General features: G+C 39.5%; 1 protein-coding gene across 3 annotated transcripts; it reads right to left on the bottom strand.

Moving 5' to 3' along the window:
- Positions 1-2,635: 2,635 nt before the first annotated feature.
- On the bottom strand, positions 2,636-108,434 carry CEP170B (centrosomal protein 170B). 3 transcript variants are annotated; one of them, XM_074213240.1, is made up of 20 exons: positions 108,328-108,381; positions 101,870-101,923; positions 100,832-100,967; positions 68,996-69,085; positions 67,951-68,029; positions 59,210-59,268; positions 56,879-57,017; positions 50,007-50,120; positions 46,306-46,788; positions 41,447-42,207; positions 40,987-41,181; positions 37,665-37,800; positions 33,983-35,773; positions 30,753-30,996; positions 23,615-23,774; positions 20,404-20,547; positions 17,198-17,286; positions 13,967-14,060; positions 8,170-8,221; positions 2,636-6,663 (listed from the first exon to the last, which is right to left on the bottom strand). In XM_074213240.1, the coding sequence occupies exons 3-20, from the start codon at positions 100,934-100,936 to the stop codon at positions 6,428-6,430; spliced, it is 4,971 nt and encodes a 1,656-aa protein (XP_074069341.1). In that variant the 5' UTR covers positions 100,937-100,967; positions 101,870-101,923; positions 108,328-108,381; the 3' UTR covers positions 2,636-6,427. The 3 variants fall into 3 exon arrangements, with proteins under 3 accessions (XP_074069341.1, XP_074069340.1, XP_074069342.1); XM_074213239.1 differs by lacking the exon at positions 101,870-101,923 and having other exon boundaries at positions 108,328-108,434; XM_074213241.1 differs by lacking the exon at positions 101,870-101,923 and having other exon boundaries at positions 30,753-30,891; positions 108,328-108,434.
- Positions 108,435-108,677: the final 243 nt, after the last annotated feature.

Genomic DNA, 108,677 nt, shown 5'->3' with positions numbered 1-108,677 from the left:
CAGAAGAGACCCCAGATATCTATTCCAAGCTGTATCTAACCAAGAATCCACTCAATAACAAACATAAGTATGTTAGAAGAAATCATCTAATCTTTGTTTAATATCCTCTAGTTGAAGGGAGTCCAATACCTCTGGCAATCTACTTTTGAATACCTCTGATAGATAGGAAATTTCTCTTTACCTCAAGTCTAACCCCTGTCAGACTATAACTTCCACTCATTGCTCCTAGTTCTATTGTCTAGGACCAAGTAGACTGATTCTAATCTCTCTTCTTCATGACAGCCCTTTAAATACTTGAAGACAGTAGCTCCATCTATTTTTTTCCCAGGATGAACAAACCCAGTTTCTTCCACCAATCCTAATAAGGCATGGTCACCAGACACTTTACTGTCTGGCTGCCCTCCTCAGGCTGCCCTCCAAGCAATCAACATTTTGAGCACAGGATCATAAGATATGGTCTCATCAAGGAAAATGAGATTAGTCACAAGGAAATTATGGTTCCTTAGTGTCCATTGGTATTTGTTTAGTTCTTCAGTCTTATTTTTTTTAAAGAAAGTTTCTGTCCCTCTCCTTCTTTCCTCCTCCCCTCTCCTCTTTCTCCCTGTCTCTTCCTCCCTTTCTCTGACTCCCTAATTCCTTCCATCCCTCTCTGTCCCCACCTCACTCCTTCTCTCTCCTCTCCTTTCCTCTCTTCTCCCTCCTCCTCTCTCTTTCCTCTCCCCTTTGCTCCTTCATTCTTTTGATGAAAACCAGGCAGTTTGGACTCAGTGACTGAGGCACTTATGACCAGCTGGTGGCAGTGTAGACCAATCATAACTTCAAGTCCCAGAATGGCTCAGCTTTGAAGATCAAACCAACCAATCAAGCCAACCCTCTCATCTAGCCACATGCCCTCTTCTGGACAGCTCAAATTGTTAGGGAAATTTCCCTTATATTAACCTGAAATATAACTTACCTGAGATTTGTACCCCATGATCCTCATTCTGTTCTATGGCCAAACAGAATATATTCAATTGCTGCTTTGCAGGACCACCTTTCAAATACTTGTAGATCACCTCACCCACCCCACTCCCCAAATTTTTCATGTGTAGGATTATCATCCCCATTTTTTTCATTGGTCCTTGTATGACATGATCTCTGGTTCCCTCATAATCCCGGTCACACTCTTCTGGATGCACTGTATATGTGTGCAAGTCGGGCTCTACTCTGATCTTTTAAGTCACCATCTTACCCAGAAATCTCTGGAGACATTTTTTTTTTGAAAAGTAACTGTGATGGGGCATCTTGTATATACAGATCTTCAACTTGTACCAAAAATCTGGGATAACATTATAGGTCAGGTCTGGTCATAACCATCATGACCATAGTATACCAATTGTCAAGAGTCCTTCCCACTGCTTGTTAACCTAGGACTTTTCCCACTCCTCCCCAAGAAGAGAAACTGATATATTCAACATTGATTTCTAAACATCCTTTGCAGGGTTCTACTTGGTTCTTTCAGAATAACTATTCAGCCCCCTCAGAAAAATGCTGTGTATATGGCAGAGAGAACTGTAGCATTTATTAAAACAGAAAAACTATAGGCACAATAAAGGCTGTTTTGGTCGATCAGTGGACTCAGATCCACTGAAAGTGTAAGACTTTCTCCTGCTGCCAGGTTCCTAGGATCCTCCTATTCATTACTTTCATCTTCTTTTCCTCTGCCAAATGACTGTCACCATTCCATGATCAAGGTCAGACACAACCATTACTGGAAAGTTTGTTTTACAAACTCCCAATTTAGGAAAGACCCCAAGCTGAGTGTCAGAAGGAAACCTGGCCAGATTTCTAGCCTCATGCAGAGTGGGCTAGGCAACCACCCCTCTGATTCTAGAAAACTACTTCTTTTGGGAAGCCTGTCTGAATCTCACTTCTATCCAGGTATAAAAATAACTATCCAACAATCTAAATCCAATCCCTCCCCTCTCCCTTCCCCTCCCAGGCTTTAAAGAATACTTTGCAACTTTCTCAAGCACTTAAATATACTTAGGAATATATATGATTTCATTTCCTTTCACCTGTGATTTCATTTGTGCAGGAGAGCAACTTAGGAATATGTGATCTCATTCATGCAGGAAGAGCTTTCCCTCAGCTAGAATGGGTGGGACTTGAACCAAGATTGTGACATCTCTACCAATCTTCTCTCCATGACCAGACATTGCCTCTTTGTAAATATACTTTTATGTACATTTTGATTTTAGTTATTTGTGTATCTCTCTTAGCTCAGTCTTATGAAATTTAAAGGAATCTAAGAGGTTTATAATACAATTCACGGCATTCCAGAAATTCCCCCAACAATATTCCCTATAAGTGGCCAAGTAGTCACTGCTTTAAGATCTCCTAAAATAGTGTACTCATTACCTGGAAACGCAGCTTATTTTCCCTTAGGTCATCATAACTCCCTATATGATTAGCTATAAGGACATGAGTTGTCCCTAATCTAGATTTTGAATCTTTTCTATCACTTGCTTTTATCCATATTTGTTGAACTAAATTTGTCAAAGCTACCAGAGGCTCATCCCCAGCCCAGCCCTCAGCTCCTACTTGGAGGCACAACCCTTTAATAGAGCAAGAAAGAAGGTGACATACAGCTGTGTGACAAAAGAATGATTTATTTGAACAATCTATGATAAAATTATATAAAATAACCCATTTTCTCAAAGACATCTACAGTGTCACCTGGGAATCAAATGTACAGATACTGCCTCCAATCCAGACAAAATAAATTACCACTCAGTGGGAAAGGGAAGGGGGGAACAAACCAATCCGGAAAAGTGTGAGTTTGTGAATTCCTCCCCTCCAAAAAAAAAATTATACAACTATCACGGAGGAGAGGGAATGGGGAGGAAAACCAGAGAATCAACCAGTGGCAGAGCAAGTCAATGAGTGAGGAGAGATGGACATTGATCATTTGTAAGGTACACGGACACACTCATGCATATGGCTGGCCCAAGACAGAGGGTATAGCCATCTCTCTCATTATATATACACCCAATGGTTGGGTCAGCAATGAGGAAGCACCAGGCAGCAGAGAGCATGACCCCTCCCTCACCACAGGCATGCCTCAATCTAGCAATCCTGGAGGGGACTACAGAGGAATATGAGCTTGGACAAGCATACTCCGGGGATGTTGCCGAGGCTGAATTAGGAAGCAGAGAAAGGAACCAGGAGAAGCCATACACTTATCTGTCTACACTTTCTTCTGTTTTTAGACTTTTTAAAAGTTTAAAAACAGAGCTCTTAAACAGCTATATGTAAACATAGAAACACTCCTGAGCTGGCCACAGGCCCAAGAATCCACAGATCATTGGATAACATCAAACTCACACTCTGCCAGGTCACTTGGACCTTCTCAGAGTATTTGCACCATTAGGAGGACTTTGTCCTCAAGTACTCATCAGTACAGCTAAACTTCCTAGACCAGGATGGCAAAGGAGGGGGAGAAAGGGTTCATTAGCAACATCCAGTCAAGTCTCTATTGGCAAACTGTTCTCCTCTGAGGCCTGACCTTTGAGATGCCTGGTGAATGGAGGAAAGGGGACACACACCCACAGCCCGTGTTCTAGACTTCTCTGGGTTCTGGGTGGGACAGAGAAATCAAGGAAGGATGAGACTGGGCTAGCTCTTTGGCTTACTGGGTTGGGAAACTGAAGGAGAAAAGGTGTGTAATAAACCCAGCTAAATTAGCATGTGCCCTGTTGGCAAAGAATCCGGAGCCTAGAAAGGCTTTGGAAATATTCATGCTGTAAAAATGTCTCCAAATTCTAATCCAAGTTTTTGAGTTCAAATTCAAATGGCCCATTGAAGAGATTTCCCAAGCACTCCCAGGCATCTGGTTCATATTCATAGCTGCTGTGAGGGTGAAAGGGGGGTATCCAATGATCCCTGGGCTACAGATGGAAAGCCCAACCCAAGCCTAGAAAAGTGAAGCAATTTGCCCTAGGTCATACAGTAAGACTTCCCATCCTCCCCACTGCCCTACATCAGATGACAGTACCTAATTCCTAAAAATTCAGAAAGTAGCAGAGGATGTAGCAGGGACAGGGCTCACAATGAAGAACATTCTTCATTGTACCTCAATAGGGGTATTTAAAGAAAGTTATTTGACAAAAGACCTGGGTAAGGGAAAAAGAGATTTAAAAAAAAAAACTCCCTCCTCTATGTTGTGCATTTCTAACCTCAAATTGAGAGATGTCTCCATCCCAAAGCTGGAGGAGTCCTGACTCTGACCTTGGCTGACCATGGCAATGGACTGGCCCTGTCTAGTAAAATCAGGGTCTCAATGTTGGTATTTCTCCAACTGCAGTCAGCCAAACTAGGACAGGCTTATGGGTAAAGGGGTGTCCCATGTCTGAGGTTGGGGTTAGACCAGGAAACAGATGTAACAAAGATTTCTCTCAGGGTACAGAAGAACATAGGGCTAGGCAAGGGCTCTGGTCTCAGGAACCACAGCTGGATATTCCCATTGATGCCTCTACCTGGGGAAGGGCCTCATTTTGACTTCCATGGAGAACTCTTTCCAGGCTAAACAAGAGCCCCTGGGCAATGAACCTGCCTGCCAGCATTCTCACTGTGGGTAGGGTAATCAGGCAGAACTACCACTGCAAAGACCAGAGAGGAGATCTGAAGTGAACCCAGAGAAACCAGACTCTGTGTGTGTGTGTGTGTGTGTGTATGGGTATATTTCTACAAGTTCACATGTGTGTGCATGCTATGCACATGTCCATACCCACATGTACTGTCTACTTTGTGTGTGCTATATACATGTGTGTTGTGTGTGAGTGAATACACAGGCATGTCTGAGTCTGCCCATGACTGCATTCTGTACAGTTCCTATTTCTCATCTTAGTTGCTCATCTTAGAGTTGCTAGGACAAAGGAAGCCTCTCTAAGCAGTGTGCAGAGTAAGGGGCAATGGTCTCTCCTGAATGCCTGACAATTTGGCAGGGTTAATGGTTACAAAGAGTGGTTTTTTTGGTTGTAACAATGAACCAAGTTTTTGTCTTCTGCTCTCTTAGCGCTGGGATATACTGCCTTTGGTACCATGGGGGAAGTCCTGCTTAGCTAACATAGGCACTACAGAGGAGAATGATGCTCACAGTCCCTTGCTCAGCCTGCTCTCCCTTACCAGGATAGGACTTTCAGGGGAAGAATAGGCTGGGGATGAGTGATGGTGTCTGGCCTTGTAATCATGAACGGGTCTTCCAAATGAAGCCAAACAATGCAGGATCTTTTGGGTCTATGTGTCCACATCTCCCAAGAGACTGAACTTCCTGATCTCCCCTTCTCCTTCCATCAAACAGCTCCCACACTTACAGCACTCCACCTCCATCCATCCTGAGTGGTTCCCTAATGGTCTCCCTTAGGTAAGTCTCTCCTACAGATTGAACTTATTTGGATCAGGGCTTGGGCTTCTATCTCCTGTCTCCCCAGACTGTAAGCTCCTTGAGGGAAGGGAGTCTCCTCTTACTGTCTTCTCTTGTCAGAGCAGAGCATGGGGCATGGCACACTAAGTAGGAATTCACTGAATAGCTGCTGACTGATTGTTTGACCTGATTGTGCTGGTATCTTTTAAATTGCTGAGAGGGCTAGATCCAGGAGGGCTCATTCCTGGGGAAATCTGGCCGAAGCCTGTGGGAAGAGCACCTGTTCCCTGAAGAACCACATGCAGATGGCTCTCTAGCCCATAAGGGACACCAGCTTCCTAAAAGAAAAATTTTTTTCCTACTTTGTAAAAGCTAACAAATGAATACCTGGGGCTAAGACAAGACTCAAATCAGGCTAAAAGGATGATGAATTGGCCAGAATGACCACAGACCTAGCTAATGTCAATATCAATCTAAAGGCAAGTCTAGAGGAACCTTAATGTCACCTAATTTATCAGGTGTCCCCTTTTGGGTAGAAGCTCAGAGCTTGGTGCTAGTGCCAAGATATAGGGCATGCCTGTCAAGGGACTGGGATACCTGTCCCATGCCAATGAATCTGATCCACAAGTTCCTGATCCCTTCCATGCAGACCCAACATTTGGGAGTGCTCATGGCCCTGGGAAGGGATGGAACACATCATCAAGGTCAAGACCTTGTAGTCATAGAGGATGGGTGAAAGAGAAGGGTATGGTTACTAGACTAGGGCAGGGCAAAGGAGCCCAGAAGAGGTGCACAGCCGGGCTATAGTTTTGGCACATATGGGATATCTGACATGGCTAGTTGCCTAACAACTGCCTTAAGCCCAATTGGCTCAATTTTTTTGTACAAAGTGCCAATGACTGACACAACAGCCCACAACCACACACACACACACACACACACACACACACACACACACACGGCTACCACACCATTGAAATCACAGGTGGCCAGCAGCCGGCAGCAACAATGCAGGACACGGCTTCATATCACAAATTTCTCTGCCTCAGGAAGGAAGGTGGCATCCTGGAGTCGGGTTGAGCTGCAGGTGGAGTTCTGGGTGTGGTTTTTCATGGATGGTGTCAGGGAGCCCACCACTTCCTCAGTTGAAGGACTTGGGCTAATTGCAGTCCTGACCTTACTGACTGGCCTTAGCGATGACAGCCTGTTGCCAGTCATGATGTCCAAGTTCCCAGTGGGGTCAATAATTGCATTGATAACTGAAAGGGGGACCAGAAAAAGGGAGAATGGTAAACATTTGCAAATCGCTCACTTCATCTCCTCAGGGCATCTCACCTAGCCTGTTTCCAGACTCCAGTCCTCCCTACCTGAGAAGTCAAAATTCTGAATTCCAATAATATGTAAGCTCCTTGAGAGTAGGAACTATTTCATGTTGGCTTTGTGTTCCCATGTGTTATCATGAGTACTTTGGGACTATGGTGTTGATCAGAGTTACCAAGTCTTTCAAAGTTTATTACCTTAGCAATAATGTGTTTTCCTTCTGACTAATGACTCCCTTTTCCTTCCTATTTCCTGATGGGCTGTTGTCAATGCTTAAATGCTTAATAATTATTTGTTGATTGTTTGAATGCCGAGATCATTAATCCAATATTTCAGAAATAGGATATCATATTGTTAGCTAATCTATTCAAACTTTCCCAACCTTCTAGGTTCAGTATAGGTCACACTTTCTAGAATCTCACCCCAGGGCACAATGATCTCTCCTCTGAATTCCTTCAGGCCTATCTAAAACTCTCATTAAATTGCTGGTTAATTTATTGCTTCCCAAGTGTGAGTTCCTTCTTCCCAATAAGACAGATGTTACTCTTCTGTTACCATGTTGCCTCCCAAAACTGGCAAGGCCTGAGTGTCTTCCCCTTCCTGGCTTCTTCACTTAGAGGTGTGCAAAGGAATAGGTTAAAAACTGGGGTTTCAGAGAATATTTATGGAATTAAACTCAAGAGTTTAAATGACATAATTTGAGACTTGGAAAGGATTTCAGCAGTATCAAGCCCAACTTGCAACCAAAAGGAATCCTCACTATTATCCATTCCACAAATGGTCATCTAGCCTCTGTCCAAAGACCTCCAACAAGGGGGAACCCTGTACCTCCCCATTCTACTTTTGGGCAATTCTAATTGTCAGAAAGCTTTTCCTGACTGCAAGTCTCAGTTGACCTCTTTGTAGCTTCCAGCCAATGCTCCTGGGATCATCCAGAACAAGTCTGAGGTTTCTTCCAAATAATAGGAGACCACCATCTTGTCTCTCCTGAGTCTTCTCTTCTCCTTAGTACACATCCTCAGGTCCTCGAACTAATCCTCATATAGTGTGAATTCAAGACCCTTCACATTCTCACTGCCCTCCTTTGGACCTTCACTAGCTTATCACTGTCCTCTTTTAACCCAGAATACAGAACTGAATACAAACCTCCAGAGGTGGACTAGGCTAAGCAGAGTCCAGTAGGACTATCAACTCCTAATTTTTTAAAGTTATGCTTCTTTCAATAAGCCCTCCTTTCATGCAAACCCAAGGAACACTACTGGTGCTGCTGATTTTTAGTGTATACAGTATTCAAAAAAAAAATTTGTGGTTTCTAACCACAGATCCTTTCCCACTATGTGACCAGCATTCCATTCCCCTCCACTGCAGGTGAGCCATGCCTGAGCAGCTATCTTGGTCCATATTAGGCTAAGTAGGGTTCCCAAAGAATGTTTGAAATCACTAACCTTCTAACTGTTTCTGTACTCTTCTTAGTTCCTTCAGAATGGAACTGATTTCCTAAGGGAAAGAAAGAGAATCAGAAACATCAAGGCTTGAAAGGATCTTGAGTACAATTTTATGTTAAGCTCTAAATTATTTTCCAACTTCCACCCCTTCCTCCACCCATTGAGAAAGTAATAAAACCAAAACTCATTGCAACATGTATGGTCACACATAATAAATTCCCACATTAGCCAAGTCCAATGTATCTACAAATGTATACATATATGCACATATGTAAAAAGAAAGACAAAAGTTTATTTTTGCTCTCTGAGTCCAATAGGTTTCCATTTGGAGGTGAATAGTGTTTTTATCATGAGTACTTTGGGACTATGGTGTTGATCAGAGTTACCAAGTCTTTCAAAGTTAGCAATAAATGTTGTTACTGGATAAAATGTTCTATGGGGTCTGCTCACTTTATTTTGCAAGAATTCATACAGGTCTTTTCAGATTTTTCTGAAACCACTCCTTTTTTATATTTCTTATAATACAATAATATTCCATCACATTCATATGCTATAACTTGTTCACTCATTTTCTAGTCGATGGACATCCCCTCAGTTTCTAATTCTTTGTCTCCACAGTAAGGGATGCTATAAATATTTTTTGCATATATAGGTCCTTTTCTTCTATCTTTGATCTCTTTGAAGGTATAAACATTTTGTAATAACATTATTACTGGATCAAAGAATATGAACAGCTTAATAGTTTTGGGGAGTATGTTTCCAAATTGTTTTCGAGAATGGTTGGAATAATTCAAAGTTCCAACAATACTGCCATAGTATATCTTTTTTAGTATAGCCCTTCTAACAGTTGTCACTTTCCTTTTTTGTCATCTTAATCTGTTGCACATGAGGCAGTACCTCAGGGATGTTTTATTTTCCATTTAATTAGTGATTTAGAGAATGTTTATATGACTATTAATAATTTAGGTTTTTTCCTCTGAAAAATGTTTATTCACATCTTTTGAACATTTATCATCTGGGGAATGGTTCTTAGTCATATGAAGTTAACTCAGTTCTCCATATCTTAGAACTAAGACCTTTATCAGAAAAGTGTTCTGTGCAGATTCTTTCCAGTTTCCCGCTTTTCTCCTAATTTATCTATTTTGGTTTTGTTTGTGTAAAAAGTCTCAATTTTATGCAATCAAAATTTTTCCATTTTGTCTCCCATGAATGTCCCTATCTCTTATTTGGATATGAACTCTTTTCCTATCCATAAATCTGTTGATAGGAACTCTTTTCCTATCCATAGATCTGTCAGGTAATTTCTTTCATACTTGACTACTAAATCATGTTTCCCTTTTGAACTTAACTTGGTATACAGTGTGAGGTATTGTGCCTTGTTCCCACCAGACTGTGTTTCATCTTTACCTGACTTTTTACACTTTCTGTAGTGTTAAAATTGTTTGTAAATACTTGGTAGAATCATTTATAAATTCATTTGGTCCTGGAACTTTTTTTCTTTAGGAGTTAATTTATGGCTTGTTCAATTTCTTTTTTTCCAAGATAGGATTATTTAAAAATTCTATTTCCTATTTTGTTAAACTGGATAATTTTAATATATTATCCCATTGTTATCATTATCTTTAATAAAATAGTATTGGGTCTCTCTGTTATTTGTTCTTTGATATCCTAATTTTTTGTTTTTTAAAATTATTTTTATTTTTTCAATAATATGCAAAGAGAGTTTTCAGCATTCATCTTTTTATGAGCTTTTGAGTTCTACATTTTTCTACCACCCTCCCTTACCTTTCCACTCCTCACGGCAGTGAGTCATCTGATATAGGTTGTACATATACAATTATTTTTAACATATTTCCACATTAGAAATATTGTAAAAAAAAAAGAATCAAAACTAAAGGGAAAAATCCCCAGAAACCATGCATTCTTTAGAAGTGTTATTCAGTTTCCAATTACTTTTTAATATGTGTTTTATTTTTTTAATATTTTTTGTAGGTTTTTTGCAAGGCAGTGGGGTTAAGTGGCTTGCCCAAGGCCACACAGCTAGGTAATTATTAAGTGTCTGAGGCCGAATTTGAACTCAGGTACTCCTGACTCCAGGGGCCAGTGCTCTATCCACTATGCCACCTAGCTGCCCCTTAATATGTGTTTTTAAGGCCTTTCATTAAATGTAAATTTTATTGTATTATGGTCAGTAAAAGATGCATTTGATATTTCTTTTCTTTATCAATTTGGAAGATATTTATGCCCTAAAATAAAATCAGTTTTTGTCAAGCTACTATGAACATCTATTTGTGTTCTTTCTATTCTCATTCCATATCTTCTAGAGATCTATCATATCTAATTTTTCTAAAATTCTATGCAGGCTCTTAAACTTTGTTTTGTTTATTTTTTGTTTCAATTTATCTAGGTATGAGACAGATAAACTGACATCCCCCACTATTCAAATTTTACTATTTCTTCCTGTAAATCATTTAACTTTTCCTTGAAAAATTTAGGTGCTGTGCCATTTTGCTTTTGTTTATTTAGGTTTATTATTGATATTAATTCATCATCTATGGTACCTTTAGCAAAATGGGGTTTTTCTGCTTATAAATTTTAAAGTAGTTCTATTTTTGCCTGTGCTTTGACTGCGATCATAATTGCTATCTTTAGCTGAAGCAAAATAGATACTGCTCCAGCGCCTTACTATAACTCTGCTTCAAGTATGCTTCTTGTAAACAAATAATTATTTGATTCTGGTTTCTAATTCATTGTTATTCTCTTCCATTTTGTAGTTGAGTTTATCATATTCACACTCACAGTTGATTCTCTTATATTTATACTTTTTTTTCCCCCTCTGCTTCCTCTTTAAGAATGTGTTTTCCTTCGGACTAATGACTCCCTTTTCCTTCCTATTTCCTGATGGGGTGTTGTCAACTATGTACATATGTATTCTTCTCTCCTTTAACTAGTTCAAATGAGAGTGAAGTTTAGGAGTTGTATGCTCACTTCCCTCCCCCCATCCACAAACTGTCTCCTCCTTGATATAAAAATTCATCTTTCCATATCCCATTTATGAGACATAATTTTCCCATTGTTTCTCTCCCTTCTCCCCCCAACTCAGTGCACTCTTTCCCTCCACCCATCCCATTCTTCTTTTGAGATCAAATACAACAGAATCATCCCCAAGCCCTCTTCTTTATTAGACTTCCTCTAAGACCTAGTGATGATAAAGTTCTAATGAGTTACATGTATCGTCTAGGTCTGAGATTGATAAACTGGCACCCCCCACTATTTGAATTTTACTATTTCTTCCTGTAATTCATTTAAACTTTTCTTTGAAAAATTTAGATGCTATGCCATTTTGTTTATGTAGGTTAGACATATAAGAAATAAACAATTTAATCTTTAGTCTTTTATGATTTCTCATTCCCATTCTCATTCTCAAGGAGAATGCCTGGAAGTCCTCTAATAGTTAAAGAACCATTTTGCTCCCATGAAATTAAACTGTTTTTCTGAATAAATTATTACTGATTGTAAGCCTACAACTTGATCTTCTTGAAGATCATATTCCAAGCCTTCAAGTTCTTTGTTTCTTATGTGATGCTGATTGTGGATCCTTGGTATTTAAATTATTTATTTCTGGTTGCTTGCAGAGTTCTTTCTTTGACCTGAGATCTCTAGGTTTTGACTATACTAGTTTTGAAAAATTTTATTTTGGAGTTTTTTTGAAAAGGTGATTGGTAAATTTTTTTTGTTTTCCATCTTGTCCTCTACTTGCTCTTCAAGGTATTTGGACTGTTTTATGATTTCCTGAAATATGATATCTAGATTATTTTGTTTTTATTGATGGATTTTAAGCAGTCAGTGATTCTTAAATTATCTTTCCTTAATCTGATTTTCAGATCAGTTATTTTCCTATGAGATATTTCACATTCTATTCTATTTTTTCAGTCTTTTGATTTTATTTTATTATTTCTTAATCATTAGTTTCCATAAAACCTATTCTAATTTTCAAGGAATTACTTTCTTCAATACAGTTTCAAAACTTTTTTTCAAGCTGTTAATTCTCTCTTAATATTTTTCATTCCAAGTTCTTGATTTTTTTCTTATTCTTTCCTCTACTCTCAATTGGTTTTTAAAAAATTACTATTTAGCTCCTTTTTTAACTCTTGCTTTAGTTCATCTAAGAATGCTTCTTATCTTTGTGCCCAATGTGCCCCTTTCTTCTAGGTTTGTCTTGTAGATGTTTTCAAGTCATTGTCAGGTATTTGCATCTTGAGCTTTCTTGTCACAATAATAGCTTTTTCTTGTAAGATTCTTTTTTCTGTTTGTCTCTTTATTCTTTCAAGTCTTGATTTTGGATTTTGGATTAATTCTGGGCTTGGAAACTTCCAGGGGGGTGTCTAGCTTAAACTTCTGACACTGCCTTTTGCTACTTTCACAGCTCAGTCTGGGGAACTGCAAGATTTCAATCCTTTCAAAATGATGTGATACAAAGGAAGGACTGTTCAGTGCCTCCTACTCTGAGTAACACAAGTTCCTAGCCCAAGTTTGGTTCTATCAGTTTGTTTCTAGGTGAGAGTTTCAGCAAGTTGTTTGATTTAGACACTATTGATCTTCAGGAAAGTTCTGTGAGTGTGCAGCACCTGAACTGCTAAGTCTCCTTTGGTCTAGGACATTTTGTTCTGCCCCAGAGATAAGAACTACACAGTTACTGTTTGCTTCCTGAAAGTTGTTTCTAAAGCCAATGCTCGTGATTATTCCTCTCTACACTGGATTTAGACCTAAAACTGAGGAATGAGCCACAAAGCTACCAGATTGCTCATATTCCTGCCTTCCATCCTTGTATACTCTGGGGTCTTTTTTCTTGGGCCTTATCTCAGTGCTCTCTCTCTCTCTCTCTCTCTCTCTCTCTCTCTCTCTCTCTCTCTCTCTCTCTCTCTCTCGGTATTAGAATGCTCCCTATAGCCCCTTACTGCCCCTGGACCACACTCCTAGCCAAATTCCTCCCCCACATCCCCAAATCCCCGTCTCATCCCAGTGTATCTGTCTCCCTAAACCACTCCTGGCTCAAAAAATGATTCACTGTGACTTCTTAGTTTTCCTGATTAGAATTCAATCTGGTGCATTCTCTAAATTTTAAGGAAGAGAGCTAGATTCCATTGTTTCCTCTCACTCCATCATATTTTGATTATATGCTGTCGCAGCTATTAAAAAAATCTTGCTAATGAATTTCTAAATCAATCCAGCCCTCCTAATGTCAGGGAGAATTATAGTTAAAGAAACAGATACTTTCTTATTTGTCATATTTTTCTTGCATCTTTCCTAGATTTTATTATGTAGTATTTTATTGGAATGGTGAAATTAGACTAATGTTTGTATTTTTTTCATTGGTAGAAAATTACGGCACCCTTTTGTAAAACAATGACTTACTAAGTTATTATTTAAATTGTTAAATTGTTTATTAAAAATTATTTTCATCTGAAAGGTCTTATCTCAATGTTTATATCCTAAACCAGTAATACTGAATCCTATTAGAATATAAAGACCTGAATTCACATCCAGTCTCAGGTACTCACTAGCTGTGTGACTCTGAACAAGTCACTTAAACCTCTGTTTCTCTTGGTGTTCTCAACTATAAAATGGGAATAATAGCATCTATTTCCTCAGATTTTTGTGAGGATCAAATGAGACAATATTTATAAAATGCCTGATATATAATAGGCACTTAATAAATGATTCCCTCCTACTAATGATTGTTCACCTACTAGGGGCCCAGGCCAAGGCCAGTTCACAAACCTTGCTGTTCACTCACCTTGTTGGATGTCTTCAGGATGGGTACCTCATTTTCTGAGTTAATCTTGGCCTCCATGTCTTCCCAGGTCCTCTCTGTGTTCTGGAAGAGAATCCTGTGGACATATGGCTGCTTAGCTCCAGGAAAGGACAGAAGCTGGTCTAAAACCCACCCTGCCAATCTCTCCTTGATTTTTTTGACCTCATCAACAAAGGAGCATGGGTATGTGTATTGGTATGTATGGCTAAGGATAGTATCAGGAGCCCTGGCTTTGGAGTCAGAAGGCCTGGCTTCGAGACCTGACTCTACCACATCCTAACTGTGTCTCCTTGACTTAACCTTATTAGACAGAAGGCAATGAGATCTCTTCAGACTGGAACACACAAGGAGAATATGTATAAAAATACACAATCTGAGTTGTTTGAGAGCTTCCTTGGGTGATGAAGTGGATAGAGTACAGGGCCTGGAACTAGAAGAACTTGAGTCCAAAACCAGATCAGAGACTTACTGGCTGTGTGAGCCTAGAGAAGTCATTTAACTTCTATCTGCCTCAGTTTCCTCAATTGTACTATGCCTCAGTTTAGTTGTGGGGATCAAATGAAATAATAATTATAAAGCACTTAGAGTACCAGACACATATTTGTCCTCCCTCCCTCTTATTCCTTCCTTCTTTCCTTCTTTTTTTTCCTTTTCTTCCTTGAACATTCTCAGCAAAAGTTCTAAAGACACTGACTGGGATTCACAATAAGAACTGTATTCGAACTGGGTTCTTATTGGTCATTCCCTGTGACCAGGTGAACTGAAGACACTTACTGGTAATGTAACCCCAGCCAAGTCAATCCAGCTCTGTACAATGTGGGTAATATTTGCTTTCACCACCTCACAAAGCTTTGAAATGATAAAAAGTAGAAGATAAGTGTAATTTGTGATTGTATGATATCTGAGGATATATATCTATGTGTGGGTACATGTGTATTAGGTAGCTGTTTCCTTGTGTTCAGGTGGGAATTCATATAGATATTGCACCATCATGCATGGATTACTTGGGGTAGGGAATTGAGTTGTAGCCCCAGAATATTCTTCCCCAGCTTCCCTCAGATCTAGCCTTACAGGATCCCCAGATAGATTGCTCACCTCCTCAATTCTCATAGACATCTTAGCCTATCTTCTATTGCCTTATTACCCTTAATTTCTAAGTTTCCAGAAAGAGTTTCAAAAGATATGAGTTTAAATCCTGGCTCTATGACAACCTATGACAATTTGAGTGTATTTCTCTCTCTCTCTCTCTCTCTCTCTCTCTCTCTCTCTCTCTCTCTCCCTCCCTCCCTCTCTGTCTCTCTGTAATATATCTATATTGATGTATATATATATATATATATATATATATATATATATATATATATATATATACATATATATATTCCAGGCTATTAACAGACTCCCCCAGGAATGACCAGAAGGATGTGAGGTAGTCCTGTCTGAACTTAAGAACCCAGAGGCTCCAGTCCTTGACATACTTTTTTCTCTCCCAAGAAGAACAAGGAGTATGCTGCTAAATGTTTAGCAGGCAACTCTCTTTAACAATTGGCTCTCTGGGGCAGCTAGTGGCATAGTGGATAGAGCACCAACCCTAGAGTCAGGAGGCCCTGAGTTTTAAATCCAGCCTCAGACACTTAGTAATTACCTACCTGTGTGACCTTGGGCAAGTCATTTAACCCCATTGCCTTGCAAAAAAAAAAGCAACAACAACAACAAATTGGTTCTCTAAGAAAAGAAGGTCAACATAATATACATGGAGGATTTTTTAATTTAATCTGCATTATTAACATTTTTCTCCATCACTTTCTTAAGTCTAGACAATAAAATAATAAATCAATTGGAAATGTTTGCCTATTTCTTTTTGTTTCTTTGTTTGTTGGTTTGTTTTTTATTTGCAAGGCATGGGGTTAAGTGACTTGCCCAAGATCACACAGCTAAATAAGCATTAAGAGTCTGAGGTCAAATTTGAACTCAGGTCCTCCTGACTCCAGGGCCGGTGCTCTATCTACTGTGCCACCTAGCTACTCCATTGTATGCCTATTTTCAAGAAATAAATGCTCACCTTGAAAAATATAACGATTTGCTCTAATAAGTTCATTCACAATGACTCCAGCAAACCCTTGAGAAGAACTCCTAGAGTTTTGGAATCAAGACTCCTGGGTCTGAATGCCAGCTTTAATCTTTACTATCTGCATGATGCTGGGCAAGTTGCAACCTGTGAACTGAGCTTCCCCCTCCATAAAATGAAAGGATTGGACTAGATCATCAATTCTCTATGTATGGCCTACAAAGCCCTGGGAGTCCCCGATACCTTTTTTTTTTTTAGGTTTGTTTGTTTTTTTGCAAGGCAAACGGGGTTAAGTGGCTTGCCTAAGGCCACACAGCTAGCCAGATTTGAACCCAGGTACTCTTGACTCCAAGGCCAGTGCTTTATCCACTACGCCACCTAGCCGCACCCCCCCCCCCCCCCGATACCTTTTTAAGGATCTACAAGGTCAAAATTATTTTTCACAACCATTCAAATATGCTTTTTGTTTATTAAAACATTCCCTTCCCCTTCCAACTACAGATCTCTGGAAGCCAGATTTTCTTCACGTTTCTACCAAAAACAACAGATCATTACAGATTGAATGAAGAAGCAGACAGAAGTATACAGCTGTCTTCTATTAAGCTAGATATTAGATTTGCAAAAATATGCAAAACAATGCCAGTCTTCTCACTTATTTTGTTTGTTTTTAGAAAATAGTTATTTTTTAATTAAAAACATACTATTTATATTAACACATTATGGGCTTCTTTTAAATTAAAGAATAAATATTTCAAATTTTATGTTTTAATTTCTAATGCTTTAAGAATCAGTAGATAAAATCCACATAACCCAAAGGTCTTTGGGGTCCTCAATAATTTTTAAGAAAATAAAGGACTCCTGAAACCAAAAAGTTTGATCTTCAAGGGTTACATAAGCTCTAAATCACATGATCCCAAAGTAGGCAGTAAGGGTTTTCTGGCATTAAAAAAAGTATACTAAATTTCCTGCTAGAAGGAAAGCCTGGTCCCACACTCTGCTGGAACAGAGGCTCAATCATTAGGAATATTACTCCCTCTCAATATTGGACTCCAGATGCCCTCCATCTTTAGCCTGTCACCACCCCCATCCAGATGAGAAAAAGTAAGAACAGCCCCTCCCCCAGTGGTATAGGACAGAAAACTCACTTCATTTTCTCTGCAAGGTTTTCTGTATTCTCCCGAATTGTGTGTGATAGCTGGGAAACAGGATTCAGCATTAGGTTATCAAAGATCACCTGCAAGGAAGTTAGCATGAGCATGATCAATATGGACAATGGATGGAAGACAGGATAAATCGTAACCTTCCTACTATAATTCAAGAGACATTTACTAAGTACTTGTTATAGAGAAGTTTCTAGTCAGATACTAGAAGAAAGCAAAGACCTGCCCTCACAGAGTTTAACCACCTAATGAGAAGGATGCAAAATGTGCATTTATTTTTGCCCTCTCCCACCTTGCCCAGTAATTAACACAATTCAGAAGTCACTTAATAAATGTTGGTTCCCTGTTAATGCTAACAACAAAAAAATAATAACCTGTATTAATATAGCATTTTAAGTTTTACAAAGCACTTTACATATATTATCTCATTTGATCCTCACAAAAATCCTCTGAGGTGGATATAATGGTTTATTATCCCTATTTTATATTGAGGAAACAGAGACTATGAGAGGTTAAATAATTTGTCGAAGGTCATAGAGCTAATAAGTGACTCAGGCACTGCATCCACAAAACCTTCCTAACTAGAGGGCTGCAGCCATGCTTTGGCTCAGGTTAACAAATTTGTATTAACTATTGTGCATATTAAGTTATAAATTCTTCATTTTAAAAGGAGGTGAATTTTTGGCTTCTCTAAGTTCAAGTACCCTAATTTCCAAGTTCCTTAATTAGCTTATTTCCTGTGACTTATTCCTTTACCCCACCACATAAAGGCATGGTCATATCTTTGATTTTGCCATTACCTACAAATGTTCCAATTCCATGATCATAAACTCTGAAGTTTCTTCATCTCATCCTAACCTGTGGTGATTCTATCTTTCCCTCTGCCTTCCAAACCCTTATTTGACTTCACTTATTGGCTTCTTTTAAATTAAAGAATAAATATTTAAAATTTTATGTTTTAATTTCTAATGCTTTAAGAATCAGTAGATAAGGGGAGGATGACTGAGAATGAGGAGTCAAGGATAACCCCAAGGCTGCATTGTTTGAGTGACTATGAGGGTGGTGGTGCTTTGGACACTAATATGGAAGTTAGGAAAAGGGGAGGGTTGGGGATGAAGACAATATTGTAAAGAATTGTGAGACTTAGTAACTCCAATCATATTCTGTACCCTGCACTCCCTCTATTGCACAGTCCATTCGCAGGCCATTCCCCTTTTACTGGCATCCCCCTCCTTTCTCACCCTGACCACTTGGTAAATTAGTTCATGTATATACTATTTCCTATTTTTACCCCTACTGCTGATCTTGCTCTGCCAAGACACACCTTTGGATTATTCCCATCAGCTGCTGCTTTTGCATGTTTCCATTCTCATGAAAAAAGATTGGGGGTAGGAAGAATTACAAAACTGTTGACTGGGTCCACTAAAATTTTATGTTGGTCTCAATTGGTCCTTCACTGTAACAAAGCAATTCTTTTATACCTCTTTAATCAATTTACTGACCCACTCACCATAGCAGTTTTTTCAATTCTTATTATCCCTTCTCAAACCTATCATGGTTCTTCTTCCCCTCTCTTCTCAACAAAGAACCTTGCCTCCTATTTCACTGAAAAATTAAATCCATTCTCTAAGAGTTCCTTCTGTCTAATATCACTCAGATGCCTTCTCCCACCATCTTCACATCTGTCTCAGATGAAGAGGTGGCCCAACTCCTTGTCAAATGATCCCACTCTTATCATCCCCACTTCTTACTAATCTTCAGTCTTTTCCTCTGATTGCCTCTCTGTTGCCTACAAACATACCAAATCTCTCCTCCATCCTCACACACACACACACATACACACACAAACTTGACCTTTCTATCTCCACTGACTTGATTTTCTTTCTTTCCATCAATGAACCCCCTGACAAAGCTGTTTACAATTGGTGCCTTCATTTCCATTCTTCTATGCAATATGGCTTCTAACCTCAGCATTCAAATTAAACTTGTCTCTCCAAAGTTGCAATGATTTCTTAATTGTTCATTCTATTGGTCTCTTCTCAATTCTCACCTCTCTTAAACTCTTTGTAGCTTTTGACATTGTTGATACCCTCTTCTTGAGAACTCTCTTTTCTCTGGCATTGTTCCCGCCTGGTTCTTCTACTAGTCCAACCTTACCTCTTATTATCCTTTTCTGGATCATCTACACCATGCCTGATAAAGAAGGATGGCCCTAAGACTCTCTCTTAGGGCTTCTTCTCTTCTCCTTTTATAGCATTTCACTTGGTGTGTCTCATCAGTCCCCATAATTCAAATATCATCTCCAGGTTGATGATTCTCAGATCTATTTATCCAGCCCTTCTTAATTCCAGTCTCCCATCTCCAGATATCTATTGGACATTTCAAACTGGATATCCTGTAGACATCTTTATTTTATTTTAGTTTTAGTTTTAAATTCTTTCCCTCCTTCTACTCCCTCCCAAATCTATTGAGAAAGTAAGAAATATAGTATCTATTAAACATATGAATTCATTTATAGTATTTTCACATTAGCCATGCTCTGCACTCCCCCTCCCAAAAGCAAGAAAAAAAAAAAGAAAAAAAAATGCTTCAATCTGCAGTCTAAGTCCATCAGCTATCTATCTGTAGATGAATAGCATCTTATATACTGAGTCCTTTGGAATATGATTGGAGTTACTAAGTCTCACAATTCTTTACAATATTGTCTTCATCCCCAAACCCTCCCCTCTTCCTAACTTCCATAGTAGTGTCCAAAGCACCACCACCCTCATAGTCATTCAAGCGTGCAACCTTGGGGTTATCCTTGACTCCTCATTCTCAGTCATCCTCTCCTTATCAACTCAATCGCGAAGTCCTGTTGATTCTACTCTTACAAAATTTTTCAAATATGTCCCTTTCTTTCCTCTGAAACTGCTGCTACTCAATATGCTTTTAGAAAAATGAATGTTTAAAAAATTTACATGTGGGGCACCTAGGTGGTGTAGTGGATAGAGCACTGGCCCTGGAGTCAGGAGTACCTGAGTTCAAATCCAGCCTCAGACACTTAATAATTACCTAGCTGTGTGGCCTTGGGCAAGCTACTTAACCCCATTGCAAAAAAAAAAAAAAAAAAAAAAATTTACATGTAATTGGGAAATATTTAATGAAATAAATAAAAAATTAAAAAGAAAGAGAGAAGGAAAGAAACATGCCTCTTCTCTGTTCCTGGGCCGAGTCCTCCAAGCAAAATTATCATCTCGATTGTCATTCATGTTCTGATCAAAGTCCTTCAAACCCATGGCCCCAGGTGGCACCTTCTGGAAGTTGAGGCTGGCTTCTGGGATGTGCTGTACAAGCTGAAGTTAGAAAGGACACAGAGAAGAGAAGTGCTCTAGGAGCCAGGAAGAATGACTGGAAGCCACAGACCTGACAGGCAATACCCTTCCCTGAGCTCCCAGTTTTCACACACTCTCCCCTGTCTCCCCCCCCCACCTCCCTCCCTCCCTCCCTCCCTCCCTCCCTCCCTCCCTCCCTCCTCTCTCTCTCTCTCTCTCTCACACACACACACACACACACACACTTATAACTCTCTCCAACCTGTAGGCATTTCTAATCTGATATATGAAGCACTCTTCATGTTTTCCAGAATAACTTTCCAAACATTGCCTCATTCATCTCTAACACCCTCGGAGGCAGGCAAAGTTGCTATTACTAGTCCCATTTGGGAGATGAGTAAAGAAATGTTAAATGAAATGAGGAAAAGTGGAAAGATAGCTAATATGGGGGAAATCCCACTCCTGTTGCCTATTATTTTGACCTTGGGAAAATCACTTTCTTTTCTCAAAGTCTGTTTCCTTATTTATAAAATAATGGGTCTGATCTTCAAGCTCCTTGCAAGCTTTAAATCATATAATTCTATGACTTTACAATGTTTTATCTGAAAAAAAGTTGATGAGACAAAAAAAAGCTATCTTAGATAACATTAAGAAGAGAGGAACAGTATTCAAAATAAGGGGGATGATAGGCCTGCCATGTTTTGGTCTAGTCAGATCCTTTTTATGGATCTCACAGTTATGTCTAGTTATGTCTATATTACAGACAGACACTGATAATTTAGAGCATGTCTAGAAAAAGAAGACCAGTCTAGTAAGAGGAGCAGAGTATCAGTTCAAGATTCAGGAACAGTTCAAAAGCTTGGAAAAAGGAGTAGAGGAAGATGATAGTTTTCTTAAAATATCTGAAGGACTGCCATGAGGAATATTAATCAGACTTGTTTTATATAGCTTCAGAAGGCAGAATAAGGAAGGAGAAAGATTTTAAACCCTTTATAAGAAGAAACTCTAATAGAGTCAATGCTTAATAAATATGATTGATTAATAATCAAAACTGTCCAAAAGTAAGATAGTAGGTAATGGACCTACCCCCATATGGAGGGGTCCCAATGGAAACTCAAATTTCTATTGTAATTTCCATTGTAGTGTAATAGAACTAGGGTCTTCTCTGTTTTCCCATTAACAGGAATTAGCTTTCCTGAAAAATTCCAAAAAAGCTGTCTCTAGAACCTGATTGATCCCTGCTTCTGATGTAGCTTTCTCATTACCTAAGTCCCACTCACAGTTGGAACCACTCCAACTTGGTTGATGTCTGAAGACTATGTAAATCACTGTACTTTGTCCTGCTGACCAGATGACTTCTATTAGCATTTCTATTTAGAGAAAAGGTGAGACTGCCTGTATGTACCATTTTATCTTTCTTATATATCCTTGTTGCATTAGAACAAAGTCAACTTTTTGTTAACTGTGCAATAACTTACAAGTGCCTCATTTTGTCCCCAAATTGAACTTGAATGTTGGTCCCTCCCTTAATACACTTAATACACTAGTTCTTAAAAAAAAACAAAATTCTTTGATGCTATGCTAATTTGGGCAAGCATAACTGAACCTATTTCTATAAAGAAATCTTTACTGTTATCTTTCACTTGTATATGGTGAATGGTGGGTGAATGGAAGAAAAGTAATTCACACTCAGAATGAGTATGGACTAGATGCCCTTTGAGGTTCCCTCTCTCTGAGATTCTATGGTTTCTCTGACAAAAATGGAATTCCAGAAAAGGAATCCCCAGTTCTATCAAAGGCTACTATGCAATTTATGAAGGAAGATAAACAGGTTCATACAGAGAGCTTTGGTCTCTCTCTCTAGTCACAGCCTAGCTCAGATGTGTAGTGATGGACTCTGAGGCTCAGGGAGGAGGAAGCCTTGCAACTTCCAAGAAAGTGGAACAGTTTCCATCCAATTGATCAATCAATGAACATTTAAAGATCACTTACTAAGTGCCAGGACAGCGGGGTAGTACAGTGGATAAAGCACCATGCCTACAGTCAGAAAGCCCTGAATTCAAATCCAGCTTTAGACACTTACTGGGTGATGAAGAGTTAGATATGACTGAAACAACTTTAAAAACCTGTGCCAGACCCCTGATGGCAAACATTTAGGAGTCTCTATCTGTTCCAGAGTGAGGATGAAAACAGTTTCAGAAACAGTGTAGCTGGAAAATGAAGCTAATTGTCCAAAGCTAGTCCTTGAGGACATATCTTCCCCAGGGCAGATCCTACTTCCCAGCTAAATGTTCCATGGTTCTGAGACAGTAAGCGTAACTCAATCACAGAACCACCCCTTCTTAGAGATGGGGAATGGAACATGACACTGGGATACAGTTGATGTGTTGGTTGGTTTTTATGAATTGGCTTTCTTTTTACTCTATATTACAAGGGATAGCTTTCTAGATAACAGAGTAAGGAGATATTTATTTGGATATGGAAGTGATATAAAAGCAAAAGATAACAATAAAGATTTCTTTTTAGAAATAGGTCCAGGGGCAGCTAGGTGGTGCAATGGATAGAGCACCAGTCCTGGAGTCAGGAGTACCTGAGTTCAAATTTGACCTCAGACACTTAATTACCTAGCTGTGTGGCCTTGGGCAAGCCACTTAACCCCATTGCCTTGCAAAAACAAAAACAACAAAAAAAGAAATAGGTCCAGTGAGGCTTGCCCAAATTAGCATAGCATCAAAGAATTTTGTTTTTTTAAGAACTAGACAGGACCTTAAAGACCATCATTTGCATTTTATAGCTAGAAAAACTTCAATCCAGAACAGTGAAGGGACTTACTGAATATCACACAGCAAGTCTCTGCTAAGCTATGCCTATTTGGAACCTACATCTATCTCCTCTAGGAGATCTAATACACTGAGTCATATTGCCCCCCTATTAATATTTTCTGTTAAACCAAGGGGACACAGAAATCTCGAGAACCCTCAAAAATACCTTCAGCTCATGGTCTCCCTATTGGAATTGATCTAAGGTTAGGTAATATTATCTGAGGCTCTGGTAAGTAGTGGTAGCCACTCCCATTGGAGAAACTCACCTCCTCTCTGGCAGAGATAGTGGAGGCTGGGGTGCTCGGGACAGAACTGAGTGAGGTGCCACGACCAGTTCCTGAGGAACTCTGGGAGTCTCCATCCCCAGCCACATCCTGGATCTCTCTCGCCAAGATGGCAACATCTTTCACCAGAGTCTGGCTTAACCTGCATCCAAAAAAAGATAGACAAGGCCAGTTCAGAATATTTCCACAAGCTTCCAAAAATAGTCCAGTTCAGCTTGGGGGAGGTAGGAAGGGCTCTGTTAGGAAAGAACCCTGATGAAGGAAGAAGTTGCTTGTTTGTCCTCCAGTGGGAAGTGTGGAGGAGCTAGAATAAGGGACAGACATAGCAGTGGCCTGAAGTTTACTACCAGGACCAGTTTTACTCAGAATAAGCAGGCAATTTGAGGGGGGACAGCAAGGCCATTCAATTTCTACTCCACCAGCCTTTCAATGGGTCTGACATACCTTAATCTCTGTAGAGTTAGGTCCTAGTTTTTCCCTATATAAAAATAGGCAAATCCCTAGGAGATTATTTTTTCTAATTCACAGCACATCAAACTTTGAAACACAGACATGTCTGGATTATTCCTCATTCTTAAAAAACCTTCATGTGACCCTCCATCTCTTCAAATGATCCATGGTAGAAGATCCATGGTATTTGTAACTTCTTAACACCTTGCAATCTGGTTTCTGACCACATCATTCAACTAAAATTGTCCTCTCTAGTATCTCTGACAGCCTTTTTTCAATTCCCAGACTTCTAATCTCTCTGTAGCATTTGACAGTGCTAATCATTCTATCATCCTGGATGCCCGCTTATCTCTAGTTTTCATGACACACTCTATTTTGGTTCTCCACTGACATATGAACACTCTGCCATTCTTTTATCTTGGATTGGACCCATATTACACCCTCTAACCATGAGTTTACTTCAAGGTTCTGTCCATCCTGAATACTCTCCTCTTATCTATAGCCCCTCTTGATGATAGCAACAGCTCCCATGGATTCAATTATTATTTGCACAGATGATTCACAATCTACATATCCAACTCTAGTTTTCTTCCTGGGCTCCAGATCTCTATACAACTTTAAAATGTTCAACATGTCAACTTGTCATTACCTTTCTCCCCAAATCTTACCTCTTACCCTCTTTACTGAATTTCCCTGTTTCTTTTAAAGACCCTTCCATCGTTTCAGTCACTCAGATTCACTAATTCAAAGTTATCCTTAACTCTAATAAGTTTCCAAGTCTTGTCATTTCCACTCCAACAATATTTCTACCATTTACTCCATCTTATTCCCATTTCAGAACCACCACCCTCTTACCTGGACTACTACAAGAGTCTGGTTAATCTCCCTAATTTATCTCCTCTCCAATCCATCCTCCTTACAACTGCCAGAGTGAAACTGCTAAGGCACAGGTTTTATTCTACAGCTCTCTGCTCAATAAACTTCAGTGGTTTCCAATTACCCCTCTGTATTTGATCTAACACCAAATACAAACCTTTCTTTTCCTGGCATCTAAAGCTCTTCAAAATCAGGTTCCAACTTTCCTTTCCAGGATTATTGTTCATTATTCCCTTTATGCACACTTTGATATAGTCAAACTGATCCTTTCCCATCTCCCACTTTTGTGCTTTTGTATGGTTTGTCTTGTATGTCTGAATTGTGCTCCCTTTTTACACTCACCTCTTAGAATTCTTAGTTTTAGATTCAATTCCTTTATTTTTAGTTTTCTAGTTTAAAAACTCAGTTCAATTATCACCTTCCATGTGAAGTCTTTGCCAATCCTTCCTCCCTGTCCTCTAGATACTAGTGCCTCCCTACAACAATTGCCTTGTCATTAATATGTATGTATTTTATTGCTGCTTATATACGGTAAACGTTGTCTCCATGTTGTTGTCTTTGCATCTATGCTTAGGACTTAGCACATCAGTAGAAGGCTCAATGCTTGTTGCTTAGGTGTTTTGTCTGTTTTTTCCCCCTGAATTTCACAATAATTGGGCAAATGTCCAAAGAAGAGGTTTGAGTTCCAATCTTCCCCCCAAAAGAACAGAAGAAACCATGGTGATAATATATAGAAAGGCTCTTGGTTTTGGAGTAGGAAGGTCTCACATCCAGTTGTTCATTTGTGACCTCAGGCAAATTACTTATCTCTAGGTCTCAGTTTCCTCACCTATAAAATGATTGGGTTAGGTCCCTTTCACTTCTGAATCCTATCTATGATGCCACAGGCAAACTCAAGTCTTATAAATTTAAAATAACAGTTCTTTAACCATTGGGTATTTCTAGAGCTATCATATTATCCATCCCAGAAAAAAGCAATCTGTTGATTTCCCCCAAACCAATCCCAAAACATCTCCATTCTCCCCGAGACCATTGTTAAAATATTCTTCCTAAGTGATTATATCATCCTCCTACTCAAAAATCTTCAGGAGCATTTTACTGCCCATAGGATAAAAGATATTATTTCCTGATCTTAGGATTCAAGACTTCCTACAATTAAGCTCCTACCTTCCCAGCTACAATATCCCAAGCAAATTAAACTACTAATCATTCTTCAGTCTCATTTTCCCCTTTCCCATCATTTCACATTTGTATTCAACCCCCCATGATAGAATTCACCTTTTTTAAAATCTCTGCTTGATAAAAGTCCTCTTTTCTCCCAAAGTTGAGTTTAAATGCTATCTCCTCCTGTGAGGATTTCCTTGATTTCCACAGCTAAAAGTGCTTCTTTCTTTTCTCAAATTTTCTTAGAACATGTTGTCTAGACTTCTTTTGTCACTATCAGACCTTATTTCATTCTTGTTTATATTCAAGGAAAGAGAAGAAAAAAGCATTGAATGTCAGTCTATATTAAGTGTCTTACAAAAGTTATCCCAGTTAACCCTCACAACAACCCTGGAAGGTAGATGTTATTATCTCTATTTTATAGATGAAGTCACAGAGCTAGCAAGTTTTCTGGACCTCAATTTGAATACAGATCTTCCTGACCATAGGCCCAACAGTCTATCCACACAGCTGCCAGGAGGACATTTTGAGCTGGTATCAGTAGGGATCAGGCTACACTGAGCTATTTACATATTCTTACTTGGTCCTCTTTTGACCAAGAATAACATTTGTGAGAACAGGTCGGGGCTTAATTTGGGGTGGGGATCAGTCATCAATATATATTTAGGGACTTCAATTCAACCATATAGGAAGCAAACCTATAACTTGAAGCTCATGAGAACAATTCCCAAGAAATGATTAAAGAGATAATTTCAGAGATTCATAGGAAGATTTCTATGAACTGATACAGACTAAAGTGAACAGAATCAGAGGAACAATTTTTATAACATTGTGCAGATAAACAACTTTGAAAGACAACTCTAAATGATGTTATGATCTAATCATAATTCCAGATGATGAAACAAGCTATCTTGATAGAGAGGTGATGGATTTGGCATTACAGATTGAGATGTTTATTTTTTTTAGGCTTTTTTTTTTGCAAGGCAAATGGGGTTAAGTGGCTTGCCCAAGGCCACACAGCTAGGTAATTATTAAGTGAGATGTTTATTTTTGAAAAAGACCAATGTAGTAATTTGTTTTGCTTAAATGAAAGGGAAAATTGGTGAGAAGGAATGAAAAATTCATTATTATTAATTAGAAAATTAATTAATGTTAAATAAATAACTTCTTCAACCACTGTGTTGCTTATAGATTTATCATAGGAAAAAAGAAGACCAAGAACAGCTAGGTGGTACAGGGAATAGGGTACTGGCCCTGGGGTTAGGAGGATCTGAGTTCAAATCTAGCCTTAGACATTTGATACTTAGTAGCTCTGTAAACTTGGGGGGATCCCTTTGCTTCATTGCCCTAAACCCCCAAAAAAGACCCAAGAAGGAAGACCAATGGTGGTCATATCCCACCTCTGATACACAAGTGGGCAAGTCACAACCTCTGTGGGATCCAGCAGCTTCAGTGGCTGAAGGTTACAAACAGCTGACAATATATATCAGTGGAGAGAGCAAGTAATTTCCTACTCTAAAAAAAAATCTATCCTCCTCTTTTCCCCAAATAATAGGGAAAGATATTTTCTGTTCAGTGCCTCACTGCTTTGTGAAAAACCTTAGTTCTTGAAGACCACATCACTGGAGTTACTATGTCACTGGCTGGTCCTGTCAGGCTGGAAAACACAGAGCTTGTGACAGAGACTGGCCACAGGGTGGTCCTCCACAACTCTCTTTTTTTTTTTTACAAGGCAATAGGGTTAAGTGGCTTGCCCAAGGCCACACAGCTAGGTAATTATTAAGTGTCTGAGGCCAAATTTGAACTCAGGCACTCCTGACTCCAAGTGCTCTATCCACTGCACCACCTAGCCTCCCCATTCCACAACTCTTAAAGTCCATCTTCTAAGCAAGAGAAGGACTGTGATCAGCAATGAAAAAAAAGAAACTTTCATGTTGAAAAGATCCTTGATGTAGTGAAAAGAACACTTCCAGGATTTGGAATCAGGGAAAGATCAAATCTGGTTTTAGACATTATTTATAAGACTTTAAGTGACTTGGCATTTCTAGTGTTCAGTTTCCTCATCTACAAAATGAGAAAGATAGATTCTATGACTTCTAAGGTCCCTTCCAGTCTGTCAATAAGCAAGTTATTAGGGCATCCACTACCTGCCAGTTACTGTCCTAAGTGCTAGGGATAAAAGAAAAGAAAGAGACATTCCATTTTTCAAGGAGCTCGTGATTTAGTGAAGAATCCAACATAGAAATAACTATGTACAAATAAGTCATGGATAAAAAATACTGGAGATCATCAACAGAGGGAAGGCACTAACAGGAAGTAAGGTCTCGTGTAGAATGTGGGATTTTAGCTGAAACTTGAAGAAAGCTAGGAGGCAGAGAGAAGGAGAAAGAGCATGCCAGGAATGAGGGACTATTAATGAAAATGCAGTCTGGAAAAAGAGCATATCCTTCAGGAATAGCAAGAGGACAGGGTCAATGGATCACAGGGTATTGTAGGGGACATGGAGATTAGGGGGTGAGGGGCGCTGGGAATGTAAAATGTAAGAAGACTAGAAAGGTAGGAGGAAGCTAGGTTACGAAGAGCTTTGAAAGTCAAAGTATTTTATATTTTATCCCAGAGGCAATAGGAAACCAATAGAGTTCACTGGGTAGAGGAATAACATCTATACTTTAAGAAGATCACTTTGTCATTGGAGAATGGACTAGAATGGGAAGAGACCTGAGTAAGGGACACTAACCAGGAAGCTACTACATTAGTCTAAGCATGAGAGAATGGGCATCTACACAAGGTGGTGGCAGTGCTAGAGAATAGAAAGGAGAGATGCTAGAAAGATAGAACTGATAGGACTTTGGACTGATTGTAAAAGGAGGCAAGGGAACAAGTTTATTAAACACTACAGTTCCAGGCACTATTCTTAACACTTTACAAATATTATCTCATTTGATCCTCACAATAATCTTCAGAAGTAAAAGCTGTTATATTTCCATTTTATAGTTGAGAAAACTGAGAAAGACAGAGGTTAAGTGACTTTGTCACACAAGTAATTATCTGAAGCAGGATTTTAATTCAGGCCTTCTGACTCCAGACTTAGTACTCTATTCACTCCTGCCTAACTAATTGGATATGGGAGATTGAGTGAAGGTGAACGGGAAGGATGGGGATGCCCTTGACTGCAAAAAGAAAATTAGGAGGGGGGGGAGTTTGATGGAAATATGATGAGTTTATTTGGATATATTGTTTGACATGTTTTGGGGAAATTTGGTTTGAGATGTTCAACAGGCACTTGGAGACTCGATAGGAGACTGAGAAATGTTGGGACTTGATAAATAGATCTGGGAACTCTAGCTCTTTGTAATCCTCTATCCTAGAGACATTTAAATACTGAAGATAAACAGCATCAATGGTCCTTCAAAGCCCATATTTGGATATCCCAGGGGAGAAAACCCAAGAGGTTGTTTCCACTGTCTAGACCAATCTACCTTCCTAACTTTGCCTAATGTAGTTAAACACTGGTTAAGTCAGATAACTTGCTTTCCTCTCCCTCCCCCCACCCCCAACACATCCTATTTCTGGTCTATTATTCCCACTATGTCTGTTAATTGTTATTGATAATATTAGTAAACACAGAAATAGAATTTTTGAGTTTTACGAAACACTTCATAAAAGTGCCAGCCCCAAGAGGTAAACAGTACATGAATCATCTCTTCTTTTTACAGTTGAGTTTTATAGTGATGAAGTGGCCAGTGTTTGCCTCTTGACTCTAACCCAAAAGCTTTTTCCATCTCACAAGTCACATCCTGACTTTCCTCCAAAAACTACTTTCTCCATTTGGCTTTCCCTTATCGAGGCACAGATAATTCCAAATGGCAAAGAATGTGAAACTTTTGGATTGGGCACTAGACTATTTGAAGTCAACAGGAGGAGGAAAATTGTGAAATGGGCAGGGGAAAGGGAGCCTCTCTCTGATTGTTCATTACTCTGTGGCTACAATAAGTCTCTGTCCTTAGGACTCACATTAAATGATATTAGAGAGAAAGTCTAGTTATGTCTAAAGAGCCAGGGTAAACTTTCTAGAATCTACCACTGGTACAGGTTAATCAACCAAGAAAATGGTCCACATGCAGAAAATGGAGAAATGAGGGAAAATGAGCACATCAAATTTTGACAAACATTAAATAAAAGATCACTCTCTCCCCCCAGACCCTTCAAATCTTTCTCTTCCACATAGGTAATAAGTTTCCCATCAATTCAGAGCTTTAAGCACAGATTAGAAGACTATAGAGTCATATAGGATTTAGAGCTGGAAGGGACCCAAGAGATGATCTAGGATACCCACTGTTTATGGAGTAGGAAACTGAAGCAGATAGGTTAGGTGACTTGCTTAGGGGAACAGCAAAAAGCTAAACCAGTCACTGTTTATAGAGGAGGAAATTCTGACACAAATAAGTTAAGTGATCTGACTGACTAGGGCAATGGTAAATAGGTAGCAGAGAGAGGATTTAAACCCAATTATCAGAATTATTTTGGAAATATTTTTCTGTTTTATTCTAGGTGAACTAGATGTCCTCTGAGGTTTCTTTCAGCTCTGAGGTGCTAGGTTCTAAGGGCTTCCCAGAGTCCACAGACTCACCTGGCAATTTCCGCGATCTCTGCTGTCTGTACGATGAAGTTGTACTGCTCAGGCTCGTCATCCTCATCATCCTCATCCGTGTCCCGCCCATTATAGGATCTGGGTCGGCTCTGACCAGTGGCCCTCAGGGTCTGAGTGGCTGTTGAGGCATGGGAGCGTTTGTGTTTGGGAGAACTGTGGGTAGAGCCGTACTCCTCCTCCGAGGTGGATGTGCAATCTGAACCCTGCTGCCTCCGCCGGGAGTCTTAGACAAATGAATTGGTTTCAGACAAGGAGAACAAAAACAGAAAGGAATTCAGAGCCCAGGCAGCCAAGGCCAAACCAAACTGGAGTAAACCAAACAGGCCAACACAAAGTGGGGGGGGGGAGTCAGAATCTCTCAGAGACCCTAAAAAGAAGGAAAAGGTTTGGGTGTCATGAGCTTCCTAGCCCAAGTAGACATAACAATAAATAGGCTTAGAGTTAGTAGACTTGGCTTCAAGATCCAGCTTATTAGCTTTGAGACCTGATGCAGGCCCTTTTCATCTAAAATATGATTAACCCATACTAATTAGTTGAATTACCCATGATGGAAGCAGAGCTGACTTGTAGAGGTTCTGTGAGATGGACAAGTGAATTCTGCCTCATCAGTCCTTCTTTTTACATAAACATTTGCAGCATCAAAGCTACTATTGGAGTTCCTCAGGCAGCCCCAAAGCCACCATCATCAGGAAGGAAAGCTTCTTGTCTACAATGGGTTCCATATTTTTTCAAGGAAATTCCATGGACACCCAAACCAGGCCCAGGAAATTAGAAACACAGCCCAAAGCCACCTTATGTCATCCAAACAGGGAGGGAAAGTTGACCCTCCTGGGAGAGATGGAAGTAAGTTAGGTTCCCCCAAGGAGGGGCAAGTGACATTCTCCCCCATGCTTCATGCAGGCAGGGGTAGACTGCCCTTTATCCACCTGCTGGACTCTCCCAGGCCAACACATCCAAGCTGCTGCCCTGGTCAACCACCCAATAGAGGAAACTAGTCCCATATGAGACAAGAGAGGTATATTACTGCTGAAAGTTGGCCAAGAAGAAGGTAGGGGAACCATTCCCAAATCAGAGGGCTTGAACGTTGAAGAATTCTGTATTTTGTCCTGTTAGGTAAACATTCCCTGATGAGTCATTCCTAACCCTAACTCATTCCTCATGAGTCCTGTATCTCCCAAAGGACAAGGCTCAAATCTCCTCTCTATCCCCTCAGTAAATTGTGGGTTCCCCAAAGACAGGGACCTGGACTGCTCCTCCTACCAGTCACAGAGTTGGGAACATGGGGGATCAGTAAAAGAGATTCTGGACTAGATGGTCATTAAAGTCCATTACTTCTAAAATTCTGGGATTCCAAGAACACCAATTTCAGCAGCAATGGCAGCAGCAGGAGGGACTGTGCTCACCCAGAAGTCCAGGAGGGAGAAGGCACTGAGACTATAGCCTCTCTTATCATTTGATCTCTCCTTCCCCCAAGAAAGCCAGGCTGTTTTAACTACTGCCTCCTCCTCCCCAAGGGACTCCCCCTCATGCAACTCCTGGAAAACAGGTTTCCTATTGAAACAGTAAATTTTCCCAGAAAATAATGACAAATCCAGCCTGGTCAATGTACAAGCTTTTGCATTTTGGCAAAATTGGCTAGACAGAGCCTCCAGGTAAAATCACTGCACTCCAGGGCCCACCCCAAGCAAGGTCATTTTCTTCAGGGAAGTGCAAAGATGGGAAAGGGGGACATCCCAAACCAATTTAGCATGGACACAATCAGAGAAGGTAGTTAGTAGAATCTGACTATTAGGAGGAAGGAGAGTTTGGTTAGCAAGGAGTTGCTAACTGGCAGGGAAGAAGAAAGAGAAAAGATAAAAAAACAAAAATCCTTGCCTGATACCCCAGTCTGGCAAACCAAAAACCAATTCATTTGGAATAAGATTGACTTTCCAACTCTTTTCTGGAATTTAATGAATAATCTGGGTCTGAACCCTAGCTCTCATGAAGAGCCAGGAACATGTTCTGGGCCAATCTTGGATATCCCAGGAGTAGCCTCTGCATATCATTAACAATGATCAACTTCATTAACAATTTAAAAATAAAAGCAAGGGGCATTTGCCTTTGAGGACCCTAGCTTTCCCCCTCTAAATATAGAGAAAAGTGAAGGCAGCCCCCATGGGGTTTTTAATACTTGTCATCTTCAAAGGAAGATTACAATGTGACAAACACATGACTAAACACAAAAGAGGAAGGCATTGCATTTACAGATAAAATGGCAGAAGTGATGCAGGAAAACAGACGCACGACCAGGTCACTGGACCACCTCTGACACCTCTCCCCAAACTACCTGTGATACTGCTCCCCCTACTCTTCTTCTTTCCTTGGAGCCCCTATCCATCTAGGTCTCCATCTAGGAAACCCCTCTGATCTTTGGGGCACTTTCAGGAAATAAATTACCTGTTGTCCCCCAATGAGTCACAAGAAGTTCTCAGACCTGAGTCAAAGGTTATAGGTGCCAAAGGGTGGGGCTTGCACAAATGAGAGATATTGCTCATCACAGAGGAAACACAATAAAGTAACTTTATCCAGACAAGTACCACACACACCTGGAATCTCCCTTCCAACCCTCCCTGTCCCTAGAACCCTCCAAAATTTTGTGGATCCTATGAGAAAAGCTACAATTGGCTGCCTACACATTGCTATCATTTTTGCATATATGTAAAATGTAAAACATACATAAAAACTGTTTCTCACACTTTGATCAGACAAGTAGTTTTGGGAGGGCCAGACTATGTCTTCCTCATCCTAGAGTTCTTTAAGGGTACTGCCACATCTCACCCTTCTCCTCTCCACCTAAGCACTCAGTAGGTAACATCACAATAATGGAGATTAGTTCTAGAATAGTAGTTCTTAACCATTTTTGATTTATAGGCCCCTCTTATGGTCTGGCAAAGTCCGTAAATGAATTCTTAGAATAATATCTTTCAATGCATAAAATAAAAACATAGGATTACAAAGGAAGACAATTATATTTAAACACAGTTATTACAGTATTTAAAAATAAGTTTACAGAACCAAAGTTAAGAACCCCTAATCTAGGGAAAGCTTTCAGGGCCCTAAAGGCATCAAAACCCATATTTTCTAATGACTACCATCTTGATTTGGCACCTGCAGAATGGGTCACCATTGACCTGCTCAACCCTTGGCCACCAGAGCCAGAGACTTACTAGAAGAGGAAGAATATCTGGCACTGCCCGAGCGAGCCCTGTTGAAAGGCTGTTTTGTGGAAGCCACAGCTGCTGCTGTTTTCCTGGCTGCTGCCCGAGCTTCTGACATGGTCGGCTTTCGGCTTGAGTAGTAGGACTCAACACTCCTTCCAGAGAAGCCTGTCCGGGCTGGGGCTGACTCCAAATCACTGGGCACTGTAAATGAACCAGCCCGTTTCCGCGGCATGGCGAGGATGTCCAGGCGGGACAATTTTTTGCCTTCTGTGGCCTGCTTGGTCGTGGCCTCTGGGTTGGAAGCAGTGGCCCTTTCATTCTCAGTACCCTCATTGTCTGAAGTATCCCCAAGCCTTGCCCGTCTAAGCTTGGAAGCTCGAGTGGGTCGTGGGGTTGACAGGCTATTAGACCTTGTGAGAATCTGTTGTACCTTCTGTACATTGGCAGAGATTCGGCCATGTTCTTCCTTGGTGGTTGAAGGAGAAGGAGGAGGGGCTGAGGGCTTCCTTCTGGTTGTGGGTCTGACTGTTACTGCTGGTTGATGTTCAGGTTCTGAAGTGACAATGTCTGGACTGGGTATGTAGGAATGACCAGAGCCCCGCTCATCATCTGTAAAGTCCAGAGATCCACGGGTTCCATTGTTACGTTTGACCTGGAAGCGCCGAGTTCCATCTGAGGCTGGTCCTGGGCGGCGCTGCTTCTCTGAAAGCCGCTCACGCGCACTGGGAACAAGACCACCATTACTAGAATCCTGGATTGAAGTTGCAGGTGGTGGCCGCTCTTTCTGTGAGCCATTACCCACTGCCATCTTGCCCTTCTGGGTCTGGTTGGACCCATTCTTCCCACTGAGAAGGCTAACAGTGCTAGATGTGTCCACATCGGAGTCACCTGATAAAGAATCCTCTGGCTGTGTGGGTGTGTTCCTTGCATCCTCCCCAGGGGACTTGGCAAGGATCTTGGCTTCCAAAGCTGCAAGAGCAGTCTCTGTCTCCTTCAAGATGGAGTGCGTATCCTGGGTATGGTAGTCCATGCGAGTGGCCCGAGCAGCCTCCAGATCCTTCAGGAGGGGATGGCTGGATATGTGGGGGAGCCTGTTGGGAGCAATGCCACTGCTTGCCCGCTCTTTGGTAAAGCTCTCTTGACGGACAAAGGATAGGACCTCCTTTGTCACCACTGCTGAACTATCTTGCTCTGGGGACTGGTTGGTCTGTAGGGAAATAGTCATCTTTCCTGTCATGCTGATATATGTGCCATTCTCCTCCTTGGCTCTGGACCTTAGGGAAGGGGAGCTGCTGATTGGCCTCAGGGGAGATGACTCCTGATTCACAGGTTCCTTACTCGCTCGGGATGTTGGGGGACTTGGGGAGAGTTTGGAGGGAAAACTGGACTCCTTGTTCTCATCTCCAATATAGAAGGACATGGGGCCTGGCTCCCCTGCAGGTTTGGGTTTGGATTGCTGAAGCTCTGCCACTGATGAATGAGGCCACTCTGGCCTCTGGGCACTCTCATTCTTTCTCTCCCCAGGCCTAAGACCATCATCTGACTGGCTTCCATCACTAAGACTGTCTGGGTCCAGATCTTCTTGGATGAACAAGTGGTCTACTGGATTCTCATAGGACCCCGAGGTTGATTGCTTGGTTGCATTCCTCTTGGTGATTTCAGGGTAGGGTTCTGGCCCCATTAATCCAGCCAGCACAGGACTTTCTGCTTTGTCACTTGGGGGTAATTGAGGGAGTAGTCTCCGTGTTCTAGAAGGCAAGTTCGGCTCCAACTCCCCAACTTTGTGGTTGATGACATCTGTAAGGGTGGAAGCGATAGATCCATAAAAAGAAAATTTGTCCCATTCACATACTATCTACCCCACCTTCCCCATCCCCCCCCCAGAGCACAGTTTGATCATGACATGTTGTAGAGTTTTATCATACTCCATCAAAGTCACCAATTTTCCCCTCCTCCAAAGGGGTGTGTGGGGTCCAGGGTTCCACCCAGCATATATCCACAAAATTGGACTAGAACTGTAGGCTATACCCAAGTACCCCCAACCCACATTTGTTCCTGCTGGGAAAAAATGGCTTAAAGGAAATAGGATAGACAAGGTTCCAGAAGAGCCTTCTCTTTTATCTGAGGATCCAGCTTTTTCCCCCAACATCACTCTTCCTCAATTCTTTAACTCTGAGCTAGGATAAAGTGAAGCCTGTGTCTAGAGGAATTATTGCCCCTCTATGGAACAGGGCTCTTGTCCCAAATTGGGGTTTGCTTGCAGAACCTAATGAAGATCTTCCTGGTTCCCTATTGCCTATAAATAAAGCCCAAACTCCTCCTCCTGGTACTCAAGGTTCAAAACTCAACCCTACCTTAAACTCTTTAAATTTTCTTTCTTTCTTGTCCTTTTTTCATCTCCCTTCATCCCAAGCAAACTAGTCACCTTACCAACTCTTCTCTTGCTATCCTGTCATTTAAACCATAAGATTTATCCTTCAATCTCAAAACCCACCTCGTCCAGGAAATTCTTTTTCATTATTCCAATCTGCACTACCTCCCTGAGAAACTAGCTCATATACTTTAGCCCAAGGTCACACAAAGTCCTAGGTTTTTCTGTTTCCATTTCTTTTTTTTGTTCTTTGCCTGTTTCACCTCTTATCTCCCCAGTCTGAGTAGGAGCCTCTAGGACTGAGTAGGAGCCTCAAGATCTCTCGGGGCAGCTAGGTGGTGCAGTGGATAGAGCATCAGAGCATTGGTCCTGGAGTCAGGAGTACCTGAGTTCAAATCTGGCCTCAGACACTTAATAATTACCTAGCTGTGTGGTCAAGGGCAAGTCACTTAACCCCATTGCCTTGCAAAACCCTACAAAAATAAACAAACAAACAAACAAAGATCTCTTCCAGGCTTTGAGTACCCTGACACCAGTACCTAAATCTTCTGTCAATGGACAGGTTAGAAGCATCTTCCCTCCATTACTGAACCATTTTGTGCTTGGTTATGTCCATTTTCTTTTACTTCTTTGTTTGTATTTGATAAAGTTCTTTTTTAAAACCCCACCCATATGCCAGGTGATGAAGGTGGCCTCTACACACCATGGCCAGAAATATTCAAGGAAACTAGAGGACCTAAGCATGAGCTAATAGGAGTGGGAGATAGATAGAGTCCCTAAAGGAGCTTACAAAAAAAAAATGAGAAGAGGTCTGAGAATAGAAAAGAAAGGAAATCCCAAGAAGGACTGGGCTCAGGCAAGACTATGATAAATAGTCCCATCCTCAAACTGAAGTTCCTACCAGAATCTGCTCATTGTTTCAGATCAAGGGATTACTGGATGCTACCATTTTAGTTTTCTACTTTTGTTATCTGGGACTTAATTTCCACCCAATCTGAGTCTGATAATTCCTTTAGGCCTATCCACTTGGCCCCAGTTCAGAGTCAAAGGGTTAAAGCAGAGTGATGTTAGGGGAAAAGTTGATTTTTAGAGAAAGAGGATCTAGGTTCAAATCCCAAGAATATAACTTTCTAATTACAAGGCTGTGGCTAAGTCTCTTCATTATCTTAGCCTCAGTTGTTTGTCTATAAAATGGCCATAATAATTCCATACATACCTCATAGGACAGTAGTGAGAAAAGGGCTTTGCAAACCTTAAACCAGTAGATAAACATAAGTTATTATTATCATATGACTCTTCAGTCAAATACGGACTTACCAGTCTCAGAGTCCAGACCAGAAGGGGTTGACTCAGGGAGCAAAGTCCCTGGTCCTGGATCCAAGTAGCTATCAGCCAGACTGGCCCAACGAGATGCCCATTTCTGACTCCCTGGAGAGCCTGACACTGGCAGGACCTACAAAGAGAAATGCCACACATTGGTATGACTGTAGATTGAGACCACCAAGGGGCAAGGGCATTGGTTAGCTTATTATATCCAATCATTTGGGTAAAAGGCATCTGAAACCCATATGCCCAACATGCCCTAAAGACAATGATATCCCAGCTCCCTGTGTTCCTGCCTACCTCTAAAATCCCCACCTGGGATCAAATCTCATCCATCCCTTTCTCTGATGGACTCTGATCCTAACTCAAAAAGAACAATAGATCTGGGAGTGAGAGGACCCTTTACCTCCATGACCCTCAGTTTGTTCATCTGTAAAATGGATCTCATAATTTAGGTCCTTGAGGGGAAATTTGCGACTTTCGACCCAACTCCCTCATTTTGTAGCTCACATCATAAATACAAAGCAATAAGGGACCTTAAAGTCAATCCCCAATTGAGAAATGGTCAAAGGATATTAACAGGCAGTTTACAGATAAAAAAAATTAAAGCTATCTATAGTCACTGGAAAAAATTCTCTAAATCATTATTGATTAGAGAAATGCAAATTACATCAACTATGAGTACCACCTCACACTTATCAAATTGGCTAATATGATTGACAAAAAAGGAAATTTTGGTAGATACATGGAAAAACTGCTAGAGAAGTTGTGAACTGATCCAGATTTTCTGGATAGCAATTTGGAACTATGCACAAAGAGCAATCAAACTGTGCATGCCCTTTGATCCAGCAATACCCCTCTACTAGGTCTTTATTTCAAAGAGGGAAAAAGACCCACATATACAAAAAATATTTATAGCAGCTTTTTTTGTAATGGAAAAGAATTGGAGATAGAGGGGTTGTCCATCATTTAGGGAATGATTGAACAAACTGTGGTATATGAATGTAATGGAGTATTATTGTTCTGTAAGAAATAATGAGAAGAGGAATTTCAGAAAAACCTGGAAAGACTTAGATGAACAGATGCTGAGTAAAATGAGCAGAACAAGAAGAACATTGTACACATTAATGGTAACATTGTGTGATGATCAACTACAATAGACTTAGCTACTCTTAGCAGTTCATCAAGCAGACTTGTGATGGAAAATACTATTAACATTTAGAAAAAGAACTATGGAGTCTAAATGCAGACCAAAGCATACTATTTTCATGTTTTAACATTTGTTTCATGTTTTTTTTTCTTCTCATGATTTTTCCCCTTTTTGTTCTGATTCTTTTTTCACAACATGACTAAAAAGAAAATATGTTAAACATGATTGCACATGTATAATGTATATATCAGATTACTTGCTGTCATGGGAAGAGGAGAGCAAAGGGAGAGGTAGAAAAATGTGGAACTTAAAATTTTACAATAAATGAATACTGAAGACTATCTCTACATGTTATTGGAAAAAAATTAAATATTTTTTTATAAAAAGAAGGGACCTTTAAGGCCATCTAGTCAACCTCACATTTTACAAAGGCAAAGGCTGAAGCTTGGAGAGGAAGAGGGGATGACTTTGGGATGCACAAGTAGTAAGTAGCCTTGCTGGAAGGTAACAGCGTGTGTACTGCCTGATACAACATAAGGTTGTTGTGAGGAAAAGGTTTGGGGAAGGCTGAAAATGCTATAGAATCATCATTATTAAAAAGGAAGATGGCCTACTGGACATTGGAACCAGGAAAACATGAGTTTAAATCCTACTTTAGTTACCTAGATGGAGAGGGAAGGAAAGAAAATATGTTTGAGAGAAGGGAAGGAAAATGTTGAAGAGTTGAAGGTAGGTCTGAATTGGGGGATGGTCTTGAATGTCAAGTTGAAGAATTTGGACCTTATTCTGTAAGTAATAAGAAAAATGGAATATCTCGAGACTATCAATTCTTTAAGTCTCTGAGTTGCAGAGAAGGTACCAATTTGCATTGGTAAAGGTAGTTTCCTCATCTGGGAAGTTCTTATTTCAATGAAACCAAAGATTTAGTCGCTAGTGCTAATAGCATTAAAATTACTATCATTATTTCATTTCTGCCACTCAAGTCCCACTCCAATGACTCATTTTATCTTGGAAGTGATCCTGGAGTCTTAGGAAACTATGCAATAGAACACAAGGTCAGCAACCCAACCTTGAAATGCTTAGCCCAATGACAGTACTTGGCAAGTCCAGTCTCACTAAGCTCAGAGGCTCATCCACAATTTGACCGCAGAGAGATAAATTTTTTGATCTCTCAATCATTCACTCATTCAGCGTTACCTACTGAGGAACAGAGGGACCGAGATCTACATTGTTCAATTCTAGAAACTTTTTATTAAGCACTTACTAAGTGTAGGACACTTAAAAAGCTAGATGGCTCAGTGGATAGAGCAGTGGGTTTAGAGTCAGGAAAACCTGAATTCAAATCCAACCTTGGAAACTTCCTGTGTGACCTTGGGCAAGTCACTTAATCTTTGTTTGCTACTAGAGAAGGAAATAGCAAGCCTCTCCAGTATCTTTGCCATAAAAACCCCTTGGACAGAGATTCAGAGATGATTAAATGACTGAACAGCAAGAAGATATTGTTCTGGGTATTAGAGATACAAAGACAAAAGAAAAACTCATGCCTGCATTTAATAAGCTCTTTTCAATGGGGCCATGGGGATTAGGTAGGGGGTACAGAAAAGTACTCCAAAAGACAAAATCACAAAGCCTAAAAGTATTTTAAGTAGTACTATTATTGTATATAATGGAAAACAGCACAGGATGTAGACTCAAAGGATCCAAGTTCAAGTCTTAGATTTGCTGCTTCCTACCACTTGTGATCCTTGGACAATTTACTTCCTTTCTCTGGACATAATTTTTTTTTAATCTGAAAAATAAGGTAACTGGACAGGATAATCAGTTAAGTGTCTTCTACTTCTAAATTCTATGATTTCACATTATTTAACTGTAAATTTAGTACTGACCCTATGCCATTCTGGAGTCTACCCTATGAAACTCCTGTTTCCTGATATAGTGCCCTATTCTTCTGGGACTTTGTTCCTGGATTGCCATTGGAAAAAGTAAGTGTGTGTGTGTGTGTGTGTGTGTGTGTGTGTGTAGACAGAGACAGAGAGAGAGGGAAGCGGGGTGGGGAGAGAGAGGGAGAGAGAGAGGCAGAGACAGAGAGAGACAGAGACAAAGACAGAGACAGAGAGAAGCATTTGTTCACACAATTCTGTTCTGCTCACTCTTTGACCATTGTACCTGGGTCTCGCCTGGAGGAGATAGGCCTGAGGTCCTAGAGGCAAACTCTTGCAGCATAGCCAGTCGCTGAGCCACCCCTGCCTCTGTCACAGGGGGTGGGGAGGAGCCAGTTTCATCTTTCTCTCCACGGATAACTGGGCGGAAGGTAGCTGAGGTCATCTTGGAAAACTCAGGAGATTCAAATACCCCAAAAACCTGGAAGGAAGACAGAAATAAAACACTTGGTTTAAAAGGGATTCTCTTTTTGAGGTCACATTTGAACTCAGGCCCCCCTGACTCCAAGATCCCAAAACCTTCTTCTAAGCAACAAATCCACCATCCTTCATAGGGGAAGGGACTCGCCCAAGTTCATGTAATGGTAATGGTAGAGTCAGGACTAAAACAAGTCTTTCGAGGCTTGTTATTTTGAGTTGTGCTCTTTCCATCATAGTATGCCATCTCCCTTACCATTGGTCCCTACCTGGTCAATCATTTTCCGTGCTTCCTCAACTTCCTTGTCCTGTGTTTCAGTTTCAATGGTGTAGGTGCCAGCATCACTTAAACTATCATCCTCCTCCTGTTTTCGGGACTTGGTCAATTGGGAATCAGCAGACACTGGGGCTGGGGAGGATGGAGGGACAGGGGGAGCTGTCGAAATGACCACACGGGGAGCTAGGGGTGCGGGCAAGCCTGGTGGCTGTTTTTCTTGGCCAGGTCTCCCTGCTGTGGTAGTCTCCCGCAGGTATTCAGCAGCAAAATCCTGAGCCATCCGGGACCTGCGCCCCACACTGCCATAGAGCCGGTGTGTTGGGCGGGCAGCTGTTGAGGATGAACCTATTCGATCCTCTGTCTTCTCTCGCTTGAGTGAACTGGCCCTCTGGGGTCCTGGAGTGCTTCCAGAGGCTCGGCCAGGGACAGGACCTGGGACAGCAGCCATTCCCCCACAGACACCAGTGGGCCCTGGCACTCTGCGCTTGTCTGCTTTAGGGTCAGCTGGCACATGGGTGAAGGACTGGGAACGCTTTTTACGTGGTGTGTCCTCATCAAAGAATTCAATGACAAAAGCCTGCTGGTTGTGTAGCATTTCCTGGGGGTCTCGCTTGATCTGCCGCTGCAAACGGACCTGCTCCCCTGTGGAAGACTCTGCCACTGGTACTGAGGATGTCTCTTTTTCTGCTTTTAGAGAAGATGCTGCCGCTGGATCCTCTGTGTCACTTTGTGTCCCATCCTCATGTCGGTGGCCTAAGATTTAGGGAAGTAGGCAGTGAGAATAGCCCTGCTACCATAAAAACTTCATCCAATCAGATGCTGACTCATAGGATCAATTAATCAATCAGTCAGTCACTAAGCCCCCTATTATATATTATGTTCCAGTCATTGTGCTAAGCAATGGATAATACAATTTAGAACTAGAAGAAAACTTAGATGATTTAGTCCAACTTCTTCAATTTACAGAAGGAGAAACTGGGACCTGAAATATTGACTAAGGCCACCCAGATAGTAAGTAGCTGAGCTGGGATTTAATCCCTAGTTCAGGGATCTGACTTTAAATCCAAAGCAATTCTATATACAAAGTCTGCCATTTTTTTCTGGGCATCACTGACATTTCTTCTGTTCCAACCCTGGAGTCTATCAAAACCTTTAAGATTTGCCCTCATCAAAATTTGGAACTATGCCCAAAGGGCAACAAAAATGAGCATACTCTTTGATCCAGCAATACCACTACTGGGTCTATACCCTGAAGAGATGATGAAAAAGGGTAAAAACATCACTTGTACAAAAATATTCATAGCAAACCTGTTTGTGGTGGCAAAGAATTGGAAATCAAGTAAATGTCCTTCAATTGAGGAATGGCTTAGCAAACTGTGGTATATGTATGTCATGGAACACTATTGTTCTATTAGAAACCAGGAGGGATGGGAATTCAGGGAAGCCTGGAGGGATTTGCACGAACTGATGCTGAGCAAGATGAGAAGAACTGAAGAACATTGTACACCCTAACAGCAACATGGGGGTGATAATCAACCTTGATGGACTCTCTTGTTCCATCAGTGCAACAACCAAGGACAATTTTGGGCTGTCTGCAATGGAGAATATCATCTGTATCCAGAGAGTCATGGAATTTGAACAAAGTTCACGGACTATTCCCTTTAATTTAGAAAAAAAAAACATATCTTATTGTCTGATCTTGTTATCTCTTACACTTTTTGTTTCTTCCTTAAGGATGTGATTTCTCTCCCATCTCACTCAATTTGGATCAATGTACAACATGGAAACAAAGTAAAGACTGACAGATTGCTTTCCATTGAAGGGGGAAGTAAGATTGAGGGAAAAATTGTAAAACTCAAATAAAATCTTTAATAAAAAAAAAAAAGATTTGCCCTCATCTACCCTATATCTGGCATGGATTATCCCAATTGTTCTGGGGACAGATTTTAATCATTACTTGGTTTCCTGCTTTTATATTTCTTTAGTTTTTCTTGCCTGCCTCTCCTATCTAAACTCCCCCAAAGGGTCTGATTTTCACCTAAACTGTGAGTTCAAGAAAATGACACTCCTTATTTTCCAGTTTTATCTTCTCTAGTAGAGAAGACAGAGTGTAGAGGAATTTTGCTTCTAGTGGAATATAGGAAATTGTAGGTAGGGAGAAGTAGTGACTGATGAAACTGAAACCAATACTCACCCAAAGACTGGACAAGTACAGTGGAATCTGGGATTTTAGATCTAGATCATTGAAGGGATTCTATTTTTTTTTTGTTTCATGTACGGCACTATTCTGCCCTCCAGGATTTTTACCACAGATGCCTTTCAATCCTTCCTACTTCCACTCCCCTCTTTTTTCCATGGTCCTCTACCCATTTTATCCTTCATAAACTACTCTTCCTAATTAAGGATGCATCATGGTGCACAGACATGGTGCAAATTGACTCTAAAGTCAAATGGACTTGGTTAAATCACGACTCTGATACCTGTAATATGGACAAGTCACCTGACTCCCCATGTATTAGTTCTTTAATACATAAAATAAGATGATTGGCTTATATAGTTATAGGGGTCCCTTCAAATTCCAAGTCTATAATCCTATAAAGCAAAGATTTGGTGATGGCACTCCTCTGCACAGAAATCTTTAATACCCACTAAAGTCAAATCAGATTCTTACATTCAGCATTTAAGACTTTCCACAATCTGGTGCCTCTCTGACTTTCCAGTTTTATTTTCTACCACTTCTTTCCAATGTATACTGTACAGCAGCTACACTAGATATCTCACTGTCCTCAAATACCCTCTGTGCTTCCACTGACTGTTGTCTTTATTCATGTTGTTTGCAAGACTTCAAATGTCCTTTCTCCTCCTCTTCATCATTTTAATTCTTATATTCTTTTTTAAAGTCCAAAACATATGCTACCTCCTCCAGTAATTCTTTGCCAGTCCCACTCTTGTTGCCCACCATCACCCTAAACTTCATCATGTTTTGTATTTTAATAACTTATCTTGCTTTTCATATTAGACTGTGAGTTTCAGGCATCTTATCTAAATGTTTTTGGTTTTCCCATCACCTAACACTGGTCTTTTCACATGGTAGGCACTTAAGAAGTGTTGGTTAAATTTGAAATTTTTTCTGGAATACAGCCCTCAGTATTCTAGTGAGAGTAGAGAATTCACACATAATCTGGCACTCATACACAGCTATGCACATGCATGGCCATAGAGTCTCACCACATACCCTATCTTAGAAGAATGTTGGTGGAGATTAGATGATTCTGTATTACTATAAGCAATAATGGAAAACAATATTTTAGATTTGTCTGATAATTGAATGGGTGACTTGGCAAGTAGTGAGTTTCCTGTCACTGAATGTCTTCAAGTACAGGCTGAATAAGTATTTGTCAGGGATATCAGAAAGAGGATTGTGTGCAGGAATGGGTTAGTCTAGAGATTTCTGGAGTCACTTAGATTCTGTGATTCAAACAATCCGGATAAAACCTTAATGATGTGGTGGATTGATGGTGGCAAAGATGAAATGGTCCTGAGGTCGATGGAAAAGTCAAAAGAGCACCAACTTTGAATGAGAAAAGGAAACAGAAGTTTGTGTCAATGTAAAGGATCCTCTCTCAAGGGACCATGAGGCAGCCAGGTCAGTTATAGATAAATATTATTGGTCAAAGATTGGATCATAAATCTTAGGATACTTGGAACAAGATTCCTATAATCTCTGACTTGACAATTTCATGCTCTATAAGTTTATATTTTATTATCTTTCCTTCAAATTCCAGTAAAATCCTTTTGAGAAAATCTTTGCTGAGTCTATTATGATGAAATCAAGTATAAGTATAAAGTTATACACTTGGGCTCAAAAAAACCAACTGTACAAATAAATAATAGTAAACAAATTAATAAGTTAAATAATAAATAAAAGTTTTAAATGTATAGGATGGGGGGATGGAAAGATGAAAATTCATATGGAAAAGATCTAGAGATTTTAGTGAACTGCAGTCTCAACATAAGTCAAAAAAGTATGATGACAATTCCTACAGAAAGTCTTTGCCAACCCCACCTTGGCTGCCCACCACTATTCCAAAAATTCTATGGAATCTTAGATTGCATGCAGAGAAGGAAAAAAGTATCCCTGCCTGGTCAGACATGTAAAGAGAAGCATATTCAGTTCTAAAGGTCACATTTCTGAAGGGAAGCTCAATGGCCTACATAAAAGAGTGACTGGGTTTGAAAAGACATTTGCTTAGGGTCAAGGAGACTTAGAGAGGACATTTTAATTGCCTTCAAATACCTGAAAGGCTGTTATGTGACAAAGATCTGATAAGATTGGTTCTGCTTGGTCTGAGAGGGCAGGATCAAAAGAACTGAGGAGTAGCTGCAGAGATGGTTTTAGTTCCTCTTAAGGAAAATATACTACCCATGACAGGTGGTCAAAAATATGCTATCTTATGTCAAGGAATAGTGTGGGCTTCCCATTACTAGAGGGCTCAGGGTTAGTTGACCTCCTCTCTGGAGTTTGTAAAGGAGATTTCTGCTCAAATATGGCTTGAAAGATGCCCTCTGAGATCCTTTCAGCTCTGAGATTCTATGATAAGACAGAGGGAGGGGTAAGATGACCCCACCTGCTCTGAGGGCTAGAAGAAGAGCAGATGCATATGGGAAAAGCAGAGCATAAGGGAAAGACAAGCTCAGCCTCATAAGCAAGGTTAAAAGGATAAGTGCCTCCTACCCTGGTCTATTTTCTCAGTTGCAGGCAAACAGAGACTCACACAGAGTAGACATAAAAGTCTTCCTTTTCTCTTCCCCAGTCAAAGTCACACTATCTTGTTTATTAGTCCTACTTACCCTTCAGGGTCCGTACATGGACAGGCAGGTCACTCTTGGTGCTGTATCCATCCTCTGCAGTTCCTGGCCTTCGTATCAGGCTAGGATCATTCTGAACCAACCAATGTGCTACCTTGCTCTGGGCAGAGACCATGTCAGAAGCTGCAGCTTCCTTCACAAGAGGCCGCCGAGGTCTCAGGGAGAATTTGGTGACATGATCCTTGATCTTCACCTTACCAGGGCTACAGTCATCAAATTCAATGGTGAAGGAGGCATGGCTTTGCACTACTGGGGGTGCCCCACTCCCTCCTGGCTCCACATCTTTTGTGGGGACTTCATGAACCTGTTCTTCCACAGACTTGGAGATGGGCTGAAACTCTTTTGTGGGGATCTCAAAATAACTTGGCTCCCTCCGGAATGCAAATGCTGATGAATCCTGGCCATCCCGGTAGCTTGAAATGTTCCCATTGACCTCCTCATGCTGGGGAATCTCCTTGGTCCTCTCTAAGGGAAAAAGAAAGGGAACTAGTCCTACTGTTCACCAGACATCTACAATAATGACAATAATTACAAAGATAACAGCAACTCTCATGTCTGCCCAGCATTAGGTTCAGAACAATCTTGTGAGGCTGGAATCTATTTCCATAATTCAAGGACATGTTCTTTACTCCATGAGCCTCAGAATCTACCATGAGGGTCCAATAAGTGTAAAGTGCTTTAGGAATTATAAAGTCTAAGATGGCAAAGAAAAGCTAGGAAATTGCCTTAGAAATGATATTAATGGATTCTAGAATGTCAGAATCTATAAAAAGACAGAATGAAATAATTTTCCAGGTTAAGATAACTTAGAACTTCAAGAAAGGTCTGTCTCACTTGTGCAGAAGGGAAACACAACCCAATGCAGATAACATTGCCAGAGAGAGGCTTTTTTGCTATAGCACAGATTAGCAACAGAGGTCCCTTCATCCTAGTTCAGTAGGCTACTGGTGCAGCAGACCACTGTGAGGCCTCCAGACCCAGTACAGAAAGCAAACTGCAAATCCGAGGTACAACAGGTATGATTAGGCTGGGTCACCCTAACACAGTGGGATGCCAGCACTCAAGACCCTAGCACAGAAGTCAGTGACCAGGCCCCAGGTCCCAGGTCCCCAACATAAGAAACTTGGGACAGTGACCCCCATTGCCCCAGGAGCAGAGCTCAACTTTTAAGTCATGAAATAGGGGCGGCTAAGTGGCACAGTGGATAGATAGATAGAGCACTGGCTCTGGAGTCAGGAGTACCTGAGTTCAAATCTAGCCTCAGACACTTAATAATTACCTAGCTGTGTGGCCTTGGGCAAGCCACTTAACCCCATTGCCTAGCAAAAACTAAAAAAAAGTCTTATGAAAAAGTCATGAAATAGACTAAAAAATTATTGAAAATAGAAAAGAGCCCTGACCATAGAAGAGTACTACGGTAAAAGGAAAGATCAACATAAGCTTATAAGAGAACATAATATCAAAATGCCTACATGTGAAGCCTCAAAGGGGAAGATGAATTGGTCTCAAGTCCAGAAAATCTTCAAAGAGCTCAAAAAAAATTTCAAAAATTAAATGAGAGGAGGGGAAATATGGGAAAAGCAATGAGAATTATGCAAGACATGGTCAACAGCTTGGAAAAGGAAAGTCAAAATTGAATGAAGAAAACAATTTCTTAAAAAAATACATTTGGTCAAATGGGGAAAAAAATCTACTGAAAAAAATTCCTTAAAAAAAAGTAGAATTGATAAAATGGAAAAAGAATCTGTAGAAAATAATTCCTTAAAAATTAGAATCAGGCAAGTGGAAGCTAATGACTTTATGAAGCATCAAGAATCAGTCAAACTAAAAATCTCCAATTAAATATCAAGAAATTCTAAAAATCAAAAGAGATATTAATAAAATTGAATATAAGAAAACTATTGAATCAATAAATAAAACTAAGTTGATTTTATGGAAAATCTTTCTTTAATTTGATGCTTTAAAAAATAAAGAAGGCTAAATTATCAATATCAAAAATGAAAATGGTGAATTCACCAATGAAGAGGAAATCAAAGCAATAAATATGATCTATTTTGTCCAACTGTGTGTCAATATATCTGACAATCTAAGTAAAATGAATATTTACCAAAATATAAATTACCTAGATTAAAAGAAGAGGAAATAAAATACTTAAAAAACTCCATTTTCAAAAAAAAATTTGAATAAGTCATCTAGGGCCAGATAGATTTATAAGTGAATTCTATCAAACATTTAAAGAAAAATTAATTTCAATGCTATATAAACTATTTGGAAAAACAGATGCAAAAGGAGTTCTACCACATCCCTTTTATGATACAAATTTGGCTCTGAAGCCTAAACCAGAAAGAATTTCAAAAAAGGACCAATTTCCTTAATGAATTTTGATGTAAAAATTTTAAATAAAATATTAGCAAATTTAAAGCAATTTATGATCAGGATAATAAACTGTGACTAGGTGTTTATACCAGAAATATAGGGCTGGTTCAATTTTGGAAAACGATCAGCATAATAGACCATATTGAAAACAAAACTAATAGAAATCATATAATTATCTCAATAGAGGGAAAAAAAGTTTTTGACAAAAAAGCAGCCATTCCTATTAAAAACACTAGAAAGTACAGAAATAAATGAGGTTGTCCTTAAAATAAGTAATCTCTATCTAAAACTATCAGCAAACATTATAGGTAATAGGGATAAGTTAGAAGCTTTCCCAAAAAGATTGGGATGCAACAAGAATGCCCTTTGTCACCACTATTATTAATATCATACTAGAAATGTTAGCTTTAGTAATAAGAGAAGAAAAAGAAATTGAAGGAATTAAAATATACAGTGAGAAAACAAAAACTATCATTCTTTGCATTTGAGATGATGGTATACTTAGAGAATCCTTGAGAATCAATTAAAAAAACTACCTGAACTGATAAATTGCTTTCTGTGGGGGGAGGGAAGTAAGATTGGGGGAAAATTGTAAAACTCAAAATAAATAAAATCTTTAATAAAATTTTTTAAAAACTACTTGAAATAATGAACAACTTTAGCAAAGTTGCAGAATATAAAATAAACTCACATAAACTATCAGCATTTCTATATATTAACAACAAAGTCTAACAGCAAGAAATAGAAAGAGAAATTCCATTCAAAATAACTGGAGATAATCTTATAGTACTAAACTCTCTCCCTCTCTCTCACTGATTTTCCTTATCTTTAAGGTCCTCAAGCAAATTGTTCTGGATTTAATTGTGGTCATCATCGGATAACACACTGTTATTAAGCAGACTGTTCCATATAGGCCAGTAGGGTTCCCCCCACCCCAAACTATTAATGAGTTCCGGTCTTGGAATTATTCCTCTGTTATTTCTTTATTAGAAACATTTGTTGTCTATAACATATTTCTCTTCTTGGGATCAAACCTTGGATTTCATTAGGACTGCCATAAGACTGGAATACTCCCAGGGCAGGGCTGGTGTTTCTCTGCTTCTGTGTCTCTCAGGCCATGAGTTTATTGAGGATAGGAAACTTGTTTCTTACCCTGCCTACCCCAAACTTCTGAAATTCCTAAGGACAGGAGTCCTATCTCCCCATAAGACCAGAGTCAACCTTGGACAAGGGTCAATGGTGCCCTAGTGTCAGACCTGTGGACATAAGGACAGTCCTGGGTACTGGTTCCTGGCCTGGACCCTTACCTGGATAATGGTCCTCTTGCTGCTGATCATCTGGCCTATCCAATTTGTTGTTGCCATCATCCTCCCCCCACCATGAAGGTTGCCCATATAGTGGTGTACGGTAGGTCAATGGCTCTGGAAAGAGAAAAGAAGAAATTTCCATCACCTCAATAGTTCAGTTCCAAAAGCAAGACCAGTAGTCTCCCTCATGCAAAGGATGACATTTCCTAAATGAAGTCCTGTTCATGGGATACTAGATAGGATTCAAAAGGGACTTTAGAAGCCTCTTACATCAAAGCACTCATTTTACAATTAAAGAAACTGGGACCCCAGAGAGGGGAATAAGATTTTTCCAGGTGATATTCCCAAGGTAACAGAGGTCATCTGTAAACCCCAATTCTTTGACTTCAAATTCCAGTGTCTTCTCCCTTACACAATGCTTGCATCTTCAAACCCATAGTGGTTGCATAGTCCAAGAACAATGATTTACCAACCACAAGGTCTTATCATTGATATCAATTAAAAATAAGACTATTAAAAACAAGAGCACTTGAAAGTACTTTGATCATAACAAACCCGTATGTTATTTTTTTTTAGGTTTTTTGCAAGGTAAATGGGGTTAAGTGGCTTGCCTAAGACCACACAGCTAGGTAATTATTAAGTGTCTGAGACTGGATTTGAACCCAGGTACTCCTGACTCCAGGGCTGGTGCTTTATCCACTGTGCCACCTAGCTGCCCTGACTGTGCCACCTAGCCGCCCCTAAACCTGTATATTAAGAAATACAAGTATCATTATCCAGATCACTCTTGCTCCCCAAAACCTGCCAGATAAATGGGATTCTCACCTCCTCCATGAAGCCCTCCTGACTACTGAGACCAACTCAGGACCATATCTCTAAAGTTGGAAGAGATTTTTAAAGTCATCTACCCCAAACCCCTGATTTTACAGATAAAGAAATTGTGTAATCTTGCCTGAGATTACACAGAAGATTTGTAGCAGAGTTAGATGAAGACTTAGCATCTCTAACTCCAAGCTCATCCTTCTTTTACCATCCCAATATCACATCTCTCCAAAGTAACCCTTATCTAAAGGTATCACCAGTAGGCATTTAATAAATACTTGTTTTCTTCCTTCTATAATCCTTATTTTTCTTCTTCATGAACTTTTTGAGGTGTCTGAACTGTGATTTCATTGATATAGATACTCCTAGCAAGGACATTTAGCTACTCTCTGAGTTCTCTGGTCCTACAGAGTGGTCTGGGGCATTGAGATTTTGAGTGACCCATGACCTCTGTCATTAGGAAGGACCCGATTCCAAATTCTGGCTCTTATCCATGCATCTTGTGCTTGCTTGCAAATAGATCTTAGGAGGAGACAAACACTGAGAGGAGGAATGAGTGACCAGCCCCCACATGGCTGCAAAGTACGAAAAAAATTGCTTAAAACTCTCATTTTCAGCAGCACTTGAATGACACCTGCCACCTTCTGCAGGTGCTTCTAATATATTTGATAATGGAAAAAGTTGACGGATACTGTGAGACACTAGTCAAAGTCAATAATCAGAAAGCATTGTACAAAGCAAAACAAAAACATTTTAATGGCTAAAGGAGAGAGGAAGGAAAGAATACAAGGAAGGGAGCAAGGGAGGAAGAGAGAAAGGAAAGGAAGAAAGGAGAAAAGGAAGAAAAATAAGAAAGAGAAAATGAAAGGAAGGAAAGAGGAAAGGGGGAAATGGAAAGAAAGATGGAATGGAAGGAAGAATGAGGAAAAGAAGAAATAAATAAGAGAAAAGGAGGAAAAAAGAAAGGAAGAATGATGGAAAGAGAGAAGAAGAGGGGGAGAGAGAGAGAGGAGAGAGTTGCAGTTCAGTGTTTGTCTCCTCCTAAGATCTATTTGCAAGCAAGCACAAGATGCGTGGATAAGAGCCAGCATTTGGAATCGGGTCCTTCCTGATGCAGTAGGTTTTTAAAAAGCTACAGGTTTGAAAACTATAGGTTTATATATTATATATATTTTAAAACAAAAGCAAGCTATACATAGATTAGCAGTTTCATGTACAGTCCTTTTCCTCTGCACTACTCATATATATATATATATATATTATATATATATATATATATATAAATTTCCATTTTATTTTATAATTGCTAAATTCAAAATAAATATGTACATTTTAATTTCAAAAAATATTAAGAATTTTTGAATATGCATTTGGTAACATCAGGTGAAACTCTTTAAGCAACTATTTGCAGACTAGTTTTATTACTCAAGATGATCTATATCTCACAACATTTATTTAAAATAAAAAAATTAAGGGGCGGCTAGGTGGTGCAGTGGATAGAGCACCAGCCCAGAAGTCAGGAGTACCTGAGTTCAAATACGGCCTCAGACACTTAATAATTGCCTAGCTGTGTGGCCTTGGGCAAGCCACTTAACCCCATTGGCCTTGCAAAAAACCTTTAAAAAAAGTAAAATAAAAAATTAAAATGGTGATTAAATAAATGAATGAGCTACCATCCAGATGTGCAGTTTGCCAAGAGATGAGATTATATCCTCCACTAGAGGGCACTGTGAACTCATATCTTAAGGTAAAAATTCATAACCTACCCTTCAATATCTACCTCAAAACTCACCCTGAGGGCCAGGAAGCACTTATAATTAGGTTTCAACAGCTAGTTTTAATAGCTAGTAAGGGCCTTTAGAGAGAATCTAACAGAATCCAATAATTTCACAGATGAGAAAAAAGAGAACCAAAAAGTAATTTACTCAAGAGCTAGAATTTAAGTAGACTCCTAATCTTCTTCCCTTTCCACTCTACCTTGACATCCTTCCTCATCCATCACCACTTGACAGATTCCTCTCAAAATCTCCACTCTTCAACACTGAAATACTAGTTTAAATGTTTTTCATGGACACATGTAGATAGGCAGCCTCCAGGTACAAGTCATGAATTCAAGTCTATTGAACTTGGGCAAGTTATTTCACCTGCTTCAGCTTTCTTTATCTGAAATATGGGGAAAATATGATTAGCATTAACTCACAAGGTCATTATGAGAAAAAAGTTTATAAAGCTTAAATGCTACAGAAATGGGAACTATTATCATTAATTATGGCAGTCACATGGTACAGTGCTTAGAACACTAGATGTGCTATCAGTAGAAACTAAATTCAATGACTCAGAATTTACTAGTTCAATGATCCTGGGTAAATCATTTAACTTCAGTCTGCTTTTTTTTTCTCATCTGTAAAATGAGAATAATAATAATAACATTTACCTTCCAGAGTTGTTGTCAGGATCAAATGATACAAATTTGTAAAGTCTTTTGTGAATCTTAAAGGAAAATACAAATGCCAGCTAGCAATTATTAATATTTTATAATTCCAGACTGAAGGAACACATATCCTGTCACATGGAAGTCAACCAAGTTGGGCTACAGTTAGATTCTAAGTATTCTAGTTCCATAAGAGGTCTTTTTATATATTTTTAATTAGAATTCAATATACATATATTGAATACCTATTGTGTACAAAGCATTATACAATTATTATTGTCAAAGTTAATAAAGTTGCTCATAAATAGAGAATGCACTCATTTTACAAATTCTTATTTAGAGTCAAAGAGATGGCTGTAGCCTAGCGAATAAGAGCCAGAACTGAAATTCTGAAAACCTGGGGCTCAAATTCTGCTTCTGATACATTTTAGCTATGTGACTGGGGCAAATCATTTAACTTCAAAGTATCCACATGGTTTTCTAGGACTAAGTTGCAAAGTCATAGCCAATCTCTACACCAGTAAAATCCTGGGCTTGGCCAGAAAAGAAAAAAGTCACAGAATTTGGGGGGGGGGGTGCCAGGGGGGATACCAAGGACCCTTCCAAGTCCAAGCCACTCATTTTATAGTAGAAAAAGCTGAGATCCAGAGAGAGCAAGGGATTAATTAGCCCAGTCATTATTCAACCAACATTTGTTGAGCATGGAAGATGATGAAAAGGATTCCACAATTAGCATATATACCAATTTTCCTTCTTAAATAGGTAATGGTTCTTGGTAATGTTTGTCTGTTTCTCAGCTAGGAACATTTTCTTGGAATGAGGACAGTCTTCAGTATCTACCATTTTAAACTTTAATTCCTTAGAAAGAATCCTATATCAATTTATCTACAGTGAACAAGAAGGCTTTCTCTCAGATCTCTCCCTCTTCCTAGGTTGGACTCAATCCACAGGGTCACAAAAAACTTGAGAAAGTCGAAAGACAGGCCCAGAGGTGGAGGCAGAGGCACCACAAACATGGCTTGCCCACTCCACCATCCCTCCTCAGTCATCCTCAGATGACTGGGCCTCAAAAATCATAGGCTGCAGCAACATGAGCCAGGGCCAAGGCTTCACCTCAAACCCAAAGAATTTCTTAGAAAAACTTGAAAAGGAAAAAGAGCTACCACAGGGACAACTCTCAAGATGCTGAATAGGATTTTGGAAGTGGAAAGCTTTCTGCCACACTGAAAGAGACACTAAAGAGAATGAATACTAAATCTAAAATGGGAAGATGTGTTCAGATCCTGAATCTGTACTTACTAGCAGACTTCAATTTCCCCCATCTATGAAATAAGGGAGATATATATATACACAAAAAAAATTTATAGCAGCTTTTTGTAGTAGCAAAGGGCAGGAGATCAAGAGGATAACCCTCAACTGAAGAATGTCTGAATAAATTTTCATACATAAATGAAATGGAATACTCTTATGCTATACTGATGAAATGATGAAGGTAAGAAACCTTCCCAGAGAAACCTGTAAAGATTAATGCAAAGTGAAGTAAACAGAACCAGTAGAATGATTTATAGAACAACACTAAAAATAAACAACTGAAAAATTAAAGAATTCCAATCAGCACAGTGACCAATCTCAGTGATGGAAGACCAATTTTCAGACATTGCCCATTTAGAAAAGTTTTTATCTTGATTATGCAAATTTGTTTCAAGGATCTTCTTTTTCTTTTCTAGTATGGGTGGGTGGGAGAATGAGAGGGAAAAAATAAGTCCCTGTTAATTGAAAAAAACTGAGAGAAAATATACAAAGTATATTCAACACTGAAAAAAATTGAGGGTGAAGTAGACTAGCTCTCAGACTCCTTCTTAGCCCCCAACTCTTAGGGACACCTAGTTGGTGCATTGGCTAGAGTGCTGAACCTGATGTCAGGAATACTCATCTTTCCAATTATAGAACTGGCCTCAGACATTTAATAGTTGTCTGACCCTGGGTAAGTCATTTAACCCTGTCTGCCTCAGTTTCCTCATCTGTAAAATGAGCTGGAGAAGGAAATGACAAACCCTGAATTTAAATTCTCAGACACTTATTAGCTATGCAAACATGGATAAATTTACCTCTGTTTCCTTAGCTTAAAATGAGGACTGAAAATAGCACCATCTCCATCAGGTGAGCTCCATGGGGCAGGGGCTCTCTTCTACATTTTTTGGTAACCCTGGTGCTTAGTACAGTTTTTGATATACAAAAGGTAATTAATAAATGTTTCCAGAGATGGAGCCATGCATCTTCCAAAGACGACAGTCTAGCAGCTTCTAGTACAAGCTACCAGATTTACAAAGCACTGTCCTCATAACAATTCTACAACATAGTTACTGCAAGCATTATACCTTTGTTTTACAGATGAGGAGATAAGCGATGGGCACAGTGGGGGCCCACAACCCTGCAGTCTAATGTTGCTAACTGCTTTGTGAGCTACTCAGGAACCTGGGACCAGATAGGTAACTGAATTAAGGAAAACGGGCTAGGGCTAAATGAATTTAACCTTCCTGGAGAAACTAAGGGGTAAATTTTAAAGAGTTCTACAAATTTTAGAAATTATTGTTATTTTAGCATCTATAAATTCTCTGATTGGTATGTTGTTCTTTGTAACACGTTTCTACAAGTCTATGAGTTCCAAAGGTAGAGCTTGGATCTGCTCTTCCTCTGTCTCTCCTAGACTATAAGCTCCACAAAAATCAATCATACCTTATCCATTTTAGGTTACCCCGTAAAACCAAGCAGGGAACTCCTATATCCAGTGGATGATTTAATAAATATTAAGCAACTGCAGGTGCATCATAATTAACTGTTTCAATACATTTCAATTTTTCCATTCACCTACCAGCTCAAGAAGTTCCAGTCAGTCTCTATTATTTCTAGGGTCAAACTTGTCAGGCATTTAAAGCCCTTTATCACCTGGTTCTTGCCTACCTTTCTAGACTTATTATATACATGGGGAACATCACCCTCTCTGCAAAGTATGCTAAAGTGTTCCTGTTTTCCCTCACATAAAACTTCCCTGTAACATGCGCTCTCTTCACTCCACCTCTTAGAATATCTAATTCCTTCCAAGTTCAGCTGAAGCTGAGCTCTCCCCATAAAGCTGTTTTTGATCCCCCTCAATTACTAATGCCTCTCCCATTCAAAATATTACCTAGATTTACTAGTATAAATTTGTACATATTGCTATATGTATATGTTGTTGTTTTCACCTAGAGAAGTAAACTCCTTGAGGGCAGGGACTATTTTATTTTTATCTTTATCTCCAACCTAGCACAGTGTCTGATGCTTAAGTAATACTCACTGGTTGATCCCTATACCCAGCTGGCCCTGCTACCCTCAAAAGAAAGGCAGAGATAAGGAGGGAAGTGGGGAGAAAACCCACCTGAATCTCCTGTCTCATCCATCCCCTGCCACTCCAGAGACATGTTAAAGGAGATCACTCACCAAAGGTCTTTCACAAACCTGACTCAAATATAAACCTATGTGCACCTGCACAAAGCATGCTTCTAGATAAACATGTGTCTATATCTGGGACATGTGAGCTCCTCCCTACCCCCTTCCCATACTTCATCCCTGAGGATTTTACCTGGGACAGGTCTCCGGTCTCCCTTCTCTGGTTTGGCCTGTGGGGATTCAGAATAAGGTCCAAGATCTGGTGGCGGGTCCCCTCGCTTCACAGTTGTGCCCTTAAAATTCATCTGCAGCTGGCTGGTATACTTCTCATGCTGAAAATCAAGGTCAGAAAGCAAAGATAATGAAAATTAGCTCACTCTAACTCCATCATGTTGAAAAGAAAAAATAATAATTTTAATACATTTTGTGATTTATAAAATGATGGGGATAGTGGGGAGTGAGGGGAGGAAGAAATACCAATAACTTAATAAGAGCTTTTACTCAATAATACTTTAAATTTTACAAAGCACTACCTTCAAAAAACTATTGTAAGATAGACAGTACACGTATCATCTTCATTTTACAAAGGAAAAAACAAGATTTGAAGCCAGGTCTCCTAAAACTAAGACCAGATTTCTTTCTTCTAAACTGCATTGACTTTCAAAAATAATAAATATTTATATGGCACTTTAAGGTCTTTTCTTTTTTCACAAAGTCCTTTCCCCCACAGTAGGGCAAGAATCTTTATCCCTATTTTACATATGAGGAAACTGAAGTTCAGATACGGGAAGAAGTGTATGTCCACACAATGGATAAATGGTGGAGACTGATCTCCAAATGCCAGAGTTCTTCCAGATGAGGAAATTCTAGATGAGATAACCAAGGTATAATGTGATTTGTCTGAAAACACAGATAGCAATCAGCTATTAGGGCCGAAATCCAGGTCCTTTGATTCCAAATCTAAATCTTCTATATTCCATCCTAGGTACAGTACTCAGGAGTCAAGATCTAAGTTCATCTGAGTCTCAAGATTTAAAAAAAGATTTAAAGGGATTTTAAAAATTTTTTAAAAAGGATTTTTAAAAGTTCAGAGTTTAAATCTGCCCTTGAACCTTTTTCAAACAGAGGGGCAGCGAGAATAGGAGATATAGGGTGTTTGGTAATTGGAATGAATGAAGCATAGATGCAGTGATTTTTACTCCGGGATATTAGTTAAGAGTTGGTAGAAACCTTAACCACTATCTAGTCTCACTCTGCCCCCATTTTACAGCAGGGAAGCTAAGACCCAAAGGAGGAAAGGCATTAATCTCGAGGTCACACTGAGTCAATAACAAAGCCACGACCAGAATCCACATCTCCTGACAGGATAATTTATTTTCAACCACACCACACTGCTGCTTTTTTCAGACTTATAATTCAGCAAAATGAAGCTTAATATTTAGAGTCAGGGTAGGTGCTATTTATTTAAGCAAGTCAATTCCCTCTCCCTTTACCTGAATTTCCTCATTTATAAAATGAGGAATTTAGACTAGATGATATCTAAGGTCTCTTTCCAGATCTTGATCCTATGATCACTGAGGTAAGAAATAGTTTCCCTGCCCTATTAGCACTTTGCCAGGATTAAAATAACAGAAGACGGATAATTAGGTGCTAAGGAAGAACTCTGAGGATGCTCCATCATTCAATCAAAAAAGCCACATTTAAAAAAAAAAGGCCACATTTTAGAAGCAGCCCCCAGAAAGAAGAAGGGTACGAGAGCCAAAAACAACAAGCCCATAACTTCCAAAGAAATGAGATGACATCCTCATCAATTTCTTTTTCACAGGACATAGAACTAGAAGAAACCATCTTGGTTCAACCTCTTCATTTTACAGATAGTGAACAGAGGTCTAGGACTAATGCCTTACTACCAGTGTAGCAAAAGGATCACTGGTTTCAAAGTCAGCTCCAGATTTCAGTTGTGAACTACCCACCTGAATGTGAACAAATCTTATTCTCTATCTGGGTCTTGGTTTCCTACTCTGTTAAATGAGGGGAAATGGGGTTGAACCAAGTGATTTCTGAGAGTCCTTTCAGCTCAAAATTATATTATCTTATACAAATCTCAGTGGCCACCTACTAGAAGCAGGAGCTTGGGAAAACCCCTTTTCCAACTTTGGGCTTTAATTATGTAACTGTATAATAAGGGGGTTGGATTACATGGTAGGTAAGGTCCCTTTCAAATCTAAATCCTATATATTAAAATAAGTGGAACATGAGTAAAGGGCTTTACTATCTTCCTTACCTATTGTTTCATCAGAGGCTCACAAAAGGCCTGGGAGAGAAGCAGGGCAGAGATAATTATTATCCTCATTTTATAGATGGGGAGACAGACCAACTTAGGGAGAGGAAATTTCCAGAGGTCAGACAGTGAAACCCACATACAAAAAGAAGTCTTTCCTAATTGCTTCACGATGGAAAGGTGAACATTGGATCTGTGCCACAAGACACTGGCCTCCCCTCCAGAAGCTGTCCAGTGACTTACCTTCAGAGCCTCTTCAGGGACTTTGTGTTGGACTCGTTCTAGCACGTACAGGTTAGAATGTAGACAAAGGCATTAAGGAAAGTACACCATGAGGGGGCCTCTCCTGGGGCAGCTCTACAAGCAAAGACAAAGCATCTGGTGGAAGCAAAGTGGTCTTTATTCACTGTGAGGATGTGAAGGGAACAAGGCAGGTCAGAACTATGCAATATTAAGGCTTGTAAAGTGCATTCTTCACAATGAAGCTATCCTAAGGGAAGGAATACAAATTTAGTTTTTTAGTTTGTTATTGTTTGTTAACAGACTCCGAGAGAAGTAGTAACCTGCCCAGAACCAACAGCAATATGACCAGGATTGTAGCCCCAATCTCACATACCCAGCTGAAATCACCTCACAGAATCTGCCAGCAGACCCTCTCACAGGAAATTATATTAGCCTGTGGTGCTACTGGGTCAACAGCATACAGTTCAGACCTATCCCATCTCCTCACATAATTGGTTCCTCATTGTCAATGAAATCAAATATACACTCCTCATTCTAACATTCAGGGCCCTCCACAATTTGGCTCTAATGTTTATTTCCAACATTATTTCATATAAGTTCTCACACATTCTGATTCAGCTAAATATTCACTATATGTAGAACTCATCCTCCCCTCTCCTACTTCCTAATTCATTCAGTCAAGCCTGTCCACATTTTCTGGAATGATTTCTCTCTTCATCATCATCTGACACAATCATAGACATCCTTTAAAGCTCAGCATAGAAACCTTTCTCTCTGAAACCTTCTCTGCTTCCCTTTCTCTATTCTCCACCTAGTGAAAATGATATTCTCTTCCTCACATTTTCCTAGAGTACATATATGGATTTCTCCTTACATCACATACTTACTTATCTACTCCTCTATTCAACAGTAATATCTTGGAGAGAAGAGATAGGTATTTTTCATTTTTGGATTCCCAACAGGAAGCAGAGAGCCTTACCAAATTACTGTACTTAATATATCTATTTTAATTGAATTGGTAGGTGGCAGGAGAATGATAGATTTAAAGCTGGGAGACTTCACAACACTTTAACAGGAAGGCACCTTTAAAACTTCCTGCTAGAGAGATGATCCAGGTTGGCTCAATGAGGACACCTTCCTATCATGCCTCACCATTCACATAGATATTTCTCCCTTCTCTACTCACTTCCTACAGATCCTAGACCCATGTACATATGTGTGTATGTATGTAGGTATGTACATTTGTATCAAGTACCTAATGGCTCCCTACCTATATCTTCTTCCTTCAGATTATAAGCAATGACAGAGTCTAGGTGTAGTCCTCTCTTACCACAGAATCACAGATTCTCAGATTTGGAAGGGGGTCTCACAAGTCCCTTAGTTCATGTCCTTCCTAAAAATATAAAAATTTAGTAAACACCTATTGAGTTCCAGCCATCACAGACAAAAGGAATATAAAGTTCTCTCAAGGAGCTATAGAGGAAGACAGCATATATATATATATACACAAATATGAAATAAAAAACAAAGGTGGGTTTTTTATAAAAAACAAAAGTGGGTTTTTTTTTAGAGGGGTTCACATAGATGGAGCACCTAAAGTGATCTATGAAGGACACAAAGCTCTCTAAGAAGAATAATTGTGGGGGGTAGAGCCAAGATGGTAGCGTAAAGGCAGCATTTCCTGGGAACTCCTTCCCCCTGCCCCAAAACTCCAAGAGCCGTAAAATTATGACTCTACTCAAAATTTAAAGGGGCAGAACCCACAGAAAGACTGAATGATACATTTTCCCAGTCCAAGATAACTTAGAAACTCCATGGGAAAGGTGTGTTTCATTAGTGCAGGGAGTTGGAAAAAAGCCCCAGCCACAATACAGTACAGTCCAGTACAGCCCAACCCAGCCCAGCCCAGCCCAGCCCAGGGATCACCTGGAACAGCTTCAAGGGGCAATGAGAGAACTCTGCTACACCAGAATGAGTGTGGAATGAGGAGCACTGGCTGCAGAACCTGCAGCAAGAATCAGGAGAAACCAGCCTGAACTTCCAGGGCACAGCCCACAGATGGTAAGGGGATCAGGGGAGACTGCAGAAATCTCTCTGCTCTCCCTGAGGCAGGACTCTGCTGTTTACCCACACTCAAATCCAGCTTGCAGTTTAGTCTTCCATACTAAGATAGCAGGGATCCTCCTCACAGCTCCAGGGCAGAGGTGAGTGTCTCTGGTCATCTACATATCAAAGCATAGGCAAGAGAGCATAAGACCTTGGAGGTATAAAGGTCCCAGTGGGGTGTCCCCAAAAAAACCTCAAAGTCTTGAAAGTGCTGTAAATTAATCTTGGACTGAGGAAATGAGTAAACAACAGAAAAAAGAAGAATCTGACCAAAGAAAATTACTTTAGACCCATGGAAGATCAAAACACATACTCAGATGATGACAAAATCAAAGCTTTTATATCCAAAACCTCTAAGAGAAATAGAAAATGGGCTCAGACTATGGATGAACTCAAAAACAACTTTGAAAAGCAATTAAGGGAGGTAGAGGAAAAATTGGGAGGAAAATGAGAGTGATGCAGAAAAATGAAAACCAAATCAGCAGCTTGGTGAGAGAAAAAGGGAAAAATACTAAAGAAAATAATGTGTTAAAAACCAGTTTAGGCCAAATGGAAAAAGCAAAACACAAGGCAAATGAGGAGAAGAATGCCTTAAAAAGCAGAACTGACCAGCTGGAAAAGGAGATTAAAAAGGCTCTCTGAAGAAAATAACTCCTTCAAATGCGGAATGGAACTAAAGGAAACTAATGACTTTGCAAGAAATCAGGAAGAAATAAAACTCTTACAAAAAAGACAAAAATTAGAAGAAAATGTGGAAAAAATTGGAAAAATAACCAACCTTGAAAACAGATCCAGAAGAAATTATTTAAAAATTATTGGACTACCTGAAAGTCATGATCAAGAAAAGAGCCTAGACTTCATTTTTCAAGAAATAATATAGAAAAATTGTCCTGAGAACCTAGAAGCAAAGGGTAAAATAGAAATTAAGGGAATTCACTGGTCACCTCCTGAAAGAGATCCCAAAAGAAAAACTTCCAGGAATACTATAGCCAAATTCCAAAACTCCCAAGTCAAAGAGAAAATTCTAAAAGCTGCCAGAAACAAACAATTCAACTACCATGGCTCTACAGTCAGGATTACACAGGAACCGGCAGCATCTACATTAAGGGCTCGTAGGGATTGGAATATGATATTCCAGAAGGCAAAAGATCTTGGTTTCCAACTGAGAATCAACTACCCAGCAAAACTGAGCATCTTCTTTCAGGGAAAAAGATGGACTTTCAATGAAACAGGGGACTTTCCTATTGAAACAATCAGAGCTGAACAGAAAGTTTGATCTTCAAGTACAGGACTCTGGTGAACCATAGAGGGAGTGGAAGAAAAGGACTAACTATGAGGAACTTAATGATATTGAACTGTTTGTATTCCTGAATGGGAAGAAAATATTAATAACTCATATGAACTTTCTCACTTGCTTGTTAGAAGAAGCATATATAGACAGGACATAGGAAGGAGCAGAATATATAATGGTATAATATAGTAAAAAGATGGAGTCAGGGGCAGCTAGGTGACACAGTGGATAGAACACTGACTCTGGAGTCAGGAGTACCTGAGTTCAAATCCAGCCTCAAACATTAAATAATTACCTAGCTGTGTGGCCTTGGGCAAGTCATTTAACCCCATTGCCTAGCAAAAACCTAAAAAAAATGATGGAGTCAATGGGTGATAAAGGGAAGTACTGGGAGGAAGAGAAAGGAGAGGAAGAAGGAGCTAAGAAATTTCACATAAGAGTCAAGAAAAAGCTTTTTTTCCTATGGAGTGGAATAGGGAAAGACAAGGGGCAATGAGTGAGCCTTCATTCTCATCAGAAATGGCTCTGAGAATAAATAGCATACACACTTAATAGGGTATAGAAATCTATCTTACCTAGAGAAAAATGAGAAGAAAGGGACGGGATAAGGGGGAATGGGGGGAGGGAAGGGGGAATAGGTGATAGAAGAGAGGGAAGATCGTGGGAGAGGGTACTCAGATACAACACACTTTTGGACAGGGCCAGGATGAAAGGAGAGAGAGAATAGAATAAATGAGAGTAGGGAGGAATAGAGTGGAGGGAAATACAGCTAGTAATAGCAACTGTGGGAAAAATATTGAAGCAACTTCTCTGGTGGACTTATGATCAAGAAGACAACTCACCCCAGAGACAGAGCCATTGGAATCTGAACATAGACTGAAGTACATTTTTTTCTCTCTCTCACTATTCTTGAAGTTTCTCATCTTCTTGGGGGGGGGGGGGTTATGTTTACTCTTATAACAAAATTATTGTAATAATATAAAATAAACCAAAATCATACTTGGAAAAAAAGAATAATCATGGAGGGAGAACATTTAAGGCATGGGGAATCACCTGACAAAATTTTTTAACAGTTGATAACATCCTACACTTAAAAACTTCCAGGTAAGGCAGAGGGGCCTTACCTCCTGAGGTGGCTCATTTTACTTGTGGGCTGTTATAATCATTATGAATTTTTCCCTTATACCGAACCCAAATAGTCTTCACCAAATTTTCTATTCCTTTCATTGCTCCAGTTTTCCTTCCTGGGGCCAAACAGAACAAAGCTAATTCTTCTTCATTATTTTTCTTCAAATACTGAAAGACACAAAAACACACATGGTTCCTTCAACTCATGTTTATATTGCATAGTCTCTATTCTAATATTCAGGACATTGTCCTTTAAACACAAATGAAACTTGATAAGATTCTTCCTAAAACATGGCCCCAGAACTGAATATTCTATTCCAATGATTTGGATAAAGGGCAGCAATTTTACCACTTTTCTTAAGTTATCTGTTATGCCTTTCTTATAGTGTCAAGGAAAGAATCAGCTTTTTTTGCATATAATATGTTGTCAACTCATTTACTTTCCATTAAAAGATCTTCTTCATCACAAACTTGCCTAATTACTCCTTTCTCAAACTGAACTTGTAAAATTGATCAAGTCCAAGTGAAGGACTTTATATTTATCTCTATTATATTTCATCTTCCTCCACCACATCCTCCTCTGCTGCCTCATCATGTCATGAAGGTGATGCCAAGTTCTCAGAGGCTATGCCAGCAGGGTATATGATGTGTCAGATTCTACCAGATTGAAAAGGCTCTGAATATATTTCAGGTGAAAAGGTGACTTTTTTATCCAAAACCAGACTTGCTAAGTCTGAAGAAGTTCCTCACAAAGAAGTTAGCCTCCAGTTGATGAATTGTCTGACAATAGTAATTCATTAAACAAAGAAAAATACAAAAATATAATAATAGCTAACTATGTGCCAGACACCTAAGTCCTTTATAATTTATTATCTCATTTTATCTTCCCAACAACCTTGGGAGGTGGGTGCTATTATTATCTTCATTTTAGAGATGAAAAAATTGAGGCAAAACAGAGTTCAAGTGACTTGCCCCAGTCCTCAGTTCTGTGTGGTCCGCTTCTGCAAAGGTAAAGAAAAAAAAAAGGCAAAAGGTGCTAAGAATCACAGTTTTTAAACTGCCTATAAAAATAACTATTGTTGGTCCTCTAAATGTGAGATTTTTATCCAACCACTAATAAACTGAATACGACCAGAAGACTCAAATTACTTCAACATCAGTAATCTCAGAAACAAAACAAAATAAAACTAAAGTAAGAAGGAAGTTTAAGCTACCGGGAATGATGACTAACAGGTTTTCCTTGAAAAGGAAAACAAACGAATTGACCAAGTAGGTTCTGCTATCTGTCCAAAATCAAGAATCAGTCTCCTGAGACATTTGGTTAGCTTGTCTAACTGTGCTCATGATGAATATAAGCAAAAAGACCACCAATAAAGACAGCTAAAACTAAGGTGCCAACAACTGTTGTAGAGGATGAAAAGGTACAGAAATTCTTTAAACAATATGATGTGCTTCTCCACATTAAGTCCCCATATGTTTTGATATTCAATGATTTCAATGTGGTAGGTGAAACAATAGAGAAAAGTGAATAGTGTGTTGGAAAATATGGTTCAGATAGATCTGAAAAATGAGGTCAAAAGTTTATGGATGAGGGTGGCTAGGTGGCACAGTGGATAAGAGCACCGGCCCTGGAGTCAGGAGTATCTGAGTTCCAATCCGGCCTCAGACATTTAATAATTACCTAGCTGTACCACTTAACCCCATTGCCTTGCAAAAAAAAAAAACACCAAAAAAAAAACAACAAACTAAAACAAAAGTTTATGGATGATCTAGAAAGGGGTTAGAAGCAGCAAAGGTCATTCCCCTCCCAATTAATTATATGTTGCTGTTCAGTCTTTTCAGTCATGTCCAACTCTGCATGATCTCATTTGGAATTGTCTTGGCAAAGAAACTAGAGTTTTTGCCATTTTCTTTTCCATTCATTTTACAGATGAGGAAGCTGAGGCAAAGGCTTAAGCCTGATGTCAATACCTAGTAAGTGTCTGAGGCCAGATGGGAAGATGAGTCTTCCTGACTCCAGAACTGGCATTCTATCCACTGCATCATCTACCTGCCCTGATTATATATGTTGGAGGGTAGGAAACAACTGATTTCTGAGAAATAGAATAGTGTGTAATAGATAGATTACTGGGAAAAACTCAGGTTCAAATCCTGCCTCAGAGATTTATTAAATGTGTAACCCTAGACAATTTACTGAACCTCTCTGCATCTCAGTCTCCTCATCTGAAAAATTATCTCTAAGGTCTCCTCCAATTCTAAATCTATGATCTTATGGTATGATTTGTTCACAAGAATGATTCTAATCCATAGCCCTCTATGATAATCATGTCAGACAATTGACTAGTTAAATCAAAAGTCAAAGTCAACATCAAATTGGAAGAAAGGATAAAGGCAAGGAGATGCTGAATATAAATGTGACAATTTCAACCTAATCTATTCAAAACAAGCCACGGATGCTGGGAAAAAACAATACCAAATGAAAAAAAAGACAAAAGTATCACCTCTAATCACCACTGTTTTCTTCAAAAGTTTTAAATATTTTATAGTAATCTCCAGAATAAGTAGATCTACAGAGCCCAGATACCACTTCATCTCCTTGCCTAGCAGGTTATGGAAATTAAAGACACCATAAGTTTAAAACATAAATTCATTTGCAAAACAACACAGGACTGAGGAAGGTGATGACCACTCTCACCTCTTGAAGCTTTGTTTGAAATATGACTACTCCACATCATTCCACAAGCATGCTTAGCTGAAATCAGTAGAACAGAAAGATAGAAAGGGAATCAATTTACCAATGTTTCTAAATATTATCTATTTTCATCATGAATGACAGAGGGAACTGTCAACCACACTTACCATTTGTTAGTGTTGCTGTTCAGTCATATCCAACTCTTCATGACCCTATGGTCCTTCTTTCCTCCACTGCCTCTCAATCTCTCCTATTCATGTTCATGGCTACCATGACACTATCTATCCATCTCATCCTCTGCCATTCCCTTTTCCTTTTACCTTCAATCTTTCCCACAAACATCATAGACAGGAGTTTGCCTAGAAGAGGTCCATCATCTCTACCACCCACTATTACCAATTGCTGACCAGCTGCCACTGATAGACAAGTAAGTCTGAGGGAAGTTTTCCTATCTGCTACCCTCCAATCTCCCCAAATTTTCCCCACTCATACCAGCCATGCTTCTAGCCTGACTTACTTTTCTCTGTCCTCCATTGCTTAGTATAGTGTTTTTCCCATCATAAGAACATAATGAGTGCTTATTCATTCATTTATTCATTCATTCAACATCTATGAGGTAACATTGACAAGATTCATAAAGAATGAAGATGCTACCATTTGCACCTGCTGGAGAGACCACATCAGTGAGGACCTCAGATCCACTGAAGGAAACATTTCACTTTATTAAGTCTGATCCATTATTTTGGCTCCTGAATATCACCAACATGTGAACTATCTTTTTAAGCCTCACATCTACATCCCTGCATTCCCCCTACCCAAGGCCTCAGCTTGCTCTTCCTCTGTTACCCTTCCAGATGAGAAGCTCTCTGAAGGCAAGGTCTGAGCCTCCTTCTATGCCTCTGCCACATCAGGAGCAACCCTGTCTCTCCCACAAAGTAACTGCCAAACACAAGAATGAGCAAGAATAAGGAAACATTGATTAAATGTTTACACCAACTATTTACATAAATAATGGGCATCAAGAGAGGGAAGGATGGGAAAAAATTCTAGTTGTCATCCTAATGAAGCCAAAATATCACTCCTGCTAAATGACAGAAAATAAAATAGATAACAACAACCTCACACAGTGGTGATCCTCTTTAGCCTTCATTTGTCAGTTTCTAGTCCCAGGGATGTATAGACTAGGCTTCCTATAACTTCCCCACCTGGTCCCCCTAAGGAACCAATGGTCAATGAAAGATGTTTATTCAGAGATGAGGAGCCCAGAATTAGGTCTTCTTTCTCTGCATAAGTATGAACACATGATCTTGACCTCATTATCACTTCCATCTAACTACCTGAATGAGCTAGGAGCACACTATCCAACTGCTACATGGGTGAATATCATCTGACAGACTTCACAGTGCAACATGTTGGGTCTTTCTCTGCAAAACCAGAAAAAGTCTGGCTCTCAGAGAAGTGAGAGACAGAAAGAAACGGGGGGGGGGAACTCCAGGAAGAGCCAGACCACAAAAAAAAGGATATCATAGCCAAAGCGGATAACATCATTGAGTTTCAGAGTGACATATTTCTGATCAGGGATGCGCACGTCATTTACAAATGTCTGTGTGGAGAAAGGAGATATGAAATTAGCCCTCTATTACCCAAAAAAGGATGATCCTGAGTAGAGAGATATTCAGTTGTAGGTAGGTAATGCTTCTCAAGACCCTGTGAAACTTTCTCTCTGCCCCCCTTCTCCCCAATTTCCTAGAATAAACACATGTTAAAACTGATTGGCAGAGCCCAGGCACATGGCAAGCATGATAAATCATCTGAATAATGAGTATCAGAGGCCCCATTCAAGAGAGGAGAAAACTGAGGTTCAAAGACAGGAAGTGACTTGTCCAAGGATACACAGGTTTAAAATTATTCAGGCAGTATTCAAACCTGGGTCTCTTCTAAATTCCAAGGTCAGAACTCTTTCCACTACATCACGACAGACTGGCCCTAGAATTCTCTTGGGAAATTCCTTATAAAGAATGTGAGCCTATTGCCAAAACTTTATACAGTAACACTCCAGGCTCTCCAAAAACCTTGGGGCATGAGCCACTGTGAAAATTTCCCAAGTATCTGAAGGTTAATCCTTCTGAGCAACAAGACTTTTAAAAAATTATTTTAAATTATCCAAATGGAAAACTTTAAAAATATATCATACAAGTCCCTGACAACCTTAAGAAAGGACAGTGCATATAATTGGAAAAATAAAATAATAGACTCAAAGAAAAAAAGGACACTGGACAGGATTTAACTTTTTCCTTATTGGCATGGGGTTATCAATATAAATTTAAAGCAACTACTATCTGGAAAGTCACTTCCTCTCTCTGGGTCTTGGAGTTCTCAGAAGTAAAAAATGGCAGCAAAGAAACATTATGATGAAGGGTACTTAGTTACTATAAAGCACTATAGAAATATTAGCTCAGAAAGGGATCTCATGATGCTTTCAGCAGTTAGGACTACAAGGAATGTGAAGCAAGAGAGGTAACAGACTTCAATCCTCAAGGAAGCTAGAGACTTCCTGAGGTCAACTCACCCCATTTAAACTGCCAAGATCCTTCACCCAGTGCTCATCCTTATCCTGGTTATAGTTGATGACTGCATGCTGCTTATCCACGCTTCGAGACTGAGGAAGAAGGGAAGGAGAGAGAGAAAGAACCATTTATTCCCCTAGGTAGAACCTTCCCCTTCTGCTTCCCAACCTTCCTGCACTGGCTGAGTAGCTCTGTCTTTCATCTTTGGAAATTGCTCTTCCCAGGACATTACACTTGGGAAGAATTTCTCAATTTATAGTGGAAGAAATTGAAGTTCAGAAAGGACAAATGATTTACTCAACATCACACATTAAATTGGTAAAAGAAACAAAACTAGGATCTATGTCTTCTACCTCCAAATAGGACTCTTTCCATATCTATTAAGGAATTCTTTCCCCCACTGCAAAAATCATTCCTGTTATTTCACTGGCACAGTGAATTCCTAAGAGGAAACTCCATCTCCATGACACGAAACCACTGGTGATACAGTGGATGGTGTTGAGCTTGGATTCAGGAAGATGGCAGCCTCAGACACCTATAATCTATGTGACTCTGGCCAAGTCTCTTAACTTCTCTCAGCCTTAATTTCCTCATCTGTAAAATTGGAATAATGACAGTTCCTACCATAAATGATTGTTACAGGGATCAAATGAGCTAATATTTGCAAAAAACAGTACAAAATTTAAAGTGTTCTATAAATTCTGGCTACTATGACCTATTCAGATCATCAAATGCCCTGTAATGCAAGATCTTGGAGATTTGCCTGGGATGCTGAAAGGATAACTGACTTCTCCAGGGTCACACAGCTAGCATGTATCATAAATAGACTTGAACTCAGGCCATTTTGATTGCAAAACTGGCTCTCTGTTCTCTACTCACTATATCATAGACACATATGTGGCTGCTTAAGTTGGGATTACACCAATATTTGCTTCAAAGCTCCCAAGTCTGTGACCCATTGCCTGGTTAACCTCAAAGAATTTACAATAGGCCTAAACCTAAAGGAGATGGTGGGTGGGGTTTTTCCTATAAATTCCTATAGAAGAAAAAATGCCACTCCTGCTAAGGGAGGCTTTAAAATCTTCAGCAGAAACTGTGTTCTGCTCACTGCTGCCAACCTGGTCACACCCAAACCCACCTATTTCCTAGCCTTATCCTCGAACCCTAAATCAGAATCAGTTCAAGATATATTACCAGGCAGATTGCAAAGGGACCCTAAATGCAGACCTAGTGAGGAGCCTTGAGATTTGAGCCAAGGGAAAGAATTTCAGGACCGTGAACAACCATGATGGTATAGTTTCCTGACCCAGAGCCAGCATTTTAGCCAATAAACCACTTACCTATCCCCATAGCACAGATGCTATTATTCCCAATTTATAGCTGAAAAAAGTGAGACTCAGAGGCTAAATGACTTGTCCTACAGCTAGTAAGTACCCAAAGCAGAAATATGAACCAATCAATAAACATTTTTAAAGTGCTTGCTATGGACCAAGCACTGTGCAGTTGTTTGCCTCTCAGTCCCTGACTCAGTCTTCCTCTGTACCCTGCCCTCATCTTGAAGACTTTCACATACACTTTTACCTCACCATCTCCTATAACTATTCTATCTCTGTGATCCAAAACTCAAATTCCTCACTCTGATGACTGTCTTCTATCTGTCCATCTCTCTCCACCAACACTTCCTAAGTCAATGATTCTGCATTGCAACTTTCAGTCAATTCCACCCCTCCCAATACACTTCATCTGACTCTGACCTCACTTACCTCCCTTAACAATTCAGATTCTATGATCAACCAAGCCCATCATACAATCTCCTCTACTCTCAAAGCCTTGTCCTCTTGTCCTATCAGTAGTCAGACCTTGCTGAGTACAATGGGTTACCTCCACCACCCACCTTCTCTGCTCCTGCTCTACAAATTTAGAATGATGTCTGGAAAAAGTCATATAACTTTGCTGACTGGGTTCACTGGATATTAATATTTATAATCTAATCTCAAATGGCAATCTTCATTCTTCCTTGATGATTCTGTTATATGGATGTTCCAAATTTCTTTTCAAGCTTCCTAAATTCCCCCTTCCTTCTTAGCAGAGAGCCTACCACCTTCTTGATTGAGAAAGTAGAAGGGTCTGGTAGATAGTGTTGGTCTTAAGGTCAGGATGATGTGAGTATGAATCCTGCTTCAGATACTTAATAGCTGCATGATCCTAGGCAAGTCACTATCAGCCTCAGTTTCCTTTTCCATAAAATGGGAATAATTATAAAACTAAGCTCTCATAATTTGATTGTGAGAATCAAAATATGTAAGTAAATATATTGTGTAGATACATGTCTGTGTATGTATCTGTGTTGTGGATATATATGTATGTGTGTGTGTTTGTGTGTGTGTGTGTGTGTGTGTGTGTGTGTGTGTAAAACACCCAATTAACCCTGATTATCTCACATCTAGGACCATTTCTAGTCACCCTGATTCATATCTAACCACTGGACCCAGATAACTCTAGAGGAGAAAGTGAGACTGGTGACTTATCACAATATCCCCTTCACTAAAAATCCAATTCACATAATCATCATGGCATCACCTCCCGGATGTCATGGTCCTCTTCAAGAATGAAGAATGAATATCATCATCATAATTTGTGGGCTTTGTAAATGTTAACTATTTTGATGAGAGGAGGAGAATGAAGTTCTTCCCCTATCCCCTATTATTCAGAATCCTTTTCCCCCTTATTTTTATCTTATTTTATACCTCAGAACATCTTCCCTGTCTTTCCACATTTTCTCTAGTATCACAAGAAGGGGATCCTTCCACTTATCAGTCCCACTCATATTCTTGTATTCTTGATTCCATTCCTTCCAGGCTATCCTTTGTAGATAAGAAAGTGACTATTAGAGCTTTCCTTTTCTCCTAGCTCCTTCTCCAGTGCCCAAACTATAAACACAGCCCAGTCACTGCTGTCCTTAAAAATTTCTACTTGACTCTATCAGCTTCATCCGCTCAAGCTATCTTCATATCTCTTCTCTTGCCCACAGCATAACTCCTAGGAAAAAAGCCATCTAGGGATAGCTAGGTGGCACAGTGGATAGAGTACTGGCCCTGGAGTCAACAGGACCTGAGTTCAAATTTGGCTTCAGTCACAAATACTTACTTAGCACCTTGGGCAACTCACTTAACCTCAATGCCATTCAAAAACAACAAATAAAAGTCATCTATATTTACTGCTTACATTTCTTTACATCCTACTCATTTCTCAATTCCTTGTAATTCTTGCTTCCAACTCTTGCCTGAAATTACTCTATTCAAAGTCAGTGATGATTCTCAATCACTAGATCCAGTGATTTTTTCCTAATCCTTATCCTCCTTGACCTCTCTGAAGTTTTCAACATCGTTGACCAGCCCTTCTTCCCCATGGTTTTTGGCCCCAGCCCTCAGTGACCAATCAATGGGCCATGAAATGTATATATTATCTCTTCAGGCAACATGGTACCATGGAGAAAACAGTAACCATAATAGGATCAAAATTTAAGTTCTGAATTCTGTCACTTATCACCCATGTGACCTTTGATAAGTCGCTAACTCCTCTCTGTGACTCAGTTTTCTCCATCTGTAAAAAAGAGGGAATTGGTCTAGTTGGCCTCTAAGATGTCTTCTAGGCCTAAATCTGTGATCTCATGAGATTACTGGTCCCCTTAACTCCACTTATGTGATCCTTTTAAGGCTCCCATCCCCTGTCCCTTTGCCAAAGTTTCTTAACTGTACTTCCTTTTTCCAGTTTCTTCCTTTTCCAATTTAGCCTCCAAAGACCTATTAAAATACACTCCCTAAAGAACAACTCTGATGATAGCAGCGGTTCTGTTCAACCTTTGATGACTCCTTCCATGGGAGAGAAGGGAATAAGCATTTATTTGGCACCTATTATGTGCTAGTAATTCTACTCAGCACTCTTTGACAAACAATCCTTGATGTGATCCTCACAACAAAACTGTAGAGTGGGTGCAATTTTTGTCCTCATTTTACAGTTGAAGAAATGGAGGCAAACAGATGGAAGAGGAGGTGAGAGAACTTTGTCTAGGGTCACACAGTGTGACTAAAGCTGTATAAACTACAAATTCATAATTTGGCAGTTAAATCTCTTTACAATCTAGCCCCAGATTTACTGAACATACCTTACCTTCCAATACTCTCTACTACTCTACAGCAAAAGGTGCTACCTAATTTTCCTTGTACTGATGCTCTCTCTTCTCCTTCAACTCCCAGAATTCCCAGCTTCATTTGTACCTTCCCTTGAGCACCACCTCCTCCCAGAAATTTTTGCTGATCTCCAGAGCTAATAATACTCTCTCTTCCCTCAAATTATCAAATATGTTTATGTGTGTTTGTTTACATGTAATTCATTATGTTGAAGTTGTGTACTCCCCCCACCCCCGTACAACCTGAGCTCAGAAAGGATGGGGACTGGGTTTGTTTGGTTTTCTTTTTCCCTTTCTTTATAACCACATAGTTTGGTATAGCATCTAGCTCTTGGTAAGCTCTTAATAAATGCTAATTGATTTATTATACTCTCATAGTGGAATGCAAGTTCCTTGAAAGCAGGAATTGTTTTTCTCTCTTTGAATCCATAGTGCCTAATAGAATGATTTCTTAGAAAGTGGGGGAGAGGTAGAAGAAAGAAGAGAACAAGAATTGATTAAGTATCAGATACTATGTAAAACACTTTATAAATTTTGTCTCATTTGATTCTCACAACAAACCTGGGAGGAAAGTGTCATTATTGTCTCCATTTTATAGTTGAAGAAACTGAGGCAGACAGATTAAATGATTTGCACAGAATCACAAATCTGAGGCTAGATTTGAACTCAGGACCTGACTAGTCAGGGCCTGTCCACTGTATTCTATACACTGTTCCACCTAGCTAGTTCAAGGGCAAGGAGAAAGAGAAGCAGAGGCTAAACTGTAATTTCATTAACAGGAGGAAATCTCAGTGAAAAAAACTCCCACAACTAACTCAGATTAGCAACTGCTCTGCACCTTAGAGAACCAGAGTTGGCTGGGTCACTAAGAGCCCTCAAATGATTCTTCTAGAGTCAAATGGCCAGAGGCTTTCCTGACTTTGAGGCAGGTCCTCTATCTTTATCAACCACAAGACCAAGTTTGCATCATGACAAGACATCTTATTTTTTTGGATCCAACCTGTGGTTAACTCAGTAAAATTCTGTTAACATTAATTGGCTTAATTGGGTTTCATCAAGGGACCCCAATACAGCTCATCTATTCTTCTGTATGTAATGGAGACTCCTGGTAAATTGAATTCAATCAAGATTACATTCGTTTACTTGGTTGCCATGTCAACACTGTTGACTCATATTGAGCAATTCATTCAAGGTCTTTATTATATAAACTGTCTTCTCCAACTAGGGCTTGGGTTTCCTCACCCAGGGAACAGGTAAAATTAAACAATGGTTATCCTCTTAAGGGCAGGGCCTTTTAATTTTAAAAGACATGGCTGGCTTGTTGGTGCTAGCCACCCTCTTCTAATTCTGTTTGTTTTGACTAGTCATCAAAGGAATCTGCCTTCTCTGAAAAGGCCAGTAAGAGGAAGAAGCCAGAAACTTGTTAATAACCTCCCAGAACTCTGAGAGGTTAAAGATTTGTTTGTGGTCACAAAGGCAGAAACTTAATTAGGATTCAAACCCCATCCTCTGACCTCAAATCTCAAGCTTTTTCCTCACTGCATCAGTTTTGTTCTGTTCTGAATTCATGTCTCTGAGGTTCTTGGTATTCCAAAATAATTTTTAATCTCACAATAACCCATGAAAATCTACCTGTATTTGAAATTTCTGAGTTTTTACCCATGGTGTGATTTGTGAGCTCACATAACTCATCCCTGATAAGAAAGGCTGCTTATCACACCACAGTGTAAAGGGCCACATTGTAAATGTCCAACAAACATTCATGCCTTGGGAACAATTGTGTAAAATAATCTGTTTGCACATCTTGTTACTAATGTAACAACTAATCCATTTATACTCTACAGCTGATGAGCAAGTCCAGAATGTTGAGAACATAGGCAACATAAGATATGAAGAGCATGAACTTGTTAATAGTCAAGAGATCTAGGTTTGAATTCTGGCTCTTCCATTTCCACATTATATAACCTTGTAGTCACTTTCCTCTCTTAGACCTTAATCTCAAGTTCATCTGTATAATGGGGGTGATAATACTTCTACTACTATCTGTTGGAACTGTAGAGAACCTTTAAGTGCTATATATAGAGATGGAGTTATGTAATAGGATTTGATGCTGGAAGGGGTCAGAAGGATCATCTAGTTCAACCAACTTATAGATGAGAAACCTGTGACCTGTGAAGCTAACGGATGTGCCAGATAGCAGTCAGGATTCAAACTCAGAATGCAAATACAAGGCTTTCTACTCCACTACAATCAGGGACCCAATGGAGGCCAATCAGGAGATGAAAGGAAGTCCCAGGCTCCAAGTCCAGCTCTTTCCCACAAAATTAGGATATGTAGTTCAGGCATCTTGAGCTTTCCATAGCCTTGAAAATCCAGCTCCAAACTCATCTTCCCCTGAAGACTTTCTTGACCACTACTGGCACCAGTCCTCTGAATTCTTATTATCACTTTGGCCACTCATCTTTCATCTGTAATCTACATTGAATTTTTTGTCTTTTCTTGTGTAGATTTCCCGAATCCCACTGGATTACAAGCCCCTGAGACCAGGAATGGGATTTGCTCTCCCTCTCATCTCCTGTCGAGCTCCACAAAGAGCTCCTGACAATTCTATCTTCAGAACATCTGTAGTTCACACCCTTTTTACTCCTCTGATATCATCATCACCTCAGTTCAGGGTCTATTACCTCACTCTTAAGACTATTATAATAGCTTGCTCTTTGGTCTTCAGGTCTCAAGTCTCTCTGAGCTCCAGTCCATGCCCCATTTAGCAGTCAAAACAATCTTCCTAAAGTACAGGTTTGACTATATCATCCTACTATTACAATAAATTCCAGAGCTTCCATATTATCATCAGGTCCAGATATAAAATTTTCTTTAGTTTTTCAAGCTCTTTATAACTTGGCCCTTTCTTACCTTTCCAGTCTTCTTACTCACCTGCACATATTCTAAGATCCTGTGATACCAGCTTCCTTGCTGTTCCTCCCTCAAGGTACTATCTCCTGACTCTGCCATCCCCCATTCCTGGAATATTCTCTTTCCTCATCTCCACCTCTCAGCTTCCCTGCTTCCTTCAAATTCCAGCTAAAATCTCACCTTTTGCAAGGAGTCTTTCCTGGATCCCTCAATTCCCCAGGAATTATCTCCAACTTATTCTCTCTATATTTTGTACATAGTTTGTACAAAGTTTTATTGATTATTGCCTTCCCTTAAAAAAAGCTCCTTAAAAAAACAGGAAATGGATTTTGGAGTTGTTTTGTTTTATTTTTCCCTTACTTGGTATCCTCAGGACATAACACAGTATGCAAGTAGTATACACTTAATAAATGCTTATCAAACTAATGAAACAATGTAACAGTTCTCTGAAGAAATAAATCTGGAAGTCTCAGGAAGAACTGAGTCCCAGATCTAAATGATCAGGTTCATGTGATGGATGATGCTAAATCTTTGCAGTTCTCTCAATGTTTAAAAAAAAATGAACTTAAACAAGGGCAGTATCTGTACCAAAGATATTTCCTTTCAATACTTTTCAAAGGTCAAGGACAATTGCCCTGTACCAATTAGTAAGTTAGTTACCAAACATACCATCAAGCACTTTCTGTTTCCTGGTCCCTCAGATGGAACTTCCCTTTTCCTCAGGGTTTAGAATACAAAATCCTTTTTCCATGACAGGTTTCTGAAAAGCAATTGTCCCTCCCTTCATACTTCTAGTAAGATACCTCTCCTTTGAATTGAAATATCAAACCCAAAGAGACTCATTAATGACTCACTGTCAACTTCAACAGACAATGTCATTCAACATTCTTATCAGTGATTTCAGTAAAAGCATAGTGCCATGCTTATCAAGTTTCTAGATAGCATGATGTTGGGTCCTGAATACATGTCCTGTAAAGGATTATGATTTCCACATGGGAAATAAAGCAGAAGTACTGACCTGGAGGAGGTATTGACTTTTTGCTTTTTGTGTTGTTGTGTTGTGTCTTTCCCTCATTATAGGAGGGTAGAAGCAGATACCAGCTAAATTTGCACAATTATTTTCAAGATATAGCTCTGAAATACACAGAGGAAATGCAGTATTTCTTATTGAACAGTCACAGGGTTTATTTACCCTCTAATTTCCCAGAGTGGGAGTATCTCACAGTAAGGAACCACCATTTCTAGAGGTATCATCAAAAGTACCACCATAGGGGTGGCTAGGTGGTGCAGTGGATAAAGCACCAGCCCTGGAGTCAGGAGTACCTGGGTTCAAATCTGGTCTCAGACACTTAATAATTACCTAGCTGTGTGGCCTTGGGCAAGCCACTTAACCCTATTTGCCTAGCAAAAAACCTAAAAAAAAAAAAGTACCACCAGTAGGGCAGCTAGGTGGCACAGTGGATGAGGGCCTCAGTTCAGATCAAACCCTTAATAATTACCTAGCTGTGTGACTTTGTGCAAATCACATAACCCCACTGCCTTAAATAAATAAATTTTTTTAAAGTATCACCAGAAACAGGAAGGCTATTCCATCTCACCTTTCTCTACACTGCCCATAGACCATTAAAACAAACTCCTTATGCTCCATCTACATAAAAGTAGTCACTCTTTGCACCATTTCTTTCTCATGCAGCCTTAATCACTGAATGGGCACATTGCCTGTCAAACTGAGACCTATTAAAGAGCCTGACTCAAAAAGCCAAGGTTCCCACTGCATCCAGAGCCATCTCCAGTCTTCCTGTTCTATACCTGGACCCAGGTAGTTCCAGAGGAGAAAGAGGTGACTTTGCATAACACCTTCTCACTCAAATCCAAATCACTTACATATCATGGTATCAATTCTCTGATGCATGGTCTTCAAGAAAGAAGAACCAACATCAATGACAAGATTATTCCCATTGTTCTGGGTTGAGTTTGACTCTAGCTAAACCTTTCACAATTTAAGCAAAGAAACAAAATAAAGCACCAGCCCTGGAGTCAGGAGTACCTGGGTTCAAATCCAGTCTCAGACACTTAAATAATTACCTAACTGTGTGGCCTTGGGCAAGCCACTTAACCCTATTTGCCTTGCAAAAACCTTAAAAAAAAAAAAAGAAAGAAAATGAGACATCCAAGATCTTTCAATAACTAACAAAGAGATTTACTTAGCCATGGCTTGGAGGATAGGCACTGATTCAGTAGATTCAGTTGAAGCTTTTTTTCTTGTGTTATCCATATTAGTCAACCAGGAAAAAACTTCTGAAACACTCCCCTCCCATCCCCCAAACTTAAATCCTCATAGTTGTTTTATATTTAGGCAATGAAGAAGTGACATCAGCAATATGAGCCTTTATTCCTCTGAGTCAACCAAGCCTTCAGGAATGTTTCAATATCTTTTAAGGACACACTAAGTCTAACCTGCATGGGTGGAGGGATTGAGATGTTGCTTCTACTACAACTGTTTATATCTTATTAGACTTGACTCTTATTCTAGTCCATCAATATCTTTTAGGATCTAGAGATTATTCTTTACAATATCATACTATCTAGAAATGTGATATGTATGCCACCTATGCTTTTACCCAAGTCATTGATAACAATGTTAAACCACATAAGGCCATGTACAGGTACTCCATCAGTGGCCTCCCTCCAAGTTGACAGTGAGTCCTTAATAATTCCTCTTTCAGTCTAATCCTTCAACTATTCCCAAGTCTCCTAGAGAAACTCTCATTTAGCCAACACCTCCATTTTGGCCAAAAAAAATACATGAAAGACTTTGTCATAGACTTCCTAAAACATAGGTATATAATTTCTCCCACATTTTCCTGGTAACTGATGCAGTGCCCTGTCAACAACAACAAAAAAAGGAAATGAAGTCATATTAGCTCTTAATGATGATTGGTTCCTTTTCTAAATTTCATAAAATCTCTTTAATATATTATAGAATTGTTTCAGAAATTAAAATCAAGATTACTGGTTAACTTTATTTTACTTTTTTGAAAATTCAAACTTTGTCCATTTCTTCAACAGCTCTTCCATTCTTCATGACTTTACCAGCAGTGTCTTTGTCCATTTCTTCAACAGCTCTTCCATTCTTCATGACTTTACCAGCAGTCTCTTGTAATCACACTTGCCAGTTTATTCATTTTTTCAATAAGTTGTAGTTTATGTGCTTGTCAACTAAGTTGCTGAAAGCTTACTTACAATTTTCTTTCTCATGAGCTTCAACTGTCAGACATTTTTTAAAATTCAGCTGAGTAGGTCTGCCTACTCTGATATTTACCAGTCAACCATGCCTCTATCCCAAACAGCAGTCTTTTTTTATCTGTGATCTTCCTCTTGCCTTCAGTAAAGCTCTCATCATTCATAGACAATATCTTCTTAACCAGCTGTTTGCTTCCAAAACATTAATTACTCTTCTAAAACCCCTGATTCAGCTAGCAACAAATATTAAAGTAGCACTTGAATCCTTAAACTCTTCAATTTTTTGCTCAGAATTTCATCAATCCTTCATCATTCTACAGTCTGTTTGGTGTTATTGTTTAGGCTCAAATACATCACCAAAAGTGGGTGGCACATCTGTATCCAAAGAGGGAATTATGGAGTTTGACTAAAGATCAAAGACTATTTTAAAAAAAGGTATCTTATTATGTAATTTTGCAATCTCTTATATTTTATTTTTTCCTTACTCTCTCAACACATTCAATTTTGATCAATTTATAGTATGGAAACAATGTAAAGACTATCAGACTGCCTTCTTGTGAGGTGGGGGAAGGGAAGCAAGATTGGGGGAAAATTTGTAAAATTAAAAAAAAAAGTGGGTGGCATTTGTCCAATTTGTCAAGTCTTGGGAGACTGTCATAGTCTAGATATACATGGCCTGGGAAGACAAAATTCCCTGATATTAGCATCAGGTAAACAAACAGTTGCATCAGTATGCTTAGCAGACAGCCAGTTACCAACTATCACTACTCATCTCTTACCATCTCCTAATGTGATGATAGGAAAATTCATAGCAAGAGAATAGGATAATAGATCATGATATCGAGAAATGAAAAGGACCTCATAGGGAATCCATTCTAACCCCTTGTAAAATATGAAGAAACTAAAGCCTAGAGGAATGAAATTATTTTGTTATGGTCATTCAGCAGGTATTTAAAGCTAGAATTGGTTTTCTGGATAAAAACCCAAGACACTTCCATTACATAAAGGATGCACATGGAGCACTAGAAGCAGGGTTAGCCTCAGGAATGAGTAGAGCCACCCCTGCCTCAGAGACTGAAAGAAAAGACAAGAGAATGGGTGATATTGTAGAAAGAATTCGAAGCGTAGGGCAAGGGAGATTAAGGGAGTTTGTGGTAGATACTCTGTTTTCTCAGTAATGCAGATGTTTGCTGTGAAAGAGAAAGATGGGGCAAATAAAGGGGGTTTGAAGAGAATGTGTGGAATGGCTCTTACAGGAAGCATTCTCAAGAATTGAACAAGAAAATAAACATTTCCATGCAGGAGTGAGAGCCCAATTGAGATTGTATACCATGAATCTGTAGTAGATCTGGTCAACAATGGCACAAGACTTTTCCCCAGTAACATTTAAATAGCTAAGGAGTCTGAGAAAAGAAAACGGATGTCGGAGAATGATCCTGGGTTGAGACAGAACAGGAGAAATATCAGTTAATCAGAATATACTACTGACTGAGAGGGAAAAACATTGCTGGATTGGAAGAAAGGAGGAATGGGGTGTCAGCTGAAGTGATGAAAGGGTCCTTTAGCTTCAGACAACCTATTTTCTTTGCTAGTAGGTTTCACAGTCCTTACTGGATGAGTCACTTAGTCTCTGTTTCAATCAATTAATAAATATTTATTAAGCACAATGATGTAATAGATAATCTCTGCCTTCAAGGAGTTTAATGGAGCGATGCAAACAAATAAACATAAAGCTAATTATATATAGAATAAATAGGAAATAATTAACAGAGAGAAGGCATTGAAATTAAGAGGACATCGGGAAAACTTTTGATAAAAGATGGGATTTTACTTGAGACTTAAAGAAAGCCAGGGAGGTCAATAGTCAGAGAGGAAGAGAGAGTTTCCTAGGGGAACTATCATTTAGCTATCCATTTTGGCCAAAAGAATGGCATGAAAGACTTTGTCATAGGCTTCCTAAAACATAGGTATGGGGGACAGCCAGAGAGAATATTTGGAGCAGAGAGAGAGATGACGTGTCTGAAAAGTCAGAAGGCCATTGTCACTGAATCAAAGAATATGTCTTGGGTAGTAAGGTATAAAAAAATTGTGGAGGCAGGCAAGGGTTATGTTATAAAGGCTATGAATGCCCAATTGAGTATTTTTTATTAAATCCTGAAGGCAATAGGAAGCCAGGATTTTAGGAAAATCATTTTAGTGGCTGAAGGAAGGATGAATTGGAGTAGGGAGAGAAACATTATCAGACTATTGCAATAATCAAAATGTGAGGTGTCACAGGTCTGCATGAGAGTGATAAAGGAGAGAGGGATGTATCCGAGAGATGTTACAAAGGTGAAATCAACAGGCCTTGGTAACAGCTTGGAGCGGGTGAGAGAAAGTAAAGAATTTAAGATGGTTCCTAGACTTAGCCTGAGGAAATGAAAGAATGTTATGGTCATCTACAGTAATAGGGAAGATAGGAGGCAGGGAAGGTTTAGAAGTTAAGATTTTAAGATGTCACAGTCTCCACTTATAAAAATGGAGATAATAACAACACCTATCTCCCTGGGTTGTTATGAGTATCAAATGAGGTAATATTTGTAAAATGCCATAGTGCCTGGCAAACGATAGGGGCCTAATAGATACTTATTCTTTACTTCTCCATGTCACAGTTTTTCACTCTCCAACCTCCTGACAATAAGTCAAAGTTCCCTAACACCTCCTCAGTTCCCCTTTCTTCTTTGTTTTTTTACCTTCTATTATTTCAAAGTAGAATTGAGTCTCCCCAATAAGTGGGAGAGTAGAGAAGCATTCCTGCAATCCTTTTGACTTCTCCTCCAGTAGAGAGATCAACCTGCCCTTGGATACACAACAACTCCTTGTCAGAAACATAAATAGATCATACTTTCTACAGCTCACTGTAAATCTATTTGCTTTCTGTAATTGCTAGAAGTGAAATTATCTCAGTTCTGGATCCTCCTCATTCCCTTCCCAAAGGAACTTTGGACTTTGCCCTTGGGACATGGGGTTCTAAAAGGCAAACTTTGACCTTATCTTGCTCCAAAGCAGACATCTGTGTCACTTCCAGGCTCTTTCCACACAAATCTTTGCATGATACCCCCATCCATTTCTAGCTCCCCTCTATATGTTGTTCTCCCCATTACATTCTAAGTTATTTGAGGGGAATAATTATCCGGCTTGCTTTTTTTGTATACTCAGGGCTAAACACAGTAAATTCAATCATTTTTGATGGTCAAAATAAGAACTGACCTTGAGAAATAATTGCTATTATAAGATCAAATTTTAAACTAAAAGAAAATGACAAGAGAAAATCCTTTCTCTAGTAGTGAAGAAGTTTATTATATGAAGGCCCAAACCACTACAACAAAACTCCAAAACAACCCAAAGTCCCTTGACAAATTCACCTCCTCCAAGAACCAAATAAATCTCATCAGATAATTTCTCATTCTCTAGATAAATCCACATAGATCTAATCATTTCAATGGTGTCTCCCTTCTCAAAAACAAGAGCTTTCTAATTTTGTGTGTTCTTTAAATTTCTTAACCCCATAAGTCCTCATCTTTCAGAAACCTCTACCCCCTTAAATTTCAATTTCCCTTAAAGACAATACCATCACCTCATATCCATGTACAGCCTTGTTTTCTCACAGGACTTTTTCAAAATCCCCTAGTAGAGGGGCAGCTAGGTGGAACAGTGGATAGAGCACTGGCCCTGGAGTCAAGAGGACCTGAGTTCAAATTCTGCCTCAGACACTTAATACTTGCCTAGCTGCGTGATCTTGGGCAAGTCACTTAACCCCACTGCCTTGAAAAACCAAAAAAAAAAAAGTCCCCTGGTAGACCAGCTGAAATTGGATAAATAGGCAATATAGTATGGTGGAAAGAACTTAGATCAGTGAGCCTAAAGACCTAAGGAGTCTAAAGACCTAAAAATTAATCACTAGTTCCATTTCTACTCACAAATGTTATGTCCTTAGACAAGTCATTTAACTTTCTGAGGCTTCAGTTATCTCCTCTGTGAAAAAGGGTGTTGAAATAGATTATTTGTCAGTTTTAAATCCTATAATCCAAAAATCTAACAGTATCCTTCTTACCCCCCCCCACATTCCCCATCAAACAGATAACTGTTATATATATACAGGACCCTGTTCTGGGCTATGCAGCAGGGGAATCAGAGATAAATAAAACCCAGCAGCTGCCCTTTTAGAGTTCATAGCCTAAGAAAGATTACCTTACCCCATCTAATCATCATTATCTTATAAATCCCAATATGGGCAATTTGTTTTGACCAACCCTCCCCACTGTGCATAATTCTAACTTCAACTTCTACTTCTATCACACAGGATCCTGCCTTTCCCTGCCAACAATTCTCTCTACTAAACCTTTCACACTCTGTATTTCTAACCACCTCCTTCAGGAAGGCTTTCCTGGTTTAACCCCCATCTCAGTCTGGTAATTGTAAATCATATCCTCCCACCTAACATATACCTATGCACATGTTTGAACACCAGAGCTATACTACCTCCAAGGTCTTGAACTTTGAAATTCTCTCTGACCACAACTTCCTATTCTTTGATCACTTCTCATCATAGGACCATAGATGCAGAGTTGGAAGAGAACAAGACTAATCCCTTCCATTTTACAATTGAGGAAACTGAATTCAAGAGAGCTTCCTAGCCAAGGTTAACTGACATCAAATGACAAAGCTAGGATTTAAACATAGTTTCTATGATTCCAAATCCAATATTCATTCCAATGTCCTTTGCTATCTCTTTTGCTCCCTTACAGTAAACCTACTGCTTACTCTTATAAAGCCCTGGACTTAGAATCATGAAGACTTACTTCCTGAGTTCAAATTTATTCTCTTACTAGCCCTTAATCTTGTTTGCTCAGTTGCCTCATTTATAAAATGAGCTGGAGAAGTAAATGACCAGTAGCTTCACCAAAAAAAAAAAAATCCAAATGGGATCATGAAGAGACAGACATGACTGAAAATAATTAAACAACAATAACATATATATGCATAGTATGTATGATATGTATATGTACCTGTGTGTGCATATTATATATAAATATAAATATATATATATATATATATATATATATATATATAATTATATACAAAATATTTAACCTCTATTGAAGTCCTTACTCAAGGTCATGTAGGTTAGTATGCATCAAAGGACCAATCTGATCTCAAGTCTCTCATGCCAAAATCCAGACTCTTTTCCACTGTATGTCAATATATTCCATAAGTATCTGTACTTCTATGAACACTTACATTCATACATCTCTATATGCCCATGTATGTGTGTAAGTATATATTGTGCCCACCACAGCATACACATGAACCTAAATTTCTGAAGGCTCATCTAGGACATAAACAAAATCTGGCAGGTCCAACCCAGCTGGACAGGCCTCTAGATCTATGTGACTGTGGTTCAAGTATGAAGTGACTCCTCACCAGGCTAGGTTACTCTTTGGATGACAGGTTAATCACAGCACATCTCAAAGTCCCCCTCTCCAGTGATAGAAAATAAAAACTGTTGTTGGAAAAAGTATCCACACCAACTGTATCAGACGAAGAATACACATATAGGTAGATGTTAACATACAAACACACAGAGAGGCAAACAGAGACAGCAGTATATGTACATAAAAGTACAGCATATACTAAACTATAAAAGAAAAGAATCCCAGCTTTGCAGTCAGAGGTCTTGTGACTCTTAAAAGTCCCATATTGATGTGTACCATCCGTATGACCTAGGGTGAATCATTTGACCTGCTGGAGCTTCGGGTTTCTCATCTGCAAAATGAAGGAGCTGGACTAGGTGACTTCTGAGACCCTTCCAGTTATAAATCTAATAATCTATATAGATTTTATATATTATATATGTATATATACATATATGGTAGGCACTGTATATATACACTATATATATGTATGTGTTTGATGTTTGTTGGCATGTTTCCTCTGTATTTTATATCTTATATGTTCTGGTTCTCTTGCTACACTAGGTACTTATCTAATGGCTGCTAGGCGACTCAGAAGATGGATTGCTGGGACTGCAGTCAAGAAGACATGAGTTCAAATTCAGCCACAGACACTTACTTGCTGTATGACCCTAGGCAAGTCATTTAAACACATCTTCCCTAGTCATCTGTAAAATGAAGCTATCTACCAAGGTTGTTTTAAGAATCAAACAAAATGAGGCAGCTAAGTGGTGCAGTGGATAGAGCACCAGCCCTGGAGTCAGGAGTACCTGAGTTCAAATCTGGCCTCAGACACTTAATAATTACCTAGCTGTGTGGCCTTGGGCAAACCACTTAACCCCATTGCCTTGCAAAAAAAAAAAAAGAATCAAATGAAATATTAGTAAAGCACTTTGCAAACTTCTTAAAGCCCTATATCATCATCATCACTATTATTGCTATTATTATTATGGCAGAATATTGACTCTGTCTCAGATTAGGAATTTTCTAAGGTAGGAAAATATTATCTCCCCTTCTGTATTCTCCTAGAAGTTAAGGAAAGAAAATTTTTTAAATCAACTTAGCCTAGGTAGAGATTCTGTCTACAAAGAGCTCAATCCAGGAAGTTTTCCATCTAACTACTCTATTTAAAAGGGATTTGGCAATACACAGAAAAACAAACATATTGGATATCCCTAAGGCTTTGTATGGGTGTCAGTCCCTCTTCACATGTACGTCTAAGAGGTTGGTATGAGTATGAGTAGGGTAAGGAGGGATTGAATAGAAAAGGGAAGGAGAGAGGAAGGGAAAAAGAGAATGGAGAGTTAGAGTGAGGGTATTCATCTGAAGGTCAAAGGTAACTACAGAGAAAACTAAAGTTAAATTAGAGAAAAATGAAGTCAAGGATTCCTAATATTCTCTTCCAACATACCTTATTTGTCATTAGTTCTGCCCTGTCCTTCATAGAGTCTCTTTGCCCAGAAGGGCAGGAGACAAAACAAACAGGATATTTCCACAATCAACAAAGACACCTTAAGTTCTGGGACAACCAAAATTGCCTCACTATCCAGTCATTGGCAACCCTGACAAGATTTTTTAGGTCCAACCACTGCCACACTAAGAACAAACCAATCAAAACCGAGTCAGGAGAATACATGGCCGATAGCCAAAGAATTCTGGTTCACATGTCCTTCTTATTCATAGGAAGTAAACCCATAAAGAGGATGTAAAGGAACCTAGAAACAATAAAATGAAGTAGATAAAACACTGAATTTGAAGTTTCTAAGACAGGTGTAAATTACCTTGGACGTATATATATATATATATATATATATATATATATATATATATATATATAGTCTTTTCAAACCTTAAAGCTCTATCTATGTGTGAGCTATTATTATTGTGGTTGCTACTGTTCTATGAGAACAGATGGTCTCCATGAGTTTCTTCTAATTCTGAGGCTCTGTGATTATGCTGTAATTGTCTGTAGAAATCTTGTGGACACAGGAAACAGTCTGTTGTGAACACCCACCCATCCCCATTCTCCTTGGAAGGAAGATGCAGTTCAAGAACATCATCATCACACCTAAGCCTCATGGAGACTAAGAATATTCACAGAACCACCAACTCTAACTGTGTTGGCCAAAATGTGAGCAGGCCTTTGTTTAACCTAAAAAAGATCATTTATCTCCTCAAAAATATCCCCTACAAGAGGCCAGTCCACCCGTGCCTGAAGACACCCAGTGGTGGTCAGATCATACACCTCCTAAAACAACCCATTGCAGGGTTGGATAACTCCAAGTAGACCTTTTCCTTACAGGGAGCTGAAATCTTTCTCTCAGTAATTTGTCCCACGCAGAATTCTAATCCCTCTTCTGAGAGGGTCTTTTAAAACCCTGAAAAAGACAATCATGATTCTTCATGTCTTCTTCAAGATCAATCAACCCCATTCCTCCCATGAGTCCTTCTATGTTTTGTTTTCCCTTTCCACACAGTCTAGTGTCTCAATAATCTTTCTAATCCACGATTTCCAGAACTTAAAAACAATATTCCAGATGTGACCTGATAGGAGATTTCTTCTCTTCCCCAACCCTCTCACCCCAGGTCACTCTACTTCAGGTAAATGTGTTCATGAGGCAGTTAGGTATCACAGTGGATAATACTGGGCCTGCAGTCAAGAAGACTTGAGTTCAAACTCAGATTCAGATACTAACTAGCAGACAGACCCCAGGCAAGTCATTTAACCTCTGCCTGCTTCAGTTTCCTCAAATGCAAAATGAGGATAATCACAGATCAAATGAGATAATTTGTAAAGCACATTTTACCCAAGCCTGAAAGAAAACAGGTACTTAAAAATGAGTGCTCTCTTCCTTGCCCCACCCCAAACACTTTCTAGGACTATAAGTTGCAAAGAAGGTGCCAACCTGATTGACAGAGGAAGTGTCTTCACCCAGAAGTTCCCTATATGACTGAAATCATAGGTCCTGTCTCTATTGTTCTTTAAACCCTCACATCTTTTTTGTGTGAACTGTTGTTAGCTCTAACCACTTAGTTGGGAGTACAACTAGAATCTCTCTAAAATTGGTTTTCCTTGATTAGATTCTAAAATTTTATTTCATTTACAATTGGTAACACCCTGCCCTCAAGGAGCTTACAGTCTAAAGAGGGAGACAACATACAAATAACTAGATAGAAACAAGCTACAGGGGCATAGCAGAAGGAAACAATAGAGGGGAGACATTGAATTAAGGGGGTTTGGCACAAACTTCTAGTAGGAGGTGAGATTTTAGCTGAGCCTTAAAGAAAGTTGGGAGGCAGAGATGAGGAACAAAAGTATTTCAGGCAGGGGACACACCAGAGAAAATGTCCAGAGTCAGAAGATGGCATACTGGTTGTGAGCAAGAAACAAATAGAAAGGAAGTCAGTGTCACTGAATCATCCAGTTCATTTGGGAGAGAGGGAGGGAATAAAGTGTAAGAAGACAAAAAAGGAAGTAGGGGCTAGGCTAGAATTTGAATGGTATTCAAAGGATTTTATATTTGATTCTGGAGATGAAAGGAAGTCATTGGAGCTTGCTAAGTATGAGAGTGCCATGGTCAGAGGTGCAAAGCATCAGAGTGGGAATAGACCTTAGAGACCTTTAGTCCAGCTCTCTTATTTAACAAAAGATAAACTGAGACCTAGAGACAGAAGAAATCTACTCAAGATTCTCTTTAGTCATTTTTCAGCCAATTCTGACTCTGTGATCCATTTTGGGATTTTCCTAGCAAAGCTACTGGAGGTTTATCCCTTCTTTTTCTAACTCATTTTACAGATGAAGAAACTGAGGTAAACAGGGTTAAGTGACTTGCTAAGGGTCATACAGCTAGTAAGTGTCTATGGCTAAATTTGAACTTGGATCCTCCTGATTCCAAGGTGAGTGCTCTATCCACTTTGCCAACTAGAGGTATTAGAAATTAAAGTTAATTAAGTCAAGCTATTTATTAATATTAACTTCTCCACATTTCTATAGTACTAAAGGTTTTCATTCCTTCTTCTGAAAAGAGTTGGGATGACTTCTAAAGCTTCTTTTTGCTCCAACATTCTATATTAAGAAGCAGGGTGGTTCATGGAATGGATACTATATTTGAAGTTAAAGGGTCTGGGCTCAAATTCAGACTCTAATACTTCTAGGTTTGTGATTTTGGACCTCAGTTTCCTCATCTATAAAATAAAAAGTTCTACTAGATGGCCTCTGAGTTTCCTTCCCACTCTAAATCTGTGATTATATGTTCTAAGATCCCATGTGGCTCTGCCATGTTAGATCCTAAGGTATCATCTGACTCAATGATCTCTGAGATTCTTTGTCTTAAGGGCTCTTCTAGCTCCCTCATGCTACAGGTCTGCATCCTTGAGGACAGACCTGGAGAGTTGGGAGAGCTTTTTTTAAACAAGTCTTTTTTTGTGCCATGATAAATAGTTGACCCAGGAGCCCCAATGGAAAACAGTGCCTCTTTCTCTTGTTTAGGAAGCACCTAAGCTCCTTCACTATGGCTAATCTCCTGAAGAGATGTTGAGGATTTCCGGGCAGATTAAATTACACCCCTCAGTATGCACTTTGGCAGATGCTACCCCTCAGCCAGCCAGATGGCTGACAACAGGGATGGTCTCATAGAGAAAGAATGAATACCACCACCCAGGCAGCTCTCTCTCATGCCTAGGAGGACAGAAGGGGCAGCGCCCCTCACCCCAATCCACCGGAGGTTTGCTCATTGGCAGGCATGAGGAACCAGGACATAGTTCCCACTGAGCAACCATATTCTCAAAAGATCAACTAACAACTGCAGGGAAGAGATGCACAGCTGCTGGCCTGGATTGGAAGCAGAGGCAGGTACCCCTTACCTCACAAATTTAACCCTGATAGCCCAGAACACATTCTGGAAAGATTTAAAACCTAGTCCTCTGATTCTAGACCCAGCATGCTTTCCAACATCTTGAATACATCACGAACAATATGTTAAAGTCATTCCTCTATGCAAAGATCTAGACACAGAAGCTTCAAAACTAAGGCAAGGGAAAAGCCCTGACCTTAGGAATCAAGAGACCTGCTCTCAGTTCCCAGCTCTAAGTTACTGGCTATAGGTCCATGAGTAAACCATTTTGTCCTGGGTCTCAGTTTCCTCATCTGCAAAATAGGAATATTAATACACTATCTACCTAACAGCCCTGTGATGAAGGAAGTACTGGGGACTTGTAGACATTTAAATTATCATCATTATCATTATCATTGTTAATATTATTATTAGAGGATAAAATCCAAAAACATTCAAAACTATACATATTCTGGGTCTCACTAAACTTCCCAGTTTATTCTTACTACTGCCCCTTCAAAATTCTAAGTTCCAGCCAATTGGAGATTCAGAATTTTTGTCTACACTTTTGTTTTCCCAATTCCATAGACCTCCTTCCTGAGAATGCCCTGCCTCCCTTTGTCATGAGGTCCTCTTATCCAATTTCTCCTCATCCTTCCACATCTCAGTACAAACAAGACCCCCCTCAAAGAAACCTGATCCCTTAATCCCAGAGCATTTGACCCCTTCTCTAAATGACATCCTCTCCCAACCCCAAGGTGAATCAGACCTGCAGATAGTCTTATCATCCTAAGTAGATGGTGAGTTCCCTGAGGACTTATCTTTGTGTCCTCAGAAGGCTTTGGTTCAAATCCTGACTGTCACCTACTTACCTGTGTGATTCTGGGAAAGCCATTTCAATCCAGGCCTCAGATTTTTCATTAGTAAAATAAGAGGCTGGTTCTACATAATCTCTAAGGTCCCTCATAGTACCAAAGCTATTATCCAAAATTCCCAACCCAGAATATCTCACAGTAGGTGTTTAATAAACAATTGCTAAAAAAAAGGAATCAACAAAGAAGGAGATTTTTCCATAAGGCTGACGATGAAAATAATTGCCCTGTTCTCTGGAAGGGTGTGGAGAAGAGATCTCGCCCACCACTGGAGTCAACATATTGGCTCCTTCAATCTCCCCCACCACAAATTCACCATGAAACAAGAAATACTGGCTCCTCTTATGACAGGTGTGAATTCTCCAGGCCTGTATAGCATCCCTTTCTCCTGCTCCTGCCAACTCCTCAAGCCTCACCTGGAAGCCTCAGGCCTTTTCCCAAACTCAACCTAGCTATTGGTTGGCCTGAGCTATGAGCTTTCCATGAAGTATCAGTCATCCCCAATAAATCTGACTGTCCAAAAGCTGAATCCTCTCTAGAGGAAAGTCCACAAGTCAACCCAGCTTCCCTCCAACAAAGTATACAGCCCCATTAGAAGAAGCTTTAGAATATTCTTAAGCCATTCTTCCTTATAGCAACTCCAGGGAATGTTTCCCAATACTATATATTACCTTATATTACAAGTGATGGCACCAATGATTAACATTGGGATTCTGGTCATTTTTAAGGAATAGAATACACTTAGCAGAATACAACTTCACCTGCCATTTTCATCATATTGGTGAAGTAAAGGATTCTGATCCCTCTCTGGAGGATTAAAATATTTTAGAGCTAAATTTTCTCAGACCTCCTAATGAGAAATATGATTTAATGTGGGGAAAAGAAGTAATATTATTTTTAAATTTTGGCAGCTTGTTTTATGCCTCTGCATTTCATAAAAAAATTATATTTTTGGTCATTTTATCTGGAAAATAGCATGTATTTTACAATTAATGGGAAAAGATGATCCAGGAATATTTATTGATACTTGCGCCATTCATACCTTAATAAATACCCTATCATATATGATAGCAATATTAAGCAATCACCATCCCTTGAACACTGAAATTAGTTTAGGAATTGAATGCTTTTTTTTTAAAATCATGTATATTTTAAATTAGTAATAAAATTGAGTTTGTTGGGTTTGGGGCTGTTGTTGCTGTTGTTTTTTATTTTACAGAAAAAAAAGAGGGGGCAGGGAGATATCTAGAGAGACTCTTGAACTATAAATCATGCCTGAGAGATGGAACTGATATACTAAGGCTCTTTGATTACTTACAGCCCTATCCAAAAGATGAAGTAGAAGTCCAAGTGGTACAGTGGCTGATCCCAGAGCCAGGAGTCAGAAACCTTGGGCCATGGCCAGAAACTACTACTAATTCAAACCAAGATTTGATGAGCTCTGACACCATTCTTTTAGTACTGATATTTTGTTGCTATGAATGCCTTGGAGGTCAGACCTTCTCCAACTATGTCAGGGTAGTCTGAAATAAAACCTCTGCCAGATCTCAGAAGAGGAATTGCCTAAATCAATTGGGAACCTGTCAGATATGAGAGTCCTCAAGTTTAAGTCTAGTTTGAAACACAATTGTGAAGACAATTAGGTCTTTACCACTGAGATGGTAAAATGGTTAGAGTCAGGGAAATGTTAGTTCAAATCCAATCTCAGACATTTATTTGCTATGTGATCTTGGGTTAGTCACTTAACTTCTGCCTGCTTCAGTTTCCTCAACTGTAAAAAAGAGGTTCTTGTAAGGATTAAATGGGATAACATTTGTAAAAGACATTGAAAACCTTAAAACCTTATGTAGAGGCAGCTAGGTGGTGCAGTAGATAAAGCACCAAGCATCAGGAGGACCTAAGTTCAAATACAGCTTCAGACACTTAATAATTACCTAGCTAAGTGACCTTGGGCAAGTCACTTAACCCCATTGCCTTGCCAAAAAAAAAACCAAAACCAAAACCTTACATAAGAGTGAGATAGTTATATAACATTGGGTATGGAGTAAAGAGATCTGAGATTAAATCAGACACTAATGAGGTGAAAAATAAATAAAATAATATAGCTAGATTTCTCAGTCTTATCTATGATATAGAGATAACAATAATACTACCTCACAGGGTTGTGAGGATATAATGAAATGCAAAGCTTTCTTTAAAAGTTCAGCTTAACATCTCTGAGATATCATCTCACACCTCTCAGACTGGCCAATATGACCAGAAAGCACAATGATCAATGTTGGAAGGGATGCAGGAAATCTGGGACACTAATACATTTTTGGTGGAGCTGTGAACTCATCCAACCTTTCTGGAGAAGCAATTTGGAACTACACCCAAAGGGCAACAAAAATGTACATACCCTTTGACCCAGCAATACCACTACTGGGTCTATACCTGAAGAGATGATTTTAAAAAAGGTAAAAACATCATTTGTACAAAAATATTTATACCAGCCCTGTTTGTGGTGGCAAAAAATGGAAATTAAGTGAATGTCCATCAATTGGGGAATGGCTCAACAACTGTGGCACATGTATGTCATGGAACACTACTGTTCTATTAGAAACCAGGAGGGATGGTGATTCAGGGAAGACTGGAAAGACTTACATGAACTGATGATGAATGAGATGAGCAGAACCAGAAAAACACTGTACACCCCAACAGCAACATGGGGGCGATGATCAACCCTGTTGGACTTGCTCATCCCTTCAGTGAAACAACCAGGAATAATTTTGAGCTATCTGCAATGGAGAATACCATCTGTATCCAGAGAAAGAATTATGGACTTTGACCAAAGACTAAAGACTATTACCATCAAATTAGAAAAAAAAAAACCAGTATATTATTATGTAATTTTACTATTTCATACTTTATTTTTCTTCCTTAAGGATATGATTTCTCCATCATCACATTCAACTGAGATCAATATAGAACATGGAACCAATGTAAACACTAACAGAATGCTTTCTGGGGGGGGAGCAAGAATGGGGGAAAAATTGTAAAACTCAAAATAAATAAACTCTTTAAAAAATAAAAATAAAAAATAAAAGTTCAGCTTAAATGCCACCTCTAACTTGAAGCCTTTCCAGATCCTCACATGAGCCCCCATAAATTACTTTAATATCTTTTCATAAATTTTGTATATTCATGCATATGTACATATTGTCTCACCTTCTCCAATTGTAAACTGAATTTTTTTTTTATTCTTAGCATCTCTTTACCCTTATTCCCATTAAATTTCATCTTATTGGATTCAGTTCAATGTTCCATGCTGTTGAGCTCTTTTTGCATCCCTCAACCACATGTTAACCAAACCCTTCTTGCTTATGCTATCTACAAATCTGATCCAATTTAATTCAACAAGTATTTATTAAGCATTTCTAGTGTTTGAGATACCAAACTGGCTTCTGGTGATACAAATACAAAATCTAAACAATCTCTGCCCTTCGAGGTCTTATACTCTACCATATTCTCTCTAGGTCTTTATCTAAGCCAGAGATAAAAATGTCAAACACCAGTGACTTGGCTAAGGGCAAATCCCTAGAGTCCTCTCTTAGAGTCTTGTCATTGGAACTTATCAAAAATGGTTGGGTGCTCTTATTATCTCCTTACTCTTTGAGGGTTTCAATTCCCTATTGGCCATTTTTATTCTTTCTTGTCTGGTAAAAAATCATTTTCCTTTACAAGGATAACAGAAATACCATAAACAGTAAGTAATTCTGGATTCACTAATGAAGACAGAACTGGTCTCAGATCCAGAAGATCTGGATTCAAGTGCTGCTGCTGATACATACAGACTGTGTGATAAATCACTTAACCTTGCCATGCTCTAGGAAATTCTCTAAAACTACAATGATACATAGAAGATGTCCTTCAGGAACAGGAGTTTATTTATCTGAGAATTCCCTGCATCTATGAAGTCACAGATCCATTTGTTATTCATCTCATCTGCCTAGAGAAGCAGCAGCCTTAAAAATAATAATAAAAATAAGAAATAGCTTAACATGTATATAGTGCTATTATGTGCCAGGCAAGTAATGCACTACGTAATTTTAAATTAAATCTCAGGGTAGCTAGGTGGCGTAGTGGACAGAGCACCAGCCCTGGAGTCAGGAGGACCTGAGTTCAAATCCGACCTCAGACACTTAATGATTACCTAGCTGTGTGGACTTTGGCAAGCCACTTAACCCCACTGCCTTGCAAAAAACCTAAAAAATAAAAATGAAAATAAAAATTAATTAATTAATTAAATCTTATTTGTTCCTCACAGCAATGTTATAAAGGAAGGTGTTATTGTTATCCCCCATTTTACAGATAAAGAAATTGAGGTAAGCAGTGGTTAAGTGACTTGCCCAAGGTCACACAGCTTATAATCATTTGAGGACAGATTTGAAACTGTGTCTTCCTAACTCCAGCTTACACACTAACCACTGCCTCAAATAAAAGCCAAATGAATGTCATTTATAGCTTCATTGCATATAGAAGAGAATAGCAGACTATTCTATATGAGAATTCCATAGGGACATTTAGCAATTAGCCTTAGAGGGACATACTAGCTGCCTTCCAGCAACTATGTCAGAGAAGCATTAGACTCACTTGGTTGGGCCTCATAAGGCACAACTAGAAATAATGTTGTGTACAGGAGGGAAGAAGTTACAGGGAGGCCATGTCAGCTAAATATGAGAAAAAATTTCCTTACAACAGGAGATAACCAACCATAGAATAGGCTGACTCAGAAGAGTGAGTTTCTCATCACTGCAAAGATTAGATCACCACTTGGAAGGGATGTTGTTATAAGATAAAGACTGAATCCCCTGAAGTTTATTTCAGAGTTCTTCATTCTGTGCTGTGCATCTGTATTTGTCTCCCTACTCTATATACTTGGGTTGTCCTGTTGATATCTGCCTTGGGCCATCTTCAAAGACAAAGACCAAATGCTCTGTGAAAAGATGGTGACCCATTCCACTCTCAGGTCAGAGAGAATGTCAAGAGATTTGATGGCTCCTGCATCTCATCCCAACAGCATTTTAAGCTCTCATGCACATGTCATGTTCTGAATTGCATCACATTCATCTGTACCCATGTTTGATCTCCCCTTTAATTCTGGGGCTCCTGAAGCTGACTTGTTAAGTTTTTACTGTGATCATTGAAACCTTGGAAATTAGCAAATGTACAAAGGACTTAATTTAGTGGGTTTTTTTGATCATCCATACTTAAGAAAGTGAAGGAGAAAATGCTAAGAATATATATTAAACTTAAAAGTAAGAGGTGCATTTTTAAAGAACTGGTTGTTAAACATTTACCACAAGAATAATGTCCTTATTCAATAGCATCATATTAGTGATTTGTGGTGGTGTATTAGTGGTGATGGTGGTAGTAGGAATAACAGTAACAATGATAATAATAACCAGCATTTATACAACTTTTAGATTTGTAAAATATAAATATTATCTCAGTTAATCCTCACAACAACCCCATTCCACAAATGGAGAAACTTAAGCTCACAAAAATGAAGTAACTTGCCCACAGTCACCTAGCTAATAAGTGTTCAAGCTGGGGTTTGAACCTAGGTCTTCCTGGCTCCAATACTGCCTATCTCATATCAAAAAGAGAACTGAACTTGACATTAGAGAACCTAAGTTTGCATTGAGGATTTTTAGTTATGTGATCCTAGGTAAGTCACTGGGTATCATCTGTACAATCAGAAGACCCTTCTAGTCTAATCTATACATGACTATAGATTGTGTCCACGTAGATAAGGGACTAGAATTCCTGTCACTAACAATGAGCAAACATAGGCACTTAAAACATTTGATAAATGAACACATTCTATAGGATGACTAATCATTCTAATTCATTCTTGTTCAGACTTTTATCATTATCATCATTATCATCGTCATCATCATCATCATCATAGCCTCCTATCTGGTCTCCCTGCCTCTAGCTTCTTTTCCCTCCAGGATATTGTTCATAGACCTTACAAAATTTTCCTAACCCCACCTTTCTCTAAACTATAACTCTTCTATAAAAATAAAACAAAAACAAAATATTAAAATCAACTTTCAGTGGCTCCCTATTACCTCTAGAACTAAAGAAAAACTTCTTAAGCCTGCTATTCAAGGTCCTCTACAATCTAACTCCAACATTCCTTTCTAGCCTTCTATAATATTCCTCACCTTCACACACCCTACTTTCTGAGAAAACTAGGCTACCACTCCTCCTTTTCCCAGCCTCTAAACATTTGCTTATGTCACCTCTTCCCCTGCCTAGAATGTACCCCTTTTAACTTCTTTTTTCCCCTAGAAGGCCCAGCTCAAATGACACTACCCCAAACTGAAAATGAGCTCTTCCTTCTCAGAATTTCCTAAAGCACATTGCTTTTATCTTACCAATGTGTCTCTATATTCTCCTCTTTGTGTCACATTTTTGTACCATGCATGGTCCTTTGCCTAGTAGATTATAAGCTCCCTGAGGGCAGGGAATATGAATTTGTCTTTTTTTCCAACTTTGTATTCCTTGCACAAAGTAAGCAATTAATAGATGTTCATTATCTTGAACAAAACTGAATTGATGCCCAGGTCTCAACAACCAGCAGCAACATACCAAGCTTCACGCATTCCCTAGGCAGACTGAACTAGGTTGGGCAGTAATACCTTGGCATGACTCATTATGAAAACACACAGACTCCAACCCCAAACAAGGATAATCTGCCAAGATAAAACACAATGTGAAATCATGAGCTGTATGAACACTGGGCAAATCTAATCCAGACCCAAAGTCAGGGACTAACAGAAATTAGGTTTAAAAAAGGGTGATTGGGGATGGCTAGGTAGCACAGCAGATAGAGCACCAGCCCTGGAGTCAGGAGTACCTGAGTTCAAATCCAGCCTTAGATACTTAATAATTACCTAGCTGTGTGGCCTTGGGCAAACTACTTAATCCCATTGCCTTGCAAAAAAAAAAAAAATTTTTAAAAAGTGACTGGGAATTATGTGACTTGCATTCTAATCTCTTTTCTGTCACTACTTCTGTATGACCTTATGCAAGTGTCCTTTCCTCTCTGGACCTCAATTCCTCCATATTTAAATGAAGGGGTGGTGCAGTGGATAGAGCACTGATCTTGGAGTCAGGAGGACAAGAGTTCAACTCCCCCCTCAGACATCTGACACTTCTTAGCTGTGTGACCTCGGATAAATCATTTAATCCTAATTTCCTCATATCCAGGGCCAGGGCCATCTCCAGTCTTCTTGATCCAGAAGGTTCTGGAGGAGAAAGTGAGTCTGGTAACTCAGCATAGCACTCGCCCTCACTCAAACCCAATCCATGTGCTTGTCATGGCATCATATGCTATCATGATCATCTTCAAGATCAAAGGACAAACAAACATCAAATGAAGGGATCCAACTACACTAAACAGTTTTTAAGGCCCTTTTCCTACTTTAATATTCAATATTCCAGGGGCAGCTAGGTGTTGCAGTGGATAGAGCACCATCTCTAGAGTCAGAGGACCTGAGTTCAAATTTGAACTCAGACACTTACTACTTACTTAGCTGTATGACTTTGGGAAAGTCACTTAACCCCATTGCCTTGCCAAAAAAACCACCCCAAAATATTCACCATTTTATATTCTAATCAATCTTTCCATCTACAACATTCTGTGTTCTTAAGTTGTGGTATATGAATGTGTTGAAGTATTATTGTTCTCTAAGAAATCATGAGCAGTTGAATTTTAGAAAAGCCTGGAAATACCTCCATGAACTGATGTTGAGTGAAGTGAGAAGAGCCAGGAAAACACTGTACACATTATCAACAATACTGTGAGATGATCAACTATGATGGACTGAGCTCCCCTCTCAGTGATCAATGATCAATCCTAGGTTATAGAAAATGTCATCCACATTCAGACAAAAAACTAAGGAGTTTGAATGCAGAGCAAAATATATTATGTTTATTTAAAAAATTTTTTTATATTTTCCTTTCTCATGATTTTTTTGTCTCTTAGTTCTAATTCCTCTTTCACAACATGAAAATATATTAAACGTGATTGTACAAATACAACCTATATGAGATCGTTGCCATGTGGAGAGGGGAGGGAAGGGAGGATGGTAGAAAAATGTGGAACTCAAAAACTTGCAAAAGGATAAATATTAAAAACCATCTTTGCTGGAGAACATCATCAAAAACAAACTAGATGATTTTGATTACATTAAATTAAAAAGCTTTTGCACAGATAAAACCACTGTAACCAAGATCAAAAGAAATGTAGTAAATTGGGAAACAATCTTTACAGCTAATGATTCTGACAAAGGACTCATTTCTAAAAAATACAGAGAACTGAGTCATATTTTTAAAGCAAAAAGCCATTCCCCAATTGACAAATGATCAAAGGATATGCAAAGGCAATTTACAGATGAGGAGATCAAAGCAATCAATAGCCATATGAAAAATTGCTCTAAATCATTAATTATTAGAGAAATGCAAATTAAAGCTTCTCTGAAGTACACCTCTCAGACTGGCCAATATGACCAGAAAGGATAATGATCATTGTTGGAAGGGTTGTGGGAAATCTGGGACACTATTACACTGTTGGTTGAGCTGTGAACTCATCCAACCTTTCTGGAGAGAAATTTGGAACTACGCCCAAAGGGCAACAAAAATGAGCATACCCAGCAATACCACTACTGGGTCTATACCCTGAAGAGATGATGAAAAAGGGTAAAAACATCACTTGTACAAAAATATTCATAGCAGCCCTATTTGTGGTAGCAAAGAATTGGAAATCAAGTAAATGTCCTTCAATTGGGGAATGGCTTAGCAAACTGTGGTATATGTATGTCATGGAACACTACTGTTCTATTAGAAACCAGGAGGGATGGGAATTCAGGGAAGCCTGGAGGGATTTGCATGAACTGATGCTGAGTGAGATGAGCAGAACAAGAAAAACACAGTACACCCTAACAGCACCATGGGGGTGATATTCAACCTTGAAGGACTAGTTCATTCCATCAGTGCAACAATAGGGAACAATTTGGGGCTGTCTGCAATAGAGAATAGCATCTGTATCCAGAGAAAGAACTGTGGAATTCGAACAAAGTTCAAGGACTATTCCCTTTAATTTAGAAAAAAAAAAAGGTATCTTATTGTCTGATCTTGTTATCTCTTAGACTTTTTGTTTCTTCCTTAATGATATGATTTCTCTCTCATCACACTCAATTTGGATCAATGTGCAACATGGAAACAAAGTAAAGACTGACAGATTGCTTTCCGTGGCGGGGGGGGGGGGGGGGGTAAGATTGGGGGGAAAATTGTAAAACTCAAATAATATCTTTAATAAAAAAAAGAATAAAGTACATAAATTTCCATTCCTCTATGAAAAAAAAATGTGTTCTTTGTTCTAAGGTTCAGTAGAAGTTTAAAAGTCCAAGTTGTATGGTCTAAATTTCCTTCTAGCTCTGACATTCTGCTTTTTATTTTTAAGGACCCTCCCATTTCTATATATTTGTTCTCTCTCTCTCTCTCTCTCTCTCTCCCCTCTCTCTGTTTCTCAATCCATATATATGTGTTTGTGTGTGTGTGTATGTATGTATATTCTCTCTATATATATGTATAATAGATAAATCCTAGTAATATATAGGATATACATATATCCTATATATTCTAAAGGTCCTTCCAGCTTTCACATTCCAATTGATCTTTATTCCATGTTTTTTTAAGGCCTGCCATTTTAGGATAGTTATACTAACTTTTTGACCTTTCCATTCCACTAAAAATGAGGGAGATGAGCTAGATTGTTTCTAAAGGAATTAGAAGGTTGGTTCTTTCTAGAACCCATTTTCACTGAGTTTCATAACCTAATAGGAATCAGATGAAAACAAATTATTCAGTCTGTCTTTTGACCCAGTCTCAAACTCAATCCCTTCCAAAAAATGCATCTCAGCCCTAGGCAGCCATGATTATATCTATTGCAAATTTTATATTGCCCCATTTGATAGCAGGCACCAAAATCACAAAATCTCAAACCAGGAAGGGGAGATTCCAGTTCAGAAATTCCCTATCCCCCAGATATATTAGATATATGATATATTAAACAAATAGGTATAAAATTTCTGCTTGAAGCCCTCCAAGTGATAAATAATCTCTTTTAGACATGCAAAGCCATTGATCAGCATTCTCAGGGGACCAGCTGACTCAAGAGGCTGGGGTTTCAATGAAAGGTCCAATCCAGTCAAGGAAAACAGCCTTTCCCCCAAGTCACACTTACCTGAAGCATTAGCTCACAGTCATCCCGGCCAACAAATATCATTTCTCTGGGCAACCGGTGGCGGGTGCCACTGCTGCTCACCAGAAACCATGATGTCACACTCATCTTGTTAACTTTCACTTCCTCTTTAAGCTTCCTAGAAAAAAAAAAAAGAGGGGAGGGAATATATTAGATCTTAAGACCTAGATTCAAATCCTGGTTCATTCACTTACTGCTTGTGAAAGCATGAGAAAAATCACTTGAGTCTCAGTTCCCTCATCTATAAAATGATATTAACCTAAGTCAGTGGTATCAAACTCAAATACAAATGAATCCCTGTATATTGCATAATGACTCAGAAAACCACAGTTTAACATCAACTAGAGTGCTGGGTCTGGAGTCAGGAAATCTCATTTTAATGAGTTCAAATCTGATACTAATATGTGACCCTGGGCAAGTCACTTAACCTTGTTTGCCTCAATTTCCTCATCTGAAGCTGGACAAGGAAATTGTCCTGGACAAGGCAAACCATTCCAGGAAGCCAAGAAAACCTCAAATGGGGTCACAAAGAGTTAGACATGATTACAAGGACTGAATAACAATAACAACATGCTATATGGCATTTTTATTTATTTTTTTAAATTCCTAATTATATTTTAATCTGGTTCCCAATGACTGGGATATTTTTGTGGTCCTGAGGGTCCCTAGTTTGATACTTCTAGTCTAAATGACCTCTAGGGTCCTTTCAACTCAAAAGTTTATGATTCATTCATTCAACAAATATTTATTAAGCACTTGCTGTTTATAATGCCATATTCTTCTTGTTCAAAGTGATATGAAGTTTAAATGTAGTAGGCTCCTGTCCTCACAGAACTCACAGTTCAGTAGGGACATAAAACACAAACCTTGATTGCTAAATTACACAATCTTATGTGACAAATGCATTACAGTGATCTTATGATCCCTATATGCCAGGAAAGCTTCCTTCCAGGGATGGAGCAAGGCCAGAATAGGGACAGAAAACAGTGGGGATTCTACTCATAGCCAGAAGAGTTATACCTTGAGTCTGACAGGGAAAATGAAAACAGCCGTGATTTTCTTAGCTAAAGTGACCTACAAAAAAACAAATGGTAAAATATAAGCTATTGGTTGTAGCTTACCCCTATTCTCTATGACTTCAAAAGTGCCTTCTAGTTTTAAATCCTGTGATTCTAGTATTAGTTAATTTCTAATGTCCCTTCCAGCTCTAAATTCACTTTATAAATGATCTTATTACTAAATTAAGATGACCTAGTCTCCTTTACAATCCTCAAAATCAGGGATACTCCCCTGCCATTATCTAAGACATACACTGGGCTAGAATGTGGTTTTCTCTACTTCTAAATGCTAACCTTCATTCAAGAAATAACTCAAGTCTCATTAACTTTTCAGAATCTTCCCTTAATTACCTCCAGCTTCAGAGATCTTTCCTCAAACCCTCTTTACCATGAGTGTCCAAATGAACCCTATCACCCAACAAAAACTTGTCAAAGGCCACATATAGAATTTAATATTAATTAATGAATAATATTAATATTACAACAATGTAATCCATATTCCAATGAGTATAATAATAAAATATAATAATGCCCCATGAATAGGTTTTATGGGCCATATCTGCAAACAGAATTACAGGGCATACTGCTCCCCTCCTCTCATCATGAATTATACATTGATTAGGGTGCTTCCTGAGAGTGAAACCTGGATCCTTAGTCATATTAAGACCACACTCCCCAAGGGCAGAATTTCAGCCTCATCCTTCTTCCCCACCCCCATCCCCCATCCCCTAAACTATGAGCTGAAGGCAAAAACCTTGTCTTTTTCTTTGACAACAGAGTAGGGATGAAATATGTCTGAGTATACTTGACTTCCACTCTATGACCTCATTTGGAGATTAACAATCTCTGATACAGTAGGTAAATCCTAAGCAGTGGTTCTACATTAGTTTGTCTTGATCAAGAATACTTTTTTTTGGTACTATTAGATAATAAAGTGTTTTAAGGAAGGGAAGCCTTTTTCTAGATAATTATTCCATTTTTATTATTTAATTCTAAATTAATACCTTAAAATATTATATTGTTAATTATTTGCATATTAACAATCATTAATTATTGATACATTAAATTAAATTAATTTAAACTTTAAAAATTAAACATATTTAGAAGCCATCAAGAACAGAAATTAGAGAGCTATAAACAATAAGCCATATCCCATTTGTTTTTGTGTAGCATTTAAGCTAAGAATATTTTTTTTTCATTTTTAAAATAAGGCTATAGTTTGCAGACTTTTTGATTTAAACCCAAATCCTAAGTTTACAGATGAGATCCAGAATGGTCCAAAATTTAGTACTTTTTCCATTGTTTCTTACTTTCTCCTCCTTTAGTACATAGGTAAATTAAGGGGGGGGGGAGAATGATTGCCCCAGATTACACAGGAAATAGCAGTGAGAGATTCAAACCTAGGGTTTTTTCCCTACTTTGCTGTTATATCATTAACTTTGACTCCAGATCTAATATGGGACTTGACACATCAGATTGGGGATGGGTCATGTTTCTTCCCTTCCTTCTCTCACACTCAGGCATATTAGAAAGTGATTCAGCAAGATACAGGATATGTGGTGATATAAGAAACAGAAAATATCAATTAAAAACCTATTTAAAAGACAAAATGATTCAGTAGAAAAAAAGAGTTGTCTTAAAACCATGGTTAAAGTCCTTACAGTAGAGTCAGGCCTCGTTCTTCATTTTGGTCAAAAGATTCATCTAGTTCTATCCAATTCTGCATTTGGGAGGGACCTGAGCCTGGTCCCATCTTGTTCTCCCCCCCACACTCCCTGGCTAAGGGCCTCAAGCCTCAGAGATACCCAACATCATGAGCCAGCCAAGGGCTGGGAAACACTAGCTTCTGCCACAGCATGTCAGCTGATAAGCATGGTCAGGCCTGTTGTCCAGGAAGGGGGGGTGGGTTGGAGGTTATCAAGAATACAGCTTCATTGAATACAGGCTTTCCTATTTAAAGCGAGCAGTTCTATACCGATACCATCTGATAATTCACTCTAGGAAAAGCCAGGAGTGACACTGTAACGAGCACTGAAGTCATCACAACAGACTTGTGATGCCTGCCAATTCAAGCTGCTTGATCATTTAGGGATCAGGAATATTCCAATCCCACTCCAAGCTTCCTAGGGGGCAACACCTGAGTCCAATGCTGCTCTTCCATCACTAGGACAATGAGTTTGGCTTATATTAGCATAACTCCTTCCTGGTTCCTGGCTCCAGGCCAACCAAGACCCAAAGATTATTTAACTTTATCATGAAAGTACCTAACATTTCTACAATGGTTTGTGATTTATAAAGGGGATAGGGTAAAGACTGGATTTGCAATTTCATTGATTTTGATGAGGAAACTTCCTAAATCTTACAGGTCAGTACCACCTTTTCAGTTTACAGTCTAGAAAGGGTGTCTTAGATGACTTGTCCAGAGTCATGCAGCCACTATGCATCAGAGGAGAGACTTGACTCTATAGCCAACTTAAATAAAAATAAGACGCTCCATCTCTTGGTACTTTCTCAGGCTGTCCCCCCTGCCTGGAATGTTCTCCCTCCTTATCTCCACCTCCTAGCTCCCTGACTTCCTTCAAGTACCCACTAAAATCCCTCCTCCTATCCTGATCCCTCCTAATTCCAGTGCCTTTCTTCTGTTAATTATTATTTCCTATTCATGCTGGATAAAGGTTGTTTGTACACATCTGTTTGATGTGAGCTCTTTGAGAAAAGTGATTGTCTTTTGCTTCTGTTTATATCGCCAACACTTAACAGAGTCTGGACAGTGGTTCTACATGAGTTTGATCAAGGATTTTTTTTTTTTTTTGGTACTATTAGGGAATAAGATGCTTTAAGGAATTTACTGACTGATTGATTCAATATTCACTACTCCATCAGGTCTCCCTGGGGAGATGGATTTTTTTATGATTTACAGAAATGTCAAGCATTGTGCTCCATGGAAAAATATACCATGTGACAGACTTGGTAAGTCCAGGTATGTTAGTTTAAAGGCAAGATTTACAAAGTGTATTTGAAATATCAGGATCTGGTCAGAAGGCAACTCAAGACCAGTTTCTCCACACCCTCTGGACTTTCAGAGGATAGGGTCTGGGTTTCCTCTTCCATCACAATGTCTCCAGGCTACCTTTCCAGCACTCTTATATTTTCCTCCCCATGGTCCAGCCAAACTGGCCATTTTGTTGTCTGTTCTCTGAGTGAGCCATAACACATGCATTCCTGCAGGCCAAAATTCTACTTTTTCTAATCTCTGACCTCCTTCAAGTCTCAATTTATATTCTCTGTCCTATAGGAAGGTACAGTTAGGAGGCACAGTGGGCTAAGCCTGGAATCAGGCAGACTTGAGTTCAGATCCAACCTCAGATACTTCCCAGTTATATAAACCAGGGCAAGTCATTTAACCCTGTTGCCTTAATTTCTTCATCTGTAAAATGAGCTGAAGAAGGACATGGAAGATCACTCCTGTATCTTTTCCAAGAAAATCCCAAACAGTATCACGGATAGACACAACTAAAAAAATGACTGAACAAAAACTGAACAGAAAGCCTTTTGTTGATAAAATGTTGCATCAAATCATGAATATTGCATCTTAAGCATCCCAGTTCACAATGTAATCTCCTAGAGGGCAGACAAGACTGTTTTGTTTGTGTCTTGTATACATAGTATCTAGTCAACATGTAGGAGCTTAACAAAAATTTGCTAGATTTTATAATACAGCTCAGTCCAAATCTGTTCATATGGTGGGGGTACTGTGGAGGCCAGGGAAACATGGTATCCCAGAATGACCAAACTTTAAGCAGGCATCTCATCTAACCCCTTCCTGAGCAGCAATCATTTCACAAAACTATCCAAGATCTTCTATCTTTCTACTCTTGCTCTGCTCTAATGGTTAGGAAGTTGATTTGTTATTATTCCACCTCCTTGTAACTTTGTGTCCTGACTTTAGTGCTAAAGGAACCTCAGAGGCCACCTAGTTTTCAACCTTTTCATTGTTCACATGAGGAAACTGAAATTAAGGAACTTGCACAAAAATATCAAGTGACAGAGGGAGAATTTGTCCTTGTTCAGTACCCTGGACTTCTGGGCAACTCGGGAAAATAAATATTTGCTTCTATGGACCTTCCTCCTTCACCTTCCACATTCCTATTCCAAAAGCTCTTGCTCTCATGCCAACCAACCCCCTAAAATATGTTTGCAAATAATATTTTAAAGCCAGATCTATTCCTCTGGGGCTTTTTTTATTCCACTTAATTCTAGCAGTGAGCTGTAGGAAGAAAATATCTTGATTTGCAACCAGTTTGCTTTGTGACCCTGGATAAGTCTCTTCTTCCTGGAATTGAAGATTATCTCTGTCAAATGAAACTACTAGAGGAGATGATCCCTAAGGTCTCTTCCAGTACAACTCTGAATTCTGCTTTTCATTCCATACTTTTCTCCTTTATCCCTATTACCTCCTCACTGGAGTCCTAGAACATAAAAGAACAGGAATATGTCTAACCTAATAGGCCTACTCCTGATTAGAGTCTTCATCTACAGCAAACCTGGTTTTAAAAAGAGAATTCAACCAATGAAAGGCAAATGAAAAACCAGGATCAGGCACGCAAGTTACTGAAAAACAGTTTAAAATAAAGAAGAACTTCCTAACAATCACCACAAAACCAGAGAGAGTAATGAACACCCTGTTCCTGGAAGTATTCAAACAAAAACCAGATACTAATTATACTAATATTTATATACTATATACTATATATTTACATTCCTATAAACTTTTTTAACTTTAAAGTACATTCCTCATTAACAACCCAGGAAGGTAAGTAGTCTGAGTATTATTATCCCCATTTTATAGTTAAGGACACTGAAATTGAGGAAAATAAAGTGACTTGCCCAAGATGATAAAGCTAATGCCAAACTCCTGAGAATGACAGGGATGCTATGTATTAAGGGATACTCCAAAAACCCCAACACACACATATACACACAACATCCTAACCCAAAGCATGAAGCTACTTCTCATTACCCAGCAGGCAATGCTATCTTGTCCAGTTTCATCCTCCCCATTTGTGGTTTCAGACCTTTACTGGCATTGGCTAGTAGAAGGAAAAATAATACACATCATGAACTCCTCCCTCAGAGAACACTGAGCCTCTACTGGAAGAAACTACAGAAATCCTAAATTTAAGGTTTGAGAGAAGCAAGTAAACTGGCGAGGCAAAGGGGAGGTGGGAGGGGAGGAGAGGAGAAAAGAAAAAGGCAGGGGGAGAGGGATAGACAGAGAAAGATAAAAGGGTGGGGAAGAAAGAGACAGAGAGATTGGGAGGTGAAGAGTCAGAATCTCAGGGTGTGGAGCAGAGACACAGGGGTAAGGAGAAGAGACAGGAATAGAAGTGAGGAAGATAGACAAGGATTGAAGAAGAGACAGAGCAAGGAACACAAGGGTTGGAGAACAGCAGGTAAATAGAGGATGAGGAAGACAGGAAAGACAAAAGGAGAAAAGGGGAAAAAAAGGAAGAGAAAAAGCAGAAGGGGACATGAGAGGAAAATAAACCAGGACAGGAAAGGGGGGAGGCAAGGAAAAGAGAAGAGAACAGAAACATGGAAAGAGGGAGGCAAGGAGGAAAAAAGTAGAGCGGGGAAGGAGAGAAAAGAGAAAAGGGCAGAGATAGGGAAAGAGAGGGGGAAGAGAAGAAAGAAGGGAGGAGAACAAGGACATGGAAGGAGAAGATAGGGAGGAAAGAAGAGAAAAGAACTGGGACAGAAAAGGAAGGAGGCAGTGGGGAAAGAAGGGAAAAGAACAGACACTGGAAAGGAGGGGGGAAGGAAAGAGAACGGGGAAAGGAGGAGGGGAAGAAAGAAAAAGAGAACAGGAACGGGAAAGGAGGAAAACGAAGGAAGAGGCAGGGACAGGGAAGGAGGGAGGAGGAGGGGAGGAAAAGAGGCCTTATCCTGAATCAGCGCTCACCCCTCTAGCAGCAATGGCTGCGGCCTTAGGAGCCATCCCCGCCCCGCAGAGATTCAGAAGCGACAATCAGAGACACACAAGCGCAGCCATCATCAACCCTAGTCCCTAGTCCCAATCCTCGGGGACACCCCCCCCTCCCCGTCTAGTCTGAAAGTGGGACAGTGGGACAGTGCGACAGGCAGACAGACACTCCCCTCCCCCAGCCCCGCCGCGCCCGCGCTGCGCTGACAGTCCAGGACGGGGGCGGGGAGCGGAGGGGTCCGGCCCGGGCCCCGCACCTGGGCACACCAGGGGCGCGCGCCTTTGTCTGGCCGGGGGGAGGCGGAGCACGCGCCCAGGTAGGCCGCCCCCCGCAGGGAGCCGGGTCTTCTCCCCTGCCCACGCAGGTGAGGGGCGGGGCGGGCCGGCCTCGGGAGGAGGAGGAGAGCCAGCCCTGGGGGTGGGGGGGCCTCACTCACCTGCTCCGGCCTCGGGTCCCCCGGTCCAGGGCCCGGGCTCCTGCCAGCAGCTCCGCCGCCGCAGCCGCCACCTCCTCCTCCCTGTCCGCCAGGCGCGGGGCCGGCGGGAGCCCGGGCCCGGCCCGGCCGGCTCGGCGCGGAGGCGCGGCGCGGCTGCTAGGACATGGCCCCGGCTGAGGGGGGCCGGCTCGCCAGCCCGCCCCGGCCCCGGCCCCGGCCCCGGCCCCGGCTCGACCTCAGCGGCCAGGGGAGCAGCAGCAGCAGCGCCGCCGGCGGCCCTCGCCAAGCAGGTTCCTGACGTCTGCGGGAGGCTCCAGCCCGGCCCTCCCCTCCCTCTGTCTGCGGCCCGG

This window comes from Macrotis lagotis, chromosome 1 (genome assembly GCF_037893015.1).
Source record: "Macrotis lagotis isolate mMagLag1 chromosome 1, bilby.v1.9.chrom.fasta, whole genome shotgun sequence".
Lineage (NCBI taxonomy): Eukaryota > Metazoa > Chordata > Mammalia > Peramelemorphia > Peramelidae > Macrotis > Macrotis lagotis.
This window is presented reverse-complemented; position numbering and strand designations above follow the sequence as displayed.

What these genes read in the sequence shown, in the direction of transcription:
- CEP170B (XM_074213239.1), bottom strand. Translation starts at nt 100,936, where the DNA reads ATGAGTGTGACATCATGGTTTCTGGTGAGCAGCAGTGGCACCCGCCAC. An exon ending in ACTGTGAGCTAATGCTTCAG is followed by an intron (nt 69,086 to 100,831) that starts GTAAGTGTGACT and finishes CTTCTTCCTCAG; the next exon opens with TCTCGAAGCGTGGATAAGCA. An exon ending in GCAAGAGGACCATTATCCAG is followed by an intron (nt 46,789 to 50,006) that starts GTAAGGGTCCAG and finishes TTTTTCCCTTAG; the next exon opens with AGAGGACCAAGGAGATTCCC.